Genomic DNA, 121,323 nt, shown 5'->3' with positions numbered 1-121,323 from the left:
TGAAATTCAAGTACTGTTCCGATAAAAATGGAAATTTAGGAGCATTTTAGTAAGCTGAATTATTTGATTAGTACCAAACTGAAACACAAGTGTCGATACCGGTTGATCATGTCTGTGATTGCCGGTTCAGGATGTAATTTGATGAGCAGGTGCTGCCTTGCAGCAGGACTCCATCTCACTTTCTCAACAATAATACCTTTTTTCCCTCCAAACCTAGAGCTACACTATACTAAGGAGGATCCAGCCACTCGGGTAGGTTGTTTTGTTTGGGTTTTTTTTGTTAAGCCTCCTGAAACCCTGTGGTTTGTTTCCAAAAGAATGATTGCCATGTAAAATTCCCAGAAGATTTATTATGATCTTGTTACCTAGAGAATAGTCTAATTCATGAGTAACATTTGGAATTAAGTGTTCCAGTGATTTGTTGATTTTTCAAGAAACTATATGGACTTGTATTAATAGCTTTCTATATAAGTTAAGGAAAATTAAAGAAAAAGAAATCCTGGTTATTTAAAAGCTTTAAAATATTTTATAGAACTGAAGAGTCTTACTAGTGTTTCTGGGGAATTACGAGTATAGGAACAGATGATAATTGCATCTCTTAGCTTGCCAAACTAACCTGTGAAATTGTTAATTCAGGGGTTTTTTTTCGGAGGAAATAAAGCTTTAGGCAAAACCCACCTTTTCCACCCCCACTCCAACCTGCACTGTGTGTTAAATGAGTCACAGGTTACTTCTGTTCACTGCTGCGTAAAAAGCAAATATCTCAGTGGCATTTAAAGTGATTAAATGTCGGTGTCCTGTGCCAAGAGAAATCTGCTGGTCTTGTCATGGAGCGCTCCCTGCCCTGTTGTGGCCACCAACCCTTCCCTGTCTGACAGCATCCCCACAAGTCACACTCGGCTAGAAAAGCTGTTTCACGGAAGTTAAGGGAACTAGGGAAATGAACGCTTAGTGTAGGTACTCTGGTCAGAGGACATTGGTGTTGAGATGGTGCTCTAAACCAGGCTTTTCCAAATAGCTTTTCCAAATAGCTTTCCCAAAGTAAGCGCTTAGTTTAATGGGAATGCTGATTCCATTTAATTTGCCAAATTCGGTATTTTATGTTATTTAGAGCTGGTGTTTCCAGACACTGCTAACATTAAAAAAAATCACTGGACTGCACTCGTGATGGCACCAGGTCTAGTTTCCTTTGAAATCTTAAGCACTGTTAATCTTCTAGTTTAGGATGCTGAGCCAGTTATGTTCCGTGTGCACTGGGGCATTTGTAAGAGGTCCAAAAGTACCTGTGCATTGTCACCCGACTGGTGAAATGTTTCTAGGTACTCTGTCATCCTAATGCTTAATTAGTATTGGCAAAAGAACTGGCTTATGCTGATTAGTGTTTGCACTTTGGGTTGGTACCATTGAACAGAAATAATCGTTCCCCTTTAGTTTTGGATATCCGTGTATAAACTTTGAAGTGAAGAAATGTCGTCCAGTGTATGTTTCTCATACAGGTGCAGTGAAGATGGTTTGTCTGTAGCTGTGGAGTGTGAATTCCCACTCCAGCCACTCGCAAATGTAACAGCGAAGCACAAGAAAGCTGTATGTGGGAGGTAGCTTGCCCAGACTGGAAAATGAAGCCTACACAAGCTGTAGAGTGGGAACAGCCAGAGTCAAAGTAGAACCAAAACCACTATTAATCCCCACAGCATAAAACCACCACCAAAGCCACTGAAAAGACAACTATTCTTTGACTCAATGTCTTGCTGCTTTTCCCAGATGCTCAGTTCAGTTGCTCTTTTACATGACTTTACAGCTCCTGTGTGTTGGAAGACACATAGTCTGGCTTTTTCCTCTGCCCCATGTCTCTGTGTTTAGCAGTATTTTCCTCTAAAACCATCCTGAGAGGTCTCTGAAGTCCAGCACAGTCGAGACCTCATTACTCTGAATAAGAATCCTCTGGCTGATTGAGTTCTCAGGGTACATTCAGGTTAAAAAAAAAGGAATAAATAGGTGCTTTGGTGTTCTACAATTTCCAGGCAGTCTGCATCACATTATTTCAAAATATATTGTTCTTGTTAACTGCCTTACAGAGCGACATGTTCAAGTGTGCTATACAAATATTTCTTTAAGCAACATTTTTCAGCTCTAGTTAAGTGCGAACTGAATGGAAGATCTGGCTTGGGATTCTCTTAATCTGCCCGTTTTCTGCTTCTGAAGGTAAGTCTGAGACCACAGCTTCGTCGACTGGAAAACGTGATTGTTAAGTGTCCAGCTAAAAGCAAAACATTGCAGCAACTGACAGCGTATAACACTGAAATGACAAAAAAAAATTGGTCTAAAAGTTCATTCCAAAATTTGAAAGCAGGAAACCTGTCCCAGTGGAGATACCTTGCCGGCTAAGACACTTTTTTCACTACTACCTCGAATTTGTGCTGGATACCTGGAAATCATCTGCTCTTATAAGGGTGGTGGGAAGCCAACATCACAGGAGTGTCCCATTTTCTGAGCGCAGTGGTCACCCCTGGTCTAGAGCAAGCGGTTGCTGTTGGGCAGTCCTACAGCGAGCAGTTGGTGTGAATGTCTGCTGAAGGAGCTCTGCTCTAGGAGAAGACTAAAAATACTTTTGTGCAAGAAATGAAGGCACAGATCTATAGAAAATGATATGAGAGGAGCGCAGTGTGAAGTTATCTTCTGTCCAGACTTTTTGCTGTGCCAGCCCAAATGTTTCCTTTAAATGTCCGTGACTGGGGAAACTGCTACCAAGCCAGACCAGCTATAGCTGCAAAGCAGGTTTACACCAGGTCAATCAGTTCAGTATTTAATTAATGAACTCTCCGTTGTTTGAGTGGTTGCTGATGCTGCGCTGGAGGGAAGAGAAGCAGGACGAGAGTGATAAGGCAGCACATTCCCAGGGGGATCAGGGGTCGCTGGGTGGTTGAACATCACTGGAACCCACCAGGCTCCTGCTGGAGGGAAGAGGTGGTTTTGGCGTGGGACAAAGCTGTCTGTCGGACAGGTGGCATCAGCTACGAAAGATCTCGCTGCTCACAGGTGGAAGTCATGAGTTGTTTCCCTGGCCCAGAGGAGGAAGAGTTAAACCCTACTTAAAACACAGGTCCTGATTCAGTAGAGCACGCAGCTGTGTATTTTAAGCATATGGATGCTCTCCGAAGCGTTACGGGCGCTACTCATTTTTTGAAAGCCAAGCATATAGTTAAGGGTTTCTCTGAACTGGGGCCACCCCATGGCTCACAGCATTGTGTCCCACATTTCTGGTGTTTGTCTTGTCCTTCATCACCACCAGGCAGGAGGCGGCTGCAGGGCTGGGAGTGTCCAGAGGCTTTTTTGAAAAGGCACATTGAGAAAAGGGGTTTGCTCTAAAGACACAGTGAGTGATGTATTTGTGTCAAGGGCAGGTGTGTGACCGGCAGAAGGTGAGGAGGGAAAGGGATGGAGTGGACATTTGGGACCATGTGTGTCATTCACCTAATGAACCAGTTACAAGGGATAAAATGCCCATCAGTCCCTTTTCCTGGAGTGCCTGTGGTCAGGAAGTAGATTTCATGTCCATTTGAATTTTGACCCTGGTGAAAGATAATATCTCAGATGTTTTCTATACGTATGTTTCATACATTGGTTAAAATGTCGTTAATAGAACTTCTGCAATGGAAATAATTCTAGGTATTGATGAGAGCACCACAGGGCATGCATAAAAGCTTTCCCAGTAAATCAGCCAGCACTCTGAGCATGACAGGTTCTTCTGGGGTATCACTTCAACTATCAGGCTGTGGCGGAAAATAGGATTATTCCAGAGTTATTCTTGAACACTTAAATAAAGTACAGTAGGCTGCAATGCAATATGTGCTTTATCAGATTCTGAGGTTCTTTCCCAGCAGAAATTCTTAGACCAAACTCTGTAACTGATAGCTGAAAACAGTGTTGTACTTAAAAATCATTAAGAAATGCCTGATTTGATAAGACTTGGTTTATTCAAAAAGGGCTGAGATAAACACACTTGAATTTATTCTCACTTTCTACATTAGAATAATGACAGCAGTTAAATTTGGTTAAGAGGAAATAAAAAAATGGCCAGCTCTTGAGGAATAAAATATTTAAGCCTGTTATATAGTAGTTTAACTTACTTGAGCATAATAAAGCATGGTAACCAAGACAATGCCATGGAAGTGTTATCAACTGTGCAATTCCTGTGTAAAAAAAGGTTTGCAAACTGGCTCCCATGTTTTATCTGTGTATTTGAGGGTGAGCCTGTATATGTATAACTGCGTTCTAAAACCTTTTCATTGGGATTATATAAGTACATATATATACACACAGCGCTTCTGCTGTACTCTGCGTGTTAAGAATTAATTTAGGGACACAGCACCTGACACCACTTGAACCCCGTTTTTCTGATAGGTGATCCACTAGCAAAAACTGAAACAAAAATAGGGTTTGGGACTCTGTTTCTGAATAGCTGCAATTCAGTTGGGTGTTGAGCTATTGGGTGTTTAAAAAAATTAAGCCCTTTCCCCACTGTTTGTGAGAAATAAAAAATACAGTTTGGGGGGTCATGCAGTAGGATGTGGAATTCTGCTGTAACCGCAAGCTTATTAGAAATCAGTATCTATAAAATAGCATGTCAGGTAACAAGGTTAAGCAGAAGCTTTTAAAACAAACATCGGATAGCTAATAATTTAAACCAGTGGGTTTTGCCAGTGATCAGTGTTAAATCAAACTGTTGCCATATTGATAAACCATGTTTCTAATTGTTCTAGGTTTATATAAAGAGGAAGGAATAGGGATGTTGTGCGTTGAAGCAACTACTGCTATGAAACTGTGTTTTATGGCTTTCAGAAGTTATCTGCTTCTTGAACTGAACTTGGAGAGCTCTGCTCTCCCCTTTCATTAGTTTACATACTATTAATGATATTTATTTTCTCTCCTTCCTTCTCCCCGTCCTGATTATTTTGGTGTCATGCCGTGGCAAATAATTTCCTTTGTAGCTTAAGAACCTTGAAAACAAATTCCTTGGGTACTTAGTGTTTCACAGAACTGGTAACTTAAAACCTGCTCAACGATGCAGTAAAACATCAAAACCACCCTTAACAGAATCACAAACAAAAGGCTAAATAAACATGTTTAGTTTTCTCCTCCTGCCCGGCAGGACTCCTGCTGCATTACCCTGCAGTTTCAGCAGCAGTGGAGACAAATGGGGCTGGAGAGTAAACTCATATACTCAGCATGGAGCCGTTAGGTAAATATACTGTGGTTTTTTTACATTTGATGCTATGGTTTCATAAACATGGGTAACAAGCTCCACCAGATGCCCAAATCAGAGATTGTTGTTAATGCAAATATCCTTGTATGGACACTGAATGGGTGGATGATGACATTTGCATACATATAGAGCTTAATCTGGAATCACAGGGCAATTTTTTTGCACGAAACTGTATAAATTTGCTAAAGCATTTTCTCTTTAGTTCATCACAAAGCTTTTTATTTACAGCTATTCAGATTTGCATACAGCATCTTTTTGAGCACTCTTTCCCTGTGATGCAGCCTGTTCCTACAGAGGGTCACGTCCCTTGACTGACACGTGGCAGTAACGCCGCATCCCACAGGGCTCCCGGTGCCTGATGCCGTTGTAATTCCGAGTTTCTCTCTAATCTCAGACCGCTTGTGTCCTCCACGGGCTTCTCGCTTCTCTGAGCGATCTGTCGTAAGGAAGAGTAGCAAAAAAAGAATTTTTCAACTGGCAGTTGATGAAGAGCACAATGAGTGTCACAGTCAAGAGCAGAAAGAAAAACAGAATGATGTAAGTCACCAGGTCTGGCTTATTTATCTCCCCTTCTTTTAACACCCTGGCTGTCGACATGTAAAAAGCAGAGGAGCTCACGGGTCTCGGTGTGCCGCTCAGGTAGGGCGTGTTGGTCTGAATGATGAGGTGAGCTTCGGTGGCACTGGTTGAATTTAGCAATTCGCTATACATGTTCTTGCTTATGTTTCCTCCACGGTAGAAGTAAAGCAGAGGAGCAAATGCAATCAGTCTTTGGCATAGGAAAGGAACAATGTTCCAGTTTGTAAGAGGCTGAAAACCAGCCGCATCTTGTCTACATTCATATTAATTCACTTGCACGGCTCAGTGACTTTCTTTCAAATCTTCTTGGCTCATATTTAAAGCATTTATCCACAAATATTAATCAAAAATGATACAAATACCTTGTGTCCTGGCCCTCGTTCCCCCAGCACACCTCTTGTGGGGTAATATGCTGGATCATCTGCTGGTCAGCCGGGATGTGCTGGGAGCCCTGAGAACCTGCTGGGAGCCCCAAGAATCTGCTGGAATCCCCAAGAATCTGCTGGGAGCCCCGAGAAGTCGCTCCACGTGCATGGGCAGAGGCTCCCCCAGCCCAGCCCGGTGCTGGCCACCGGCAAAGGAGCCAAGACTCCGTCCGGCAGTGCTCACTGCCCACCAAGTGAAGGCACAATGGGTTTCCAGCTGATTTTCCGAAGTAGGGTGCACAAAAGTCCAGGATTAAACGGCATCTGCGGGGAGAGGCAGCTGCTGCTTGGAGGTCGAGCTGAATTTGCCGTCGCGGTTCTCTGCCTCGGGAAGCTCTGTGCTGCTGAAATCCTGCTGCTGGGAAGCATTAGTTGAGTTTCTTAATCCCACTTAAAGGTGTGCTGTGGAGGTAACTAAGAGGCTGAGCTTTCTGTTTGAGCTTTCCAGGCACTCCTTTCGATTGCTTTGAGAAAAATAAATTAGAGAAAAAAAAAAAAAAAAAAAAAGGACCAATGTCCTTTTGTTTAAAAAAAAAAAAGAAACACCAAAAAAACCTCGCTGTGAAGGGGAGGGGGGGTCAGTGCTTTGGAAACCTCCTCTCTGCCCGGGGCTCAGCCGAGCTGCGAGGTGGGACTGTGCAGGGTTCTGTCAAATGTCACTTTTCCCCCCCGACAGAAGCTCCATCGCGGCGTCACTTGCTGCCATGGGAAGGGGAGAACTGCGTGGTTGTGCCGACCAGCTCCGCAGCCCGTGTTGCAACTGGCAGTGACACGATGCTCAAAAGGAAGAGATCCCCTGATAAATCCCTGTGAGTGCCTGAGGCTCTGGCTAGAGGTTTTGAGCTGGGGGAGGGGAGCAGAGAATGGGACAAAAAGAAGAAAACTGCATGAAAACCTTGCTTTCTTCCTCATATCCCTATTGTTAAAATCTAGAGTAATCAGAAAATGTCTTTTTTTTTCTTCTTCTTCTGTATGCTCCTCAGCACCCTCTCCAGCCTGACAATTAGCATGTTAATTTTTTTTTTCCCCATCAAATTGCTTTTATGCCGCTATTAGCTGCTGGCTGCTTGCCAGCTTGCTCGCACAATCTCTCGCTCCCATGCCTCAGATAAGTACTGTTAATACTTTTATTTTAACGCATTGCAACTTGTAAAAAGGGGCAGAGGGCAGGGCTGGTGAGAAGAGGGGGGAAGAGAGGAGAGGGGCATTAGGTAACTGGGCAGAGGAGAGGGTGAAACACGTTCTCGAGCCCCAGGGTGCTGATCCAAGCAAACGTTAAAGCTGCTTTTGATGAGATATTGCAGCCAACAGTCCTGGGTGGCTAAATGTTTCAATTAGCATAATAAATGTTTCTGCTGGGAAAGGGAGAATGGAGAGGGAAGAAATCTTCTGGTCAGTTGGGTTTAAATAAAACAGAGTCTCTGCTAGAGAACAAGACCCCCTGGGGCCCTGGTCAGCGTGTCCCTCACCTCCTGCTGGGCTCCAGGTGCTCCAGTTAAAGCCCTTGTGCCTCCAGCAGCTCTGCTGGGGCGGCCCGAGGCTGTCACACCCCCGGCACATCCTGCTGCAGCTGCCCTCAGAAAAGCCAAAAACCCACTACCCGCGTGTTTACCTGCAAGTCTTGCACACCTTTTGAATTCAGAAGATCTTCTTCTAAGGCTTTCCTGGTTGTTGTTTCTCTAGTGTTTCTTTTGTTTGTGTGTGTGGGGTTTGGTGGGTTCCCTGCCCACAGAGCCCCAGTAGTTACATCTACTTACTCTGTTCGGGTTCAAAGAACAGGACACGGAGGCGGGCAGCCAGCACGGGGTTGGAAAAATCAACAGAGTCATAAAAAAGCCAGTATAGTTTGCAACTGTTTTACCTACCATGTCTCCTTGAAAACAAAGAGTTTATGAGAAGCATCACGACATAGATGTCTGGTAGACTGGATGTCTTCCCAGAACCATCCTGTTTGCAGCTCTCTCCTCCCTGTTCTTGAGTTTAACCAAACTTTGCATCGTTTTTTCTTTATTTACTTTATTGTTTTTATTAGTCTGCAGGAAAAGCAGGAAGACCTCTGGGGACTGAGTCCTATAAATAGTGTGGACAGTCTTGATGTTTCACATACTTTAGCAAAAAGTCTGTTATAAACAGCTTCTCTGCAAATCTAACCAGCTCAGAGGATGCACATGAATGTGATAGTCGTGGGGGCATTTTGTCCCTGCAGAGAAGTGTGGGTTTTGATAGCCCTCTGGTGTTTTGTGTGGTGGCTTGGAGTGGTGTGGTGTGGTGGCTGGGCAGAAGTGGAGGAGAAAGGTTCTGTCCAGGTGGCTCCTTGCTGACTGTGTGCTCATCCTCCATCTCCCTCCAGCCCCCAGGGATCATTCCCCAGAGCCATCAGAGGCCTCCCTGAAGGTGGATGGGACAGTCACATCCACGGGACAGTCACCTCGCTGCTGGGAGGGGACAAACAAGCTGTTTGCTCTGCCAGGTCAGTGCCCCTGTGTGACCTCTTGTGGCTGTGTGCCCCTTCCCTGCAAACACAGGTTGTCCCATCTCAGCCTCCTCTTTCCACCCCTGTTCGTGTGCGTGTTGTATACAGACACAGAGCTGGAATCTTTATTTATATTTTCCCTTTTCCTTTTGCAAAACATTATCTCTCATTCTGGGAAGATTTGTTTTCTGCCCCAAAGGTACCACAGTTCAGCTCCAGTTGGGAGCTGTTGCCCATGGTCACGGTCCAACCAGCTGGCACTGGGATAAATCCTCAGGGTGTTTTACAAGTGCTCTGTGTGGACACAGGTGCGGGAGGGCCCCAAACTCCTCCTGCTTTTTGTCTGGCGGAGGCTGATACAGAAACTGATGAGAAGCCCTGGGAGTAAACTAGATGTGTTTTCTGCAGTGCTGTATCCAGGCTTAATCTCAAAAACGCTAAATTGCCATAAATAATACTTAATTGCAAAAGTAAGAGACCATCCTTTCCCTTGTTCTCCCTATTTTGCAAGAGCATTTAAAATCTTCAGTTCTTTGTAATTTTTCCTCATTAACTTCTTATTTAGTAGCTCTGTTGTTATTGTTGCTGTTTCATTTGTTTGTTTGTTAAAAAAAGCACAAAACATTTCCAGCATTTAATGACTTGTTTTGTTAGTTTTTTAAATGAGCCCTGACAAAGGTGCTGCAAGGACAAATGTAGAGCCTCTAGACACTGGCTGGAGTTTAACAATAATAACATTTTTGGTGTTGCATCTTCCTGGCATGTTTGGAAGCTGGGTCAGCATCATCAGCCATGGTGGCATCATGGGGACAACCCCAGGGCCTGCTCCTGTCTCATCTCCCCTGTGGTCACGTCTTCCCCCAAGTACATTTAAGAGCAGGAAGTTTTCTCTTGTAGGTGTTGGAGCTTCCTGAAGCCCCAGCTGGCCCCAAAGCGTTTATCTATGGTTGCTGCGACTCAGTAGCAGTTCTGGCCTGAGCTTGGTCCGGTCTTGCCATAAATAGTGAAATAGTGGCATAAACTATCCAGAGCAGAAAGAAGGGAAAACAGAGCCTGTGACCCTCAGCACCACTGAGCTTCTGCTCCCTGGGCTGGCACGACGATTGTATTTGCTTTAACAACCCTTCAGGCAAGCTACCCCCAAACACGATGCAAATCTTAGCGGGTGGGAACTGCTCAGGGTTCAGCTGCGCTCTGGAAGGCTGGAGCCTTTCCCCATTTCCAGACTGGTAAATAATGCATGACCTCTCTCTTATATGCCTACACAACCCCTACTACGATAAATATCAACTGATGGAAATGAAAGTGGAAAGAAACATTATCTTTCTCAGTAATGCAACCATTTACAATCTGTGTTACGATCCTCCTGCACTTAGGAGCAAGCAGCAGACAGGCGGATGTTTTTATTAGCAGACCAGAAAGCAACAAATCACAGGCTTTAACTTTCCAGTGACACAAACAAGCAACCTTAAAACCACACAGAGGAAAGAAAATAAAAATAATATACAGAGGTTATTCCTTTTTTTAAGTGCTCTAAAGGAAAATACTTATTTCCAGCTGCCTGAGAATCAGATATTGAGGACCATATTTTCAAATGTGAGAGAATAAAACTAAGCATGAGACCTCTAATCCAGGGATCTTGCCTTCAGTGCTTAAAATATGGGGCTGGGTGCCTGAAGATATTGGCCCAAGTGTAGAAAGGTCTTGAAAATATTTTGCTTCAAAAGAGATTGTGTGTGTTATTTAAAACCATCTTCTAACCTTAGTTTTCTTGTGGTGTGTTTGCAGCAGCTGAAGCAGAAGAATTTAGAAAGTTTCCAGATAAATTTGTGAAAAAGGGAGCTTGTGCGCATTTTATCAGGGTTGCGTCCAAATCCTTTGTTCTCTGGTTTGTGAGAAACATCGTGATTCATCAAGGCATGCCCCATGGGAGGACGGGGAATAAGCATCCTGCACCTCCTGCCATCCAGGTAAGCTTTGGCACTGCTTTGGTGGATGTAGGGAAGTAACTCTGGTGAACGGTGGCAACATCCCAGCCTCCCTGCCCTCCCATCACTGGTCTAGCACACTGCAGCAACTCCACAGAGCTTCCAAGGGGTCTTGCTGTGTTTGGAGCATCACCCAGAGTGAAAAGTTTTGTGTCCTTGTATGGTAGATATGTGGGTTCACTGTGTCCTGAAAAACAAACAAAAAAACCCAACAAAAACCCCCACCATTTAATTTCCTTTTCGCAATAGCTTGCTTTGTGTATATAGAAGGGAAAGCGCAAGTGAGCTTCATGCATCTGGAGTGTGTGGGTGATGCTCCAGGAGATGCAGCATCAGTACATCCACACGTGTAGCGCATGAGCAGGAAAGTGTTCTGGAAGTGAAAGCAAAAGGTGTAATTGTAGAGAAAGGTTGTCATTGTACCTCCTTTACACTTAGACAACTCATTTCTAGTCATGAGGTTTGTGAGGTGAGCTGGCTCTGCAAAAAGGAGCCATCGATGTGGATGCTGTGCTCTGTGACAGGCCAGCTCTGGGCAGGAGAAAGGTTTTGCCCAGGTCATCAGGCGCGTGTCAGCACGGTCCTCAGACAGACACAAGCTGCTGCTCTGCAGGCTCCTGGACATGTCAGCTTGTGACAGTATTAGTCCCATTTCTGCAGTGTGACCATGCTCCCGGGGGCTGTGTCCTGGTCCAGCCTGTCACTGCCCAGGGACATGTGTCCAAGAGCAGCTACATGCATTAATAGGGCTACATGCTGTAGACAGTGTCTATATTCCTGGCATTTAACTCTAAATATTAGGAGTTGGATTTTAGTTAAGAAGGGACAAAGTATTACAGCTCACTGAGGTTTTAGTTTGGAATACATTTTGCTCTTGGTGCCAAAGATCCCTATGAACCTGCAGGATGTATAAAAGGCAACGTCTGTCCCATCCTGAGGACACTCTGGGGGTCAGAAGTGGATTTGGGAAGGCTGTGGGAATTGTGCTTTCATCTGCCTCCTATTCACGTCTTTTCTAAAAGAGAATAGAAGGAGCTCTTCTCCAGGCTGCTGAACAAAACACATCCCACCTGTCTATATAACCCTCCTCCTGCTTGTTCTACTGGTATGCTGTAAACTTCATGTTTAACCATAGAATCAGCTTCATTGTAGGGAAATTCAGATCTGGAAGGGTCCTCATAAACTTTTGAGAGTGTTGAACTCTCAGCTAGAAATCCTCCTCCTCTGGCATTGCCCTGCTTTTCACTACCTTAATTTTGCCAGCGTTAGGCATTTGGGATGAGGCAAGGATGGTTCAGGAAACCTCACAGAGCATCAAGGGGTTCTTTTATTAGTAGAGCCTGTCTTTATTCATGACTTCTTCTTGTGCAACTCTCCTGTCTGGTGTCAGAAATTTTTCCTCCTTTCTTGCATGTGTCCGAGCATGGTCTGTCAGTGATGGGAACCTGTGGATGTGTCTGTCAGACAGCAGATGACAGGTTAGGTAGACAGGGTTCCTCTTTCTTCTCCCATTATTGATTTTTGCCATCCCCCCCCCCCCCCCCCCCCATTTTCTTTATGGTCTATGTTGTTTGTAAATTTTGAGGGATATCAATGCCAAGTGATGAGGGGTGAGTTTTTAAATCAAGGTGATCCCCCTAGGCAAACATATGGAAGTTTCTTTTGCAGAGTGGGAGCAGTCCCACCTCCCTGCCTGCCAAGCCTGGGTATCTCTCTGATCAGATTCTGTGCAACAAGGTGTCTATTTTTCAGCCCCCACCCCTTCCCTGTTTGAAAAATGAACTTGATAATCCTTTACCCTGCAGGGGTTCAGAGGATTAATTACAAAGTGGTCTGACACAGCGAGAAAGACTAAAGAACCATCTGAAACAGGGTGGAAGAGGGAGCCGAACCCTGGGAGCAATCGAGCCGAAACCTTAATAGGTGTCGACACCCTCTGTAGAGTTAAACCTTCATCCCATTGCTCTAACCCAGCACCTCCGCCCAGCCAGGCAATCCTCACCTCCGAGCTGTGCTGGGGTTTGCTGAGCATCTGCCTCCCTCCTTACGTGAGTTAATGAAACAGATGTGTTGCTCAGGGTTGGTTATTTATTGTTGGTCTCAGTGTGAGCTCAGCCTGCTCACAGCATTAGCTCAGAGAAACAATGATTGTAGAAACAGGGCTGACATGCAGGTCTGTGGGTGCCCCTTGGTGATAGGAACAAATTAGGAAGCAGCACATCACCCTTCTCAGACTGGGTATAAACTTCAGAGTTTTGGATAAACTATATTTTGGGAATTACCAGATTCTCAGTGTGGCTGGCTACCGCTTTAGGGCATATTTCCATTTATGACTGAAAAAAAAAAAATAAAGGAAGATTGAACACCGTGTTCCTCAGCAGACCAGGGAATTGAGGGGTTTAATTGTTTGTGTACTGCTTGATAAGGAAAATCAATTTTATAATTTCTCATTTGGCATTCATAACAGTCTGACTCAACAAATCACATCACTCGTTGTTTTTAACTCACAGGTCTTTTTGGTGTTAAGATAGAAACCTCCTATAAAACATGTGGAGCATCTCTGGAAGCAGGTGGCCAGCCAATGGCAGGGGATGGTTAATCCTCAGTAGAGCCAAGGTTTCCACCAGCCGAACTCTTGTCTCCCAAACCGAAGGCAGTCACCTGTAGAATGGCAGAAGAAAAGGATTTGTTTCAATTTTGGCGTATTAAATCCTTCATCAAGAAAAACAGCCTCTTCCCTGTTTCTGCAAAACGACCTGCAGGTGTACAAGGAAAGGGTAAATTTGTAGTTTCAATTCCTACATCAGCCCTGACCTGAAAGATTTGCACTGTTCACTGAACATATTTGCCCAAAAGGGGTGAAAAAGGCTCACAGACATGTACATCAGGCTTCTGTGTCTGTTCAGTCTGTGGTGGAGCCTGAATCCTGGACAAGGACTTGATCTATATTAGCGCTCTATATTTAGGCTCCATTCAGTTGTATAAGTGACTACAAAATGTCCCTGCCTACAGCAGGACCAGCCTTGAATCAGATGAAATATTTCATTTTTTTTCATGTTCCAGATTTCTAAGGCTCCCCATAAATGTGGAAGCACCCTCTCCTTGTTTCTCTGTGAGGTTGCTGGTCAGGCCTTTATGGAAAAAAAAAGTTTGCTATAGGTTATCTGTGCATTTGTAGAAGAAGAAAGAGGAAGAGCCCAGATGCCAGATGGAAATGGGAAAGGAGATCTGTGAGCAGCAAGCCAAGCCAGCAATGCCTGCTGGAGGGAAAACCACTCTTACTCATCTTCTTGCTTCTTCTAGCACAGCTTCACCTTGTAAGTCCTCTTCATCCTCTTCATTAACTTCATTCGGTGTCTTTGGTTCTCGTTGCCTGAGACTGTAATTATTATTAGTCAAGGCAAGGGAGCAGCTCATGGTTGCCAAGTGGGATGGGATTGCACCACGCTGGAACATCTCTTGCTTCAGGAAGCCTTGGAGAGGTTCTCCATCATAGGGTGGTGGCTCCTCTGGGAGTATGTGGCATCCTGGGTGCTCACTGGCCACCACCAGCTGTAAAATGCCCTCAGCAAAGATGGTCTGAAACTTGTGCTCGTTGGATACACTTAGAAAGAAAATCTATCAACATGTGGCAAGGGTTATTTTAATAATCTAAAACCTTATTTCTTCTGGAACATCTGCTCTTTCATGGAGCAAACAAATTGGTTTAGTTTCATTGCTGTAAGTTCATGGAAATAAATTGGAAAAGCTTGATAAACAGTATCAGTTAGGGTAACAATATTATCTTTTTCACATCTCTAACACTGGTCATAAATGGAAAACTGCATGAAGCAGAAAGCAAATAGAAATACCTCGAATCTCAGCCCCTTAAAATATTTGCAACTGATGCCCCCTCTTAGTAAAATAAATCTTCACCTGTCTTTTGACTTTGCAGATGAAAGCAGTGTTATCAAGTGCTGCCTCTTTTTGAAAAGATGCAAGAAGATGATGTTACTCGGTCATGTTCCTTGCCTAGATAGAAGTAAATACATTCCCATTGTATTTTAATTAGTTCTGAGCCTATGCTGGTGAAAAGAAGGGTATTGCTATTAAAATTCATGTTTTATAATCAGTACAGCTAGTACAGTCTCTGAGAACAGCAACCTGAAGAACTTTTAACTTTGGTTAATAGTGGAATTATCTAACTCTTGCTATCATTTAACCCACTGATAAAGTTTTAAGTAGATAAAGGTTTTGATCATAAAGAGAAATTTTTATGTCGAGATCTTAAAGGGAAAGGTTGCAATCCTTCTCAAAGGCTACATCAGGTTAGCCATTAATTATGAATGCTTATTAATTATAACAGATTGTCTGCCATAAGATCTCTTGAACTGAACTTTTTGAACTGAACTTCAGTAGGGCAATTTTGACAAATATAAAGAGGACTGTCCCTTTCACAATGCTGGGGTTTTCTCTCTTGTGGCATCTGTATTTAAAATTAGGCAAAATGACTAATGAAGTTAAGAAACTAATTCTTTAGAAGATCAAAGTAATAAAATTATGTTAATTTCCTTTGAGACAAAACTATGAATTAGAACAAAGAGATTTTTTTCCATGTAACTTTTTGTTGCATTTTGAAACTCTTTGGTTGTTCCCCAAGACAGTCCTCTTTTGTATTTTGCTGTAAACCAATTTGCTGAAGTGTCAGGAACCTAAAAAGATATATATATCTATATATATCTATATATATATATATCTAGGACAAAACCTATCAAATATTCTTCTTAACATATATTCTTTTTAAGAACCAAACACCCTGTTCCTCCTTAATAAAACCCAGAACAGTCTGTTTGGTTTAACAAGGAGCTCTGCTGGTGTTAGAGTATACAAAATCCACATTCGCAGAAAGAGGGGGATAAATCTTGGTATTTTTGTTTAGCATTTATACTTCTGGTTTTCTCCACTCTGACCTGCCTCAGTCTTCTTTCTTTTGTGCTTTGATACTCTTTGCTGAATGTTTATAGGGTATACTTCAGCTGAATCTGTTGAAATCAGGCTTCCCAAGTGTGTTTTTGCGCCCCCATCTGTTTTTGGGGAATCCTGGAGGCTGGGGAGGGTCAGATACATTTGGCTGTTGAACCTCAGGAGTGCAGATGCTCTGTGTGCACAGCCAGGGATAACTGCATGCTTGGGATACAAAGAGATTTGGGTCTGTGTTTTTTGTGAGTTTTGTTGTTGTCTGTTTGTTTGTTTGTTTTGCCTTTTTTCTAGTTTTAACTGGAGTTTTTAACATTTCCAGTGCCAGGTTATGCCCGGAGCCGCTGTCATTGCTTTGCCCTGTCTAGTATTGCATTTGTCTGCAATATCACAGATCTATGCGGTACCCACTCAGTAGCCTGGAGGTGCACATCTTTTCAATTACTGACAAATTTCCATAGAAGTATTTTTCCCTTGGGTATTTTAGAAAAAGATCGTAGGATGAAAATGTTCTATCAATATTTTTAATAGATACTTAGAGAGCAAAGTGTTTGGACATGATTGAAAATACTACTGGGCACCTATTTGCATGTGTAGGTGCCTAAATATCTGAGAAAAACGACCATCTGGTGCCTCTGGACTTAGCTCCTCAGAAAATATGTAGGCCACTGAAATTAAGGGAATTTAGGCCTGTATGTTATTATTTTATTTTATTTTATTTTATTTTATTTTATTTTATTTTATTTTATTTTATTTTATTTTATTTTATTTTATTTTATTTTATTTTATTTTATTTTTATTTATTTTTATTTATTATTTGTTCAGCTCTTAATGTCTCTATCTCTAATGTGCAGAAGAAGAATATACAAAGACTCTGAAATGTTCTGCTACCTTTGTACTGTCTGGGTGTGTTGTACAGATAACATTATGGAAGATTAGCAGGAAAAAAACCATATATTTTGTACAAGTATTCTGCCCATCTTTTAACATACATTTGAGCTCTTACTCTATAAGATAGATAATTGTTTATCTGGTGCTTAAGTAAAATTGCAAATTACTTCTAGATCAATTAATTCCTGAAATAATTTTGAGCTACCTCAAGGTGCTTCTCCTCCTTAAAGATTTTATTTGCCTTTCATCCTTTTCTAATATAATTTTAGATTTGAGCTTTTAATTTATGTGAAAATCCTCGGTTGGCTATGAGAGAGGATTTAGCCTCAACGTGCTGCAATACAAACCATTTTTATGTTAAAAACTGAAGTTAATTGTTCTTTATGCACCTTTACTCGGTGCACAGACAGAAGCAGTAGTACCCTGATGTAGAACATTTTCTGGCCTGTGCACAGTGTGACCACTGCAAAGCCGCACAAAGTCCTGTAATTCAGAGCTAAAGACCATATTTTGCCAGATTTGGTAGGATGTTCTTCCAGAAGAGATGTGGGTAACTCCCAGTAAGTGACTGTCAGCATTTTGGGGTTTGTAATGTTTGGTCACTAGACTAAATGAACACTGAGAAACACTAGAAAAAAAAGCCACTCCTAAACCAAGAAGTTGTTCCAGCTTCTACAATGGAAGTCTGGGACAGGCAATTAATAACATTATTATTCATTCAGTGGTGGCTCTTTAAATATAGGACATATTATTGATTCTGAACCTATTACATGGCCATTTTTCTGCAGTGTTGGTGGTATTTACTGCCAAAATTAATTAGATACTCATTGATTCTGGGCCAATTCCCTGACTTGCACATTGTCAATCAGGTAGAAATCCAAATGGTCGCCTACTCTCTAGACCGTTTTCTTTCTCTTTAACACCATCAGAAGCACATGACACATCTTGTGGATCATGTGGAAGAAAAGCAGATATTCTCTCCTTTTCACTCTGATGGAAAAAAAGAAAAAAGACCCATGATTCTCACTGTATAACAGTTTCCTATAAAATAAATTACTTTATCTGTCTTAATACTGTCACTCTTCTGTTCTCCAGTGATCTACTTCTTCCATCTGTGTGCATAACTGTAATCTTTTCTACACCTACTCTATGTACTCTCAAGTGTCAAAATCCAGCCTCAATCATTCCTGTCATGAGTCTCTTGCTCCTGATGGGAGAGCGGGCAAAACATCACATTCCTCAGGTCTCTGTGCATAATTTCTGGGCTCACTTTGAAGAGTTTATGCAAGCTATCAGAAATACGACATGGCTAAGTTTTGATTTTAGGTCATTTTTTGTCACCTCAATTTTTCAACTTATTACTCTTGAAACGACTGGGTTTTTTATTGCTGTGTGTGTCTCGTCTCCACCATGACTGCAGCTGCATCTAAGCGTAACTTCAGGAGATAGCCACATTACCCAAATCCTATGAAAGTCGATTTGCTGTTTCTTATTGAGTAGTTCTGTGTGACTCATGCTTTGTTCTCTGATATAATTTTTTACGCTCATTTGCAGAATATTATTCAGACAATTGAGCTTACTTACTCAAATCACCATCTTTTGTAGTGAGACAGTGCAATCGCTTTCCTTTTCCACAAAGCTGTGTCAAGAACAATGTGGTGACCCATAAATTACTACCATCTTGTTTTGCTTAAAATACAGATTATACTTGGCTAAACGAAATAACTGCAGAGAAAAAAAACCAGAAAGCCTCTTGGAAGCTCTGCATCTTGATAGTTTAATGTGACAACGTGCCTCTCCTGCTGAGCTGTGACCTACTTTGCTCACAAAACGCTCTCATTACCTTCCCCCAAACATGAGACTGTCGGAGTCTCAGGAATTCTTCACCTTGGGATCTGAAGTGTCAATCACTAGCGAATGGCTGAAATGGTTTCCTTGTAAATCAGTCTCACGTAAATACCCCCTCTGCTCCTGCGGTTGCTGTTTGTGTAATTCCTTGTCTCTATTCCAGATTCCAGACTGCCCTCAGCATCCACCCCTCAAATTGAGAGCCAGATAAATTTTGCCATCTTGTGAGAGATTTTGATACTTTTTTGGACTGTTTTTTTTCTCTGCTCAATTAAAATGTTTTGCTCTGCTAGTTCGAAACATTTATCTCTCTTTTTTTTTTTTTTTTCTTTTTCCTTACTTTCCTTTTTTTTGTTACTGAAAAGGAATCCTTTTCCTCTACCCAATATATTATGTGCATCAGAACTTGGTAGGATGTCTGCTTATGGAGAAAGAACAGACAAGGGATTAAGTGTCAACAGCCGTGGGAAAGACCTACAACACGTGGGACATTTGGTAATTATCCAGTCTACATTATGTAAGACATAAAATTGTTCAGCTCTGCTGAAAGATGTAAGTAAAGAAAATGATGGCAAATGACTGTTTCCAAAGACAAAAATCTTTAACTGTACATTTGTTTTTTTGGCTCTTCAACAAATGCCTAAAATCTGCTTCTTGAATTCAAGCTTGTGATGTAGCGAAGGCTTGGCTTTGAAAGGTGTTTACTGATAAATGACGAGATGTTTGCAGCATAAATATCCACAGCTAAGAATTATTCACAAATGAGCGACTGCAGGGACTGGCTGTAAAAGGAAGCCGGTGCTGGTCCAACTCTGCTCCTATTGGAGTCAGAGGAAAATTTCTGATGCATGTCAGAAGACAGAAGGGTAAGCTGTGGACTTTCAAAAATCCTCCCCCTCTCAATGTGTGGTATTTTATGTCCAAATGAGGCAGGCACTTACACTTCCAGAGAGGTGAAGTCATCAGAGTAAAGCAAACTTACAGCAAGGAGATCTGTAAAGTTACATGTAGAATAAATCTTTTAGTGAAAAAAAAGAAAGACATTCTGTCCTACCAATAATGGACATCAAGTCGGACTGCTACAATAAAGTACATGAAATGGGATGAATCTGCAGAAAATCCAACATGTAGCTGTTTCCACTGTCAGAATTTTGGTTAGAATATCTTTTTAAAGAACCTGACATTTGCTGATCTGTCTTGAAAATCACATATTCAAACACATATTCAAATTCTTTTTTTAGTTAAGCCCATCAGATTTTGCATTTGCAGCTCACAAACAAGGTTCTGATCACAGCACATAGACATACCATTACCACTCACCGGGACAATCATGAGGTTTATTTGGTGCAGATTATTAGATTTTAATGTCATGAAAAATCATTATAGTCAAAAGCTATAGAAATGTTTTGTAATCCGGAAAAATGTCTCAGAGCTTGATCTGGGTCGTTTAGCAAAAAGTTTGGGAGGTGATGCTACACAACCTGTGTACACTTTCATGGGAGATCCACCTTGTCCATCTAACAGAAAAACAACCAGCAAGAGCTGACTGGCCTGTCCAAGTTGCCCTGATCCCTAAGCTGTGTTTCAGACCTCTTCGTCCATCCCTTAAAATTTTGATGCCGTATAATCAGAGTGAAAAAGTGAATTGTGTTAAAAATCTCCTGCTTAGGTAAAAGACTTGTTGTGGTGTTTTGGTTTCTAGTTATTTATGTATTTATGTTAGGTGAAACTACCTCTCAAAATGCTGCAGATTCACTTTTTGATTACACAATTTCCATTCTATTGAATTTTTTGACATATGGTTATGTAAAACATTGACTAGCAAACTCTATCCATTTATACCTTTCAGAAGGCAGTAACTTCAGGAGTTAATGTAGGATTATTTTTAGTATGTATTCAAGTTTATTCATGCTGAAAGGTGGTACTTATCTTTTGTAATTTTAGAGTAGTTATTTGAATAAAAACATGAGTATAGTTCCATTTTAACTGCCATGTGACATTTGGGAGCTGGTTAGAACCTCTCCCAAGATGTGAAAATCTCAGCATTTTTTCTTTGCAACATCTCGGCGCTACACACAATACCTGTGTATGTGTTTGGACCTATGTCTGTAAATCCATATAATACAAGTAGCCTCCCATATGCTAAAAGAGTATTACACCATAAACAATGAAATTATCCATCAGATAGGAGAAAGTGCAATTTCAGTATTCTTTGTAGGAAAAGCTTGCTGAATTTCAATTACCCTTTGGGATCCAAATTCCATATTAAACTGTCACCAGAGAGGTTGTTAGATAAAAATCTGTGGCTGAGTTTTTTCCCTAGAGCTGGGTAAATATTTCTGTTAGCCAAGTAACTGAGCCCTTCTTCAGTTCATAGACTGTCTGTGCAGACAGAGGTTGCAAGTTTCTCATGTTTTGGGGTCACTGTTTAGATAAACCTTATGCCGTTGTTTCTATGCTTTAATGGAATAGTGAAAAACAAGGGGCCTGCAAAGTCAGTGTGTAATTTTGCTGGAAGGAGTTTAACTCTCCAAGGGGACACACAAGGACTTGGCTGGGACAGACTGACACGAAAGCAACAGCAAAAGGTCAGCTAAACGTATTTTGCAAAATTTTCCTTCTGAGTTTGATTTACAAGAAGGGGAATATAAACCTCTTATGTAGAGATAACTGTGGGTCTGACACGGGAAAAAGCTATGCAGTAAAAATAATAAGTGAGTCATGCTGATAATGAGGTGATAGTTATGCAATACCAAGTTATCCTTATTTCCTTTGCAGGCAATGCATGATTGTACATTTTGATATTCAAGATAAGGGGGGTTGCTCCTACTTTGGGGTCTGTATTGATGCAGCAGCATCTCGCAGAAAAAAATATACCAGTATTCACAGAAAAATGACTTTCACAGTCTCTTTCACAAGCAAACGTACCATAAAAGTATTTGTACTACTGGCTTAGTTGACAGTCATGTTTAAAGAGGCATTTCACAATGTATTTCGTCTCGTAATCTATATTTCTATTCATAGCATTTTGAAAGCATTTTCCAGCTCATGAATCCTAACGGACCAGCTCAGTATGTGACTGTTTCATCGACAATAAACTCCCCAGCAGCATTTGGCAGGTGAAATCACGTAGCTGCTGTAGGTCATTGGAAAGCAGGTTCAAAGTAATTCCTCGTGATGTGAGCAAATCACGGGAACAGGGAAATGAATGAAATGGAGTATTTCCATGACTTTTTAATGGAGCTAATTCCAGAAGACTGTAAAGAGGACCCAGACTGAGTGATCTCTCATAATTCACCAGGATGAGGCTCAGCTACGTACATGGATGCAAAGAAAATGGCAGTAAATCCTCTTTCTCTCAGTTACAGGTATTTTCTCTTGAGTTTGGGCATTTTCTCAGTGAGAAGAAGCTACGGGAGATGCTCCCTCCCCGCCTCTTAGCATTGCTGCTAAGAAATAAACTTTGGTAAAACTTTTATTTAAATGAAGGAACCCTTTTATGCTTGCAGCTCCCAGAGGTCATGTGGGAACTGTCCTGCTTTTCTTACCTTAATTTCAGTGTTGTTATTTGGATTGTGGTTGAAGAACTTAACTCCAAGCAGGTTACTGTTTTCTATTTACCATGTATTCTTGCTGAATTCCTTATCTTCAGCTTCATAAGAAACTGAGGGCTGCTTTGCTGCAGAGCTCTTATCAAAGACACTTCTGAGGAGTCAGTTCAGGTAACACACTCATGATTTTTATGCTTTGGTTTGGTGTTTTTACAGTCAAATGCTTTCCCCCATATTTCTGGTGGCACAAAACGCATGTGAGTTCTCCTGACCAGTGTCAAATATGGACCCTCCAGGATCTCCCATCACTCCTGTCCCCTCCCAGCTCCCCTGTCAGGTGAACTCTGTCTGGTGTTGAACAGAGGCTCCTTCTAACTCTTCTTAGAAACATTTATCATAAGGTTCATGAAATGCTGACCTGGATCCTGCCAGCTATTTTTACTGTTCAAAGATGCATTTTTATCTTCGGGCAGAAAGCTTGTTAAACATAAAAGTCCATATGCTACAGTCTCTATGACTGATCCACCCTCTCCACACTGGTTTGTATATGCCAAGAGCCAGAGAAACAGCCCAGTTATCTGAATAGCTGCACTTTTGATCCCTCCTCAAGGGCATCTGTTATTCTTCAGCTGTCTCATCCCATGGACCCACCTGCACCCCTTGCTGAAAATCCAGCCCGACCTGCAGTGCCCAGCTCAGCTCCTCCAGCAAGAACAACAGAGCTAAGCAGCAACCAGTGCATTATTTATTCACCCCTTGGCCCTCCCCATTTTGCTAATTTGTTCATTGAATTAGTAATTGATAAATTGAGGTCATCTCCTTTCTTCCCTCGAGGGCTGCATGGCTGTTCCTGAATCACTATTCACAGAAATTGCTCTGCTGCTGGTCTCTGCATTCATTTTTTCTGCATTTTCTGCAGTGGAGTTTTGAGAGGAATTACCTAAATTTGGAGAAACACTACCATGAATCAGCCTCATTACCTCCCTCATGTTTTATTCTTTTGTTCAACTTCTCTTTAAATATATTTAGTGGGAGGTGACATGGTGAGACAGATCCAAAATGTCAATATCGAAGCTTCCCCAGCTCAAGCCCTGGTGCAGCACGTGTGTTACACACACTAGGAAACAGGCTCCTGTTGGCCTCTCTGTTCATTGCTGCTGCTGATTTTAAGTCTGTCAGGGGTGAAAGCAAGGCAGGAACTTGTCACTGGACCTGTTACAAAAGTCTCAATACAAAAATTCATGGTTTTGTCCCGGGTGAGCTGCAAGCATGCGGCAATCAGCTGATACTGCTGGCAGCAGGGGATGGTGGCTCTCGGGCTTTGGAGGGTGACATTAAGTGTTGCTTGTTTTTGGGCTTCAAGAAAGCAAGAGAACAGCTCAACTTCTGCTTCTGCAGTGAAAATGATAGGAAGCTCCTGGCAGCCGTGCCAGGATGTTTCTAAATTGATTCTTCCTTCCTCTGCCTTTTAAGTCTCATGAGAAATAAGTTGGTATAATTTGTTTGTGAATTAACATAAGGTGGCTATGGAAATATGAAAGGCCTTTGCCAAGCTTAGTCCATTTACAGCTTGTGAGCAAATCATTTAATTAGTGGGAAACACTTATAATAAGTACACATGAAGACTGCTGGCTATCCTGTTTCCCCCAAAATAAGACAGGATCTTATATTAATTTTTGCTCCAAAACATATTACTTTTTCACATGTATAGCTGCCTGGACACTATTTAAATTGACTTTTTAATGAACTGTAACTAGGGCTTATTTTTGGAGTAGGGCTTATATTTTGAGCATCCTCAAAAATCCTGAAAAATCGTGCTAGGCCTTATTTTCGTGGTAGCTCTTGTTTTCGGGGAAACAGGGTAGGATCTCATTCCAGGCTCTGTGGCAGCCCTGGAGAGCCCAGCTTGGGCTGATATCTGATGAAGGACCGTGGTGGGCAATGGGTCTGATCCTTCCTCAGATATGTTGGCTCCTGCTCCCTGATCTCCTGGTCTGCTCTCTGCTATGTCTGACATAGCTCCGGGTTTCAAAGGTTAAGGCGAAAAGTGATTTTTATTGGCCTTTATGGCAGCATCTGCACTGCTCTGATTTTAGGGACAACAGTGCTGATAGTATTCACATGCCTCTTTGGTAAATCAAGAAAAAAGGGGAAAAAAGCAGCTCTTTCTTTCTTTTTTTTTTTTTTTTTTTTTTTTTCCTTAAAATCTCTGTATTTGGCTTGAATTATACAATCCATCAAGAGGTATCTCACCAACAACATTACAACATTCCTTAAGCTAAAATAGAAGCCTCACTATTACTCTTGAAAATTCATAATATGATAAACAGATTTTGACATTTAATTTGTTGTAGCCAGTGGAAGAATGAATTACTAAGCAAACATTGGGCAGAAAATATTTAAGCAACAGAGAAATCAGTGTTCTTTGTATGGGATCTTACACCAGGATCATATATTTTGCATGTTTTGTTTATTTTTTGTACTGGGTAAGATGAAGTGTGCAGTTTGTATTGTTTGCTTAGGGAATAATTCAAACATAGCTAAGGATAGAGCATCTGCTGAACAACTCTTTGGTCAGTAAACAGTATAAGACGTATTTTGATTAAACATACCCCAACCCTCTCCCTTTACATCCCAGCTGCTGAGAACAGTAGGCACATGAATTATCTTCAGCAGGAGGCACAAGGCTTTGCTGCACAGGAAGAAATGGCTGCTTTGTTCCAGAGCTACACATGCATCTGACTGATTTGCGCTGCAAGGGAAAGAAATGACGGGCAGAGCTAAAGCAGCTGGGCTCCAAAAAAAATAATGAATGTCAAATAAGTAGACACCTGAGGTACCATCCTCCAAAAGGAAGCAGCAGTGGGATCCGTGGGTAATTGGTTTTCCATTAGTGTCCCCAGGCTCAGTGCTTCACTGAGATGCTGTTGGCAGAGCAGTGACGTTGGTACAAAAAGGGCTGATGTGTCTCTGTGCACCGATACCTGCTGAAATGCAAACAGATGCCATGCAGGACAAGGTATTCCCTAAGGGGGGACACATGGAAGAAACTCAGGAAACACAACTGGATGTGGTATAAAAAGGCACTTTTGGGCTGTTGAGTCTTTGCCCTCTGCATCTCACAGTGCCCAGCGCTGCTTGGCCTCAGCCCTGGCCCTAGTTTTCATGCCAGAAAACTCTGGCCCCAGTATCAGTGATAGACCAAACATTGTGGTCATACTTTTTAAAATATCTTCTTTGAAATCTAGTAACATTTGAAAAATTCTGTTTAAAAAAAAAAATAGGTAAGCCTGGTAGAGGTGACCACACTGCTTCTGATTTATAAATGTATTTAATTTTAATATCTTCTTTTAGAAAAACAACACTCATATGCATGTTACATGTGTATACATGGTACAGACCAAGGAGAAATTTGCCTGTTTTTCCCTATTTTGCTCTCCCTTCCTTCCATTTACTTGCCTGCAGCTCTTACCTATTCCTGACCTACAGTGATGAGATCCTGGGGTGAGCTGGGGCTCTGTGCTGCTGCTGCCAGGCAAATAATAACTGTAATGAGAAGACATAGTCAAAAGATATTTACACATACAGCAGAGCTATTTTGATTATTTCTAATGATGCATGTGGAACTCTCAAGTTTGGGTGCCAATTAATTAATTACACTCTTCATTTGGTCTAATGGGAACCGTGGTACAAACAACAGAGATGAGGCTGGGACTGAGCAGCCTGTGCTGGGAACCAAATACGGAACAGCAGATGCTGGAGATTTTGCTGAGAGATTGGATTTGATTAACTCTTCTGCATTGTGAGTACTATAAATTTGGGAGCTGGGTGGGCCAGGTTGAAGAAGAGAGGTGGCAGATGGGACGAGGGAAAGATGATTAATAGAAATACAGGTGAGCAGCCTTATATTAGCTCCTGCTGTGTGTTTTGAAATGTGTGGACTGAAGATGGAAATGGCAGGATGTAGCACAGATGGGAAGAGGACTGAGAGTGATGTGAGCTAAAACCTGAGATGACAATCTTGGGATGTGAAAGTCCTCAGCCCCTTCGCTGTCAGGCCTGGTGGGAGGCAGGTCTATGGGAGAGGCATTAACAGGAGGGTGCAGGTCAGAGCAAAGCTGCTTTCTCATTTTGTGTGTTTTGGCATAGAAGGAGAATTGCAGATGGGGCCTGACTAGATGCTGATGAGAGCTGAGGAAGAGTTGGCAGTGACATGCTCTGAAAAGTGTTTGGTTTTAGATACTTAAACAGTGGAGGAAGCAGAACAGTTTTTGTGAGCATCATTTCTGGTTTGGGGGCCAATCTGCCTCTCTTCCATTGCATATTGTGTGTTGGCCTTCAGAAGCACTTGGCTGTCCATGTTGCTTACCAAGTTGGGAAGTGAAGCAGCAAAGTAAATATCAAACAAAGGAAAGAAGAAGAAGAAAAAAAAGGATAAACAGGAATGTAGTTCCCAGCTACCTGGAACAGGCTGAGAAAGATGAACAGGAGAAGAGGAATTGCAGAAGAAAAGCATTAAATAGACACCCAGATGGGCATAATGATAGATATAAACTTTTAGATCTGCAAGAAACTGTGGGGACAAGCCTGTTCAATAAAAAGCTGATGGCAGGGAACTACAAGGATAGTATGCACTAAATGACAGCATTTACCACTCTGCTTGTTATCACTTATTATATTGCATTATGCTGTAGATCCTATTAGATGCTTCTTAATGCAAATCTGGCCCCTGGTGTGTCATGCACAACACACAAAAAGAGAAAAAAGTCATTCCTTGCCTCAAGGACTTCATGACGGATAGTAAGGAATATTTCTAGATTACAAAGAGAATTTGGGAGTTATAGTGGTTTCAATCTATTGAGGGGGAAGGATTCGTTCTCATGTAAAAAGGCTGGAGGTTTCATTTAATCTTAGATTTTAGTAGGCTACAAATCTTCACCTGTTCTAACTCAGAAGAGTCAAATCCTGCATTGTTTGTTTGTCTTTGTGGCTTTCATTTGAAACTCAAAAAGCCTTGGCAACCACTTTTGCTTTGACATTGTGGTTTCTTATGATGTAGAGCCCCAAAATTCAGCAGGTGATACATGCCAGAAAACAAAACAAAACAAAACAAAAATGATTCAGGTAAAGTCTTGTGATCCAAAAAGAGCTCTGGGAAGTCTGTATGATACAATGACAGCCCGAGATAAGGGAGGAGCAGAAGTCAGCAAGAAGCGGTGGCTGGGGGGAACCTATGGTCAGCCCAGGGGTATCCACCAGTGGCACTTGTAGATTCCTCTAAACTGGGAATTGAGAAAGACCCATTTAATGTAACAGGATAAACATCTGATGTCCCTGGTCTCAGCAAATATTAGAGAATCTATAAGAAACTGGCCACAGAGAGGTTAACCCAGTTTAGGATAGATAAGAGACTTTTGTTTGCAGCCCTTGGTAGGAGGAAACTTGAAGACGTAGTTGTTTTCAAGCAAAAATTGTTTGGTTTGGCTGGCAGGGGGAATAATTTGCTGGTTACTAATAGAGTTGTGTTTGATGATAGCAGGAAAGTGAATTCTCCATGAAGGAATGATTACTACCAGGAGGTGGCTTGTAGCTACGGAGGGATGCATCCCAAGCCTGAGGTGCCCTTAACTACCCCAAACAACTCTTTAAAACACAAAATTATCCTGAAGACCCAAGAGAGAGGGAGTTTCTTCTAAATTAATCTACTATGGTAAGTGGGGTTTGGCTACTCTTTGCAAGAATGGCAGTGTAAGATATGAACCTAAGCAAACTTTAGGGTATAAATTAAATTGCACAAAGCCTTGTCACACATCTCCATACATAAATGTGTGTTTAATTCATACGTTTAATTGAGCAAATTCAGGAATGCAGAGCAGGGTGGGACTCTGCTGTCCTGGCTCCTGCAGGGACCACTGGAAGAAAATCCACACCTTAGGCTCTGCCATTTGTATGCTAAAAATATATGTTGGAGTCATCCACTGAATGAGCATGAAAACAGTGCGAACGTTTCATAGTGAAGGACTTTGATGGGAAATTCATGCCAGTCCCACAGGGCCTGGTCCAAAGAAAATACCCACTCAGGAGATGGAGGCTGAGGCCAGACTAAAACCCAGCACTTAGTTCAGTCACAAGGAAACTGTTCTGACTCAGTTTCCTCAGCTTAGTTGGGGCTAATTAATTTTATTTTGAAGAATGGGCTTTATTCCTTAAAACTTGCCGTATTTCTTTTATTTTCATGAAGTCCCCACCAGCTGGAGAAGTTTCCTCCTTCGTTTCATTGCACTTGACAATAGAAGAGAATTTGCCTCTCTCAACTGACAGATTAACCATTATAGTTAGTGAAAAATACTGTCCAGCAGGGTTAAGTCATTCCATTCAGATGGCTTTGACTTTGCTATGCCAATTATTCATTTTCATGCGTTTCAGAATATGTTTTATGCTGATAAAGCTTCTTAAAACATTTCCTCTAAAGCTGCATTAAAGGAAGTGGCACTTACATAAGTCCTTTGGAATACCTAATGTGCCATGGCTTTTGCTATAAATATTTGCCAGTTCATCCTTTTCAGTAAAATTCACAAGTGGGTAGGTATTGATTATTTTATCAGTTACAAGAGTAAAGTCTTGAATTACCATGTACAGTCTGAATAAGCTCGCAAAGCAACCTGCTGCCAGCAATCTGGCCAAGTGGGCAATTATTTCCAGGGTTTCCTACCTTCTGTGTCCTCTTGGCTTTTCATATTTTCTGCTTTTATGTTGGAAATTAATTTGCTGCCTGTAAAAGGCCCTTGACTGACAGGATTGACCCAGAAATCTCTCTCCTCCCAAGTCCAGAAAGGTTTTTCACATGAGGTGAGAACTTCAAAAAATGTGAAATTTGGGGGGTAACGTGGCTGCATGAGGGTCAAGCTGCCCCACAGCAAATCCCTTGTCTGGACAGACCAGATTTAATGGCTCCATCTACAAGACAGAGCAACTTCTCACACAAGTTGCCCAAATTGTCCTTATTTGTTGTTGTCTCTGACTCCTCGCTTAAAACGCTTCCAGCCTTGGAGTGATAAAACACGGGTGGAGGCTCTGCAGGGGGCTGAGAGTTGCTTTGGGGTGTTTGTCCACATGGTTACATATCACTTAAATATTCTGACTGCTAATTGATTCCCTGCTACTAACTGTAACAGCACCAATAAAGCAATTGAAGAGCTGTCAGTCTGGCGTGTTCTAGGCACCTTGGAGCAAATATAACACACTTGGCTGCTAATGGAACTGCTGTCAACTGAAGGACATGGTGCATGCTGCACTGGTGACATGCCATCAGCTCTGGGGCAGTTTTGTTTGCTGCTTTGCTTTTCTCTGTAATTTTTGAAATAGAAATAATTTACAAGGTCTCATGCTGCTTGATAAATGTATATAAAATTATCTTTCTCTGACCCAACACCAACAGAATAAATGGTCTTCTCACCTCCTTCATGGTACAGCAGGTTCACAGACATCCTGGACATGACCTCTAGTTAATCCTGAAATTTCAGAGTGGAATATTTCCCTTATTTCTGAATGTCAGAAAGGAATTTGCTGATTAGGGAAAAAACAAGGTCTATCACCATGGGGATCATTTTAAGAAATCAGAAAAGTGTCATTTTTCTATGACAAATGACACCTGGTAAAATGATGTTTCATAGCAGAGGAGGTTATTTGCTGCTGACATTGCAGAAGTCTGGAGCTTTGATGGACTAGAAAAACTTGGTCTCCATTTTCACCTTTGTAAGGAAAAAAGATAAAAAATTAAAACCTGTGATTCATTACTTAAAATACGACAGTGGGTAGGAAGTGAGGGAAGATGACTCTCCTACCTTCAAATAGAAATATGTCCAAAGACCCATCTGGAATGTCTGAGAGAGCAGGTAGAGCCAGTACTGGTGAGTTGCAGCTTTTTGCAGTGATTTCCACCACAACACTTTCGCTGCTCTCCAAAATTACCTTTGTGTTGCTGAATTCAGTTCAGTTTGGGAACTGGGTTAGGCTGAACAGGGAGAAATTAATTTTAGTGGGGAGCAGGAGGACTTAATGCAAATGCTTGTGGCACTGACAATTCACATCCTGGATGTTTTGCACTGACTTCTAAGTGGAGACAAGCCCTGGGGATCTGACTTTGATTATCTGAATCAGGCAGCTCCAGATTACCTTAATGTTGTGCTGACTTCATCTGCACCGCTTGTGCAGGAAAGGTGCATTAACCAGGCAGCCGAGCATGGCCGAAGGCAGCTGAGATCGGATCAGCTCCAGGTGCTGGTTGAAATCCTGGGAAATTGCCTAGTCTGGTACAAAACTGTGCCAGAGGAGACTGGAACAGCAACATTCGCTCGTGATGGATGAGCCTTAATTTATTTCTGCTGTAAGAGGTTTTGGAGACAAAGTTACCCTATAAATAATGTTTAAATTGTTATTTTGTTAAATACCCTTGTCCTGTAGGAAAAAATAAATTGCTACCTTCTTTCATTATTCCAGGTAATCAGTAATGCATCTGCAGGCCCAATAATGTCATTTGTTTTTTACAATATATATGTATTTTTGTATAATGTGTGTATGCATATCTGTGTGTGTATACATATCTCTGTGTGTATGCATATCTGTGTGTGTATCAGGAGAAAGATAATTGATGGAGTGATGCTTGACCCAGTTACGAACTTCACAGCTCCATCAGAGCCATGGAGAGTCATCACAGCTGTACCCGCTGCAAGGTGACACATGGCACCATCCCTGTGGGACAGTGTGTGACATCTTTGGGAATGTGTCATCACGGCATTTGCTTCTAAGAGAATTTCCTCTGGCTCATAAGAAATGAAGAGATGCTTTCTTCCTGACAAGCGACAGACAAAAAGCGACTGAAATTGGACATCAGAGACACCAGCGTGGAAAGGGAAGGGGACAGCTCTGGATGCATGTCCCTGTTTCCAGGGCCAGGTGGCAGCTCAGCCTGTGCAGTGTCAGAGTGGCATTAGCTGCACATGAGGCTGCATGCTCAGTGTTCAATGTGACACATGAAATAAGTGAATTCCTGTCTGAACCTTTTCCTAGAAAGCCTCAAATATGCTTCTGGTCTGATATGGAGCAGAAGAAATGTGGACGGATGACCTCCCATCCTGACTCCCTGATTTATTCTTTTTCTCTTCACTGAGGACACAAGGCAAATTAAAAATGGGGCCGTTGCTGACAGATCCTGTGGCATGTGCAGCGCAGGGACTGCTGTGTCCCAGAACTGCCTGTCATTTGTATTCTCTTTGTGTCGGTGATATATGTGGCTTCATTCCTAAGTGGCTGACCTTTACTGAACAGCTTGTCAGAAACAGGGGTTTCAGCTTGATGGTTGCTGGCTCTGAGATGGTACCTGGTGCCTCGCTGGGAGAAAGGCAAGCTGCAAACACAGCCCTTGGAAATCCTCCTCCTTATTGTGGGCGCGTGTAGCAAAGTGGCTACAATCTTTTCTCCGTTGTTGCTTGAGAGTGACAGAGTGGCTGTTTCTTTTGAATGTGTGATTATTGATGCCCTGGCTGGCAAATAGATGGGACATTATTGATGTTTGTTTTAAAGGATTAATTTTTAAAAGAAATTTGCCATCATGCTGATTTTGAGAACAGTCCATTGTGACAAACCTGCACACATTTTACAATAATTATTCTACTAAAGGCTCTTGCTTGCTTTCTGTAGCCTTGTTACTCAGACATAACTTCTGAACCGTATTTGCTGTTGTGTGGCAGTAGGACTTTAGCAAGTGAGCCTATCTCAGTCCATAGGGATGTGTCAGTCAGCGAAAGGCTGAGTGATGTCTCAGATCCAGGCTTCTTTCCTTAAACAAGGATAAATATTAATGTTGAATCCAGAAGCTTTAAAAGAAACTTTGAAAAGAAAAAAACAAGAGGTATTTGTTTAAGTCTGCCACCAACAATTTAGTAGACAGGTTAGAAACTTTTCTACCTTTGAGCAGATTTGATGGTGCATGATGCAAACTTGCAGCAGTTCCACCAAAAGCAGCATCACCTGTTTTATGAGTGGGTGTATTGCAAACACTGTCTGGAAAAACTGTTCTGAGGGGTATCATTTGGAGTTTTGGCCAGGATGACCACCTGGGGCAACACGGTGCAGATTTAAAGACAAATCACAAAGCAACCCATCTCATTTGCTGGGTTCATCACAGAGGCGACTGCAAGGAAGAGATGAGCCTCCACTGCTTGGGGGGGTTTGGCCCTGTCACCAGCCCTCCCCCCAGCACCTCCCCGGGTCTGGGATGTGCCAGGCTTGAAGGTAACTCCCCAGGGACCATCTTGCCTGGGGGATTTTGGCAGCTGCAGCACATGGTGCCTTGCAGTGAAACAAGTCTGTCTGCTTTCCCAAGCTCCGGGCTGTGTCTCCTCTTGGATCAGATGCAGGCAATGAATACTGTTTCCCCCATCCCCTCAGAGACAGACGCATCAGAGGGCTGGATGGATATCTCCTGATGAACGCATGGAACTTGCATTAATAATTACTCAGCACATCTCCTGGAAGCCTACCCAATGCTTGGAGGACACAAAGACACAAGTACTGTGACATGATAAAGGTCACCAGTGGGTATGCTACATGACGATGGTAAAAGTGAGACACCCCAACTACTTATCAGCCACTGCGAGATTGTATTGGTGTATTTGTCCAGCCAGTGGGGAAATGCAATGTGCTGACGTTTACAGATGTTAACTGAATTCTCGTTGTAAGAGATTGCTTCCATCTTTAACCACAAAAAAAAAAAAAAAAAAAAAAAAAAAATCAGGTTCCAAACAATCTAAAAACTTTTATAGGGAAGCTAAGGAATTACTGATACTAACAGAAGATTCTTGCGAAGGTTAAACAACTGAATTATCCTGCCTCAGGGAGTCAGAAAAACTACAGGTTGGGTCATAGTTCATTTTTGTCCATTAAGGAAGTCTGAGGTGGACATGACGCCCAGAGATTGGAGAAGTACTTCCAGCAGTCCCACTGATGTATCTGCACACCCCACTGGCGGAGTCAAGCTCCCTGCTTCACCGCAGTTATCTAAAAGGAAGACTAACACAATAGGTGGGATGTTACCTTAATTGCCAATTCATTTGGCTTTAGAGTGCATTCCTGCACCACCAGGTCCCATTTTTGCCAGGTTAGAAGCCTGGAAAATCACGACTTGCAGAAGCAAACTGGCTTAACCTTAACTACAGTTGTACTGCCATAATTACAGGCACTGCTTATGTGCAGAGTCAAGTCTGTTGTGGGACTTCTTTTCTTGGCTGGACTTAATGAAAGAATCCAGCAGCCCGATTGACTGAGCAAATCACCAGTCAGTTAAGTACATCCTGTCAGCAGAAGGTGATTTTAATACTAGGCCAGTGGACTCTTACTAATTAAAATAAACATTTTTTATTTGGTTTTGGGATTCTTTCCAAGAAGGAAAATATAGTTTGGAAAGGGTTTCAGAGCTGATTGCCTTCCACAGCCTGATCTGTGCTTGAGACTGACGTGAGAAGGATCTGGGAGGGGGAAAAGAAGAGAAGGATGAGGAGGAACAAAAGGTGTTGAAAAGCTCAGATGAGTCTCAAAGCTGGAAGTGAAACAAATCAGTGTCAGGAATTATAGAAACAACAGGCAGGGAGGGAACAGAAAGAGAAGCAGAACAAAACCAAAGAAGACAGACAAAACATGATTGATCGGGAAGGAGGGTGGCAAAAGACAGCTGAGTGACTGGCGGGGGTGAGTCTGTAGAGATTGTCACTGGGATCTCTAAGGGTAGGCTGGATAAGCATTTGCCGGGAGTGACATTGGTGTCGTTGTTGCTTTTTGAGGGTGGAGATGGGGAAGATGACCCTGGAGATCTGGTCCAGTTCTGGTTGTGGTCAGGCATCCTGTGTCCTTTGTCTGTCTGTGTCCCACAGCTGCCTTCACCCCAGAAGGAGCTCAAAGGTAAGATCTCCTCCCAGGTTTCTTACCAGTCATCACAGGAGGTGGCCAGCTGAGGTGCGGGCTTGGAGACTTCTGCCCTGCCAGCAAACTGGCCACCAGCAGCAGGTATGTCCTGAGGACATATGCACATTGCCCTTGTCCCACTGTGTTTGTTCCGTGACAAACAAAAGGTAAACACATCTTTCCTCTGGCAACTGGGAGGAACTCCTCAGTACCTCCATGGTGAATACAGTTCACAGTAAAACAGCTGTCCATAAAGCATCAGTGTGGTGGGGACATCAGAGGAGTGCTCTGACCCAAACCCACAGCCCTCAGGGTCTTCCCTGGCCAAGCAGATGAGCTTTTGTGGTGGCTCTTTGTCCTGCAGGGACCTTGTTTCTTATCCCATAGCTACAGAGAAGGCGAGACTGCATTTAGCCTTGGCTTCTGTTCTCTGTTTAGTTCCCAGCAGAATAAAGAGCAAATGTTATTTTATGAGAGGTGTCAGGCAGATCTAAGGGCAGAGGAAGAAAAATGTAGTAGCTCTTCACACCATCTCTATAGAGAGAAAAACAAATAAACAAACAAAGCAAAACCAACTCAGTAAAATCAGACTTTTTCTTGTTGCTTGTTGCTACACCTGTAGAAACCAGATGAGAATCTACCATTCATTCAAACCAGACTTAGTGCTGATATCATCATTTTGGATTTTATATTTTCCAATAACCTGTCAAGTGTCATCAAGACTAAACCATATCCAGGCACTACAAGGTCGGTAGGAAGAGATAAGATCTTTTTTTTTTTTCAGATGATCTGGTATTATTAGAAAATTAGGATAACTTTTCAGCATCCAGGAGCTTGCAAATAGGAATAGCAGCTTTCCATGTCACATCAGAATGAGTTTCCATATTTTTCCAGCACTGCAGAAAAGCCCTCAGGGATCCCTTGGGATTCCCAGGTGAGTACAGACACAGGGACAGCCTGAGCTGTGCGGCTCACATGCTGTTTGATAAAGGCTTACATAAATTCCTTAATATTATTTAACTCCCATGGGGTTTCTACTCTTTGATGTTGAAGCTAATGGACAACAGTGCTAAAGAGTCACCGTGATATATTTAGATGTGAGACTGAAGGTGTGACATTGCTTGTGTGCTGCAAACTAGTGACTGTTCTCACATCAGAGAATACGCACACATGCCCTGTTGATGGGGGAATGTTTTCCTCCCTCCTGTAACCATTTCACACTATAGGCAAATCAAAATCTGCTTTCAAAACAGATACTGCCTATTTTTAATAGAGCGTTTGTGGAAAGGCGCTCAGCACCCCCTAAGTGCTTCTGTTCTCCCATTGAGCAGTCAGCACCACGCAGGATGAGGCTGTGTTGGCATCAGCTACCAGAGGACCTTGCTCTTTAGAAATGGATCATCTGTTTCTATTAGCAACACAGCTTCTGCATTTAAGTGTGTGTTAGTGCATTTAAGCTCTTCATTATTGAATTATGGTTTTTCTGTGTGTTTTTGCAAGTTTGGGGGCTGCCTCCAGGAAAGTCCAGGGCCCTTCTGTATGTCCAGAATACGTCTTGCAGCCAGCAAGGACAGATGGACACTTTGAATAGCAAAGGAGTGAGATAACATGGGAAAGCTCTTGTGGGGCAGTTCTCTTTCGGAAATGACAGGATGCTGCCAGTATGTTCCTGTAGCTATTCCCGGTAGGTACACGGACACAGAAATGATTTATGCCACGGTGACTAAAGCGGTAAATGTAGAGTCGCTGTCCTTACCTTCCACTGTCAAAAGTGCCGGGCCCAAAGTTTGCAGGCGGGTTGGAATGGATCTGAAGCCAAACTGCTCATTCGCTCCGGTGAGCTGGGGGATGAAGCGCCGTGTCTGCTCTGCCTTCGCAGGTACCCGCACGTCGGCTGAGTCTGGAGCAAGGACATACTCACTGAGGAGAGGCTGGATGTAGGAGGGTGAAATGCTGCAGAGCAAGAGCAGCTTCAGCAGAAGCTCTGTGCTTTTGTCTGCAATGCAAGCAGAGCAGCAGAAAGGAGAGGTATGGCTTTCACTGGAGAGCAGCCACAGAGCAGTTGGGAAAGTTTTTTCCTATTTACCTGGAGGAATTTTGTTGCATGACTCAAGGAAATTTTTATATTTCCTTTGGAAAATGGGTTGCAATCACCCAGGGAAATGGTGTGTGAAAAGATTGGGGTAGGAATCCCCAGTGAAATGAACATAGACTATACAAGTATAATTAGTTCAAGAGGTGAACATTTTCTTCTGCTGTGATAAAGCTTGTATCTGTTACAGTATTGGTGTCTGATCATTAAAGAAAACAAACCTGTGTAGCTCAGAAGGTGCATGAGGTTAAAATACATTGAGGTCCATCTCAGGTTCTGACTTTTCCTTGAGTACAAGCATTAGTCCTATGAAGTGGAACAATCATTTTCTGCAGTACAAAGACTAAATTCTTCTGACTCAGAAAGTTGTGCTGGAATGACTAAAACTAATCAGGCAGTGTTGTTTGGTAGCTTATAGCAAGTCTCAAAAGCTGAGCCAAGCTTATAGCAATTCAGCTAAGCAGATTAACATGTATAAATCTTCAAAGCTGTCAATCCCTTACAGAGAATTTGTGTTAGGCACTTCTGATGAGTCCTCCCCAGCTGATATTGCTTCCTCATGACCAGAATCACTGGACATGCAAACTTTTCTTCTTGTGGTTTTGTATTTCAGTTTGTTTCCTCAAGAAAGGGGAAATGAAACACATTTGCATGTTGCCACAGTTGCAAAATTTGGCATGCAAAAAGCAGATCAGCTCTCTTAGTGTGTTATTGGGTCAGCTGAGGGGTAAAGAATGTCTGAGCCCTCAGCTTTTGAATGTTCAATGAGAGGAACATTTAAAGGGCATAGCCAGGAGGTCTCCTGTGATCTTGCTGAAACAGCTGCAGAAACCGTCTTCACTTGGTGCTTGTTATGACTCCTTGGCTGATATAGCTGCTGTCATAGCCAAAGTTGTCTACATAAGGGCTACTATTTCTGCACAGAATCAGCCAGCTTATTCTAACAACCTTCATTAGTACAATTAGTGACTGATACCCTGTGAGCTGAGCTAGCACGGAGGGTGAGGGAGGTGTGCTGGTGTTGTCCCCATCTCCAAGTGACAGCAAACAGCGCTAGGGCTGGGGTGGAAGGAATGTATGCAAATAACTTCTTAAATTCCTCCAGGCAAGTCTCCTTTGGAGATGTCTGACAAAACATGGGTGCTTATAAGGTGTTTGAACCACTGTTTAAAAATGGCACACTACTGCAATGCCTGAAGAGATCAGTAGAGATGCTGTTTAGGAAGCTGACAGCAGAGAACTGTGGGTTTCCTGGCGCTGGTGAGTGCCTCTGGTTTGCTCAGCAGGCAGCTTAGGGAATAGTTTCTGTTTGTTGAAAGATCTTGCTTTTATATGGTGTTACAATACAGTTAAGAAAAATAGGAAATGCTGCTGAGACTGTTAATTTGCACTTCTCATACACTCTTGCTTTGCTCTTGCTATTCACAACTGAATATTTGCCGATTTTCTCTTCCAGTGTTTATGTCTTAGTGCTGCCATGTACCTTATTTTAATCAACAGCCCCCACAATGGATGCTGTTGATGCTCTGCCCAGTACAGCAGATGGTAGCTAGGAAAATACACTCCTGTGGGGCCCTGCTCCAGAAAAATACATCACGGGGATGTACAAGTCCCCAGGGTCAGCGGTAGAGGGGCTGCCCTCTGTGCTGACCGTTTTCAGTGTTCAATGAGGTTGTAGGAAAATGGGTCAGGCTGGGAGTAGAGCTGGGATCATTCCTCCCATGTATCCATCTCTAACCACCCTCACCTTCTGCAGTGAGAATGCACCTAGTGCTGTTGAGACCCACCTGCCTGGAAAGGAGCTTTTCCTGAGCAGCCTCATGCTCTTCGTCTTAGGTGAATTATTATAAATGTGTTTATAATTATTTACCTAATTGCAAGTGCCTTCACAAATGAGCTTGCTAGCACTTAATGGGAATAAGGTAACATCTGAAGCTATAGTGATGGAAATACAATGCAACGTGATAGTGTGATAACAACACCAGCAAGACTGATCTGGGGGGGATTAGTGTCTCAAGAGCCCAACCGTAGGTGGGCAGGTAGGACAGAGAGGAGTTTGCAGTGCAAGGAACTGCTGGAAAGAGTGTAGGAGACGGAAGATTGTAGGAGCATTGTAGAAAAGAGAAGAATGCAAGGCACAAGGAGATAGGGACCCATTTTAGAGTCAGACTAAGGGTCACGGGCACAGTCAGAAAGAAACCATAAGTGGGTATTTGTTTCCACCGGATAGGTTTTCTATATTCCTTTTTTTTTTTTTTTTCTTTGTTTTTTTTTAACAGTGACAGGTGCTCTGAATATGACATCCTGGTGGTTTTCTTTGTCTTTTTCTTCTGTGATGACATGCGAATAACACAGTAGATATTTCTGAATAAAGACAGTTTCGGTCTAGAGTCCTTAGCAGGCATTTGTATGGAGAAGGTGTAGAGGTATTCAGCATCATTAGTGCAAAGCACAGCCCTTTGCAGATGTCCATCCACAACAGCTGAGGCAGGAGGCTTATTCTCTGTGGGGTGATTTCAGAGGGACCATGGAAGGTGCAGAGGTGATGTTAACCAGGCAATGAGGACACTTGGCCCCTGGCTGAGAGTTCTTTTGTTTATAGACTCAGCATCCACTTCCCAGGAAAATATTTCTGATGTTGACTTCAGACATCCTCTCTCCGAGAACGGCCCAGCCTCCTGGCTTGCCCAAGAGACAATAGAAGGAAAACAAGCACAATGGGTGCATGTGCTAAACACTTTAAGGAGCACTTCCACACCATTCTCCTGCATTTCCCCACATCCTCATGAGTCAATAAGCACCTCATGCATCATTCTAGATAGTGCGTAATAAACTGATACAGCTGTGGACCAGCCCAAACATTACCTCTCATTCACTGAATAACTGATAGAAAAATGAACTTATTTTGTTCCGTGTATGCTGTCTCAATATAATGTTCCTAGTATTTTTTTTTGCCTGTGTAATCTTTCTACAATAAGATTGCGCTTTAAGTATTTTAGATACAGTTATACAAGTTTGTGCAAAAGGCACTGTGACCAGTTTTGCACATGTACAGATACACAGTTGATTTGTTTGTACCTACAAACACAAAAATGCTATTGAATTTGTTCCCTGTGGCTCTGGAGGGTGTGTTTCTCTCAGTTGTCTCCATTACATTTTGAATAGCAATTTGATGACCATACGCAAATTGTCAGTGATTATGCTTTAGATTCCATTGTCACCCAACATAGTGTCCTCTGCCAGTGGTATTTGTGATGTTGCTCTGTGATGCACAGAACATTCAATAAGAAATGCTGTAAGTTCTGTATCACAAATTCAGCATTTATATTAGTTACTTGGGAAAATTTTATCTCCCAGAGACAGGGTTTTTAAATCATGACTAATTCTTTGCACTGAGTCTGTGAGTCTTTCATCTCCAGCTCGCTCTCAGATATTTAGTTCAAATAGACTTAAGTTATTCCCAAATCACTCACTCTTTCTCTTCCAATTCATGCAAGAGAAATTTTTATGATTTATGTAAATGGCAAGTTATCAAGTTTCAGAAAATGTATTTATTTTTTAATATTGTTTACAGACAACCAGTAAGAGGATCTGGAACAAGAGATGTGGATCACAAAGTCTTGCAAAGAGAAAAGGGATGTAAGTAGAGAAGACTTAAGTCCCATTATTTTAGACATTATTAAATACGAAATTTGCTGATTTGGGATTAATTTCTGCCTCCATGTCCAATGATGGAAATCCACCTAAACCAACTATTTCAATAAAGTTGGTCTGGCTATGAGATATTTTGTACTTGCACCAGCTCAGGAACTGTTCTGATAATTTCTGCCCCTCTGCTGACAGTTTATTAACAGCTTTGCAACTGAGCCTGTGAAAAGCTCATATAAGGATCAGATTTTGCTTAGTATTTTCCATCATGCTCATTATCTTTCCATGTTTTGGAAGTGTGTGTTCAAATATAATTTCGCGTAAGAATTCGGAATCGGGGATTGTTGGGAATTTTTAAACAAAATAGCTTTGCAGAAGAAAAATGTCATTTTCTCAACCTGGGAGTGCACCACTAGCAACATATGTACTAGGAAAGGTGATTTCTCAGGATGTGGGAGACTGGGATACATTTTTCATGCTGCTTTTTCCTCCTGCCAGTGAACACTCCAACTCTGCTTTTGCTAGTCTGGGGTTAGTTTCTCACTCAGCTGAACCTGTTGGAACAATTGTCTTATTGGAGTAGGGACATGATCCTGAATCTCCCAGTCTATATCCATGCTAATAAACCAGCAACCTGGCTCTGAGCACCCCACCTCAGCAGAGTCCTTTCTCCTCCCCTCTGGGTATCGATTTTCTTGCAAAGACAACCCAGGGCTGTGAGGCAAGAGCTGTGACAGCATTTTTCTGATCTCAGTGTGATGTGTCTGGTGCACTTCTACACTAGGTCCCGCAGCCTGCTGGCCTGGCCCTGCTGCTTGTGATGCACAAGCCTTCCCTTCAATTCTGTTTTGGAAAAAAGAAAAACAGTTTTAGGAATTCTTTCACTTCATCCCTCTGCCAAACCAGACTTTTCTGAGTGTTTTTGATGGCCAGAAGACTTACGCAGAATGGGACTGTTCCCTACTGACCTTTATAGCTTTAATCATAGTTTTCCTTGCTCTTTGTACGAAGAGCTCCAAACTGTAGCTTTGTTGGCAGCTCAGTATCTCTTTAAATCACTACTGGTTTCCCCTATGTCATTAATATTTTATTTATGTGGTATTACATTTCGCATCAGTCTCCATGCCAACAGTTCATGCCAGGAGCAACATCTGATAGAATAATTTAAATCCTCAGACATACAAGCATTTTCTTTTTTGGATAGTGTCATTAAGTCAGGTTCATTTTGTTTTGCAGTGCCAAAGAGCCAAGGCTGGATGTGTTCCTCCTCTGCCTCATGCCTGCAGCAGCGTCCAACCAGGACACCTCTACACCTCTTCATGCGGCAAGAGTTGAGGATTAACACTTGCTTAGGCCAGCATCAAGTGTCATCCATGACTGATGCCAAATCTGTAGGGAAAAGTGGAGCCTTTCACTAGACCAGATGGTAATTCTAGGAAAACACAAGGTTTTGGGTAGGAAGTCCCTTCCTTGGGACACTTACAAACTCTTGTTTGTGGAGTTGCACCATCCTGGCTACACCACTGCTACTGCTCTTACTGCACTTACCCTAGTAAGTGCTATCACAGAATCATAGAATCATTTAGGTTGGAAAGGACCTTTAAGATCAAGTCTAACAATTAACCAAACGCCGCAAAGTCCACTACTAAACTATGATCCCAAGCGCCACATCTACACATCTTTTAAATACCTCCAGGGATGGTTAATTCACCACTTCCCTGAGCAGCCTATTCCAATGCCTGATAACCTTTTTGGTGAAGCAATTGTTCCTAATATCCTATTTAAATCCTAATATCCTATTTAAACCTCTCCTGATGCAGCTTGAGGCCATTTCTTCTTGTCTTATTGCTTGTTACTTGGAAGAGGAGACCAACATCCTCCATGCTCCAAGCTCCTTTCAGGCAGTTCAGAGATCAGAAGGTCTCCCCTCAGCTCCTGTTCTCCAGGCTGAACTCCCCAGGTCCCTCGGCTGCTGCCATCACACTTGTGCTCCAGCCACTTCACCAGCTCCATTGCCCTTCTCTGGAACTGCTCCAGCACCTCAAGGTCGTTCATGTTGGGGGGGGCTCAAATCTGACCCCAGGATTCAAGGTTTGGCTTCACTGGTGCCCAGTCCAGGGGATTGTCACTACCCTGGTCCTGCTGGCCACACTAGTGTTAGTACAAGCCAGGATACTGGTGGCCTTCTTGGCTACCTGGGCACACTGCATTACAATCCATGTAATGATTTTATTGTTTCACTGTTTATATTGTTAATCTGAACTGTAGATTCCTACCTGTTTCTGCTACTGTCAAGCAAATCTGTCTCATGCTGGACTGGAGAAGACACCACTGGGAGAGAAGACAAATGTCAGGTTAGCTCTTTCTTAACTATACACACAATGGCTACAATTCTGATTTGTGCTGTGGATTTGCTGGGATCCACGTAAAGTGCCTTCTAGGAGATTTATCTGATGTCTGCTGCTGAGTGTCTATTTGTTCGTGAAAGTTGTCTTCCTTCCTTTTCATCCTGTAGTGGTAATAGTCAGTTCTCAGCACACAAACTCCTGCAGAGTACAGACAGTAAAATGATTTCTGCATGGAATATTCTAACCCAGTGCTCATTGCACTCCTCAGGTTTCCAAAGAAAGGAGTGATACTCGCTGCTGTCGAGCCCACGGCAGGGACAGGGTGAGCCGATGGGTGTCTGGCCCTTGGCTGAGCCACACTGGGACTTGCTGACTTGATGTTCCTCTGCCTATGTTTCCTACCAGCCTTACTCCTCCAGGGGTTTTTTGAATGTGTGTGTTACACATCAGCATGTTTGAAGTCACATTTCATCCTTTAATGGATGTCTAATAAAGAACAAGGAACTGTACTCAGCCTGTGTGTCCTGCAAGAGGGGACTTGTCCTCTTTGGGATGCTTTCACCAGCACCAGAGAATTGCAAAGAACAGAAAGAAATAAGTGAAAAAATGAATAGAAATAAAAAAGAAAAGTAAACTATCCAGTTTTAAATAAGAGAAAAATAAGGAGGAGGATACAGTCAAAAAAGGATGGAGCGTCAAGAGAAAGAGCAGTGAAAAAGTGTGAGTGTGTTTCTCCATGTTTAACAAAAAATTGATACAAGGGACCCCTAAAAGATTGTTATTTGAAATGTAAAGTCTGGATAAAATAATGCGTTATCTATGAGGATAATCTCATGCCACATAGGAAAGATGTAGCACTGAAAATACTTTAGACTTCTGGGGTCTGAAAAATTCAAGTTTTCTCCCACCTTATTCTTAAAATCCTAAGTCTGTATGCCTGAGGGAATGGATAATCACAGGCGTAGCCAAAGGCAGAGATCCAGGAATCACAAGTGCCTTCATAAACCTTTGCACCAGAGAGGATTAACAAAAAGAGATTTTACTGGAGGGACCATAGAGTTAGCACATATCCTCCCAAGAAGCAATTTGTCAGTCTACAACACCTCTATGCAAGAGAAGAGGAAGGAAAAGAGAGACCCAGGCAACAACCCTGGTTTGTACACATGGCTGGATTGATTTTCCATGCCTACTAATGCCAGCTAAGAATGCATCCCTAGAGACCACACAGCGAGAACTACAGGTAAAAATGTCACGCTTGAGATTACAGACACCTTTGCAGACTCATGGTATCAGTGCTTCTTATTTGTTTCTGTTTCTTTTTTAGAAATCCACAGTGGGAAAGAAATTGATGTGCCTTCCTGATGCTTGCAATGTAGTTGAGGGATTAACCATCTGTTTTAGCAAGCCAAATCTATCCCCTATCTTGTTATTTTTTGTTTTGTTTTGTTCTTTATGAAATATAATGAGTGGCCTTGGTTATTTTTCCCACCTAACGATTCCTTTAGAATTGCAAGCAGCCCTAAAACTTTCTGATATGGCAGGATTAGGAAAGACCTGCAGAAATGTCATGCAGTCTCTGCAGAGAAATCTGACAATTTAAGAGGTTCCATTCTGGTCCTGACAGTGACGATATTTGATACCCTTTTAAAATGTGCTACGTTTTTCTTGCTCTGGTAGGTATTGGAGAAATAAATGAAATCTGCGATCCTTTGTGCAGATGGGAGGGCATTAGATGATTCATTGGCTTTGAGGGTGCTAACAGCCATCCTTTACACGTCTTGCGTTGGTTTAATGGGTAGTTTGCAGCTGTGGGATCATTGCTGTATTTTGTAGTTTTGTTCTATTATTAGCTATTAAAGGAATATGAGACCACAGATAGTGTTGTGTTAAACTACTAGTTCCTGTATTCATTTGCACTACCTGGGGATTAAAACAGATGCTGTCACTCTGCAGAGTTATCTTCAAAGCAGGGGTGATATAATGAATATGTGATTGAAGCACGTTCACTTTGTCCCGTTGTGCAGTAATTACAGATGGGAAACATTTTCTAAACAGTAGCGTCGGCTGGGGGGAAACAAGCAGAAGCTTTGCCCCACGTGACAGGAGCCAGCGTAGCAAAGCAGAGCCAGTCCCAAAGACTTTGTTGGTTCAGAGATCAGAAATGCTCCAAAATCACTACAGGCTATTCCAAGGAGAAAGAACCTGCAGGAGGGTCCAGCAGCAAGCTCTGGGGCAGGTAAATACCCTGTGGTTTGCAAGACAGCTGCTTATCCACAGCAATCAGACAAAGTTTATAATAATGACTCTTTCACTGACATTTTGTGATAATTTCAGCTCATTCTGCCATGGTTTCTAGGCATGTTCTTGCCTCTCCAGAGGCTGATTAGGACCTTTTCACCCAAGGGGACTTCTTCATCCAAGGGAAAACATATACGCCTTGAAAATAACGTGATCTTTTGGAAGAAAATTGGAAGAAAACATTGGATTTAGGATGATGCATATTTCTTTCATGTGTAGGTAAAAGGGACACAATAAATAATGCAACAAATGTACAGTAAATCATTTAGGTGCTATGAGGCTTGGTTGAAATACATAAGAACCCCTTCTAATTTTGCAGTATCTCTCCTTTTTTGTGTTGTAGGAGGTTTGCAGCCTCTCAGACCTATGTCAGTGGCATCTAATCACCTTTCCTAACCAGGGTAAGGCAGCACGACCCTTCTCAATGCTCCACCTGACATCCTTTGAACTCAGCTGAATTGAGGTAATTTACTGAAGTATCTCAGGTGCATTCATTAGTGACAATGTTTTCAGTGTCAAGTGATGTCTGCCAGCCATCTTGGGTCCTGAGCTGCTAGTGCAGGGTCTCAGAAGCTGCTTTCAAATGCAGGAAGATATTTATCTTCATTTATCATCAGCTGCACTTTTTCCTCCTGCCATTGCTGGGCACAGCTCCAGCCGCAGCAAGTGTTACGCCAAAAGAAGACACGTCCAGAAAAGGTGTGAGTGAGTCATTTGAATATTAATTGGCATTAATGTTAAGCACAGTTCTGTTATCTGGCTGCAGCCCAGTGCAGGTTGACACATGCTGGTGGTGTGTAAGGGTGTATGGTGAGTCATCTCCCGAGCCAGGTGGCCTTTATGGTGTTGCTGTTCAAAGGTTAATGATAAGAGCGTGTTGTGGTTAACGATAAATGTTATCTTCCTCCTTCAAAAGATGTAGGAACTACTAAGGTAAACCTGAAGGTTAATGAAAGGCAAAACATGTTCTGGAGCTGGATCCCTGCAGCCCTTGTGTTCCCACAGAGCCCTCGTAATAATTATGAATAAAGTGCTGTTCTTCCAAATCACTTTCTAAAATAAACCATCCAGATGGCTGTAAGTGAAGACCTAGTCATCAAGCTGAGTAATGCTTATTTTGAGTACATTAACCAAGAAATGTGTACAATTGTGCTGAATTATGCACAATGCAACGCAAACAGCTGCACATGCAGAAGTAGGAATATCGCATGCCTCAGACAGGGGTGGTTCACACTGTCATTCTGGTCCTGGTCTACAGAACAGTCTTGAGAGGTATTAGTATTTAAGGGTGTCTAACGTAAGGTACAGAGAGGAAGAATATCCTTTTTTCTCCTACAGCTTTATGGGTACTGGAATCACTCAGAAATATAATACATAACAGGACATACTCAGTGCTAAGTGAAGATAAATGTTCCCTCTTTATGAGAGGAGGTGGAAAGGACAGAGTGATTTTCTTATAGTCTGGGAGAACAAGGTTATTTGGCTTTTTCAGGCAATACATGGTGTTCTATCCCCTTCTTTCCCCTAGCATGTCTAATTCAAACTTGGAAAAAATGAAATCTGAAAAGTGACACTATGAGAGGAAGGTGAAACCCGGGTGCTCTGCTCGGCCTGCCTGTGTCCATAATGCAATAGAGTAAAATATACAGTCACAGAGATGTTTTCCAGCTTGCTCTGCCCAAAGTAACGTGCTTGTTTAGTTCTCATGCTGAAGTGCCTGGTAAGCACAGAGCTGTGCTTGATTGCTTTTAACCGGCACACTCAGTGGGGTGGCTTTCAGCAGTATTTACTGCCTGAGTGGTGAGGAATCGTCACAAGGCAGCTGAGCAATGCTGGAAGGGTCTTGTTGGCTGCTACTTTATGTCTCCAGACTTCCATCCTCAAACCTCAAGCAAAAATCTTTCAGTAAGGAACGCTCCCCCATAGGTGCCAGGACAGCTGGGGGGATGCACATCCATGCTGCCCTGCGTCTGCCACACTGAGCCCACCTGCACATCGCAGGAGCTTTAACTGAGGAAAAACACCTCCTGGAACTCAGTTTGTCTGCTACATGCCAATTTACATTACTAAACTTTGTGTTAAAATACAGTCTGAGTAAAAGTAATTGCTTTATTTATTTATTTATTTATTTATTTATTTATTTATTTATTTTTCTGAATGCAATTTTTATTAACTGTGAAATCAAGCCCTTTTTCTAGCTGGAAGTATTTGAACAACCTTCAGGTATAGGAAGATTATAGTGGTATAGCAGAAAAATAAAACCATTAGAAGCTCTTGAGGCATAACTTGAAACTCTCATTAATCTCTGTGGGCTGCATCTCAAATCTGATTTTTTTATAGAATGTGGGTGGTATTTTCAAAGCGAGTTGCTGGAATTGGTTGGCTTAGATGATAACAATGTGTTTCTGAACTGCAGTTCTCTGCCTGAACAAGATGCAGGCTGTGGTTTATGCTGTGTATGTCACCGATACATGGTCGTGCCCATGTCGTGGGGGTGGTTGCAGGTCCTTGCAATCCTGGCACTGCAGAGCAGAAGGGCTGTGGAGAGGGTGTGAAGCAACGGGACTAACACACAGAGCTGTTGATAGATCAGTTTATATTTTTCTGATATTCACTAATTCACTTACGGCATGCTTTCTACGTGTCTTTGCTTTATTGTTTTTTCAAGAAGCAGTTGAACTTCTGTATCTGGGACGAGTCAGACTGTGAAATCCCAATTAATGCTGAAAAGCGTGGTGGATGTGTCATCCTAGTAATTCTGTGTCACTCCCGTCTCTCACTCAGCCCTCAGAGGAGTTGCTGACAGTGCATCTTGGTGTCACTGGAGACCTAAATGTCAGGAAGGAGGTTACATTGGCTTTGGCACAGGAGAGGTGCGCTTGGCTCTTGAGCTTTTGCCTGTCTCTCAGTTGCGTTTGGGAGCAACAAGTTTGTTGGTTTAAGCTGTCACAACACAAAGATTTCTGACTCACCACTGCAAGAAGAATAGCAAGAAGTAATCTCCTGTACTTATGGAAGTTTAGGTTATGACCAAAGTGCTGTCTTTAATCAAGGACAGACTTTATGCCTAGAAAGAGTAAAGGCTAAAGGCTGAGTCCCAGCTCCAAGAAAGATTCATGCTGAAGGGATTCCCTATCAGAATTTGAAAAGAACTGTCACTTTGCTATCACAAGTGCCTTCGTACCTCAGATATAGGCATTTTCCACATTTTCTTAGAAATACTACTAAAATTTGAAGCATGGATGAAGAAAACCCTGATTATTAATGCTAGGTGATAGCAGAAATGTTATTTTGTTTTCAAGTTTAAAGCAGTTTGGTTTTGGCTTACAGATTTTGGTACAGATTGGAGGAGAACCTAATCTTCATATTTTTAACATAAATATAAATAGCTGAATCTCCAGTTTGGGGTAAAAGCAGATGGTGATTTGGCCACAGTTGATCTTAAACACAAAATTCAGCTGAAGGAAAAATAAATTGCTTATCAAGATTTCTGTCTTTATTTTGTGCAGGTATGAATGAGTGTGAGATATGGAAAGATGAGGTCCCCTCAGAGCTAGGTAAATATTTACCAATAAAAGAGTAAGGCAGTACGAAGAAAGCCTATCTGAGTGCATCAGTCAGCTGAAGAAGTATTGTCTTTCCTTCTAACAAGAAAGCAGCATTTCAACATTTCTTTGTTGTAATAATACAGCTTAATAAGAGCCAGATTCTTGTGGCTTTATGCGTTGTTAAAGCATGTAGGCAGGTTGCTGTAATGAGCTCAAGAAAAACGCGGCAGAAAGAGGATTTTATTTTTCCTCCTGTAGCTTTGGCTTCAGAGCATCCCAGAGGCAGAGCTGTGGATTACTTGTTCATGAGCACAGCCTGCTGGCTCCCACTGCAACCAGCAACGACGGCTCCTCCATTCCCAGTTTGGGAAGCCTATGGTTTGTGTTTTCCCCCGAGGAACGGACATGTCCACTAAAATATCTGTGAGACACCCACAGCCTTTATCCCAAAGCATGGAGAATATACAGGAAAACACCTTGCAGATTTCTGCAGGGACAAGAGATTTGAGCTTTTACAGTTAAAAAGCCAGAAAAAAACCTCCTTAATTAAGGGAAAATAACTAGTTGCTCCCCTCTCAGACTGCCTGGGTGTAATAGGGTTTGTGAGGTTATTGCAGGCTGTAGCATCACTTGAAATTACCAGGCACAATTATCCCTATTACCTGATGATGCTACCTCTGAGCTATACCCAGCATTTAGGTTCAGGGTTGGCTTTTAGCAGACTATATAGGTATGTCTATGCCACCTTTAAACCCCTGAGTTATCTCAGCTAGTGTGTCTGCACAGCTTGTGTAAAAAGATGTTTAGAGACAGCTGTTCATTCCATGTGACTGTAACTTCAGTCAAGGAAGGGTTATTTTTTAAATTTTGCCTGCTGACACCCATCTGTGACACTTTTTCCTCTAATTTCATTGTAGTTTTAGTTACTCCTTTTCCTCCTCATCATTTTCTCCTTTGGGAGGCTGCAGAACATGAACCACACAAATATTTTCTTAGGGGTTAAAAAAAAAAAAACCCAAATCACCAAAACCCAGAATGCACAGACTGTGTTTTCTGCAAAAGGGTGATGAGGCACAGCCAGGTGATGGACACCGCAGTCTCCATGCTACAGCTCAGCTGCTGTGGGTGCACATCTCCTGCCCTCACTCCCCTGGCTTTGTGCCTGCAGACTTCTGCTGCCACCCTGAAAGCAAAACCTGCTGAAAGTTTGTGGTTCAGGTCCACAACATCATCTCTTCCATCCTCCCCTTTAGGAGAGTGGTAGCTGGTTTGCTACCACTACCACATTCCTCTCTGCAGCTCATGTGCCTGGGATGAGCTACCTCTGCTGTCACCTGCACAGGATTTCCCATGACAATACCTATCAGAGCAGAAAAGGTGGCTGTGACTATCATGAAAAATGTGTTCTGGTGTAATGGCTAGATAGTAGCAGGGACCAAGTTAGGTGTTATTAGGTACACAGCACATGGTGAAGAGCGTTTAATAAGTACAAAAGTCTCCCTCAGGTTGTGTCTTTTTACTCAGAAATGGGTATTGTTTCTGATGAGGTATCTGTTGCTTGTTCACTGTCATGTTTAAATCTCAATAACACTGCTTTGTTATCAAGAAATCAGATACTACCAGAAAGCCATGAGCTGGAGAACTGCCCTTAGATGTGCTTAGTGACTGCCCCTTGAATGAAATTGTTGACAACTCTTCAGGTAAAGCTTTGCCTAAGTGTTACTTCAACAGGCTGCATGTGCCCAACAACTTTCTTTGTAGGATGAATGCACTTCTGTTATTTGTGTTTGGGAATCATCATGCAAATTTGGCCCGAAGCATGTTTTCATACAGAAAACACTTCTGCATAAAATCAGCTTTTTAATTTGGTAGAAGCTCTCATTTTCAGATAAAAACCTTGGAGTGAGTTATCACAATCCCAGTTCCACAGTATTTGCGATCAGAAGTGATGCTGGGTACCAGTATAAGAAGACTGGGAGACCTGCTCAGGGAGGAGGGCATGGCTGTAGTGCATGATGCTGTCAGCCCCTGGGTACAGGCAGAGGTTTCCTTTGGGATTTGTTTGCTTGTTTTCAAAAGAAACTTGCTATGGAGTCCATGTGCCACTCATTTGGATGTACAGGAGAATGACCTTCCTCCTAAGCTTCATCTCCGCCATCGGTCTCCTGCTTCCTCGACACCCATGTACCCTGTGCCATCAAAAGCTGTGCCCATCGCAGGGGCAGCTGCTGGAGCAGATCCCAGAGTCAGGGCCAGTGACTGCGGTGCAGAAATTCATCTCAGCACCAGATCCCCCTGCACTCCTGCTGCGTAAGCCCTAATTAAGCCCTTGCAGCAGAATAATTAATCATTAGTAGGGGAATTAAATATTAGTCTGTATTATAGTAAACATTAGTTATCTATTAACAAGCTTGTTCGCTATTCATTAACCTTTTAAGCCCTTCCAAGCCCCCTTTATCACACTGCAGGTTTGTGTTAAATATCTGTCTCAAATGACCTTAAGCAAGTGCCCTTTTCCTTACTATTAAAGGTATTATAGATTACAGAACCAGTTTAGTTATTTTGCCCCTTAGGTTATTATCTCCCTTTCTATTTGGGCTTATTTAAATTAAACTATAGTGAAGACTTATCTCATTATTGATATGGAGCCATTAAAACCTCCCAGAGATTAAGGGAATCACTTCTCAAAATGATAGATGATAACTGAGGCAGTGATTCTTTCTCCTACTGTTGCTCATGTGCTGCTTGCACTGGGCATTGGGAGATTTTATCCCTCACACCAGGGTATGTGGCCTACCAAGATGCAGGACAGGGACCAAGAGAAGTTGAAGCTAATGGGTATGTGTAGCCCCAAATAAGATTCAGAAAATCAGAGGTCCTTTTTTGGCCCCTGAGTTCCAGCTCATTAGGGCCAATCCCTGAATTTCTCTGCACCTCCGTTCTCTCACTGGAAGCTGCAGGGTTTACAAGCTGGTCACTGCCGGGTAAAACCATGGCCGTGAACCAAGTGTGTGAAGACTGGAGCAGTGAGACCTACTGATTGTAGCATCTCTAACTCTGTAGTGGTGAGAAACTCGTGTCCAAAGCAAGGGTAGACCTACTTTTGGGGGTCAGGCCGGGTCAAAAGGGAAGTGTATATAATGTCTGGATAGAGGAAATGTCTACCCTCCCCGCCTGAAAACCATCTTGCAGGACAGTCCTGGTAGCCTTGGCTATGAAGTCACGGCTGTCATTTCCCTGGCTGTTGTTTGGTCAGAGAGGCAAATACAAACCAACTGAGGAACGAAAAGACATGTTTGCCAGGTTCCTGCTTGGGATGTGAGAGGTAGCAGAGGTGCTGTGCCACACGATGTGGGACTGATGCTGCCTCCTCCCGCCCCACACACAGCCTGGGGCTGCAGCACAGACCTGGGTCTGGGACAGCAAAGATCTACTGGAGATGTGTTTGAAACTCTGTCCACACTGCTCAGGTCTCCTATGTTACTGGTGATGGACTGTGTCCTGGCTTGTCCTTGTTGAGTGATCCTTAATCTCTTACATCTTTTAATTAGGGTAATTTCTTTTGACTTGCTGGAAATGCTTTTCTTATGTAGATTAATTAAAAAATAAAGCCTAGCTCTGACAATTTAATCTGCTTTGAACTCTACTCTGGATGCAGGCAGTCTTCTAAGCCATTTTTCATGACACTGTTCTTGCTTCTTATTTACTTTTATACCTGGCTTTGTGGGACCTGGGGACAGCAGTTGTTAGTTGTTCCCTGTAAAGTTGCAGGCAGAATTAGTCCAGCTGTGAGAACAAAGCTGCGTATGAAACATCACCTCTGCCCTGTGGGCTGCAAATCCCACCCCATGCTGCTGAAAGCAGTGGCATGATGCCAGATGCCCTCGGGCAGCTCCTTTATTTGAGGATTTGCACCTCAGTTCAGCTGTTTCATGTCACATTAATGCTTTCTGCTGTTTGCTGCCTTTCTGTTAGAAGGAGCTGAGTGGTTTGGTCTTTGCAAGGGGTGAAACAATTATCTGAAGACTTGGCCAGTCAATAAATCAATATTGGCTGGTTGATGGCTTTGTTCTGATCTTCCTCAGGGTGTCTATTTAAATTCTAGTTTGATTCGTCTGCAGGATTTACAGGATTAGAACAATCTCTTGGAGCATATTCACCCTTGTGGGGATGACTTCAGCTTAGCTTCATCTTTGTCTGACGTGTCTCTAACATATTTCCCATAAAAATATATAATTCTGTATCTACAAAGAGTTTGGGCGAAGTTCCATTCCTTTGCAGCATGAATTTGTCCAAGGAATATTAAATCTTATATTTCAAAGCCAAAAGAGCTGCTGCAGACTGGATCAAATCTAAATAACCCAACAGGTGGGTTGGTGTGACACTGGCCTGCGATGAGGTGCCACCAGTGACGGGAGGTGGGACAGGGACCTGCATGTCTCAGGTCTAATCCAATCTGGGACCCACTGACTTTGTTTTTTCTTCTTCAAACTCTCTAAGTTATCTCAGGATTTCTTTAGTAAGGTTTCTTAATTTTAATTTATTCTAAACAGAGTTTGGAAAATAAGCCATGAATATAACATAGTTTCTGGTGATAGCACATTAATACATAGTGCACAGCTTTCTTGTGTGTGTTCTTGGGGCTAGATGAGAAAAGCACTCTGATAAGTGGGATTTTGCTTGTCATTAATATTTATACAAGAAGTCTCTGTGCCTTGATAGATCCTGGAATGTAAATGCAAAGGGGGAGAAAGCAGGTTGTTTTAACAGTATTTTTTTAATACATCTTTTAGTCTATTTTTGAAGTCCTAGAAAAATTATGCTCTTTGTAGGAGTAATTTGTGCAGACTATACTCAGACACAGAACCTTAGTTTTGTTCTTTAAAATATATTTTAGTTTAAGTTTTGCTTTTTTACTCTTTCAGGCTTCAGAATTCCGATGACAAAATTGCTTCATATAATGATTTCATTGTTCACACACCACAGAGAAGAAAAAAAAATCCATGTATTGGTTAATCAAAAGATCAGGCAAATATTTCACTCCATGTACAACAAAATATTATGAGGTAATTTTATTTTTTCCCCATTTTTTGGTAAAAATATTACAGTATACAAGATAATATTATTAAAGGTAAAAATACAGTATTTTTCTCTAAACAGATCTACATACAGTACACTTTTTTTAAATTTTTATTTTTTTTTTTTTAATAAATATAACTATTATTCTATTAGGCTATCTGTGTTCTCATCTGGCACTTAAGAACTGATCACAGGTCACCTTCTGGTTCTGCTTGTTTTTCTCATCTGATACCTAAATGTAATGTTCGTCTTATAGGTGTCTCTTGTAAACAAACAGTGCAGTTCAGTGGTTCCCAAGTAATAAGGTGTGCTTTAAGAGTTGAAATCACGTAGCTAAATGTAAAAACCCAAGCAGTCCAAGTTTGCAGTTGTATTGAGCAGACTCATCATTTTCCAGCTGTGAAAGTGCAATCCAAGTACTTGTATTACTGCAGCCTTTAAAACAGTTTTAATCCCTTCTACATCCTCGGAAAGAGCCAAACACATAATAATTTCTACAAGGGTTTTTCCTTTTTTTTGTCAGAATGTTCTCAGTGGAACTGAAGCCTTTCATATTGATTTAAATCATGAGGAACTTAGCCCAGTAGTTTCAAAAATTTATCTCTACCCTATGGCTTGCTGTCTGACACCTCTGGAATTCAGAAGCTGAGCTCAGTTGCATCTCTGTCACTGGATTAATGTTGTTCCTTGAACTGAACACATTAGCACAGTATAAATTGTTTCTGGGTAATCCTGGGAAGTGAGTTCCACATCATTATGAATATTTCAGTACACTGTTGTTGAAGCTGGGATCATCTAAGGATAAAAGAGGCCAGGTGTGTACAAAGAGACCGTATCCATTAGTGGACTAGCTAATATAGCTAGAAAAAGTGGAGAGTTTTTTAGCTGTGAATCCCTTCATCCAGTTCTAGCAAAGCGGTGAAAGGATGCTCTACCCAACAAGCTTGGTCCATTTTTTCCAGCATTCTCATCCAGTCTAGAAGGTAGATGACCTTTACATGCCACACTTTGCCTTGGTCACCTCAGTAGATGATTTCTCATTTACTTATTAACCACAGTGCTGTTCAAAGTTGTCTTAGTGGATGCCCGTGTAAACATAAAACATACATACCCAAGGATAGGAATCTCTTGAATTTTTTAAGGAATATGCTTGGCACATTTTTTTCTTCAGACTTCAGCCAATTCTGATCAGTTCAGTCTCCATTGGTATAAATGAGTACAGTTGCATTGTCGTCAATAGAGTCAGACGGATGAAGATGTGTCTTTCTTTTGCCTTTAACTAGAAGGTGCCTTCCCTATGGTACATCTATTTCTGATGTCAAAGGGCATATATCTTTACCAGTAAATCACTTTTGCATCATAAATATTTAACTGGTAACTCACCAAGCACAGGAGTAATGCAAAGTGCTCCTATCAATACTTGCTAGTTAGTAGAAGCTAAGTGTGCAGTACCCATCCTTTGGCTGGTTTTTGCCCTCATAAGATGCTGGTTGAGACTGAATAATGTTTAGAAAACACGATGCCTTTCTCTGTGTTCACCATCAAATGTCCTTATTTAAGTTCTTCCCAAATTTGTCGCTCAGCTGCTGTATTAGTCTTGCCAGCTCACCAGTAGCTTGAGACTTTTCCTCTAAGAGTTCATAGCGAAGGCTGGAAATATCTTGCTTAATCTCTTTAAGTTCTCCTAAAAGGAGGAAAATTTTTTTGTTAGCAATATTGAACCAAATAATTAAACTCTTTAGTTTTAAGACCTGAGAAAGAATTAATTCCAGTGTCCTTGGTCATAACTGTTTGTGGAGCTCCATATAGTGTCCCTGCATTTGTGCACTTAGTATTTGACTGACTTATAAGAAATAACCTATACTTGCAGTAGTGGTACTGACAGCAACAGCAAGTATGTATGGAAAGTTAATATTTTTTTATCAAGCCTGTTCTCTCTCCATATATTGATCTCCACCTACACAGGACATTTGCAGGAGAGTAGTAGTTAAGAGGTGCTAGAAGGAGGTTCTTTTCCATCTGCATATAATATACCAAATATACAAATATACAAATCTTGGTCCAATTAAAAAAAAGTTCTTGGGACAGGCAGGACAATAATAAATTACTTTGCTTAAAACCCAAGGCAAGGTTATGTGCTTGTAATATAATGGATGCTGTAAAGCAAGGAGAGGTAGAACTATAGGGCAGAGCAGGATTATGTGAAGACAGATCCTATGGTATATGTGCCCTGCTAAGGAAAATTAAGGACCCAGGATTTCAAGCACATAAGGGTGGCTTGGAGTCACCACTGCTCACCATAGTGCGAGCATGAGCATTCTCTGTGTCTACAGAGGATGTTATCTAAACTCAACCCTCTCACTGACCATATCAATAACAATAATATTATATGCTCTAATCTGTGTCAATTATAAAAATCCACTTGCCTTCATTGACCTCATCATTTTCTCGGTCAACCTGAGCCTTCAGTACATACCGCTTAATCAGACGTTTCATTATTTTCTAAAAAGAGAACAGAAACACTTAACATGAGCTTATCCTCATTGCCTTAATACTTATTATGAGCAATTCAAATACCCAGTTTCACTATGGATGAAACTTGGCTTCAGAGGATGCAAAGATATTTTTTTATTGAACTCCGTACTACAATAGTTGATTGACAGCCATTCCATAACGAGCCCCCATACAAGGCCCTTTGGGGTATGTTGTGGGATGCACATGAATACAGAGTATGTCCCACAGACAGAAAGAAGACACAGATGATCCAATAGCAAGCTAAGAAATGGGATCCAGAGGCTTCCTTTAGCATGTTGATGTTTAATGTATCAATTAAAAAATACCTTGCAGGAAGAAATAAGTGGTTAATTAATGATGTTAGCAAATTCACTCATGATGGTGAACTAAACATCTGACCTGAGGTTAACAGAAAGACTCTGCCTTGCAATTGTGGTTTTAGAAGAAAAAAAATCAATTTAGTGAAGCACAGAGAAAAGAGAGTTTGAACAGATGTGGAGAATTTGGCTTAAGTGAGAGAAGTTGCTTAGGGAAATGGCAGATTTTGAGGAACAGGGCAAAAAAAGAGCCATGTAGAATTATAAAATGGGAGAAGATTGTTAGTAAGGAACAGCATGTATGGAAACAGCAGAAGATGGTTATGGATATGAGCTTGCAATGTGATATTGTTCCAAAAATACATAAGTTACATTTATCTAGTAGGAAAGTAAGATTGTCAGTCTTGGGCTACACACTGGGTTACAACTGAAGGCCTGTGTCATTGCCAGTTCTTCCCTGCAGAAAAGGCACTTGTCAATGGGGAAAAATAAATCTCAGCCATGATAAACATAAAAAAGGGTTGCTCTATCAGAAACAACGAATTAGGTGCATCCTTTGCAAACAGAGGAGAGCTCAATGAGCATCTAAGAACGGACACACAAAATGTCTTTCATTGACCAGATGGCCAGTGTTGAGGGAAAAGCCTCTGCCAGCATGGGATCACTTACATTATTGCTCTGTAGCAATCACATGTCTCTGAACACCACTGAAAAATACTGCAAAGAGTGTGAAATATGAATTAAGAAATCAGTACACCTGCTCTTTTTTTTCTCAGTATCCAAATACAGATTATAGCAGTGCAAAAGGCATGTGAACATCAAAGAAGGATCCAGTAATTTGTATAGGTCATGCAGTCATGGAGTATGGGATGTTTAAGACTGTCCTTGTAACAAAGAGTCATCTGTCTAACCGTGTGGGTCACTAAGGCAACAGAGATGAGGTACAATGCACGTACGGTGTGTTGAAGATGGCCAAGGTAGTAGAATCCAGAGGGAGGTAGGGTTGTCACCTGAGAAAACATAAATGAAGTAATGTTTGGGGGAAGTAGGGAAATCCTGGATCCCCAAAAAATTCTTTTTTCCAGAATGGATGACAGAGGGAATTTAGACTTAAACAAAGAATCAGCACAGTATGAATGCTCTTATTACCTGGAAAATACAATAACATCTATCTTCTCTAGTTCCCATACAGCTTGTATTTTTGATGGACACTACTCAAATGCCATCCTACATTATGCAGTATGTGTGACAGAAGTTGCAAGCTTAAGGCTGCCTTGTCTATCAAATGCATATTGTAGTCAGATTTGTCTACAGAAACAAAATATTTAAAAAGTGACCACCTTTAATGAGTCTGCCTAGCCATTTAGTAGGTATTTCTGCCAATAGCTTTAGGGAAGTGATTATTTTTTGCCTCCATATTGCTCTGTGGCTTCTAAGCCTTGCTTCTCCCCTTCTCCCCAGTACTGCTTCTTTTAGCTACAATGAATGAAAAAGCCTCTTGGCAAAATAATCCTTGTTGCTGCAGGGAAGTGCTGAACAAAATTTACAGACAGCCTCTTTGTAATGAATGCTAAACTTGAAAAAATTAAATTACATCTGATTTCTATAAAATACTGTTCCCTCATTCTCTAAAATTTAATTGAAATTCTTCATGTCTTAGAGATCTTTCATACCATGCAACACTTAGTTACTGAATGTTGGTCTTAAAATAGTCTTAAGACAATAGGTTCTAGGAACAGGTCAGGCATTTGTAAATTATAACTCTTCACTGAATTCAATCTTTTTAATGTATTCATTGGCACAAACTTCAAGCTCTGCATTTGCCATCAGCTATCTGAACACCTTCCATAACTTCTGGCACAGAGGGAAATGAGAAGAAAAGGACAGATCTGTGGCCAATGCACTGAATTGGGACTTGTGAGATTTGGAGCTCAATATCTGGTTCAACCACTGGCTTTTTGGGTCTGATAAATACTGCTAGTTCCTTGTCTTTAATTTGGAGGCCATGTTTTCTTTGCACTTCACTATTTATAGCATTTTATTCTGGACTTCATTTATATGTGCCTTTGAAGATGACATTGTTGCAGGCATTAGTACTGCTATTTAATTGACAGGTTTCTTCCTGATGCTACACATCTGTGGACACTGCAGATGTTGTTTGGCATGAGTGTGGGAGGTCCCGGGGCAGCACTACTGGGAGGAATTTCTTTGCACCTTCATGTTCCTGGTCAAAATGAGATGCAAGTCAGCAGTGATCAGAGGGGACAACCACACACTGGGGCATCAGATCTCACACCTGGTGGTCTCAAATGCAAATGTTATCAGTTAGACAGCAGAAGAGTTCAAGAGTGAAGTGAGCAAAGGAATTTGCTCATTTCTCACCTCTTTGCTATTTTGTCTCTCCAAACAGCAAAGAAATATACTTCTGAGCCTTTAACAGTACAAACTATTGCTTCGGGTTTTTTTCCTGACAAATCCTTTCCTGAGTTTTGTAGATGAACATGTTGTTGATAGTATGACAGTCTGCAGTGATGAAAGTGGGAAAAACCTGTAAGCCTAGCACAACATTCTAGCAATTCTCCCTCTTAAAGTCTCAGCTCAAGAGGATTTGATAAAGGCACAGTTTTGCCTAGACTAGCTTATTCGCAGATCATGGCAGCTGTGTGATGACTTGTTCCTCCTACTTTTAAAATTATTGCATGTTTAGATTATGCATACTTTTATTATCCCTCAAGAGCACTGTCTGTATGTACATAACGCTTCAAGTAGACAGGCTGCAGATACATCACTTGAGAAATGCAACTAAAGAAAACAGTTCAGCAAGAAGCTACAGCTTCAAAGGTTTTTCCCAGTTGTAGAAGAAACCTTGCTGCCCAGACTATCTAACTCTTTGTTCTTCATCTTTAGATAATGAAAACTGTTACAGTCTCCTTTTATTATTTGGGGAGTTTCTTCCTACAGCAACTAAAACTTTCTAAGATCATTTGAAGACAAGCCTGGTAAGTGCATTATTAAAGCAAAATAACGGGTAGTTATCATTTTCTATCTATTTTTCACAGCTGTCTTTGGCTTTTTTCAACCTTGGAAATAAGGGTATAATTTACATTAGACAATCTTATTTAGAAATAATAGCTACAGGAAGAGAATGAGTCCAGCAGAGGCTGACACATCTTTTCATTACCTGGGGGTTTGAATGGGCAAGAAAATGTCAGAAATGCTGAAATGTCATTTTGAGTGGGACAGAATCATCTCTTCCCTTTGCCTTTGATGGTATCAAGCCAGTTAACGCCAGATGCCAGAGTGAACATATCCCATCTCAAAAGCAGACTTTTAGACACATCTTCTATCCTCACACAGAAGTCTGGACTACTTTTAAAACCAGTGGAAATTTATTACTGGTATGCTGTACAGCCTAATAAGTCCATTGTGCTGGATACTTTACCAACACAGGACAGAACCAATTCAAGAATCACCATTGCATCCAACCTAAATTTTACTTTCCTCAACTCTCTTCTATGTTGGCTCCTTCAGAGATATCACTTACAATTAGATTTCTTTTATGTTAAAAAATATGTTAACAGTCCTGTGAGGCACATTTTGCTTATTGTGTGACCCTACTGCATATATTTGCACAATAAATAATACATCTGCTGGCACAAACACTCCAGCTGAGACAGCTGTCTGTGTTGTCATGATGGCGGGGGGACCCCATGCCACTGCTGCAGCCACAGGTATTTTTGAACCACACCACATTGCAGGGTTTGCTCAGTAGGACAAGTCACTGCCAGAGAAAGCACATGCAAATGTTAACACAAAGGCTGGAGAGATGATGCTGTGTCATGACAAATGAAGCGCTGTCAATGCAACACTGGAGGATTAAAGCTTGAATGATGTTTCTTGTATTATATTAAAAATCGTAGAGTGGAATTAATTAGCATGACAAATGCTAACACCATGAGTGACAGGCTGCGTTTGTCTTGGTGAAGTGTCCCAGGCCAGTCCCGTGCCAAACCCCAGCCTGGCAAGTCCCAGGATGGCATCGACTGGAAGAGGCAAACATGACCCCTGGCTCTTGCTTTCATGCTGTGATTACCTGATATCTTGTGGGCTTGTTATAAGCATTCTTCACAGAAAAATTTTCTGTATTTCGAGTGCTAGAGTGAAAACGAACTTTCTGAAATTATAAAACACCGTGATATAGTTAAATCAATGACAGCTTCTCATACCCAGACAGCCCAAACTAAGCAGAGCTTTATAAAAACAGTAGGAAATGGTTTGCTGTATGAACAGAATAAAAGCCAGCACATTTAGACCTAAAAAGTAAACTTTTGAAAGATGGGAAAAGGTAACAAAAACCCCAAATTACTGGAAAAAAAAAGGATTCTAAATTATCTAGGAAAAATGCTATTCTCACACAAGTGTTAGACAAGAAGGTGTTAAATTGATGATTATCAATTTAGAACACAGTTTAAGAAAGGAAGAAAAACAAATAGTTATGTTTAGAGAGAACAAATCAATGTGGTACAAAAACAAATTCTGAAACAATTGATTTTCACTGGTCCTTTTAAAACAGCAGTACCATTTTCTACGTTTTTAGTTCAACAAAATATGTACTTTTAAAAAATAGAAGAGTTGTTTTTTTTTTGTTGTTGTTTTTTTTTTTTAATCAGAGGACTTCACATCTCCTATTTATTACACTAGAAGCTTCCAAGGAGAATTTTCTGGAGACTACACACAATATTTGGAAGAGGTTTCCTTGACTCTGTTATCTATGTCTGAACTTTTGGTCCACATTGTAACAAAAAAAAATTCAGTTACTGAAAGAAATTAATTCATACAATAGAACCAGAGGAGCCAATTAATATCATAGACTTCTGCACCTCTATGCAAGTGTATTACAGGGAAGGCCCTGATTAAGGGATTTTCTTCCCTGGCTGGACAAAAGATGATGAGAAATAGTTGATTTATTTATTATTATTATTATTATTATTATATATTTTTTAATCAGGATGCTGATAATGATTGCTTTTAAAGTCTCAAATAATAATGTATTTTTTTTAAATTTCTTTTTTACACATCAGGTGTGCCATGGTCTTACAGAGACAGTGTGAGGATGATCTGTAAGTAAAAACAACAGGTAAGCAAGAAATGATTGATACTCTTAATTGTTTATGTTAAAGCCATGGAAACTATGAATATTGCATGAGTTTCATGAAAAAGGGTAATCCAGACACTTTCACTCATGTGGCCTGGGGAAAGAGGGGCTTAGAGAAAATTGTGTTACTTTGGTTTATGCTTTGAAGCAGAAGGTAAATTTCAGACAAAGTGAGTTTTGTGTAGTTAGATTCAAATAATGTTTTAAAAATATTATCTTTTAAAATCATTATTTGAGTTCGCTAAAGGACAAGTGTTTATTTTAATTGAGGACTCCACTTTTCTAGTGGGTCTTTCAGTAATCAATAGCAGTGTTAAATGAATTTATAGACTAAAATTCCTCCAAATGCTTGTTTATCTTGGCAATGCTCACTATGTTGGATAGTTAAATTATTTGATAACATGGAGAAGAGTCCATGGACATACTTCTCCCTTCCATTTAGATGCCAGCAGAGACTGAATGAACATCAGACCTGAGCAGTTCTCTTAAATTCATGGGAGCATGATCTCTTCCAAAGCCATGGGCTTCACCTGGAGCCAGATGAATCACCATGAGTTGTATTGCTCAGCTGTTTGCTCCTTCAGGGAGAACCAAGAGATCCAGACAAAGCCCCAAAGCAGGCTGTGCTTTACAAAGGCAAGCTCTGCAAAGCCTCCTCCAACCTTCCTTTCCTTCTCCTCGGTCTCTCGTATTACAACTCTTCTCTTTTGCAAGCCTAAAACTGGGGGTTGGCTGTCCATATCTCAGCTGGAGAATCCCAGTGTCACCCAGTTCTTCCCTCTCCTGTCCAGCTGTGGTTTTAAAGCCTGGATGGATGTGTCTGAGAGCAGGCTGAGGGAAGAGCACGTGCCCTAGAAAAGCTGGTCAGCCTGCCAAGGAGCCGCACCAGTCTCCCATATGTAGTGACTGTAAGTAACAAGAGACAACACATTTTAGAGGGCTTTTATTTTCCCCCAGGAATGGGTTCCCAGTGTTGTTCTCTTGTTTCAAAACCAGCCTGAGCTGAGAAAATTAAATAAAGGCCAGGAATCTTTTAAGCAAAACTGAATCCTTGCATCTTTGACTCCACTGCATTTGATGACAGAAGCTGAGTAGCTTTGGTTGAGTTCCTGTGAATGTTTTGGGTGTTTTCTTCTCCAAGGTAAAGCAGGTAGATTTACCATGTGAGTGGGATTGTGGTTGTTACAAGTCTATGTCCTAAGAACACTTCATCCCAGTGATGCTCTGCACTGTGTTGCAGATAATAATTTCCATAGGCAACATCATTTTCTCTAATTGCTCTGGCATTTTCCCAAGGGGAGCAAAGTTACTTCTGTTGGAAGGGTTTGGTACTAACCATATTATCGCATTTCTCCTGCTTTGCCATGCAGACACTCACTGTGCTGAGGAAAGTGTGATGCTGTGCAGCCAGTATTTCCAAAGCAAATTTCTATTTCAAATGACCAAAAGGACAGCGGCTGAGGTGGGATGTACCCATTGGTGGCTACACATCACTAGGCAGATGTAAGTAGAGAGGTTGTTAATTATACCTTTGGGTATTTAGGAGGTGTTATTAAGCTCTGCTTAGAAACTTGTTCCCAAACCTGGAGTGGCAGTAAGTGTTGTAATGACAGTAAAATTAATTTGGAAATCACTTAAAGGAAGGCGGACGTTTTGATGAGGCATAAAGGCATGCTGGGTAGATGAGGAGCCAGACAAGCTGGGATCCTATTTGTGCCTCTGCTTCTGCCCCTGGTCTTTGGCCTTGCTTATTTGGCCTTGGGAAACTCCCTTATAAGATTGCCTGCTTTTATAAAATTGCTTTTTCCCTTGTGTCCAGACAGTGCCTAATATAACGAGGTCTCAAGTCTGAGAGGACCCTCTAGGTGCAATGTAATACGATTAATACACACCAATGAGGCTAAATAAGAGACTGTCATGTCTCTGATCTACCTGTGTATCATGCAGCACCCTCCAGAAAGTCCTTGGCATGAATCCTTCCTACAAAGAAGTTGAAAAGTGAAGATACAACATACCCGTTGTTTGGAATTCAGCATCCCCATCTCAAGATCATTCTCACAGTTTTTGGCCTTAGATTTGCAGAGTTTTATGAGGCACATTTTTATTCTCAGTATGAGATAATAAAATGATTTAGGGCTTGGCACTAGATTAAAAGGAGCAGGTAAAGTCCTTCCTTCGTCAAAGTAGGATAGCCAGAGCTTGGCTCGTGCAAACTTCCATTCCACATCTGCATCCTCCTTGGGAAGGGAAGAAAGAAAAAAATACAACACCCAAATACATAATAAATAGGAAGGAATTTAGCAATGATAAAGACAAATATACAGGTAGGATTTAATTAGAATCAGATTTCTGTTTGCAAAACCAAGACCTCTGCACACAACACGTATTTGTAGGCTTCTCTGTAGTGATCTTAAAATCAGAAAAAATTGAACAAAGCAATGAATATAATGGAGAATATAAGTCCTCCAAATACTAGACTATTTTATGTTTCCTGGGATGGCAAAGGTGTTGGTTTTCAGTAAAAATCAAGTGCTTGTGTTGGTACACGTACAGAGTAATGGAAAGCAGAATAAATTGTTATGTGTGTGACAACAACAAAGACTGTCTCTGATTAACTGCAACGCTATCTAACTGTTTGCACTGCATTGGCCAGGAACCCCCCATAGAAGAGGTCAGGTCACTGATTTCTTCTGTCATTAGCTGAATTCCTGTTTGCATTCACGGTCACATATCTCTAGGTCAACACACCTTAACTCTCTTACTATTCACCTCCTGCCACTGATGAGGGTGGAGAGAAATCCATCACTCAGTGCCTGTGAATCTCCCTTCTGAACTATCAAGGTGGGCAAGGATCACTTCCAAGTACAAGGGTAAGGTTAGCACACACTTTATGGATATGCTTGGCATTTTTACAGAAGGATGGTCAGGGCCGTTTATCAGGACCATTTATCAGGGAAAAGCCAGGATGAACCACAGCTGCTCTGCAGCTGTTTCATAGCAGTTTATATAGAGGCCAGCAGCATCAACAGAAACGTGGATCTGCCAACACCCTGTCCTCATGTACATCTGTGTTCTGCTGAAATTAATAACCTCTGATTACCCCATACCTCTGAAACCCAGTCAAAAACTGGCATAACACAACAGAGCTTAAATTTGTTGCAGTTACAGCAACGTGTCTCTGCCAATGGAGCAGCATTCACTTCTGCCATTTGGTCTTCTCATTGGGGTTGTATCTCACAGAAGCCTGGACTTTCTCTTCACTCAGTAGGATGACTGTCTTTAATCTCCCTACTACTGAGGATTGAAAGGAATTAATTAGTATGGGATTTACTAGTTTTTTCCTAGTCCTCAAGTAGAAGAATCTGGGCCAAATTGCTCACACTTGTTTTATTTGCTGATAGTTACAAGTAGTTTTGGAAATTTCTTTGCCATCAGGAAGGATGATAAAGCTTTTTTTCCAGGAAAATGATCATCACAAAGTTTAAACTAGAAAGTTATTGTAATATAGGCCACCTATTCAAGTATTTTTAGAGATTTTTCTTCAGAAACTTTCAAGAGCGTTTCCGCCTCCTACAATAACTAGAAAAGGCAGCATGAGGCTGAGACCCCTTCAGAAGTAAATCTTGTTTCAGTAGAAGAGGATTCAGGAAGATGCTTGATCTTAATTTTTGGGGCAATGACTCTGCCTTCTGCATGCAGGAAAGCTACTGGGGCAGAGAACACATGTAAGGTCTCTCTGACATTTAGTTACAGCACACACACGATAGAGCTATATTTGCACTACAGTACATGGATTAATCAGACATTACAGTGAGAAAACATTTTTGTTTCTGGCCTTTTGCAGTATCAGGTTCTGAGGGGAGATTAGAACAAATAATTAACACAAACCCACTTACAGAAACTTGACATTTAACAAATCAGAAGAGATGACTCAGCCCTAACGTTATCCAAATATTTGTGGGTTTTTTCTGTTTTTATTTACATTAGAAGAGAGTTGTTTATGTCCAAAACATTAGGAAATCCAGTCTGACAATATTAATAGCAATACTACTGAACAAGGTTGGGTAAACGCTGCAAATGCTTTTTTGCACAAACCTATTCATATCCCTTGAGGGCTGTGTTCATATCCTTTAAAAGCTGCTTTTGTGAATGTTCATGCAATCATGTTTTGCAGACCTAGACACTCCTCAAAAATATATATAGCAAGGTTATATACCTGGTAGCTGGAAAATAAGGAATTTTTAAATATGAATACATGAGTTTCAGACCTAGATTGGCTCGGATGTTTAACCAGTAGAGAACAGGGCAAAAAGCCAGATGAAATATTACTTGGTCTGTTATAAGCAAACAACACAGCTAAGGTAACATATGAATAAATCATCATAACCAAGACAAGGAGTAAAAATATCACAAACTACTGTCATTAAATATATGTAAAGAAAATTTGATTTACTCACAGATGGTCATTAAAAACAAGGAAGTTGAAGTTGTTCTAGAAATGATTCATTTTAATTATTAATTAAATTGCAATCTGGGGACAGACACAGCCTTAAGTCTTACTCAGTGTAAGATCTGTGTTTCAACAGCACTAATCTTGCATATAGAATAAATTACAGCTTCCTTATTTTTTTAACATTTTCTTTATCAGTGATGATTAAGTACACTGAGTTTGTAATCTAATTTCTTATCTTACCTCAATTTCCTGATAGGAGTTGTTGATCATGGCTATTAGCATATTAAGCAGCACCACCACCATAGTCACATTATATACTCCATAGAGTACATATCCAATATTCTCAATGAATTTGTGATCATACTTCAGCACCACAGATATCACTTCAGATAAGCCAAATATTGACCAGAATAAGGTTTTAAAACTTTCTTCTACCCTAAAAATAAAGCAAACAATCACTTTATAGAGTTGACATCAGGTTAGCCAGGTCAAATGCTAATAATAAAAGTGACAATCCACCAAACTAAACATGATGCCTTGGCACAGGCTTTGTAAGCCATTATCCATCACCCAGGGATGTGCCCAAACATATTTCCTGATTTGATAAAGAAATATGATTTCTGATTAATCCTATAAAGTTACAGTGTCCCTTTATTTGCTCCATCTGTTGTATTATTTGTCACTGGGATTTTGTGTCCCTGGTCAGGACTTCTCCACGGGCAATGTGCAGTTTGAAACTTTTTGTGTAGGGCTTTTTATTTGTACTCACTCAACCTTTTCTCATCCAGAAAGGACTGATAGAGGCTATCAGGGAAAGGGAAGAAGGAACTTAGTTTGATCTTATATGATGTTGTTTCCAGAGCTGAAGAAAAACATTACTTTTTACCCAGGAGAAGCAACTGAAAGGTTCTGATTTGTGGCATTAATATAAAAAGAGCACACAGTGCAGATTTAGTCAAGTCCATAGTCTGATTTTTCCTCCCATTCTGTTCTGGGACTGCAAACAAGTCAGACACCCCAGGATTTGCAGTAAAAGTTTGAAATTTAAGAGTGGCAGAAGTTGTTGCAGAAAGACTTTTTAATGGAATGATTGAAAATAAAAGGAACCAGAGTACTATAAAAAGCTTGAAAGATGGGGAAAAAGAGGGCACTAAGCCAACGGCAAAGAGAAGTGAGGCTGGAAAGGATGCAACTGGACCGACAGGTCAAAGGGAGAGTCTGATGCAGAGTAGTCAAAGCCATAACAGGCAGAAGTGGAACAGCTGAAGGAAGGAACCAACCAGCCAACCTACCTACCTTTTGGAAGCAATTTGCTTAATTTTTAATTTAAGAGCAATTGTGCCTTCACTGAACAATCCTTAGCACTCTTACAGTTAATTACCTCTCTCTCCCCCTGCCTTCTAAGAAAACAATGCCATTTACAAACTATTTTGATGAAATGGTTTTTACAAGGGTAGCAGCCTAATCCTGCTAAATCTGTTTATAAAAACAAACTGCAACATATCCTAAGGGAATGATAAGCTTTATATCAACTCCAGTGTCAATAACACCATGCATAAAAGCAAGAGAAACTAATTTCAACCATTTGAAAGGCTTTTACAGAGGACTGGGCAATTCCTTTCTGCCACAGCAAATTGGTATTTATCTCCCATCATAATTTACGGTAGTCCATATTCCATTTACAAGTAGTTGTAAGACTGAGGTAAATATTTAGGTATCAGTCTCAGTCAGTATAACTGAATTGACTGGTGGGGATTAACCCTGAGTCATGTGCTTACTCTGTTCAAGGTTGTGCTTTCTAGTTAAAGATCACATATAACACCAAAAGTCTCTGGTTTTGAAACTAGCCACCTAAGTCACTTATCAAACTAATACAAACCATAATCCCCCAGCCTTGATCCCAGCTGCACCCTGCTATTAACCTTCCTTCTTTAATTTGGAAAGGTTCCCTTAGTTTTCCACCCTGAGAGCAGATTTTAATACAATGTGTCAACTCTGCTTCTTTTCCACAGCTTAAGCATTAACCTTTGATCTGCGGTGGTGACAGATTCTCCTCAAAAAGTTAATTAAGGACTGCAAGTGGCCCTGACTGCTCTGAGCACTGCAGAGGAGACAGGGCACTGTGCTCCAGCAAAAATGTCCATAGTCCTTATTCCCAGCCTCAGGTGAGGGACCAGTTGCTGTGCTGGTGGGACTGGGAGGGTGGTATGAGAGGTGGACCTGACCTCTAGCACCTCAAAACTGTGCTTAGCAATGCCTCCAGGCAGACACGGGTCTCCCTCTCACAGAGGAAACTTTTAAGGAGACCTACTGGTCTAGATCTACCCTCCAAAAACACTGAACTGTTCTTTCTCTTTCCCATTTCGATTACTGCCAAACTGTACGAGATTTGGCACAGGTCACAGTTGTCTTTTCTTTTTTTTTGAGAACAACTCACTAAAACACAAAACAAAGGTGTCTGGAGCCAAGCTCTCAGAGGTTCCAAGATGCTGATGTGTCTCATCATTGCCAGCTAAGCAATTTACCCCCTTCCTGCGAGGTCAGCGGGTGTTTTATCCTTCTCAAAGGCAGACAAATGAAGGAATGAAGAAAGTCAGGAGTCCTGCCTAGACTGACAGCCCCTGGCAGCAGGAGGATCTGGCAGTGGCAGATTGACCAATGCTCCTAGTGGAGATGGTTACACTGAGCTCTCTTTCTCCACTGTGGAAAAACTGACTGTTACAGTGGGAAGAGAGCAGAGAGTTGGTTTGTTTGTTTCAATAGACACAGTCCTGTGAAAGTTAAATGAAGATTTTGAATCAAGGAATAAAATAGACCAGGGGCAATCATGTCATTATAGATTTTCCTCGCTTTTGTAAACAGAAGTGTGTTCTTCCTCAAAAAAAGATCATGGCAAGGCTATGATTTCATGTCAGTCTTGTGTCCTTCTCTCTAAGAAAGCTTAAAGCATCCTTTCAGACTGCGTTATTTCCTTAAATTGATTGGTTGAGGCTTAACACTGCCAAAAAAACAGTGCGGTCAATATAATCTACAAAAATATCACATTTTGGCAAAGCAAAATGAGAAGAAAAAAGCCTTCAAGCCTTGAAGCAACACTGGCACTAAACAGTGAGTCACATTTCCCTTTGGGGAGAGGGAGACAGCAAACCTCACGTTGTAGCCTGCAGCCTGATTTGTGATGCGGAAAGCAAGATGAACGCAATCAGTCTTGCCTCCATTTTGATTTTGTTTGCATAGCATGGTCTTAATTACAGGCTGTTTCAAGAGCTGTGTTCTGTACACAGCATACAATAAACAGATAAACATAGCTGAGGTCGGTTGCAGCAGTCCTGAAAATGATCTACTTTTCAGCATTCAAGAACTTTAAAAAAAAAATTTGAAAGCTACCATGGTTAGCTAAATTATTTCTGTATTTAACAGTGTCATGTAAAGTTCACTGCTTTTTTATTTCATTTGTATCCAGAACATTAAAGTGAAAGAAACGACAGAAACTTTGCATGCTAACTTGGTTCAGAGGCCACTGGGGTGCTACTTGCTTGCTCTGTCGATGGCAACACAAGCAAAATGGAGTGCAGGATTTCAAAAGTATGATAGCAAGGGAAGGTGAAAGGCAAGTTACACCAAACATTCACTCATTATTATCATTACAACTAAGCAAGCAGTTCCCTCCCACTGTTATCTGGACAAATGTACACTCCTTTTTCTGCCTACGTACTATCGCAGGAAGCCACGGTTTTCTTAAACGTGTAATTCAAAGTTATGTCAGTGACTAGGTCTTTGACTGTGAGGTTTCTCACTGGGACTATCCAGTGAGCCTTTTGAGCCTGGCCACAACCAAACAGTGCACAAATCCAGTGGGTCTTTTTTCTGTCCTGACCAGCCAAATGATCCGTGAGAATCAGGTCCCATAGTCAAATAGTCACAATTCTGAATATAAAATTTGTTTTCTGTAAAATTTGACCCATCCTCATTAGAAGGAAATGCTTTCAGTGAAGTCATTTAAGTCACAGAATGGTTATGAGGACACCGAAGTAAGTGCTATTCTTTGCTCCACTGAATTTTCATGAATAAGCTAAGGGCAGCAGGAGCCCATCACCTTCAGCAAGGCCCAGAGGCAGCACACAAAAACTAAAGAAGGAAACGTTGCTAGAATTGCTAGCTGCCCATCTGCCAATATAACCTTGTCATTAGCTTATTAAAATTGTTTGAAACTGTGTACCTTGGGGTTTCTAGCTTGTTGAATGAGACATCTGAGAAGGGTTTTGGGGATGAATGTTAATCTATTCTCTTTGTTTCATCTGATGAAAGGGCTCATTTTCACTGATCATCATTTGATACTCCGGTGTGTTTAAATAATCAGAAGAAAGTAAGTCTATTTTAAATCTCTTTTGAATTCTTAAAAGGAAAACTTATGCTCATGGAAAATTTACTTCATAGCAACATGAAGTCTCTGTGGGATAAGTAGTCACCAGGCTGAAATTTAGGAGAAAGATTTTGACAAGGCTCTCCTCAGTCCAGACATCCCTTTGGCATTTAGGCAATATTTACTCCAGTGAGCAGTCATCATTTTAATCAATGCTTGCTCATTATTTCCATCAAAAGATAGTAAATACTGGAAGATCCACTTAGATAATGAGCACTAATGAGAGAGTTACCACATGGCGTTGCATCAGAGACTGGAATTTGTCAGTGATATGCTCTAGCTATGTGTCTGGGGGATACCATAACTGAGGGTTACTGTGCCACCAGGCAATCAGGAGGGTATTGACTCAACTTCTCATTGTCTTATGCTTCAAGGGCATCTCCTTCTCTTCAAATAAGAAACAACTCACATCTCACACACTCAATTTTCTTCTACCTTGCTACCAAGCACAGATAAATGTAATTGCATCTGGCCTCATAAATCCTTCCATTAAAATACATCCCGAGGTTAGAGGAGAGGTCTAGAAGGCATATTTCCCTCAATTAGAGAAAATAAACATTATGTTACAAGATACATGTCTCACAAGAGGCTGGTGTGGTAAAACCGTCTCCTGTGCATTTGGAAGGAAACAGCTACTCACAGGACAAAAATGATGCTGAAAAGGTCATTTCTCCTAGAGGAGCTGAGAGCTAAGCCCCCAGCTCACCTCGTGACACATCAGAGAAATGACACATCAAATGCCAGCTGCTCTCTGCTCTGCATCTGGCAAACGCTGTGGGCTCAGACATTACAAGTGTGTCTGCCTGGAAGTCAGATCACAGCAAGGGGAAAACATTCTGCCAGGCTTTCCTTTTCCCTCACAGATGGGTGTATGGGAACAAAAGTCCCCACTGTGTCCCTAAGGTAAGTCATGGTGATTTTGTGAGACACAAACCTGACTGCCAGGATGCTATGCTGGTGCCACATCGCATTGTAAGGGAAGGGGCTTTCCTGCGGCTACATGGGACATGTCCCTCAGACACAGCAGGGCACTATGATGTCCCCTCCTATGAAAGCTTCTTCAAGACCCCACTTGTGCCCCACAGGGTAGGGGCTTGGGTTCCTGTGCTCCAAGAGAACCAAGGTGCTACCTCCACAGGGTTGTAGACTTTCCCTTTTCAAAAGCAGCCTCAGTCTGAACCTCTTTCCAGAAGCATTTGCAAACCTCTTTCTTTTCCCAACATCCTTGTCAAGGGGAAGGCAGGACATCCAGCATGGCCACCCTCCATAGGGGCTCTGGTGTGTAAGCGTGACCCAAGCAGAACCACTGGTCTGCCTGGTCAGTCCCCTGGCATGATGCCCTGTGCAGATTTCACATGGCCTCTGCTGAGAAGTTCCTAGCCAGGATTTAAGAAACACAGCCAAGACATCCTGGTTTGTTTTGCATCATGACTAGCAGCTGGCTTTGCAGATGTGCACCTTATAACCACAGCTCTGCTCGGGTGGTATCCTAAAACAGACCTCACATAAACAAAATCCTCCTTTCTCTTACATACATTTTGTCTTGCAGTTTTAAGAACAATAATCTTAGGTCTAACCACTCCTCCACTGCTTCTCTTGACTCATTAAACTCAACATCTCACAAAACATTTTCCTGATCTGTCATTTTCATTTCCAGAAATAACCATTTTTACCTTCCTATGCTCAGTGCTTGGGTTGTCTGCCAGGGCTGGAGCCTGTGGTACAAGTTTCCCTGACAAAATCTGGATGTTGCTTCCCCACACATCTGGAGTAGAAACTATCTGAGCAGAACTTGCAGCAGTGATGAAGCAGAATGGATAGAGCCCTGCAAGAGCAGCCGCTTTACCTTAGGTACTTACGTTGTAAACGCGGGGTTGTATTTTGCACCAAGGTAGTAAGAGTAAAGGTTGAACATTCCAATCATGAAGGCCAGGAACACCATGATGAAGATGACCATGAACTTGAATATATCCTTCACAGTCCTCCCCAAAGAGATCTGCAGAGGGCCGAAGCTTTCGTTGGCTGGAAGAATGTAAGCAATGCGGGAGAAGCTGAGTACCACAGCTATTGCATACAGTCCTTCTGAAATGATCTGAGGATCCGAGGGAAGCCACTTGTTCCTGGCTAAAACAATACATGTACATTAGGTATTAGTAATGAAAAGTGTTAGATGGAAGTTATGATGATAAATGACCCTTTATTTGAGACTGAATCTTGGTTTTGGCCAGGAGTTAAAGGAAAGAGAAGGTTTGGAACAACTCGTCATGGAAGTTGTCAGCATACTGTACAAATAGGGGTGAGAAGAACTAGTTGTATTTTTCACATGTCAAAGATGAGAAAAGAACAAGACACTGGGATTTACCAAAGTTACCCTGCAAATAAATAACATGGCTTTAAACAAACTTGATATGTTCTGTTTCCTAGTTGAACATCAACTGTGCTGTGCCTTTTCCATCTGAAATCCTTGAGACGGAGAATAAACACTACAAGGCAGTGGAGTTTGGCTATAGATTTGGATATATGACACCATGTCAATATTTGGAAAGGAAGCATTAAAGAGACTGAGATCTCTATCCTACCATTAGACAAGAAAGTTAGGATTTTTTTGATAAAGCAGATAAAAAATCAAGTTTATCATATGAATGTTATCTTTAAATTAAGACTAATTATTGCAGTCTAGTCACTCTAATATTTTTACTTTAAAAAAGCTTCTTGTTGATATTAGATATGCCTCATTTATCTAATATACCAAAAATTTGAACATTTATATTAATATAGCTTATAAGTGTCAGAGCATCAGCTGAGCTTCTTGGTTAAAATATTGTGACTCGAAGCTAAAACATGACATCTTTAAGGACACAGCAGTGAACTTAGATATTATTTGCAGTAATCTCAACCAAAGGAAAAGCAGCAGATGAAGGAATTCACAGGATCTGGATGTGACATTCTGTTCTGGACCCTTTACCCCTTTGTATCATGAACTCACTTTAAATGGGTCAGCAGCAAACCAGAGATGAAAACCACAAATTCATCTCAGCAGCCTCTTGCTTGCCTGGGCAGGGATGGGAAGATCTTCCCATCCCTTTCAGAGGGGACACACCAAGCAAGAGGCTGAGCCGGTGTGACCAGCTTATGGACCCACCAGTGAGCCTGTGGTTGTGCATCCTGGTGTGGGGTCAGGTCACGTGATCCCCATGGATTTTGCTCAGGGTTACATCTAAAGTCTGAAGAGATATGCAATGAATCGAGTCCCCAAACTGGGCTGCAAAACCCTATTAATTTGTGAATATCAAAGAAAAACCATTTCAGCCATCAAAAATAATGTTGTCAAGGCTATGCTACTGCTTGCATTTCGAAATGTTATCATTTAGAAATGACAAATAAAGGTTTTCCTTGTGGAGGAGCAGCAGCTTATGTGTGTAATTGGTGTTTGTATTCCCATTATACAGGTGTTGGATGTAATAGACGTGCAGAACACACCACCAGTTAGAAATGCAGCTCATGATCCTATATTTGTTCACACAGCTTCATTCACCTGTAATTTAAATTATATTCTGGTCACTGCTAGCTCCTGATTATTTGTTGCTCAGGCTATTTTGTCAGGATGTGATTGACCTGAATGTAGCCTTAGTACAAGATCAGAGACTGAGTGAGCCTCAGATCTTAATTCCTTACTGACTGTTTAGGAAGATGGCTGGAATGGGTATATCTGAGAAGAATACGTTAGTTTAATTAGAAAAAAACCCTTAATTAATATCACAAAAAGCAAGCTGCTTTCGGCATGCCACACATTAGCTTAGAAGAACAGGAAGCATTAGAAAGCAAAAAGCATCTTACCATAAGTAAAGTAAGCAACTTCAGGGGGAAGGGTGACATTATTGAGGTCATCATCTTGAACGTACTGATCTACGTACTGTTGTGCTTCAGTCGCTTTGAGAAAAGCCATGAACCTGGCGGTGAACGATGCCACGAAGATGGACAGCATCCCAAAGTCCAGCAGGTTCCAGAGATGTAGCACATATTCGCGTGGCCCCTCTTCCCAGATCTCCTTGCACTCTGACCATATCATGCCTGCAGAAAGGCCAGAGCATGTTTCACCGTCAAACACAGAAGGTGTTTTTATATTCAGATGGACCCTTTCCCTGACCTATAGTAGCTTCTAAGACTAAAGCAAATGAATCTTCAACTAAGCTGAATTTCTTGAAGATGTTTCATGTCATCTTAAAAAAATATCAAAAACTTGAAGCTTATGTGTCCTTTTGTGCATAGGAGGTAGAAATTCCAAAATTTCACTACATGAGTCAAGGATAAAGCAGATTTCTGGTGATGTCAGAGAAAGCATGGTTCAGAAATACTGAAGCCATTAGAAAATGCTACTGCTGATCTGTTTGGAAAATATGTAGATTTCCTCCCTTGTCCTCAAAATCTCTTTGCTAAACTGTGCCACTGAAAATGATATCGCTTGCTTTACTTATGTTTTCCTCCTTCCCTAAACCAGTGTGTGGGTCCATTTTGAGAACAGAAGCAGATCTCTGCAAAAGAAAATCTGACCCACGAGTAAATATAGTATGATCAGAGAAAAGGTAAGACAGTTCTGCCCTTACATTAAATAATAATGAATTTCCACACATTAAGGTCTGATTTACCACTTTGAAAACCCTGAGTTTAGTCTGAATTTAGGATCTTTCTGACAACAGACTTACAGATAAACCTAAATGCCATGCCCAGCAAATTCAAATGTTTTTACATCCATGTTCTACTGGGGAGTGCTGGGGAGGACAGGTGAATTCAACAGGCAAACTGGAGCGAAGAGCACAAGTCAGATTCACCAACTTGCTCAACTTTCAATCACGGCAGGGCTCCAGGGCCAAAATCTTGCTTCTGAATAGCTAAACTATTGGAATATTTAACCCACTGATGAATATTTCCTGCTCTACCCAATCCTGTTTCCATAGCAGCAGCAAACTTCACAGTTAATCAAACAGGAGCCGTGCTTGCTGATTTCCTTGTGGCCTCCTACAACCTTGTCCTTTCTGTGACTTCTTCATCCTCTTTGCTGGAAGCTCTCTTGGTGTGACATGTAAACGCACTTGCTCAGCTGCTCCAGGTATTCCTGGAAGCTCATGGTATCCCAAGAGGTGCAGTCAAAGGCTGGGTTATAGGGAAGGAAACAAGTCAGTGTGAATTTAGCCAGAGGCTGGAGGAATGAGGAGCTGCTGCTGCCAGTCCTTGTGCACTGGGAAGGATTTGATAGAAAAAGGAAAGCTAAGTTATCGATACCACTGGCGGCTGAGGCACCGCTGGCCTGTGACCTCCACATCCCTGGAATCTTCAGGAAGGTCCTTGAAGCTGTACCCTGACATAGGTTCTGCCCCATTTAGATCTGACTTGGGAGGGAGCCTGAAGTCTACTGAGTGCTCCGCACTCCCAGCTTTTCTCCTTGACTCTGGGTGCTTGGCGGAGTAAAAGCAGGAACTTCATCCCAAGCTGTCATTCACCATGAGTGAGATTTAATAATAAATTGTCTAAGGCAGAAAGTAGAAGAATTAATTTCTCAGAAACTGTCCCAGAGAGAGGATGAAATATTAAAGAAACATTTCTAGCTAAAAAAAAAGGTATCCCAGAAGTGATAGATAGGAGACATCAGCTGTACGCCTTGTGCGTGTGTGTCCTATGAAGGTACTAAAGCACTTCAAGAAATATCACATGCGTGGTAACACTGCCGACCAGAGTACTTGTTCACTGACACCCAGAAATGTCTTTTCTGGTTTAAATATTAACTGTCCTATCCAAATTTATTTCTAATCTTGGTCACTTAATATACCTAAGTCACAGATTAATGAAGTAAGGAGTGTCTAAAACTGAGTAGACTGACTAAAATTAGAATAGCTCTGTGAAAGTATCACACTGTTGGCCTATAATTTACATCATTCTTTGTGCCAACTGTGTGGCAATCATTTTTTATCCATACATATGGAAAAATGTCTATTCAGGACAAGCAGAAAAGTCAGAGTAGTTATTTGGACAGTACTGTTGGGTAATCGTATATACGTTGTGAGGGAGTAATTCAAAGCTTCTTCTTAGGTAAAAATACTGAGAAGAAAAAAAGCAGCTAAATTCAGGGGATGGGACATAAGATGAGGTGTAAGAACAGAAATAAGGGAAGAGAAATAGGGCAAGCAGATTTACCAGGATGTGACCGCATTTCATTATAGTGTTTCTGAGGCCCCCAACAGCTCTGAGAGAGATTGTTTTCCTGAGTTTGACACACACAGAAAGGTGGGACATGAGCAGCTTCTACTTTTAAGCTTCTGCAGGTCTCTTGTGCCTGTTCTCTCACAGCAAGGATCATTAGAAATGTCACCCTGATGGCCATTTCTGGTTTCAGCAGGGGAAGGAGAATCAAACTACAGGCACAGCCCATCTGGAAGAAAAATGGAAGTGTGCAAGAAGTGCTGTTCACCACCTGGGCACAAAAAGGAACAGTTTGTCAGATTTTAATATCCACTGGCATGGTACATAAATCATGAGCACCTGATGCTGCAGATCTGCCTTTGAAACTTTCTTGATCCACCAAAGGCTGTTGGATTAAGAGTGAGGGTTGTGCTTAGATTGCGTCTACCCAGGGCTTAACTGCTACCTCATCTGCTTTTTCAGTGAGGATTTTGTCTTTCTAAATGAAACCTCCTTGCTTCCAGTGCACACTTCCGTCCATATTGCTCATCAGGAGAATCCCAGCCTTCCCCATTTGAAGGCAAGAGGTGGGAAGACCCTGCTGCAGGGAGAGAGGTACCCAAGGCATACAATGAGCCAGAGATGCATGAACCAAAATCACCATGCCCCATGTGAAAGGGGCAAGTTTTCCTTTCAGAGCATTGCAGTATTTCTCTCTGCTGACAGATTTATCATCTGCAGGCCTTGGATGCTCATTCATAACAAAGAGTCATTCTCCCACCTAAAATGCTAACATTTATCTGGCTGTTCATGGGGTTGTTAAATGGGCTATCAGCTCTACCTGGCTGATACTGAGATGGTCTACAGCCTTTCCAGAGGTGCAGACCAATGGAGAATAAAGCATCTGATATGGATTCTTGGAGCAGAATGAAGTGCTTGCCTGGATGAAGGTCATTACCTCTGCTTGGTTAACTCCATTACCTGCATGCATTACAAACAGTTGAGAGCAGGAGATGACAATGGCATTTTTTTGCACAATTCCAGTCTGAAATTCTCCTGCTGGTAGTTTTCTCATAAAAACATATAAAGGTGGGTCAATTTTCATATCTCCAGCAAGATTAATTGCAGAGAGTGCTATTACAGGTTGTGCTCACTCATTGCTTCACTATGCTATGCTAATGGAGCACATTATCCTCAAATAATGCTATTCTGAATATGCGTCATAATTTTATGGTTGACAGCCAGATAACTCAGACAGCCAATTTTCTCCCCCAAAAAAGAACTAAGATCAAGGACCTGTAAACTAATTTCTCAAAAATGATGTGCTATGGTTGGAACAAGTAATGTGTCATCAGCATCCATCATTACTGCTATGGTATGAAGGAGAAAGGAGAAAGAACAGAAAGAGAAGGAATGGGTTTACAAGCTGAGAATAAATAGAATAACACTTTTTGATTGTACTACGAATAGAAATGTAGGTAGCACACCTACACTGTTGAGTCTGAAGACAGCAACTGCAGGTATTGCCAAGTAGGATTAAATATAACTATGTATATTTAGTACACGAGAGCTAGATTTATTATCCTTCAACATACACTTACTGTCTACTTACATTTACCTTTTTGGAAAAGCATGTCTTAGCAACTTTACCTGTGATATTTGTCTATAGCATTTACTTTTATGTAATTATGTTTCTACTTATGTATACATATTTATAATACTTATAAGATTTTTGCACCAAAAGGCTGAGCAGACCACCACCCTTAGTCCTGTTAGAGTCTTTAAAGTTCAGGGTCACATATGGGGCTCAGGAAATTGCCAGCTGTCTACAGGCCACGTGCGCCAAACTTTCACCTTAGCATTGCCGAAACATTGTGCGAAGCTTTATGTAGGCAGACAGGTAAAATGGCCAGAGAAGATTGTCAGTGCTGATGTAGGCAGTCATTAGAAAATCTCATTATATTCAGAAGTCTGTATAATGAATCACCTTTCTTCTCCCAGAAAAGTTAAAACCTTTGCTTTAAATGGAGTGTTTTCTTCATCTCTCAGGAACTCACCAGGCAGACAGATACCTACTGCCTATAAGAAAATAATACCTAGTCTAAAATCTAATAATCTTGTCCAACTGCTTTAATATAATTTTAAAAATATATCTTACAGACTTACTCTATCCAGTCTGGCATTTATTCAGTATTTTCTAGCCTAATATCCTGTATGGGATCCTGATTATTAAGGGGACAGGGAACAAAGACATGGTGGCCAGGAAGTCATCAGATAGAGCAGCCCTATTCTATTTTCAGGGCGGTTTAATGCCATCCATTCTTATGGAACAGTGAAATTATTCACTGCAAGAAAAGAATCAAAATCATGGTGGTGAGTAAAAATAGATACAGAAGAGGTAGACAAAGATTCTGAAGAATTGATAAGCTCCATTTCCCATTAAATCCTTCTGAGCTTGTTGAGATTAGTGGTTCAAGGTAGCTGACCTGACAGGAATAAATTGTGCCTATAAGAAAAATAATACATCTGAATTTGCCTAAAACTCTTGTACATGTAATATACTTTTCAACTTGAAGTGTTCATCCACACGAATCCCTACTTTATAATTGTTGGATAGCTTCATTCCTTTTAAAAGATTTGATTGCTGTGCTGTCCTCTCACCAGTATAAATTTATACTATAAATTTAATAGAAGCCATTTTGTATTTATCTAGCAGTTTTCATCACCAGATCTTAGAATGTGTTACAAAAAAGCAAATAACAATATAGTCTTTTGGCATCTGAAGAAACTGAGTTTCAGTGAATTACAATAGGATCTCATGGCAGGATAATAATACAGGTCACCCATATCCCAAGGGACACACTTCTTTCTGCTTATATTAGATGGACCAATGTCCTCTAGTGAAGCTATAAGTTTCTATGATTATATTTGCTTCTTTAAGATGCAATGATTAAACAAACAGAGGCAAACAGACAAAGTTTATAGCATTCACCATGGAAAGTGGAAAATCAGGAAAGTGAGAATGTGCTAAGCATCATTCCATATTTTCAAAAGCAGTGACAAAGATCAAAGTCTTCTTTGATCCTGTTTTAATCAAACTACTTCCATCAACTTCTGATTTGGCTTCATGGTGGGTTTTGTTTGTGCCTCATTTGGGATTTATTCTGTTTGTTTGTTTTTAAATTTATCTTGTAATGACCTGTCATACTATTCCTAGTCATGTTGAATTTCCCTGGCGGACTTGTAGACAATTCGTTTTTGCTTACCCAATACCCACTTCATGATCAGCAATTCTGTCCATGAGAACTGAGTTGTTTTGACTCGAAATATTTGTTTTGGATGATCCGTGATGGTCTCGTTGGGGAGATTTTTTACTCCTTCAAACCGATCCGAAGCATTCACTACTAGCAGTCCAAGGAAGATTGTGAAAGAAACTGCATGTGCCACAAACTTCATGAAAGGACTTCGAAGGGTCCGTCCCAACTGCAACAAAACATACATGAGAAGTAAGAATTTTTCCCCTCATTCATCTCCTGGATGTTTTTTTCCTATAAAAGTTTGAACCATTTGCCAAGGTGAAAAGGATTCAGAAATGAATTCTAGATCATGAAATAAATGGGGCTTGGATTTGTTCAAGTTGTTTTTTGCTATTTACTAGACATTATGCTTTACAGTTCAAATTATGCCTTTTGGATAATTTTCTATGCATGACAGTATCTTATATTTCTCCTTTCTAGCCACGTATAATATCTAATTGCTCTGGCCATATGGTAAGTGGAAAATGAAGAGACAGGACATTTATATAAGAGACATGTTTGTGTGTGTATGTGTTCTATGAATGTACTCATGTGTGTCAATATAAATCCTGAAGATGGGCTTACTTCTCTTCCTTAAACCATCATTATATATTAGAATATTTTATTAATGTTGCATTCTTGGTTCATTAACGCTGTGTAGGAAACAGCCTGCTTAAAGTTTCTTTAGTAATGCTTTTAATGTGCTTTAGTATGATAGTCTTCTCTCATAATTACTACAAAAGCTGGAGATTCACTCCCTAGAACACAAGGATTTATTTCAATACATTAAGCCAAGAATCAGAGCAGCAGGTCTCTTCACTAGAGCTAATATTTGTTCCATTCTTCTTGATATCTCTGTTTGTTAATTAGTTAAAATAACACTGTTTTCCTTTTACATTTTCTGTGATTTAAGAAAACATTAGTACAGAAAGGTCTCAGAGTAGAAGTATTTTTAGGAGTGCAAGGACCAATGCCACTTGCGTTGGATACAGCAGACAGCAATGAAAGAGCATCCAGCATGTGCCCTTCCTGTAATTACAGGTAATTGGTATTTTGTTTTTTTTTGCAGCATAATACTCACTGATTAATTTACCTTGATGACAAGGTATCCTCAAAATTGTCTTAATATCAACCTACTTGATCATAAAGCTTCATAAGAATTATGAAAAGGGACTGAAAAAGGAAATCTTCTGTTTTCTTGCTTATCTCCAATAGCAGATTTGTTCAAAGGAGCCCAGGTCTCTGGTTATTGCAGGGCAGGAAATATTTTAAAAGCAGGGGTCTTTAGGTCTAACAAAGGAGTGAATCAATCCCAACACTTGGGATGCTGGTTCACTCCTTTGCTGCAAACCTTGGTGCAGTGTTAGTTCTCAACAGCTTTTTATGGCTGGTGTTGGGTAGATTTACATTTTGTAGCAGAACTTATATTTCCAGTACAGAGCTGGTGGGGCAATAGAATATGTTTGAACAATATCCCATACAGGAATAATCTCAGATATTTTCCTCATTTGACCTAAGGGAGCTCAAAGAGCAAGAGCAAATTATAACAAAAACTATTGCCATATGGGACCTTAACAACAAAGTTTTAAGAAAGTGCATTTGCAGTCTGTACAAGACTAATTTCTAACCTGAATTCACTAAAAGAGAAAAAGTACTTTTTATTGAACCATGAATTCTCTCCAAATAATTAGACCTTTTCTCCTGCCTACAGAAATTAAAAGAGATCTGAGATTAAAGAAGCACAGCCTTGGTTATCAGAGAAATAATCCCATGCATTACAGAACCAAATAAGTTCTGTGGGTAATTTCACTTAACTCTTTACTGATTTAACAAAAATCTGCATTTAGTCAGTGTTACATCAGTATTTTATCCTTTTTATTACTGTGGAAAACCTTCTTGAGCTGATACTTTTCATATCTTCTCAGAAATTTGATTTTTAGCTAAGAGCTACAGGAGGTGAAAGTGTTGACAAGAACATTCTGTAAAAAATTAATAAAGCCTCAGTTCCTCCAATCACCCTAATGCTTTATGAAAATAAGATATATTTTTTTCAAGCAACATGGTACAGTTAAACTCAACATGTGTAACTACTTGGATGTATCAATTTCTCAATTACTTTTTCAAATCAAAATATTGTGTTTCATCAAATGAGGATTACAGGGAAGTGTCTGACTGTCCCTGTTAAAATAGAAACCTTGATAGAGTGTGAACATAAAGGTTTATTCTTAAGACAATAGCTCATTGCATGACTTAGTATCTTATCTGTATTATAGGAACTTAATGAAGCATACAGACATGTCAAAAAGAAAATATATAAAATGTGATAGTGAAAGTTTCTAAATGCAGATTAATCTCAACTGTAAGAGATGAATTTAGAAATGAATTTAGAATGAATTTAGAAATATAAACTACTATTTTCAGCACAATGCTCATGGTAGAAAGCATGAAAAATATTGTTGTAGAAATTGTATGTAGCTTAAATAGGGAGGAATATACCCAGAATAAAAAGGTACAGGTGCAGCTTTAGGTGGAGTGAACCATCAAAGTTCCAGTGCTTAAATGATGCTGGCTCAGTCCCAGTGGGAGCTATGGTCCATAAATCCCCAGCATGGCTACACGAAAGCCAGAGAACAACCCAGGCGATGAGTGCTGGGTATAAATGATCTCTGTTAGTGATGCAGCATTTGAATGTGCACTTCAGCCTCCCAGAGAAGAAAGAAATTACTTTTAGGAGTTCTGCAGACAGGCCAAACAGTCCTGCTTGCTCCTGTCAGTATATTTTTGGGCAGCAGACTATGCAGTTCTTCCATTCTATCTCGTATCTTCTCTTTTGATCACTGACAAAATAATTTTGGGCACCAATATTTCATTTCAGACTCACAGCCTCCATGAGATGGATGAGTCAACAGAGGTATTTCAGAATAGGATGGACTTACACTCCACGGGTCTTATCAACAGTTTGTGCATCAAGAGGTGAATGAACGACTGACACTAAAACTGCGTTTAATAAAGATGGCTGTGTGCAACTGAATGCAAGAGAAGACTTGAGTATTCAGTTGTAAACACTAGTTATAATATTTACTAAATTTTCAATGATGGTATTTGGTATGGTACATTCTAACCCCACAGAGCTTGATTGTTAGGAAACAAAGGCTAAATGATGGAATTATTTTGAGATATGAATTACTCTATTACCCTTTGTGAAACTGCAAAATTTGACCAACACATCTTAAGAATGTGATACATAATACTATTGGCCAGAACAATTCCTATGAGCAGTATTCCACATTACAGAGATTTCCTTCATTTTTCCCACTGTCTTAGCCCAGAAATGAGTCCCCAGTTCATGCCCGGACACCCGTGTGTCTTTTAGGTAAGGCCTGATTTGATTTAAGTTAAATATCTTAGCTGATTATTACTACAGTAAAATTACTTCATTAGCCAGTTGTGTAGCATCAAGATTGTTTCTGTGACTTAAACCCGAACAAAACACTTGTAAAATTGACCAGAACAAACCTGGGCTGCTCAGAGCATCGCACACAAGTCTTCTGTTAACATCACCATCCTGCTGCCTGTGTAAAATTGTCTGCAGTAACACTATGAGAGGATACATGCATCAGCCCTCAGCCCTTGAACCTAATAATGATGATTTTGGGTGAGGTACCAATTTATGGAGGAAAAATGCATTCATGATTCAGTTATTTCTGTCGCAGGCCCCAATCAAAAATCAAGACTACATTGTTCTGATCAATGCAAACTCATGCATTAAAAGACAATTCCTGTCTGAAATAACTTTCCATTTGACTTTGTGATAGATGGTTATATGTGGTTTTTCACAGTCTAAAGTGGGATGGAAAGAAAGGGACATTGAAAAATGAGAATGCGTGAAAGGTTTAGGGTAATGAAATAACAGTCCATGAAAAGCCAAGTCGCCTTCCCTTCATTTTTTTAATGAAATTAAAACCAAATAATTTTCTCAATAATTTCTAATTTCTGCTTTAAAACAGATTTATTTTGAATTTTTTGTCTCAGTTTTCTTCCCCTTAATTTTGGGGCTTCTCAGTTAGTTTCTCCACTTATTTCTCATCTAATTGTTCTCCCCACCTAGGGCTATATTCAAATGCAACCTCTGTAAATCTGAGAATACCCCACAAATATTGCTGTTGGCTGATGTGCCAACTCCCCATACATTCAACAGAGGTCAAGGAAATTAAACAGCTTCATAAATTCCTGCTAGGCTGAAGTCTGACATAACACAATCAACGTGGTAATTCCACACATGAATTCCCACTATGACCTAAGCAAAACCACCTGCAACACAGCCCAGTTTTCACATGCACTCCTCTGTGTGGAACTCCAGAGTCCTGTCCAGGATTCATAAAAGCTCTGGGTTTTTGTGTTGATGTGAACCTTGAGAAAGTGAAGTTACATTCTCAATTGCTCCAAGAGAAAGTACTTTTCTCAGAGGTATTTTGGAGAACATCAAGCATTAAACATGTTTTATTATCTCAGATGATCTGGAAGACTGTTTTCAAATGGTTTGTCTGATTACACTAACATAAATATTTTCAAATTATAGTCTTTCCTTAATACCCATCCATGGATCTATAATTTCCTGGACTTGACAAATTTAGAAAGGATTCCTCACTGGCTTTTAAAGGAAGCGGGAGAAGATGCTTTCAAGACTGAATATGTTACCAGTGCCAGGGGTCATTTTTATCAAATTTAAGTACCTCTAAGAAGCCTCTTGCTGAAGATCTCTACCATGTAATGGATGATGTTGCTGGCTATTGCTGAATGTGAAATGATCTCCTCCCCTGCCACCCTTTTCTTCTGTGGCAAGAGTAGTGAAAAAGCTATTTATCACTCAGCCACACACCTATTTATTTCCACTTGATTGAGCAGACTCTTTCAGGACGGAAACCTCACTACAGATTTCATACCACAGAGAATTCAAGCATTTACCTAAGCTAATGGTTGGCTCTGGTCCTTTGACCTCTAGGTCTCGTAAAGACTCTCCTGCTCTATCTGAGGCCGTGAGACACAACACAGCCTTATTCAGGTACGTGGCCTTTTTCCAAGTTTCATAATCTTTTCCCTCAAAACCATAAAGATTGTATGATTAAGTCTAGTCTTCTCTGCAGCACTAAGCTGGGGTTTGCCAGAGTTTCAGGCACACGTGCAATAATAATGTTCCACTGACTAAAAATACAAGATCAAAAAGAAGAAGGAAAAGGAAGAAAGGAGCCCTGAAGAAGGGAGAGACCTGCAACAAAATCTACCTAAACTGAATGAGAGTTTAAACATCAGAGTTAACTAAAAGGACAACAAAGATAATTTCCTTTGGTTATTTCCCATTTTGGTCATCCTTCTTTCTTCACCCCACTCCCATGTTGTTATTTCCAATCCATTTCCTGTTCCTATTATTTTCTTGTCACCCACTGTCTCACCCTCTTCTGCCTCCCTTCCTTTTTTACTTGTAAAGATGAATCTCAAATCATGCCTAATAACTCCGTTTGTGTATATCAAGCAACACCTCAAGCTTGCTATCCTCTGGGGCAATCTTAGAGGAAAGCATGAATCACTTCCCAACAGCATTACAGAAAAACCTGTGACTTCATTCCAGGCCCTGGATAAAAATGACCATAAAAACCTTCATGAGTTTGTACCTTGCTGCAGGGAGCGATCCAGTAGGCAATGGCAAGGAAGGGCAGGCCAATGGAGACCCCGAAGACAGCCAAGAACTTCACAGCTATAGATTGCTGCCGTAAGCCTGAGAGGTTTTCATACCACATGGTGAGCAATTGCTGCTGGCAGTTGGGGTGAGCAACAAACTGCAAGAGAAAAAGAAATAGAAGTATCAGTAGCATTTTCTCATGAGGATGAGATTTCAGTGAATAACCTGCTGAATTTGCCAGTGAAACAAGACAGAGCTCGTCTTTGTTGTCCAACGTAGCTTATGGTGTCACAAACAGAAAACTACAACCTAGTCACCTCAAATCCCCAGGTACTGGCAGAATGTGTTCTGCTTCTCGTCTTCTCTAGAAAGAAGTTTTGTTAGACAGCAGACCATCCAGGCCAAACCCAACATCCATCAGTGGCCAGCACTGACAAAGAGCCTCTGTGAGCAAGTTACCTCCTAAGGTAAGACAATCTACACTGAGATTCAGAAAAGAAACAGAGAGACACTTTGACATCAAGCTGAAAAAACCCCCAAAACTCTGATAACTTCCTAAAGACATAGGCCATTGAAATGGTAGCTCACCACAGCACTAGTATTATATCGTTCTATTCACTGCATATGGAGCCAAAGTGAACCATTCTTCATGGTTCTCCTCCTGTAAACTAGAAGAGGTCTGTCTGGTATTCTGCTACTTTGAATGCTTTATCTCAGAGTACCTTTCAAAAATGACAGCTCATTCTTTACTGATCGGACAAAAAGACAAATCTAAAAGCAGTAGGAAAAGCTCTGGTTCTCTGGTACAGAAAGTACATGTTTTGTATCCTGTAACTGAGAGTCTTCTGCAGTTTATTGTTCAGAAGGAAAAAAAAGGTGAGCAGCAGACAACTGAAAAGGGCAATTTCTTAATGGTAAAATTACAGCACCACTGGATCCCACAGAAGAGATTAATAATAAAAGCTCAAACTTCTTTATTTCATATTGTTCTTCAGGGTGATTGAATTTAGCATGTGACTATCTTTAATCACAAAGGAAGATAATTAATAGGTAAAATAACTGAAAGAAAAGATGAAAAATAAATACGTTGCTAATGTAGCTGATTGCATTAACAGAACTGAGTGTTTCATTTATTAGTTCTGTGGCTGAATAAATATTCTTAGGAGGGAAATGTAAAACCCTCCACTATTACAAAAAGCAGAACTTTCTGGAGGTGAGGGGGAGGATGGAGGAGGTGAAGAGGAGGAAAGCAGAGTGTACTGGGGGTTTTGGTGGCCGCAGTGGCCCCGGCCTGGCAGGGTGGACATGGATCACATCTGGCAGCTGCCCCGTGTCCCTGCTTCAGCTTCAGCAGCTGGGGGAATTCCAGCTGTCATCTGGAGTTTTACTGGGACTGAAAAGTAGAGAAAACTCAAACTCTTCAGTCTTCACTGTCTATGAAACGATGGTCAAATTGGGAATTTAATGGACTCTTTTCTAGATGTTTGCATAATAACAAAGCCGTTACTGTGAGTTTCAATGATCAGTTTATTGCAAGGGCAGAATGAAATACAGTTGCACAGTAATTAGGATTGCTGTGGAATAGTGCATTTTCTTCTTTAACAGCACATTAGCAGCTATTTAAACTGTGTTTCTTCAGATGAATTAGGCTTTGGGGACTGAATTTCTCAAAAAGGAAAAATAGAAAATAAGACTTTACCCCTTCCACTGAATAAATCAATCACAGTGAAGAACTTTGATTAGTACTTTTAACCTCTTTTGTCTATATAGGTTTTTGGTTTTTTTTTCCTGGAAATATTAACATTTTAATAATCTTTCTTTTACACTGCTTTCAAAAATGATAATCTATAAATTGTCAGTCCTAGTTATTCTGAGTATTTGAAGTTTAGGGTTAAGGTGATGACAACAGTATTGCAAGGAGGCATTTCCTAATGCTCAGTGTTTATGTTTGTGTTAATGTTGCCAGGGCTTATTATCTTTGTGGCAAAGAGACAGAAGGATGAAATGGAAGGAAGCTAGACAGAGAATTGATTCCCTTTGTAAATTTTACTTTCAGATATGAATTCAACAGCAATTGTAGCAATTATTGGAAAGGAAAATTACACTGGTAGATGTGCAGACTTCTGAGATGAAGGGCGAAAGCAACAGCCAGGCCTCCTCCTGCTCTTGTAATTGTTCACTGCATTATGGGAATTGGTTAAGACAAAGAAATTCAGTTGTCCTTGGCAATGAGACTGACAAAGGCTTTTGCTGGTTGGCATTTCAGAGAATTCATCAGACATTTTAATCTGTTCATTGTTTCACTCGGTCTGGAAACAGCTACAATAAAAATACAAATACAGGAAAATTGAGAAGGAATTGCCATAAAACCCAGTTCATTGGAACAATTTATTTTGTTTAAGGCAATAAAGATTGGCAGCATGCCATAGAGCCTTGATGGTGTTCATCTTACTCTGATTATTACAAAAATGAGGGGAAAATAAGATCAGGATAAGAAAATTAAGAGCATGAATGAGTTTTGATCTGTTATTTGCTTACAGCAAGCAGCACAGTTTTTCATTATGTTTGCTCCATCAGATATTAATGAAATACACAGTGACCCTTGGACAACGCCAACCCTCTCTCCACCAATATTTCAGTAATCGGTCTTAGATCTCATCAGAGATGTTACAGAACCACTTAACTTTCTCTCTTCTCCGGGAATGGGCACCGACACCAAGTTAAAGATTACACTAATGCTTTGCTTAGTGTTGTAGACGCTGAAGAGAACAGAGTTTGAGATAAAAGCTTCAAGGCAGAATACTTCAAAGTGTAATGAAAAATGGTGGTGTGGCATATTGAATTTCAGAGGCCTAAACGTTGCAATGTGTTCTCAAAGTTCTGATTAGATGTTATTTCCCTTTTCTACAGTGCTGGAAAAGGAGGCTGGGAGGCTTTTATGGGCAAATGTGGCTGCTCCTGTGCTGCATCCCAGAAGAGAAAGGCAGCGTTACAACAAGATCGGTGTGGCTGGGGCTGTGCAGAAGGGCAAGATATCACTAATTGAAATGGAAGTACTGGCAGTGGAGGGGGTGGTGTGGGTCCAAAAAGAGCAATTTAAAAGCATTAAGTGCTTTATCTCATTCACAGTGACCCCTTTCCAAGCTGATAAAGGTAAGTATATCAGAATCTGGGAGCTCAAGCAAAATGCTTTGTGATGTTTCTACATTCAGAAACCACAGTGGCAGCTTTTCTGGTCCCATGGCACAGGGACTCCAATAAATGGCTGTGGGTTTTCCTTATACCATGCATATACCTCTGTGATTTAGGAAGAAAATTGCACTTTCAGCCTATCAGTTACACACTTTTCTAATAAGTTAAAAAAGTCTAAAAAAAAAAAAAAAGAAAGAATGAAATCAGACATCAATCTGAAGAGCCGGGTCAAATAAAGAAGCTGCCAAAGTGGCATTTTTGAGAGCCATCAAAAGACACAGGAAAGCATTAACACCTCCAAAAGCCATTTTTCTGTGCTACAGAGAATTAAATAAATGAGGTGAATATTTCCCCAGAATATGGAAAAAATCTTTCAAAGCCTTCAGTCGTAATTCAAAGGGCCCAAGTGAGTTGTTTTACACATAGAAATAAAGAGAATGTTTTAAAGACCACTGTGGATACCACATTGAACAATAACTTTTCCACATTGCTATCTAATTTGATGTATGACAGCTCTTCCTTGTAGCTTATCATGTATACGCATTGTGGGAAAGCACTTTACAGCTCTCATGACAGAGTGAGATTTTTTCCTTAGTATACTTGTTCAAAAACGCATGAGTTTCGCTATACATACAATAAAGTACCTTTATAGCTCTATAACTGTATAGGAAGTTACTTCTGACAGAAAACACTAATAGAGAGACTTTCATTATTTAGTTTTTGTTATATTGGACAGAAAAAGAGTCTGTGATGAGCATCTGGTTACTAGTGCTGTTCAGCGTTAGCACTGTGGTTGCCTAAGTTGTCAGTAGTAAAACACTGTTTAAATCCCCTGTGCAAAACACCCCATGGTCCCTATTTGAAGGGCACATAAAAGATAGGCTATAGCCAGGTGCAAAAATCCAGAAAATTCCTTAGAGTATCAGACGATGCAAAGATATCAAACAGGAAAAAAAATTAAAGAAAAAATCTATCTTGGACAGTAAAATGGTCTCAGCAGTAATAAGGAAACTGACTGCAAGACAGGTAAAAGGCCGAAGTCAGCCTCGGAGGGCTGGAATTAATCATGCAGAAAAAAGCAGTATCCTTTTTATTACTGAAATAATTCTAATTCTCTTGTGAGTGCAGAAATCTACCATCAAGGCAAAAGAATCACTCAGACAGGATCATCTTGCTTTGCTAATGCAACCTACGCAAAATAACTAGAGGCTGAGGTAGGAAGGAAAAGCTTATCAGTAAACCAGTGAAAAACACTTTGAAAACTTGCATGTCAGAAATAACAACACAAACCTGTGACTTTAACTTCCCTGCTTTCACAGAGATACTCCCGTTGGGTCCTTTCCAGCCTGTCCCTTCACTGTAATCCTTATAACACTGTCAAACCTCAGCAAACAAAAGCTGCAATTCAGATGAGCAGCAGTGTGTTTAATCAGTGAGTGAGAGCTAGAAAAGGAGCTACATAAATAAATTTTCAGGAGAACACTGGTAATGTCAAGACACACTGGTGGGGCAGGGATGAGCCATCTTTCTTTCCTCATGTAGCTGTGTTCGTGCCCTTTGAACAACCTTTCTGGGTTCATTATTAAACATTTGTCTTTTGATGTAGCTCATTGCTTCTGCAAGCCTATATTGATTAACACATTCTATTAATAAGATGCAGCACCTGCTCACAGGAACCCCTGGTTGGGTGCATAATGCTTTAAATGCCAGAGATCCTAGTGAAAAAGCTGAAACTGTTTTAATGACACTTTTGAGTCAATTGTCACCCCGTGCCGCTGAATTACATGGGAAAATGTGTGGGGAGTTAAAGGGATTGGACGTGTGGCTTTTCCCATTTTGCCAAGGATGTCTCCAAGCAGCATATGAGCAGCGCTTCTGTAAAGAGCCATACATAGTGGCATCTGATTCACACATTTGTCCTCTGAAAAGATCAAAGTACCTAAGTATGATTAAGAAGACTTCATGACACACCTCACGGACAAACACAGGCAGAGCTGAGCTCTCTGTGCGGGTGTTTCCAGCAGGACCAAAGTCAGCCCTGGTTGGGAAGGTGGGCTGGAATTTGCTGGGCAGCAGTGCTGTGCTTGTGCAAAACCAGTGTCGTGTTTCTGCCAGTGAAATCCTCATCAAAGGAGATATGAAATTATCCCTTTTTAGTGGGTTGCTGAAGGTGCTTTGGGAATACCAGCCAACATTGAAAGGGGTGGAAGAAATGCAGGGAAACATGGAAGCAGGATATTACTGCTGTGCCCCGAAAGAGTAAAAGCTATACTGCCATTTCACCAAAGAGGTTCAGATGAATTAAAGGGTAAAAACATGCGCACATGAACAAGACAGAAGAAAAAGGCAATGAAAATATTAAACCGAAACGTAACTACTTTGCTTTCAAACCAATTCTTATTTTTGAAGATTCCTTTGATATTTTAAGTCTTTTAAAATCTCAAAACCCAAACAGAGAATCTAAATAAAATAATTTGCTTGAACCAAAACATATCTTTCTTTTGAAAAACAAAACAAAAACGTGAAAAAATTGAAAAATATATCAGAATAATTTTTTGATCCCATAAAAGACCCTTCTACCTACAGAATTGTTTCACCTGACGCAGAGCAGGAGATGACAAAGCTCAGTGGAAATTACTGAAGCTTGCTAGGAAATACAAAGTATAAGAAAAAGCCAATATATGCGTATGACTGTTCTTATCTTCACCTTGTACTCTATTCTGTGAACCTTCAAGTGAAAAAAGGGCCCTTTTTTTGAAGAAACTATTCTGAGAGACCTTAACAGAAGCAGATGGGATATAATACATTTATTTCATGATCCGGAGTGAGGAAAAAATTGCCTTTCACAAGTTCTTGTGCCATTAAAGCATGACAAATGAGGTTGTCAGAGAATAAATATAGCTTGAACGTGGCTCACTGTTTGCTGTTGTGCCTGATAAGGGATGCACGTAAAACTGTAGAAAGTCTCAGTAAGAAATACTTGCCCTACTATTTATGAATTAAAAATAATAAGTGAAGTTCCAATCCAAATATCCATGTTTTGAGACTCTGACCTTTTCACAAAATAGACCCAGTATATTATAGTTGAATTCTATGCATGGCTACAGCCCAGTTTTTAAAACATTTTGCACCAGAGTAACCTTACAAAGGAGAATAAATCAACAGGTCCAAATTCCTTCATCCAGAGGCAAAAAAAAAGTAATTTCATGGAACCTCGTTCAACTTAGATGAAATAAGATTTGACTGCTCAAGACTCATTTCAATATTATCTGACCATTACATAAAAATAAACACTACATGATATTTGTGTTGCTGCAGACACACACAGATAACATGAATCAAGGAAACATTCCTGCCCTGGGGATTTCTGCAGATTTTCCCCATCCCTGGGGCTCATTTGACTGTCTAATGGCATCACACACATATTCATGAGGTTCTTGCTCATCCTGTAGATGAGTTTTGTGACAGTCATGGTGAATATTCAGACCTGATATCTGGAGTCTAACATCAGCCTTTATAAACCTGGTAGCAAAGGCAAAATGTTTGTATTTGTAGGTAGAGCCCAGATTAGCTGTAATTATTAGGGGAAGAAAAAACAAAACTAAACAAAATTGTGCAACCTCAGTCACTGAGTTACTTTTAAGGCACAAACCCAGAAGTATTTATTATGGTTTTAATAATAAATTACACCTTTAGTAAAATCTTTCACGTGCATATTTCTAAACTAAAATATCTTACTATTCGAGCCATTTGGCAGTGGGAAAATGTTTGCACCAAATCCAATGATACTCACATATTCCCCCATTTTATGGAAATCCAGTATCTGGATCCACTTGCTGGCTGGCCTGAGTTATCTAAAATCTAATTTTGAACACTTAAAACCTTATCATAGCTACATTTTACAACCACATCTCTTTCCTGTGACTCAGTCTGCCCTATAAAAGCAAGTGTGGTGTTTGGGATAGTTCTTCTGCTCCCTGCGGAATCTGTGAGAACATTAACAGGATGAAAGTGTCACTTTGCAGAGTGATGAGGAGACAGAACCAAGGCAGTGAAGGTCATCCCAGTGTCCCAGTTCCTGTGTAATTGCCTCAAACCACCCGTGTGGTACAGCTCTGTAAGGAGATGGTGTGGTCCCATCAGAATAAGCAGCGTGGGTGGAAATACAATTTGATAAGGCACCAGAATGGTGAACAGGCTCAAAATAAAACCAAATAAAAACAAATTAGCCTAATACAAAACAAAAGTAATGGGATGAATAAAACTGCCAGGACCATTTCAAATGCAATTCACCTATTGGCAGAAATGCTCTCCACTGCTGAGCGAAAACACAAAATTAATAATCCTCTTAGTAGTAGACGGAATAGAAGGGGATTTTTTTGTTGCTCTGTTACATTTTCAATTCATGTTATGTAAAATTAAATCTGATATATTGGAGGTGTATAATAAGAAAATGTAGAGTTCACACAAATTCTAAAATTGGTTCAGTTTAAACCTTGTTCTGCCTAAACTTTCTTTATAATTTTACTTCTCTGAGACAAGGACAGAGGCTCTTTTTTGTGCTCAGCATTCTCCTATAGTGTAGTAAAAGAGGTGATTGGCTCTTGAGCAAACTTCAGTTTCATATTCCAGCGAGCTGCATGGTTTCTGAAGAGATTTGTTGCTAATGTTTGTCTTCTCCTCTTTTTACATGTATGAATAAATCTTATCACTGAATTATTTATCTGACAAAAAGCAAATGAATTGGAAGTCCCAGCTTCTAACATTCCATGATCAGAACCATGTGTAAGTCCTTTTTATTTAATTATTCATCTGAAAATATACCACAAAAAAGCTATCATATAGAAAGCTCCCTTTGATATCTATTAAAAAATAACCACAGTGGACAGAGGAGGAGAAATTTAAAATGCTATAGCCTCTTCCTGCCCCAGGAGAATCAGTAGACTATTTTCCCTTTGGCTACGTGGTGAGGAAAGGCTGGGCTGGTGCTCAGACTCAGAGGCCTCTTCTATAGATGGCTTCACCGCCAGCAGAGTTGGTGGGTAGAAATATTCCCTCATAGGATGAGACTCTCACCATGAGGTATCGAGTCCCAAAAATGTACTCAAACACAGACATCTGCAGGTGTCTGATAAGAACCCCATGTAGGAGAGCTGCACCCTGAATCAGTACCCACACAGACACCCAAATTTGAACACCAGTAACTTGAAATACTGAATCTTATTATTTTTTTTTTGAAGGGTTGTACCAATCCCCATCTGACTTTCCATCCAAACTGCACATTAGCAGGTTAAGTGCCTATGGGGAAAATAGCTGAAGCCAAAACTGAAGGCAACTAAGGTCAGTTTTATAGCAGGACATATTAATCGCTCTTTCTAAGAGAATTTTATTATTAATAAAGGTAATTTTAAGTCCTTTCATCTGTGATGGGCATGCATGCAATGGATTTGATATGTTCCTGTGCTCTCTGTCAGTGTCTTGATGGACATCTAAGACCCTGTGGCACTTTGCAAATGAAAATAATTAAGTCTGCCTATTACAGTAAATTGGGAATATTACAAACACCACTCAGGATGGAGATATGATTCATTCAAGCCTTGAGAGGATGGAGGTATGGGCAGGAAACAGCAAAATTAGATTCAACTTGGAAAATAAATTAAAACATCTGGGCAGAAGGAAATCATCAGAACCACAGATTTTAGTGGGAGGAAGGAACCTTGCTAATGAAATACTTAGAAACTTTGGAACACTTTCTGTGAGGAAGAGAAGTAATTCCTTTCCTTTCCTTTCCAACCTCTGACAAAATATCTGTATATGCAATTAAAAATGTAAAAGAAAAATTACATGGGTAAGCTTAAGAGTCCAGAATGACTACAGAGTTTCTACTGTTTACGCAGAATTTTAGCTACATTTGTACAGTACCAACCAGGTCTCCAGCGATGGACACAAGAGACACTTTTCATCCCATCACCACAGTCCAAGCCATCAATGATTCGACCAGAACTCAGTTAAATATTCCTGAAGCTAGAGAGCAGGAAAAAAAAAATAACCAGGGATTATGGAAACAAAACCAAAAAGCCAACTTCCTGAAAGCCTTTTTTCCTGAGGTGTTCACCTCCTTGAGCCTTCATGTTTAGATGGTGAAACATGACCCTGTCCTGCTTCAAACCATACCTGTGCATGTTACAACCACTGGGATACAGAAAGGTTAGTGTTTGTGGGAAATTCCTAAACTTAATTTTGTTCCAAAGGACAAACAGCCGCAAGAGAGACTTTTTGTGACCTAGGTAGCTCTGAAAGCTGAGGAGCTCCAACATTTAATTTGTGTTACTGAAATGCAGTTTTCCATTTGTGCAAAGGCTCCTGTGCAGATTGTGTGTGAGGCGGTGGGTGGTGTGTCCCAGCGAGAGCTCTGCAGCAGCACCTCCGTAAGGCATGGCGTTGCTGGAATTTGCAGAATAACTGCAAACTGAGAGCACGGGGAGCTTGCAGAGCCATAGCTACCCACATGGCATGTGGCACAAATATACACCTTGCTTTCCCAAGGGAGGAATTCACAACTTCTTGTCATCTTCTCCTGCCCTCTGTTCTCCAGCTTATTTTCTCATGCTTCTCTTGCAAATACCAAGCTTTTCCACTTAGCCTTCCTAGAGGTGTGTTAGCTGAGCTCTGCCCCAGCCTGTGTTCAGGGCAGTGTCTGCTACTGCACGTTTTGAGGGGCAGAGCTGTCTCCTCAACAGGAGCAGGGCTGGTTCTTTTGCCCATCCAGGGACTAACCTCTCTAGCTCCCGTGAGGGGTGGAAATGCTGCAGCTGGAGCCCCATTCAATGGTGAGAAGCACCCTGGAAGGCATTTCATGCATGGGCTATTGTACACGGTAAAACCACATCCTCTGAGCAAATGAATGGGGAGCACAGGTTGTTGCAGCAGTTGATGAGAGCTGGGACTTCTCATGCCCTTGAGTGCCTGAGTCGTGTGGCCAATGTAGTGAAAAATTCTAATCTAATGCAGCCATGAGTATTCTGTCCAGAGCATCCTCCATATGTTAATTATTAATAATACAGTTATGAGAAAAGTTCCTGTTCCAGCTCTCTATTAAATAGGATTTACACAGCCATCTGGTGTTCTGTTTAATTCTTATTAATTTTTTTTTTCAAACCCAATTTGTGTGTTTTACTGTTAATTAAATTAAAACTCGTGAAAGAGAAAGGTGCCTTTGTGATCTCTATGAACTGAGCTGCTGAGAAAACAGAGGTGGACACTCAACATTTGCAATTAAAAGAGTATAGCAACTGTAATTCTGATATTGTGAAAGAAGGAGAATGAATGTCACCTCCCACAGAGAAGCAACAGCTTTAGATCTAAAGGTTAATGTTGACATATAAATCCCATGCCAGCATTAAAGAGTGACAATAAAGGAGCATAGCAGTATAGACAAAAATGTAAAATGAATATACACCAGTAAATCATTTTGTTGTGGTACGTCAAAACTTGCGTTTTCTCACTGTTGGTTGTCTAAAGGAAGAATCCAAGACAGAGCTGTCCCAGACTCTGTGCCTATGCCTGTCACAACTAGAAATCACACCCTGGCTTAATTAGAAATGAGTTCACACACAGGGAAAACTTATACTATCCCTATATTTCCAGTATCTGATAGAAAACAAAATTACTTAAATATTTCAAGAAAAGAAAAAATTCTGCAAATTTCCCCTGCACTCTCCTATAGTCTCTGAAGAAACCCCCTGAACAGCCTTGCTCCAGCATTAGCAGGGAGCTCTGATGCTCTTCCTGCACCCAACCTTTCTCCTCCCTTTGCTCAAGACTCTGCACATCTGGAGAAGAGAGAAATCAGTTCTTGACTCGAATATGCAAGTGTGAACCATAGCTAAATAATATCACAGGAGACAACAGTAAATTTGTAACCATCCCATAACAAGGGCTAAAAGTCCATTTCTTGGAAGGCATCCAGGACTTCGTAAATGCTCAAATGTTTGCAAATTGTTTTGCTTTTGACAAACTGTTCCTACTATAATAATTTTTGAGGAAATGTGAATCATTAAGATGGTTAATTTGAGGTGAGAAATTACTCTGGAAAACTTGAGTGGAGGACATTTGAGTACCGTTTTCCAAGAATCCTAGGGTATAGAGTGATTATTTAGTTTTTTCAAGAATGGTAGAGAATTATAGTAATAAGGTGTTTTTAAAGACCACTTTGTAAACAACTGTAATTTTAGCTTTCTCCTTGCTGTGAAATATGTACAAACAGAGTTTCTTAATTCTTCAGTGACCTTCTCTATGACCTTCTCTAATCTTCAGTTATGTTAGAGCTTTAAACTTGCTTTTTCATCAGCATCTCATATGTGCTGGTAGCACACTCTGCAGGAAAAAAAAAAGGCAAAAAGAGACAGGCAAGTGAAGTCTGAAACTTTGGATGCATTCTTGAATGACTTTCCAAGATTCATCTCAAATTCTGTAAATTAGAAAAAAAGGTAGTGATCAACGAAGCAATGGCCTTTCAGTTGAACTGCTTTTTTTGAGTAGTGAATGGACAAGGTAACAGAGAATCCTAATGGGAAGCACAAATGAAAAAGGGCAGACAAAGATGATTTAGAGCCTGGGAAAAATCCTGTTGTAGGTACCAGTTGCAGATTTACTGTGTAGAACACAGTATAAATTGTTCTCTGCAAATTTTCATCAAAAAAGCCTACCATATGCACTTAAAGTACTAATACAGAAGAATGTATTAAGAAGCTAATGATATAACTTGATATTTTTAAAAAATCAAGTATTTCCTAAAATATCAGGTGCAAATGTAAATATTTAATCTGAATGTTAATTTAATTAAAAGCCAAAACAAAATGACATAAAAACTAACACCACTTTTGTTTTGGTTTTTGTTTTTCTCAGACCATTATGAAGTCCCTAAAGTTATCTTGTCTAAGATTCTTCTTGCAGTTCATAGGGAAGAACAAGTATAAAATACTTTAGGAGCTCCATACTCATTTAAGGAAGCATGCCTTTATTTCTTTGCTTCATCTAGAGCTTGCCAATAATACAAAATCAAACATCTGAACACTGATGCTAATGATAAAGATGGGGAGGTTCTGGTAGCAGGGGTGGAAGGCACAGCTACAGTCCCTTCGTTAGTCCTACCCTGCCAACTAAACTTCCAGGACAAAAAGAAGTGGCAAACACAACTATTTCTGTGTTATTCCAGTTCTAGAGTGCAGTTAAAAAGCTGGAAAGGTCTCCACATCATTGGAACTGCTTCTGGGTGAGTTAGAGCCCTCCATGTCTCAGCACTCAGACTTGGCCTGGGCAGACAGCACTGTCAGACCAAGTGGTGGGGTTTTGGGTGCCGTGGGTGGGAAGTCACTTTGGGCACCTGCCTCATCTGCCTTTCACACTTGGAGCACCACACGTGATCTCGTATATGCCTGTAAGTCATTGCACCAGCTTTGAAACAGTGCCTTGAAATTTACAGATTCTGCCCAAGAATTGACTTATTAAGTATGTAAAATAATTCACCCTCCATCTCACCCCTCTCTATGATAGTATTTTATTAAAATGAAAATTGATTTCGAAGCACAGGGTTTGTATACACAAGCCTAAACACCTCTCATCTGGATAAAAAAAAAAACAAACTTGTACCTGAGACCTATTACCTCTTAAGGAAATCATTACTGTGTTACCATAACACAATCTCTTTGTTCAGCCAGTGTGATAAATATCAGCCTATTATCATAAGTCACTGCCAATAACCAAAGCCATTTATCTGAATGTATCTCTGTCTCCCACAAATGAAACTATCTTACTTTCCAGTTAGCAGTTAAATCCTCATCTTACACATAGACATATATGGTCTACTGAAAAAAATATTCTGAAAAGTGCTAACCTGAGAGTCAACATGAGGCTGACAAATGCTCACGTTTATGCTCTGTAATTAAACAGTTACCATCAGTGAGCAACAGGTTGCTCCAGATAGTGTACTCAGCTTTCCTGGGCACAGGAAGATATTTATACAGAAAAAGATCAACTGTATATGACCTGCCACGGATGCTTTAGGTCAGCATTCATGCATTATGAAGTAATATATATAAAACATAAGAAATGGAGGAAATTTTCCTCTGCAACCAACTAAGCTAGGATGAATGAGCTTGAAAAAGCACAATAACAGCAATTCAGCTCTGGTTAATGGTCCTGGTATCTAAAGGATGACACAAATATTTAGAAGAATAAACACACAAAATAGTGCAGAAGGCTTCATACATTAAAAAGGCTTGATGTTCTGACCAACTTAAAGGTAATTCTCAGACCATGGGTCATTGAGGACTATTCCTTGATTATGTGCTGTCAGTATCTTTTAGAGGAGTTCATTTTCTGAAAGAGCACCACAGCAAGTTCAGCCTCTCGTTACTAAAGCAACAGCTTCAATAAATAAACTTGATCCAGCTTGTTGAAAGGCATCTAAATAAGAGCAAACTGAGATGTTATCCTTAGTTTTGGTGACAGAACAATGCAGAGACATGATATCCTAGGAGGAAATATTTGGCTCCGTACCAAGTGCTCCTGCATGAAAGCAATTCATTTCATATAATAGTTTTAAGATTTGATTTAATTAATGGCTTTCATAACAGGAAAAGACCTTCTCTGGCCAGCACAGCAGCACAGTCAAGAGGCAAACTGAAGCAGGTGGTGGAATTGGGAGGGGAAAAAGAGCAGATGTTAGCTTGAAAATTTAGAACGCTTTTCAAATCTCGTAGCATGAGCCCAGTTTCCATCAATGCATATTGTAGGAACAATTAATTGTGACCACCCAGGCCTAGGATTTGCCAGAATCAAATTTTCCATTCACAGAACATACTTCCATAAAGCTGAAAAAAAAGTAATTCAGTCTTCATGTTTTTCCTTAAAATATATATATTCCTTCTGTTTTATAGATTTGGTAGAAATCTGAATTCTTAGAAAATTGATCTGGGGCTTTAGGAGACTGGAAGCTGGGAATGTAGGATAAACATATTTATCAATGTTTTTCTATTTACATATGCTATAAAAAAAATTCCAAGTTTATCAGAAGTTGATTTTTTTGAGGTCTTGATCTCACTTGGAATGATTTTTTTTATTTTTTAAATTTTGAATTCCACTTTCCATTGCACTGCAGTAAAAGCTCTTGGCTACAACAGAATTGCTACTTTTTATATGTTATTTCTATAACATTACAGAAAATATAACATTTTTGATGGTTGCAAGTGTTTCCGGAGCCCAACACAAGATGTGGTCTGAGCTAAGTGGTCAGGCAGCATTTGAGAGCACACAGGTAAGACTGGACACTTGGTCTGCTGCCTTCAGCTTAGGCTGCAGCACCCAGCTCTTTTCTCAGCCTAAGCAGAAATCAAGTTTGAAGGAAAGACAGATGACCTGGGAATGCTGAAGATCTGGACTGAATTACTTGCTTTTATAATTTGTGGCCAAAGATACCACAGTATCTGCTAGGTTCATCCCTCAACTTCATGTGAATCATAAGTGAAAGATGGGAGACCCTCAGTTTGGTATAGTAACAACTTTTCACCCCTGCTGAAGTTTTCAGAGTTTCATAGTCATGACCCACACAAGAAGCACCATGCACTATGGGCAGCTCCTTGGGCCATCTGTACATTCAAGTCTGTAACTTCAAAATAAATGCCACACCTTCTGTAACGTGTCCTTTGCAAATATCCTTCTCCACATTGAAGTATGTGAGAAAATGTAAATCAGACCATGAAATGTTAAAATTCTAGGGATAGTCCTGGTCCCATTGAAATCTCTCATTGATTATTTTCCAGGTGACATCAAGGAAGCATAATTTAGATGTGAAGATGTATCCACCATGAAATAAAAAAAAAATAGCTTACCTTTTTGACCTCATATTTAATAGCAAGTTTAATCCTGCTCAGACTTGGCCGGTGGTGCTCAGGGCACAGATGGATGTTCACATCTCCGTTGAGAATTGCTTCTACTTCTTCGGTGTCTCTGCACAAGTCCAGCACACCCACGACAAAGTCCTTGCATTGCATAGATAGCTTCCGATAGTCGTTCTAAGGGAAAACAGAGAAATATGAGTTATTTAATTATGCACTTGAAAGCACATCTCAAACAGACAAAAAAAAAAGCAAGGGAGAGAATCATGAGCGAGGTTACTGGTGCAAAACTACTGGCTAGAGTAGTAGGAAAGCATTTGACTTCACCAAGGATGTAGCTAGCTTTTCACAAATAGACATTAAGTCTTCCAGAATTAATAGCACTCTTCCTATCAGATATATAGTTAATATTACAGTAGAACATATTTTACAGAAGAATAATAATTTACAGATAAATTTTCATTTTAAGCAATTGCTTGACCTTTTCTCTCTCTCTCTATGACAAATCTTCAAGGAATGTGAAAAGATGGCCAAAAAAAGATCCTGATAATGGTTTAGAATTTACCCCAAATTTTACAATGTAGAGTTTTTGCTAGCACTTCCTTCTTTAGTAACTTTCAAGGAATTTCAGTCTGGAGCACCACACACAGATGTGTTCAAATTAATTATAAAGTTGTAATACCAATTTCAGTTTCAAATTTATTACCTAACAATTTGGTTAAACAGTCCCAAAAGAGCACCCAGAAGATAATTTTTGTCATAACACTTTTTCAGTAAATGGGACTTCAGAAACTCAACATGATTTCCTATGAAATAATTTCACCTTGCAAACCCAAATTACACTTATGGGAAAAGAGATACCTGACTTGATAGAGGTCTAGAAGAGCAATTCCACTGCCCTAAATTAAATTGATTGATTTTCACATGCAGACACAAAAAAATGAGGAAAATGCCACCACCTGAGTAAATGCAGTAAATTAGAACACAATTAAGTCTACCATTAATATCCTAATAAAATGGTGATATTAAAGACTCAATGCAATGAATAGAAATAATAAGACAAGCTCTTACTGACTTGAGAGATCTTTTCAAATTAGGTTTGATGAGTTAATTAAATTCAGCAGCTTATCTAATTAAGCAAGCAGCCAAAAAAAGATGATGGTTAAACCTGGCTTTGATGAAATGATAAGAGCAACCTGTTTTTCTACTCCTATATTTTCTAAATTATTGATTCTAACATTTACACATAGCAACATATTAGCCTTCCTTGTTAGGCAAAGATCTCAAAGCACTGTGCAAACATTCATTAATTAGGCAGAACAGCACTGTATAAAATACAGTGTATTAGAGGTGGCTGAATTACTTTGGACAGTTTTTCACCTTCAGAACTGAGATGCTCTTGATAATGACTTTTTTTTTTTTTTTTTTAATTAAGTTGGTTTAATGACTTTGGCACAGATTTGAGGTTACTTCTAATATGTGTGTGTCTCAACTTTGCTTACTGTGCTGTCCTGCATGCTGAGAGCTATGAGGAGCTGTTTCACTGAGCACAGAAAAATTCAATAGTCACAGGGAATCAGAAAGCCCTTCAGGGCTTGGATTGACTGCTCTCGCAGTAATGGGAAGATGCCCTTTCTGGTAGGTGTTCATGAGAAGGGGCTGAGGAGGAAAGCTGGGAAAGAGCTTGCGTTTTAGTGGTGAGACCTTCTGCAAGGTGAAGTTTCTATGTTTACACTCTCTTATATCTTCCAAAAAAGTTTGAAATCTGTGTTTCCCTTATCTTCCTCAAGAGCTGTAATCAGACCTCATGTTCTAATTGGGGTGTTCATGAGCAGAGGTCAGCAAGAAATTAAAATCTTCATCAAAATATGTACTATAACAGCAAAGCGGTGTTTATCTCTGGTGGAGCAGTTTTATGCCCTATTGCAGAAAGTGAGGCACCAGTTTCACTGCAGAAACTGGAGCTTCTATAAATGTGCCAATTTAGTGCACTGAGATTTAAGGTGTCCTCAAGGTTCAGGCAGAAAATGATCACACGTCTGCATCTAAATCTAGTACCTAAGTACTTTGCGGAGACAGGATTTGTAGAGTGAATGTTATCGAATATGGGGTGAAGTGTAGTCTGAAATGTAAATGAAAGAGAGTTTGTATTTTACAGGTTCAAAGTGCTCCTCTTTAATCAATTCTATGCTTCAATCTTCACTGTACCAAGAAGAATTTCAATAAATAGAAAGCTTGTCTGTTCACTGAGAGAATAGATGCCCAAACAAAAATAGCCTGGAAGTAACTACAGGACCTGTGAAGCAAATATAGATAGATCTGAAAATAGATGTAGGCTAGGAATGAAATGCTGATCTGCCACAGGTAATGGAGACACTTAATTAGCCCAGCAGGTTTAAAAAACAAACAAACAAAACAAAACAACCAACAAAACAACAAACACACACACATACACCAAAAAAAAAAAAACCAAGGATGAGAACTCTGTTAAGCTTTAATACCATTCTCTATGTAGGGTTTGCAGAGTTTGAAAGCTTATCTCTTAGCCAGCACATTTTAGGTAATTCTCATCACCATTTCCACATCATCTGAACAACTAGTATACATTAGTTCCGACTACTTTCCCTCTTCAACTTTCTTCAAAGAAAGCAGTTTAGTTAGCAACTAGGAAAGTACTTCTAAAGCAAATGTAAATGGCAGGCTCCCAGCTGGCAAACTCCTTCAAGATCCAACTTTATTCACATCTTCAAGCCTAATGTTTTTCTGGTTCTGTACATTTGCAGAGCCTATGAATGATTTTTCTGTTCAAAATTATTTACTCCAGTTTTCCAGTAGACGCAAGGAGCAATAGAATCTACCCAATACACAGGTTGTATTAAATAAAATAGGTTCCAGGCAGTCTTCATCCAGACAGGAGAGCCACTTACTGCTCTCAGGAGACGTTGCTCATGTGTTAAGACAAGTGTCAGTGATCACTGAACCTGCTGTATCTGCTCATGATCCCTTTTACAAAAGCATTTATCATCTTTTTTCTGTCTTACTTAATGCTCATATTCAGCATAGATAATCGTGTTCAGTCTGATGGTGAGAACACAGCCACTCATTGACTGTCCTGATGTCAGTGTCTCTCTCTTTGCGAGCACAAGTTACTGAAGGCATCTTTACTAAAACTTGAGATTATCAGGATACTGACAGCCACACTTCTCCTGACCCTGGCTTAGCACTGTGTAGCTTTGGTGATGCACGCAGAAATGATCTACCTGCATATAAAATACTGAATTGCGAGTCATGACGCACAGTAAAACACTCAAGGAAGCCAAGATTTGCAAGTGGTATGCAAATTATATTGGTGTATGTGCCAATATTGTATAAACTGCCTGGATTTCACACATTTGGAAGCACCTGAGACCCTGCAGAGCCTGCAGAAAGGAGCACTGTGACAGTGGCGGGGCTTGTTCTTGCGTAGGACAGAAGGCTGCAGCCCCAGGGCAAGGGTTACTGAGAGGTGGAAGAGTCAGGAGGAAGAGGTGAAGAGCCAGAACACATTTCCAGTTATTTTTTGGTACGTCAAGGTTTTTGAAGATCAGCGCCCTGAAGACTCCTGGTAACTCTGACAGGCGTAGTTGGCCACTGTGTATCAGGATGCAAAGGGCCAGGCCCCAATTCCCCATGGCCTTTGCCAGCCGGGTTTGACCCCCAAACCAGGCACTTCATGGCCTTCCCAGTCTAAGCATGTTTCTGGGGGAACCATCCTGGTTGCAAGCCTGGCCAGGCGGTGGGCTACAGGTGGGCCAGGCGGAGGTCCTGCCTCCCACCAGAAACTCATGTCTGGAGACATGAAATCCAGCTCAGTCCTCTCAGCAGAGTCACAGAAATAGGCACAGGCAGTAACAATAACCCACACGTTCCTGAGTGCTCTGATCAGCTACTGCATTACACAAGTCTGAGGAGTATGAGTTTCATAAAACAGATGGATCTTTACAGTAATGAAAACTGCAAATCATACATGAGGGTTGCCAGGGCCTCATCCTTACAAGCTGAGCATCATCAGGCCTCAGGGAGGAAGATGAAGGATACGACTAATTACACAAGAGAGCTAGTTTGTTTCAAATAACACATGGAACAGTATTTTATTTCCTTTAGAGACAGCAAGTAGAGGTGGATCAGGATAATGCTTGAGAATGTTACAATATCATTTTTTAAAAACTAGAACATAATAAAAGGATTCCAAATTAGTCATTTCCTGCTTCTTCTAACACTGTTGCACATATGGAGTTAAAAATGTCTAATTTTGCTGTTTTGAAAAGGCTGATGGTACTTGTCATTCACTGCAATTTCTCTGAGTACCCTATTATTATCTGTTGATTATGTTCTAAATGAACTCTGTCATGTCTCCACATCTGTTCACAACCACCCAGATTTCTTCAGAAAAGAGCTGTTTGAGGTCAGAGGGATGCAGTCTGAGTAAGAAGTGAAATGAGGAAAAGTAAGACCAGAAACCTGTCTTGGCTAGATAATGAAAGAAAACAGAAAAACCCAACCAAACAGGCAAGAAACAATTCAAAAAACAATCAGAGTCAAGAATTTAAATGGAATGTCAGCCATGGGAGCCTAGCTCTGAAATGCAAGCACTACACGTGCATTTTGGAAAAGAGAAGCAGAAATGGGATGGTTGAACTAGGTATTAAAGCCACCATTTTTCAGTAGTTCTGTCCATTGTATATTGTCTTATAAATCTGCTACACTGGAATTTGAGGGCTTCCACACCAATCCAAGACTTCTGGAACTAATGGACCTGAATGTCCTGTATCTGTGAGTAGGGCTATCACAGCACCAGAAAGCCTCTGTGTGCTCTCAGAGCGTTCACAGATAAACTGCATGGCACAATCTGCTGCATCCAACCTCCTGTCTCTGAGTAATGTAGGAGCTGTGTATTCAGCAGAAAATCTGGCTTTTCTGGGCAGCATTATATTTGCTGTGCAAATGAAAGCTGCAGGCATGTTGCACAGAGCCCCCCTTTATGTTTCCTTGAAGTTCTTGGCTCTTTGTATACAACTCTACATCTCACATACCCATATCATGGAGAGAAATATTGCATAGATTAGTTTATGATTTGAAGAGAAGGAGCAGAAAAGAAAGAAAACAGAGAAGTAATTCTATAAATATGAAAACTCTCCCAAATAAGAATGTTTGTAGGAAGAAAACAAAGGTGAGAGAAAGGAGAGGGACAGAAAGCCAATGATATTACCTACTAGATTTGAAATTAATTTTTTAAATAAACCATCATGTCAAATATTCAAAGTGCTTATAAATATTTACCAATTAGATTTCACATGAAATATGCACAAGCCAGTTTTGAAGTTGTAGGACAGATTTCCTTCTGGGTATTTACACTGTCTGTGACTGGCCATATGTTTAGGAATGACAAAAAGCACAAGGCCTGTGGGAGTGAATACGATGAGAGAAGATGCTGAGAAAGGGCCCTGCACTGATCCTGGTCTTGTAGCCACATTATCATCTGAAGTGCACTGAACACCCCTTCCAAAGAGCTCTGTCAACTGCGCCTATAACTGCTGACAAGTTTGAACACAGCTGAGTGCATTTCTATTGTTTCCAGACTAAATGCCTACGTGCATAGACTATGCCAAGCCTGTACAGTTAATTTTCCAGAAAGCACATCATCCAGTCAGTTTATGTTCTCTTGCTTCTTAAGTGGCAGCACATCAGCAATTTTTTTTGGAACTCTAGGTGTACTGTGTCATATTCAGTGGGCATGTCTCTGAAATAAAGCCAAGTGCTCATTTAAAACATTTCCATGCTCAGGTGCATGTTGCTAAGTATGTCTGGAGGTGACAACAGATGCTGCTGGTTCATTTTTTCAATGATCCAGACCTTGACTTTTTCACCTCCAGCAAGCATAATATAAGCAACTTGTTAAAATACAAGAGTCTGACATTTAAGGAGTGTGTCTGTCCTGCTTCCCAAGCAATTTGGACGTTTCTAAATGAAGCCAGGATAAACATGGCAAGTGTTTGCTCTCTGAAGAGTGCCAGGCTGCAGTGTGGTGGTGCAGAGGAGCAATGCCTCCAGGCAAAGGGTGTTTTGTCCAGAGACACCAAGAGATGCGTCCAATGAAAGAGCCCAAGGACAAAGCAGACAGTACTGCCTGTGCTTACATTACTTTTGGCCAAAGAAGTCCAGAAAACAGCCATATGTTTTGACTGAGGACCAAATATTGTGTGGCTTCCAATGAGCCCTGAAAATAACATCCATTGCCTCATTACAGAGATTTCAATAGCAGTTGCACTGACTAATTTACCATAAGAATTTTTCTGTGTACCTTTCTTCTGTTCAATAGGTTGAGCTTTCTAGCTGCAATTCATATGCACTACAGAAGCTGATCTCTGAGACAGCATATCCTTCAACAAGAGGATAGAACAGCAAGATATCAGTCAAACCCTTGATTTTGGATCTCACCTTATATCTATTCTCTAGGAGATATATCAAATCATTAAAGAATCTAGCCAAGATGGTGTTAATGATCTATGGTGGCGTTAGAAAAGCCCTTAACATTTGTTGCTGTACTTTTATAGCATCCTTCACAGGCCCAGGCATATGTGTAACCTTCAGTACTAATGTTCTAAGACCTTTGAAGTGGGAACTGTCAAAAGCAGCAGAAAGGATAGGCTTGCACCTCCCTGTTTTGTTTCTACTCTTTTGCACTCTAGTTGTTACGTATCTACCAATAATTGCTTCTGGGAAATTGTTTGGTTTTGTGATAAACACAACTTCTGTGGGACCAAAACCAAAGAATACATTTTGCAAACGCTTTCCATCAATAAAAACTTTGAAAAATGCAAAATGCTTCACTTTGATATCCTCTTGAAACAATTCTTTAAAATGTGGTGTTTTTTTTTTTTTTAATTTTTTGATCTAAAATTAATGGATGGATTATTTGGGTAAGTTAAGCCAGGAATCCATTCACATAATCCTAAGAGAAAGCTAGGGACTGAGATTTAACACCATTCCTGACTCTTTATCCAAAGTTTTAGATTTCCTAGCACAAGAAACTTCAGAATCAGTCCACTCTCAATTATTTTATTACATATATTGATTTTTTTTTTGTTTGAAACTTTAAAAAAGTTTCCTGTAGATGTGAATTCTCTCTACACTGAAATTAGCGGATCACTTGACTTATTTAAAGTTCTCACCCAGAACAGAGTACAATCTTTTTCTAAATATGGGTCTAAGAAGTTGCCATAAGAACTTCTCCATGTCTTCTACTCCTTTTCCACAATGTCACCTTCTTCCTGACAAGTACCATTACTGAGCATCTGCGTAGCACACGTGTGTGCAGGAACACCAGTGCTATTCAATGTATAACTATCACCCTATTCCAAGTCTCTGAAGTCATTTAAATATACATAGAACAGAAATTATGTTGTTTGACAGTAAGTTTTTTAAAATAGGGTATTTAAATATCAAGGTTGGCATAGCAGCTTTTCAGCATAAGATGGCATTTGATACTTGAGGTACTTCTCTTTCATATAATCTCAGCTGGTTTTCAAACTCATGTCACAAATAAGCCACATGCTTTTCATTCCTCAACTAATTAAAAGGTGTTTTTTTGCCTTCTTGCAGATTTTCCCAAGCTCATTTGAATGTTTATGCTGAAACACCTGTTTTCAGAAGATAAACTGTCAAGTCCCTGGATGTCACATAAACAGGACAGGTATTAACAGGGACAGAGGTATTAACTAAATGCTTTGGCATGCAAAATGCAGGGAACACACCTTCAGTGAAAGAGAACGTCTGTATCCCTGTGTCTTGTCAACAGCTTCTCTTTATAAAATACACACTACGCATATCAAAATAATACTCTGGTAATTCTCCTGATGAAGAAGAGTTTAAGATCTGTTAGTTTCAGCAGTAAAATCAAGCCCATGTGGATGCAGTGCAAAGCTCCCAATCTCTCTTGATTATTTTCAAATATTGGCTTGCTCCTTGTGTGGGAACATGACACTGAGAAACTGCTTTTCTTACTGTTGAAAATGAAAATGCCCCTTGCATTAGAGGAGCCTTTATTTCAACCTTACTTTTACTGTCATGCAGAAAGAATTCCTCTTTTACCCCCAAATGCATTTCACAAGGCAAATGCAATGTTAGGGTGAATTCTTTTTGTTTGTCACCCATTCTGTTTACAATAGAGCACTTACAAGACAACGGACAGCAAATCTGCAGCTCTGATGTGCTAGATGTATCAAAGCACAGAAGTCATCTCTGGGCCAAGTTTTTCATTTTACATGTCATCCATACTTTTTTTTCTCTGGCATTTTCCCATGTTTATTATACTCCTGACCTGTTAGAAGCTCCACTGGGAAAGAGCCACATTTCCTACACAATTTGCAGCTGAATAGATAGTTTCCTTGCGCTAAATGCATTAACTACTGTCCTTCAACTGTGTGGCTTTTTTCAGCAGCTCAGCTGCTTGAAACCTGAAAACCAGGTGTAAAAAACAGGGAGAAAATAATGGATTTAAATGTAGGGCAATTGTTTGCTTAACACAGCTACATTTTCCCCCTAAAGCTGAACTAAATTGGGCACTTTCAGCTTGCCTGAGGAAGACATTTATATGTTCAAAGGCGCTACGAGTCCTATCTCTGTTGGCTACAAACTGCACCTGTATATCAGGAAAGATTCCTTCTATATCCAACCTGCGAATGACTGTTGGTTTAACTGAGAGCCATGATACAACTACATTGACAACTAAAAAAGCCCATATATCTTCCAGGTCTCGAACAGCCAACTACCACAGCCGGCTTCTCAATGTCCAGCAAAAACAGCTGCTTGGAATACTAGTCACAAACACCAGAGGGGATGAAATTCCTGTCCCCACAGCACCCAAGCAGCAACTGAGCACTTCAGAAAAATGTGATCCCACTTGCAGAGTCCTGGCACTGAGCACTCTTGATCAGATGGACATCATCCTCTCTCTAAGAACAGACTTAGAAGTGATACTGTAGCACTTTCTTAAGCAGAAATATGAATATTAAAACCGTATCATTACATTTCTCTGTTCTGAAATGAGTCCAGATCCTGGGGCTTGGATACTGACAATGAAATGACACACTTGGCAATGAGCAATTTCAATGCTACACTGACATCAAGTTCTCTGCAACATATTATATTCTAGGAAATTGCCATTTTTTACCATGTAAATGCCAAAAACTAGAGACACTAAAGCACCTAGCACCATTTTGTGGCAATGTAAAATTGTTTGTATATCATTCCTGTTTATCCACAATCCAGTGTATAGTCTGCCTAGACACAGTGAGGATGGGTTCATTATAATTATCTACAATAACAACAATTAACAACACAATGAGGGATAAACTAAATCACTTCCCATCTGCATCCTTTTTAATGTTGGACTTGAGCTCCTCAGAATGTATTACTTCATTTGCATTCATTATTATGATATTAATTCCCTACAGTGCCTTGGATAAATGTACCTGATTCCATTCTCCCATCTGCTGATCTAGTATTATTTTTCTATTCAGAGCAATAGTCCTAATTATGCTCATTTATAGTTCCAGTAGATATCCTTGCCCAATGTGAATAGTGAGCAGCAGTCTTTGGAAACCAGCCATCTTGCTCCTAATAAACTGCCTCGCTCCTAACTATTCCCTAAAAAACAAGGCTGGGATTAGCTGAGTGCTTGGGCACTTGGTGTTACTAATTAAACAAAAAGCTTACCAATATTGTATTTGACTGATATTGCAATAGCATCATTTTCCATCTGTTTTCCTCACCAATAATTTTATTTAATCTTTCTGAAAAGTCTTCATCTTTGGTGCTCTAACGTATACCCCCTCTTGATAATTATATTACCGTGTAATTTTATATCACTAAGTGCTCTGAGAAAACTCTCTAAGATGAAAGGTGAGCGTGCTAGTAAGGGCAAGCTCAACGTCACACAAGCTCTGTACTTTCAGAGGATCCAGTGACCAGGATGGAAAGGGCCAACACATCTTTCCTTCCAAAGTGGCCAGCTGCAGGTGGCAGGAGCCCTCTCTGCCTTCCCATCGAGGAGGTGCACCACTCTGAATACCTGGACTCATTTTGCCTTGCATGCTAAGTGGGTAAGAAAGGAAAACTGTCACTTCTAGCTAAACACAGGCAACTGGCCAGATCACTTCCCCTATTTATCACAGTGCTCCCAGCAGCTGGCAGCAAACCTGGCAGAGAAACGTGAGCTGCTTCTCTCTGGCGCGGCAGCGAGGACCATGGCTGAGCCCAGCCCTGGGCAGTTCGGCTCTGCAGCAGCAGCCTCTGTCTGCCCGCACACACCAAAAGTCTCCTGTCACCTGGGCTGGGACATTGGCAGCACAGCAAGAGGTGGCACAGAGGAGTTTGTCTCCTCTTTATTGCTTAGACGCTGCAGAGACAAAGGTACATTTCTGTGGGATTGACCAGATTGTTGGGAAAGGTTGTGGTAGAGCATAAATCCTACCTACCAACACAACTGGTGATGGATTAGTTTGCTGCGATGGATTTCTTAATCCAACATCTGATTAGTTGTCCTTCATTTGTATAAAGAGAGGAACCCATGAGCAGGGATGAGCCTCGGATCAGATCCACTAGTTAGTCCACCAGCTTCACTGTACATATTTCTTTCAAGGGGTGAGGATGTAATAATGGTTTCAACAAATCAGAAGATGATGTGATGGTCAAGTGAGCCATGATTTTGCTGTCTGCTGGAGCTTTTCTCCCATGTTAAAGCTGCTAGAAAACACAAAATGTGAAAGCTGAAGTGTTTATGTTTAGCTACATTTTGAAAGTATTTCTAAACCATTTGTTGTTGTCTGCTGGGTTTGTGACAGTCATTCTCTCTGTTAGGTTCATCTTTCTGAGCATCTGTACTCAAAAAGCTGTTGTAGAGGAGCAGTGCATGCACACAAAAGACTAACACAATGCTGGCAAATCATCTTCATTCCTAAAATCAAAGTCATCTCTAAAACCAAACAATTTTCTTAACTCCTTGTCTCCAAGAAGCAGAAACAGGGTAAGGAACAGGTATCACAGCACCACTTTCACTGAAAGAGCTCCCAAAAGCCAGTTAAATGACAGTTAAATATCACTTAAATCTTCACACCAGCTAACTACAGACCTTTTCTCAGCTATATGGGGTGTATATGACTCCACAACACATGTGAGCACGATATTAATTAAATGTAATATTATTTCACTTGCTTTTACATCACAGTAACTTTAACTTAATATAACCCTGTATTTAACCTTGCTTTCATACAAATCCCTTCCATACGCAACAAATTATCTCAAAATGTCGGTTGCTTTTTCTTCTACTTAGCCAAGATACCTCACATTCCTGATTAACATGCTGCAAGTTTTATTATGCTTTATCCTGACTACAAGATATCCAGAGACTGTTTGCATCAAAGGTAAATTATAAGACAAAAAAAAAATCCACTTATATTCACTATAAAAAGTTGAGTTTCAGGAAGGATGAAAATGAGTTCCCTCAATTGTAAACCCTTTTTTTTTTCTAAATATTATCCAAGATACTCTATGTAAGTTGTCACACACACACATATACTTCCTGAAAATCATGGCTTGGTAATATTAGATGCCAATAGGCCTTGACAGTTCAGAATAATTTCTAAAAGTCACCTTACCTAACAAAAACTAATTTCTCAATTCCTCCATCATATCTGGGGTTTAAGAACTACATGAAAAGTCTGAACTTAATATAATCACTACAGCAGGCTGCAAGATGAATTAAAATAAGAATCACCAGCCATTTATGCAGACTGACAGTCCAAGTGCAACCCATTTACTGGAGTGTTGAAGCTTCAGATTCAGAAATTTAATATCAGACGTTTCTGGCAGGGGAGGAACAAACACATTAATATTGCTTGGGCTTTCCCTCTTTTGCCACAGATTCCTCCCAGGATTATTTATGTGTAAGGGAATTAACTCTCCTCACCACCCTTACCACTCCTGCCCTTTAGGTGCCTTAAAAACCTGTCCATTAATAAGCATTTTGCAAATTGACAGAAGTGCACTCTTGATGGAGTGCACTTCCTTCATTTGTAAGGAAACACTGAAATCCCAGGAGCAAAGTGACCTTAGAGCAACTGAAATATGCATAATTCCAACTGGTTTCAGATTTGCACTTATCTTTCTACCTGGCTAACATGTCACATTGTTCATCTTAAAATGACACAAAAATGCTTCTGAAATGCTGGACAGTGGTGAGCAGCTGCTGTGCTGCTTAGTTATGTGAACCATTTCTATCGCTCTCCCTTTCCCTCCCAGCTTGTGAGTCAACCTGGTGTCTCCCACTAATGATTCTAAGGGGATTCCATGTTATTTGATTTTTTTTATGATCATATCTATTGCTCTCCTAAACTGGAATCCTGCTTTAGTATTAGGGCTCTTATGTGCAATCAAACTGGAAGCAGCAAGCTGTAAGTGCCACAGTGGCAATGCTGTTCATCCTTAACTGATTAGGACTAGAAAGTACTTCCCAAGGAGCTATAAAGGGTAATAAACCTTGCACTGATGGTGTGCAAACAGGCACTGCCAAAAGCCTCACTTGCAGTAGCACCAAGGGAGGCAAAAGTATCACAGCTGCACTCTCTGGGACATCCAAATATTTCCAGGTTTGCTTTTATCTTGCCATGCCAAATGCCAAAGTTTCCTCCAAGCAATTTTTGAGGGGAGCAAAACTATTGAGGCATTAATATTAAATTTTCTTATATTGACATGTTGTCTCTGTTTTGATGTGTCGAAATAATCCTTTTTTTCCCTCCAGTCTTTCAAAAGAGAGACTTGGGCTTGTTCCTCTGGGAAAGTAAAGAGAACATTTTCCTGCAGAAAGTATTTAGGCAACTTTTAAAGAAGTTTTCTTTTTCTTTTTTAACCAAAGTTAGTTGGGACATTTTAATAACAATGTCACTCAATCATCCATAAAGTAGGTTAAATGTCCTTGTAGGCAGTTCCCAGGATCCGGTTTTATGTGACTCTTCGGCAGCTGGTACTGTCACTAGAGTTACAACTTCCATGAATAATGGTCTTATTTTTTTCCAGGTGCAGATGTGGGTTGTAGATGGCTGAGTTATACCCTTCACTATGAATCACGGCATCTACTACTCTGCTTTACTCTGAATAAACATGGACAGATGTTAACATACCTTCACAGATACAAATATATTATTTTCAATACAGCTGCAGGGATCACAGCTTTGGCATCGGTTCTAAACCACTCTAAAAAGCTTTGGAGATTTTCTTCTTGTGTAACATTTTAAAACCATTTTTCTTGGGCAATGTGCCAGGCAGAAAATGATTTAATCACAGAACAGACATAGAAAGAGCACTTGCAATAATATTAATAGCTATCAAAATATAGAGGATATTTCTTAATTTCTAAGTATTAGAGAGAACAATACAAGAGACACAAAGTTGGGATTATTTTTAGATTGGAAGGGTTCTCTACATCCATTTTTCACAGTCTCTGCTACATATCCATGCAAAACATATCTGCATTTCATTTAACTCATAAGGCAAACCCAATGTAGCATTTAATATTAGTGAATTTGTCTCTGAAAAAGAAAACAATGGGGAATGAGTTCCTCATGTACAGACTGAGTCTCACTCAGCTAAACACAAATTTCACTACAAGGTTTGAATATATTCTCCTTCTCCCAGGCTATTTCTATGGTAATTTTTAATTTCCTCTCCTATTTTAACACACAATTTGTTCCAACAATAAGTAAAAATTTTAATAATAAGAAGAAATTTGTTTTCTTAGTTTACTGGTACTTGACTCTTTCCTGTATTATGAGTTGGAGATTTGATTGTACCTTCTTGTGCATTTGCTTCACATAAGTGAAAATTAAAAAAGAAAAAGGAAAAAATAAGCTTTTTAAACACACATTTTCAAGGCAGTAAAGAAAACTGACATTCAGTCAAGAGGGAGCTAAAAAAAAGAACAAAGAGTTCTTTTTTTATGGCTAAAAACCTTAAACCACATAACTGACACCATCTATTAGAAAAAATAATGTTCTCATTAAAGACTGACCTGGAAAGTTCATATCCAAAAAAAACCTGAAAAAAAATATTATTAATTACAGCATATTTTTAGAAATATTAGTTTTCATCATGTTCTAAATAAATGCACAGCTCTTTTGGCTGTGGACTAACAGTGTAAATGCATTTAGCAATGTATACATCTTTGTTCTTTCTCAGGTATCATGCATATTTAATTAAATCTGTAATTTTACATATTGTAAAGTGAGTCATCCTCTTGACTTTGAGTTTCAACATGGCTTCAAAAGCAGCAAAGATTTCCCTTAGAGAAGCCAAAAGTACCAGAATAGCATAGAGCCAGCAGGAGAAAAAGCGAATAAGCTAATCAGAACATAGACTGCAACACAGGAAGGTCCAAAAGGGATGTTCTGGCCCAGCCATATCAAAGCCCAGTGTCATCAGGCATTGATTTGGAAAAAATATGAGTAACCCACTGGTCTGCTCTCGTTATTAGGAATTCAGCAGTGAGGGTCACAGGAGGTAGCAGGGGAAAGGGATGCAGTGGGAAGAGATGGTTTTCACTCCCAAGCAGCTGCTTTTTGCAGCGATTGTCAAAAAATCTCACAGGAGAAGGAAAAGCAGTTGCTTCACAACAGGGGACAGATCCTGGTACGAGAGACAATCACGTGGAAATAGTGACCATCCATATACTCAAAAGTATCTATAATGCTGAGGCTTAGTTTTCAGAAGTGGAATTAGGTAAGACTGATGGTACATGTGCAGGAGAAAATAAAAACAGTAGTAAAATGGAGCTAACATATTCTGCTACCAGGCCAGATTTATGAAGTTCTCTTCTGACTTCTCTTCCTAAAATTCAGCAAAGTGAAACAGCAGAATAAAAGGAGGTTGTACAAGCAAAAAGACAACTTTTTTAAAAAAGCACAAGTCCTGTCTGGAAGAAAATAATAGAAAAGAGCAGAAAATCTGTAAATTTAAATTAAAATCTAAAGCAAGGCCAGATAAAAACACTAAAGTCTCAAAGAGCATCTTGCTGAAATAATAAATATGGCTCATAAAAGGTGTTCCCATACATACCAGAAGTAATAAGTCTGCCAGAGAGGATGTTGAGGCAAGAGACTATGAAGGGATAAAAGGATCACTCAAGGAAGAGTAGGTCAGAGAAGAAAAATTAAGTGATTGATTTACAAGAGTGTTCTTGAGACTAATTAAGGAGGTTCCCACAACATTTTTTTTTTTAATGGAAGAAGAGTTTCAGGGGCTGTTAACAATTTATATACAGGTAGGAAAAAGATGGAGCTGACTTACTGGAGTAAGAGCTGTACTGCAGAAATGCCAGATCATCCCTAACAGAAGTCGTGGAGTCTCCAGGGTTGTTTTACCACTCTTTCAGCATCATGAGAATTTAGGGATTTGAGCATCAGCTGCTTTACATTACTGCAGCCCCAGTGAAACAAGCAGCAGTTCCTAGCAGACATATCTCTGTAGGCATCTCCACACAAGCCATCACTTCCCACAAATAGCCGGTTGTGGCCCATCAGTAAACTGAGCCTGGAGATGACGCTCACCTGCACTCAAAAGCAGGAGGGCAGCTCTCATTGGTCTGGCTCAGGGTTGATGACTTCTTCATGTGAAAAATTCTTGCCCATGTTATTCACTCTGGAAGTGAATTCAAGCTTACTTGCATGAGCAAAACACACACAATACACTGGCAAATGAGAGAAGCATTATTTGCCTTATGACTCAGGCTCAAGGTCTGCCAACCTTGAAATAAAGTGAAGCATACACAGATTTTTTCAACTTGAGTAAAAGCACAGCATGGGCAGCAGCTTCATATGCTTAACATCACCTTCTATAGTCAGCTGTGTTTAGCACTCAATTCTTCTTAAAAGCTGTAATATATCTTAACAGAATATGATTCTATACACAAACTGATTGGGAGGTATTAAGCTATAATTTCTTTAAATTCCAAGATGGCATTTCATTAGCGACCACGCTTCTGCGGAAAATGAGTTTATTTCTATTAAAAATCCAAAGTAAAATTTAAACAAATATAGGACAAAGTAAGTGTGCCTTGTAGTTTTTCATGAAGGGTGGAAAACAGTATTAGGCCATTGACTAAAATATGAAGCTATTTGGAGGAATAAAACATATAATGTCAGCCTAGCAGAACTAGAATCTCTCTAGCCTACACAGGGAGGATAGTTCCCCTCTCTTTCCAAGGGTCATACAGACCAAGGGCCCACTCCAGTGGACTAAATTAGGCTCCCAATCTGTACTTCCCTTTCTCCAATCTGTGTTGCCCTTTTTTCTAAACACAAGATGAAAACTGAAAAGAATAGGAAAGTCATAAACTGGTTCTTAATTTTGATTTTTCAAACAGCAAAGGACCGAATCATGGTTGTTTTTTCAACTTGGGCTGCCCCCACCACAGCACAATATCATTGCATAAAGACCTGCAAACATGCACAGTGACTCTGACATTTACTTCTTTACTGAAATTTCAAAGATCCACCTTTGAGGGGTTTCCTATCCGCTCCATTTCTAGGCTGATTGCCAGAACATTTAATGTAATCACATCGCTAGTATTTTCAGTAGAAACAACTAGTTCAATATTTTGGGGAAGGAGGACTGATTAATTCTGGACTCATGGACTACATCTTTTAAAACAATTTGTTTTCTCCCATTAATAAGAAAACTTTTTTTTGCAAGACCTTGACACTAGAGAATTTAAGTGAAAAAAAATGAAATAATTTCTATGTGAATGTAACATTATTCCACTTTTTTTTTCTCTTCAATAAGCATTGCAAAAGCTCTCATTTACTTGAAATCATGACACAGCAACATTATTCACACTACATATCTGTTCTGAATACTGGGACAGATCCTCATATTCTGTGGCCTCATCTAAGCTCTAGTGAAAAAGCACCCAACAGAGTATCTGCTCCAGTAAAACTGTCGGCATTGATTGGCTCTGACAGCTTCCCTCTTTCTTCCAGCTCCAAGTCTCCCTGTTATTATTCTTTTCAGCATGCGGGAAGCCATATACTAGCTGACTATCTTGACCTTGCTTTTGAGCCAAAATCAACACAGAAAGGAGTTCAACCAGGCAGTATATCCACTCAAGGCTGGCAGCCAGAACACCTACTCTTGCTATTAAAGACCTATTGATCAGTCAACAAAAAGGCTGCTGAAGGCCAGCAATGTGATCAAACATATGTCCAGGCTCCCATCTTCACCTTAAGAACAATCGCATACTATTGCAACATGCAATGCTTGCGCAAAGGCATTTTATAAGAACTACAGTGTATGACAGAATCTTAGCAATTTAGGGTGAGAACAATCTATTCAGCTTCTGCAGCTGTAAAAAAAATTGCTAAAATTATTTTCACCTACTAATCATCATTGGAATCTCTCTCAAACCGTGGCCAACCACAGCTAACGCAACTTTTCTCTAAAGTGGTTCATGTGGCTGTTTTGTTTCACCTTTCATATCTGTACAAAGAGGCAACTCTCCTAAAAAACTTTCATGTTCTCTAAAAACATAGTGCATGTGCTGGCTCCTCAGTCACAGGTGCCAAACAGTGCTATTGTGTAAGTTTTAGGGCAGCAAGCAGCAGGTGAGAGGCGCTACATTTATATTTTAATTAGCTCTTGCTAGGAGTTTCTTCAGAGATAGGTTATCTAACCCTCAATTACACTTCATCCACCTACATCATTAAAATATTACTTGTGTCCTTCTGTTTCAAGGACCTTTTGTACCTTCTGAAACCTGTACTGCTAAGATTGTATATAAATAACTATTTTGATATAACCCCAAGTAATAATTTTGTAAATCTGTTGAGCAGTAATTGTAATTACAGAACTTTTGCAATAAAAATTTTTAAAGTCTGGGAAAGTATTATTTGAAGTCAGCAAAAAAAGTCCTGTGAAGCCTGTTTGATTTCATAAATTTTCATCATTTGTGGATTACTTACATACATTTTCAACAACTGCATTATTTTCTAGAAATACATTCTCAAAATGTCATGTTCTGTGAAACAACCCTATTCTTACTAATACCCTGTTCTACATCACACTGATTATGTTAAGAATAAATACGTTTGCATTTATACATACATCTCATTTTTTTCTACAGTAAGAATACATTATAATCTTGAGATGTTTCATATTTCTGCAAGCATTAATATAAGAAATGTTACAAATTTGAAGTAAACTAGTGGTGTGTGTACTTTTGAGGTACTTCACTAACACAGGTAAATGTGGTTTGCACAGAACCTTCCAATAAGGCAATGAAATTGGAAAGCCTTCCTGGGAATACAGTAATTTGGCAAAGGGTTTCTAACGTTTTTTCCAGTATTGATTTACACGCATATATTTGCCAATGCTGGGGAGATATAACCACCATGAAGTTATTTAACATTTGATTGCTTGTTTGATCCTGGAGGATTCATGTACGTGCCAGTGCCAGTCTAGACCATGCTGGCAGCTCTAGGAACAAAAGAAGGGATTCCGGTAGAAACAGATTCACTTCTCTGCAGCAAGACACTTATCAGAACTGACAGGCATGCAATACTGATGCAGCTCATGCTGCACACAATATATATTTTTCTACTGAAAAGAAGCTGGGAGATTAATGAGACATTAATGTTGTTAATTGTAGGTGTGAGCCCACAGTGCTTTTGCACTAGAATAACCCTCAAATGAGCAAGACATTCATTGAACCCAATGAGGTTGCTTCAATAGGACTGAATGCCGTGTAAATAAAAACTCCCTTTTAAATTGTTGTGTCCTTCCAATTCTGATTCACATGGGTAAAAAGATTTTGCAAGGTTTTGCCCTAAATTTATTGCCAAAGGTGGTCAGTGGTTTGGCTAATTTTTTCCTTGTTAAGAGACTTATTGGAGAGTTTCAAAGGCAACAACTTGAGAATGTGCTTTCTTGTCGCTTTTAAATTGGAGACAGTATAGCTACAAGTCCTGAAACAGATACTTCAACACTTGAATAGTTTTCTAAATTAAAAATAATGGATTCCTGGTGGGCATCCTACCCCAGTTTACTTACAACATAGATTTTATTACTCTAGAATCACTGATTATGGTTGTGGCTGCACAATAGTCATAAGTCAGAAAACAGTGTTATGTTGATAACTGAGCCACTGCAAATGAGTTTTTTCATGACTAATTTATTTTAGAAAGGGAGACAATGCTATTTATGTCATGCAAATGACTTAGAGAAATAATGCAAATGACATCGGACACTTACAAACTCATTGTGATAATAGAAATCTTGAATAACTTGTAAGAGAGTTCTGCAAGTTCCAATATTTTGTTTGGCATGATGATGAACTTTGTAAAAATCTCTTGATCATTTATCTCCTTTTTCATGAAATTCATCATATACAGATGCAGTACTAAACCATTAAGATGCAATGCAATTTAAATCATTAAACAGAGAACCAAAATTGTTCAACTTGTAGTTTTTATCACTGTAACAGACCTAGAAGCACTGGATTCTTAAGTCATTAAACCAGCCTCTAGAGCTCAGCCTCTGGAATAGATTGCTCAAATAAAAAGACTTACCTTTCTTACAAAAGAAATGAATCCCCATTTTTGTAATAATCTGATTTTTATTCCTACTGCAAACTAGAGATTCTAAGCAAACACAGTATGCAACATGGAAACTCCGAGTGAGGATGGGTCTGCTATAATACACAATATTTAGTTCCAAATATTTATTAAGTGGAGAATGCACAGTGGTCTGAGTCTATGTGTAGTTAACACATCTGACAGTTTCTGTAGCCCGTGTTTCCTCCCCCACCCCCTCAAATGGCAAACCAAGACTTGATCAAACATGTAAAAAATACAGTACCCTGAACACATTCAGCCCAACGAAAATGCACAGTGGTGAATTACCTTAAATTCAGTTTCAATGTTGGCTAGTCTGGCCAGTTCATTGCTCAGCTCTAGAGCAGTAAGGACAGGGTCTTCACTGGAAAGAGACAAATAAGCAGCACTGGCTAATCCTTTGTAGGCATTCATTCTCGATCGAGAGTGACTAAAGGAATCTTTCCTCTGCTTCTCAATGCATTCATTGCATTTGCAAAAATAGTCATGTGGCCTTTCAATTCGTGCGCCTTTTAGAAGTAAGATGTGAACAATTTCATACTCCTGGCAGTGGGCAGCAAGTATGATAGGGGTAATGTCATGGGAGAACCGAGTTCCATCTTCATCGTAGGCATAAAAATCATCATCCCTCAGTTCCTGCTCGAGGGGGCTGAGTGTGAGACGCTGTCCCTGTGCAAAGGCTGGATGGTTCAATATTGCTTCTACAATGCGCACGTATCCCTTGCTGATGGCTAACAAAAGCGCATCTCCAACTCGAGCGAGATTCTCCTTTTTGAGAAGGAGCTCCGTCACTTCCAGATGCTCATTCCCTACAGCTAACTGTAAGGCATTTTGTCCCATATAATCGACACAATTAAAGTTCAAGGTTTTGGATTCCTCCAGCATTTTTCGCACCACGGGAATGTTGCCATATTCTGCAGAATCGAGAAAGCGTTCCTCTTCTGCAGTCAGGCTGGTGCCTTTCTCATTGAACATGTAGGCTGGGCCCCGGATGGCCTGCCTCCGGCCCTTCTCCCGAAGGGTTGTGTGCCTTCGATGCATGGTTTTGTAATTGCTGTTTCTCAACCTGCAGAAAACCAGAAAGAAAGTTTGGTTATACCCTCAGGGAGTCATAACCTCACACAACCTGAAATAAAGCTAGAAATGTCTCATTAGATCAGATCTTGCTACCTTTTTATATTTGGGTCAGTCATTTAAAATAATTTAAGATACATGTGAAACATGTATCTGACCAACAGACAAGCTCTCCTCTGACTTGTATGCCTTTCTGCATTTCAACAAGGATATGCAGTACATTCTTAACTTTAGAAAAAAAAATCGTGAACACACAGTTTTCCATTTTCATCATTTAGAAATTCATTACACAGTATTTAGGAATGATATCCTCAATATAATGGTTCTCATAATTACTCTTCTTGAGTTTTATCCTTGATGATACAAGGCAAGCCAAAGAAAGTCAGCAGGAGTCCCCATGCCAATAGGCCTTGGATCAGGCCAATAAACTATGTTCCATAAAGTTAAAAGCATGCTTCTAATTTTAAACAGACAGTAACAAGGTTAATATATTGCATATTCTGCTAAGA

General features: G+C 40.4%; 1 protein-coding gene across 2 annotated transcripts; it reads right to left on the bottom strand.

The window, feature by feature from the left end:
- Positions 1-54,486: 54,486 nt before the first annotated feature.
- TRPC7 (transient receptor potential cation channel subfamily C member 7) lies at positions 54,487-120,781 on the bottom strand (the record flags this gene model as incomplete). 2 transcript variants are annotated; one of them, XM_082063668.1, is made up of 12 exons in its annotated part: positions 54,487-54,629; positions 55,372-55,447; positions 56,733-56,786; positions 59,870-59,950; positions 62,947-63,168; positions 65,625-65,820; positions 71,667-71,931; positions 73,645-73,878; positions 79,248-79,464; positions 84,947-85,111; positions 100,038-100,220; positions 120,029-120,781. In XM_082063668.1, 12 exons carry the CDS (start codon positions 120,779-120,781, stop codon positions 54,487-54,489), a joined length of 2,589 nt encoding a protein of 862 aa, XP_081919794.1. The 2 variants fall into 2 exon arrangements, with proteins under 2 accessions (XP_081919794.1, XP_081919795.1); XM_082063669.1 differs by lacking the exon at positions 56,733-56,786.
- Between the last annotated feature and the right edge of the window lie 542 nt (positions 120,782-121,323).

The sequence above is a fragment of the Streptopelia decaocto genome (genome assembly GCF_964273445.1).
Source record: "Streptopelia decaocto genome assembly, chromosome: 12".
Taxonomy (NCBI): domain Eukaryota; kingdom Metazoa; phylum Chordata; class Aves; order Columbiformes; family Columbidae; genus Streptopelia; species Streptopelia decaocto.
This window is presented reverse-complemented; position numbering and strand designations above follow the sequence as displayed.